At 51.8% G+C, this 116,309-nt stretch overlaps 6 protein-coding genes across 9 annotated transcripts; 2 read left to right on the forward strand and 4 right to left on the reverse strand.

Moving 5' to 3' along the window:
- Nucleotides 1-3,103: 3,103 nt before the first annotated feature.
- On the reverse strand, nt 3,104-4,391 carry GJB1 (gap junction protein beta 1). Its single transcript, XM_036271471.1, has 2 exons — nt 4,319-4,391; nt 3,104-3,971 (listed from the first exon to the last, which is right to left on the reverse strand). Exon 2 carries the CDS (start codon nt 3,953-3,955, stop codon nt 3,104-3,106), a length of 852 nt encoding a protein of 283 aa, XP_036127364.1. The 5' UTR covers nt 3,956-3,971; nt 4,319-4,391.
- A 42,776-nt stretch (nt 4,392-47,167) lies between these two features.
- On the reverse strand, nt 47,168-64,990 carry NLGN3 (neuroligin 3). Of its 3 annotated transcripts, XM_036270666.1 has the most exons (7): nt 64,448-64,990; nt 63,763-63,822; nt 60,174-60,233; nt 58,478-58,627; nt 52,732-52,917; nt 49,568-50,357; nt 47,168-48,950 (listed from the first exon to the last, which is right to left on the reverse strand). In XM_036270666.1, the coding sequence occupies exons 1-7, from the start codon at nt 64,902-64,904 to the stop codon at nt 48,107-48,109; spliced, it is 2,547 nt and encodes an 848-aa protein (XP_036126559.1). In that variant the 5' UTR covers nt 64,905-64,990; the 3' UTR covers nt 47,168-48,106. The 3 variants fall into 3 exon arrangements, with proteins under 3 accessions (XP_036126559.1, XP_036126560.1, XP_036126561.1); XM_036270667.1 differs by lacking the exon at nt 63,763-63,822; XM_036270668.1 differs by lacking the exons at nt 60,174-60,233; nt 63,763-63,822.
- A 4,048-nt stretch (nt 64,991-69,038) lies between these two features.
- MED12 (mediator complex subunit 12) lies at nt 69,039-92,091 on the reverse strand. Of its 2 annotated transcripts, XM_036270767.1 has the most exons (46): nt 91,973-92,091; nt 91,419-91,523; nt 91,020-91,211; nt 90,724-90,883; nt 89,268-89,449; nt 88,976-89,086; nt 88,613-88,867; nt 88,116-88,262; nt 87,858-87,957; nt 87,602-87,738; nt 87,255-87,386; nt 86,775-86,901; nt 85,871-86,100; nt 84,520-84,600; nt 84,218-84,388; nt 83,887-84,031; nt 83,672-83,722; nt 83,278-83,396; nt 82,958-83,101; nt 82,359-82,522; nt 82,047-82,178; nt 81,427-81,654; nt 81,109-81,253; nt 80,858-80,978; nt 80,481-80,582; nt 80,267-80,380; nt 79,843-80,018; nt 79,508-79,687; nt 78,528-78,599; nt 77,982-78,115; nt 77,650-77,811; nt 77,333-77,444; nt 77,082-77,171; nt 76,240-76,349; nt 75,901-76,036; nt 75,514-75,675; nt 74,213-74,587; nt 73,652-73,802; nt 73,302-73,507; nt 73,058-73,135; nt 72,915-72,969; nt 72,752-72,839; nt 70,218-70,473; nt 69,749-69,877; nt 69,458-69,539; nt 69,039-69,297 (listed from the first exon to the last, which is right to left on the reverse strand). In XM_036270767.1, the coding sequence occupies exons 1-46, from the start codon at nt 92,069-92,071 to the stop codon at nt 69,254-69,256; spliced, it is 6,492 nt and encodes a 2,163-aa protein (XP_036126660.1). In that variant the 5' UTR covers nt 92,072-92,091; the 3' UTR covers nt 69,039-69,253. The 2 variants fall into 2 exon arrangements, with proteins under 2 accessions (XP_036126660.1, XP_036126659.1); XM_036270766.1 differs by having other exon boundaries at nt 72,752-72,969.
- Nucleotides 92,092-94,627: 2,536 nt separating this feature from the next.
- On the forward strand, nt 94,628-99,731 carry IL2RG (interleukin 2 receptor subunit gamma). Its single transcript, XM_036270968.1, has 8 exons — nt 94,628-94,820; nt 95,016-95,169; nt 95,391-95,575; nt 95,987-96,126; nt 96,529-96,691; nt 97,689-97,794; nt 98,840-98,909; nt 99,247-99,731. Exons 1-8 carry the CDS (start codon nt 94,682-94,684, stop codon nt 99,430-99,432), a joined length of 1,143 nt encoding a protein of 380 aa, XP_036126861.1. The 5' UTR covers nt 94,628-94,681; the 3' UTR covers nt 99,433-99,731.
- Nucleotides 99,732-100,216: 485 nt separating this feature from the next.
- CUNHXorf65 (chromosome unknown CXorf65 homolog) lies at nt 100,217-102,071 on the forward strand. Its single transcript, XM_036271111.1, has 6 exons — nt 100,217-100,283; nt 100,403-100,489; nt 100,693-100,827; nt 101,153-101,221; nt 101,631-101,737; nt 101,958-102,071. The coding sequence occupies exons 1-6, from the start codon at nt 100,217-100,219 to the stop codon at nt 102,069-102,071; spliced, it is 579 nt and encodes a 192-aa protein (XP_036127004.1).
- Nucleotides 102,072-102,522: 451 nt separating this feature from the next.
- FOXO4 (forkhead box O4) lies at nt 102,523-109,831 on the reverse strand. Its single transcript, XM_036271157.1, has 3 exons — nt 108,703-109,831; nt 104,212-105,274; nt 102,523-103,898 (listed from the first exon to the last, which is right to left on the reverse strand). The coding sequence occupies exons 1-3, from the start codon at nt 109,153-109,155 to the stop codon at nt 103,891-103,893; spliced, it is 1,524 nt and encodes a 507-aa protein (XP_036127050.1). The 5' UTR covers nt 109,156-109,831; the 3' UTR covers nt 102,523-103,890.
- Between the last annotated feature and the right edge of the window lie 6,478 nt (nt 109,832-116,309).

Here is a 116,309-nt window from a genome sequence, read left to right on the forward strand (position 1 = left end):
GAGTGTGTTAGAAAGTCCTGTTATTAGGCTCTTTCTGCCCCCTTAGGTGGATCACACTCAGGAGAAGTTTGCAACATCTCTTGGACCTTGCTGGTTGGCCTGCTGGCTGTTCCCTGGGGGAGCTAACACTGTTACTGCCAAGTTCTTTCCAGCAGCTCCGGCCTAGCTCAACCTGCCTCACTCCTTTCTGGTTCGTCGCAAGTTTTAGCCTTAAGGCTGTGGTCTTAGTGCTTCTGATGTATCTTCCCCTCCTTTACAGTTCGTAGCTGGGCCTTGCATGAATGTCACAAAGCTCTGTGACAGAGGCAGAAAGGTTATTATCAACCTTACATTGCAGATGAGGAAACAGACTCGGAGAGGGTAAGTATAAGGTGTCCAAGGGGACGGAGCTAATGAATGGACACCCAGGTCTCCCGATTCCACTGTCCCCTTCGCCACCCTGATTACTCAATACAGTGTCTACTGTGTGGCAAGAATGAAGCTCCATCTGCTTCCTGTTTCTCCCTTACACCCCTGTGAGCAGAGCCTCAAATAAAAAGAGGCAGTCCCGGGGTTCCCTCTACTCTTCCTCCTCCCTCCCTGCGACAGTGTGTACACTGGCTCGGCTCACGCTTCCTGTGGCCTGCTCCCGCCTGCTTCGCGGGACGCGAGAGCCAGTGGCCTCCTGGTGACGGGAACACCCATCTGAGTGTAGCTTCATTGTCCCACCACTGCCCCCTGGAGAAGAAAGCCTCGATCTGGACTTGGAGCTCTTTCCAAAGGGGATTTGTAGAATCTTTTGAAAAGAAAGACAATTTTGGAGGTGGCGATGGATTTAGCATTTCTCGGTGTGCGGAGGGCAATTTCAAAAAGAAAATCAAAGAACTTCTATGAACCCATATGCATATATGCACGAGCAGTGGACACAGACGATGGTTTGGGGAAAGCAGGAGGGGGGTGAGAGTGGGGAGGAGGGGGTCAATAGGGGGGAAAAGGGGACATCTGTAATACTTTCAACAATAAAGATAAAAAACAAAATTAAAAAAAAATACAAAAACAAAATCTCTCTCTTGATGGCCTTTTGGACCGAGAGGTGATGCTCCCGTGTGTAGTGTTGTGGGCAAGGGGTGGATGGGTTTCTGAAAGAAAGGGAATCTCTCCTGCCGCGAGGGGGTGTGGACCCCCTCTGACAGGGCTGATGTTGGTTTCCAAGGAGGAAGGACATTTCTCCCAGGAAAGGAATGTGTCTCTTTTAAGAGAGGAGGAAGCTCTCAGATTGCTGACTGTGGGGGAAAGGTCTATGCTCTGTCTCTCTTATTCTAAAGGACAAACAGCCTGCCCGGAGAACACCTCCCATGCTTTCTGGAGGAAGGAGAGACTGTTATTAGGGGAAAGCAATTCCGATAAGATTCTGCCTGCTTTTCTCTTCCTTTCTCGACTCGCCATGTGGAGCCAGCACTCTGAGAGGGAGTGGCGGATCGCTTTTTCTGTTAGGAGGTAGGAAAGCTGAGGAGAGAGATCTCCTCGCAGGAGGGGGTTACTTTTCCTCTGAGGGGCCATTGGCCAGGGCAGCAACCCTGAGAGGGGAAACCCCCGGCGAGGCAGGGGAAGGCTTTTCAGAATTCCAGAGGCATGGAGTGTTACGGGGAGCTCAGAGATGTGTGGGGCCAGCCCTATTTGCTCACAGGGAAACTGAGGCTTGGAGAAAGGCATGCCTTGCTAATGAGTGACAGAAGCAGGACCGGAACCCAGCTCTGTCAGGTCCCAGCCTGGGGCTTTTCCCTCCACAGCAGACGGCTTTGCAGAGGGATGCTGGAGAGGACACTGTTGCTATGCAGTGTCGGACGTGGGTGGGGGGAGATATCTCTGGGGTGGGTGGCATTGATCCCTGAGGCTCAAAGGGGAGGAGGGGAGATTAGGGGCTAGATGCAGAGGAAATGGGTCAAAGTCATTGCACAATTGGATGGGCGGCTGCAGGCGTTCCTTTGCTTAGAATGCTGACTTTCGATGCAGGAAAGGGACTACACGCTTCTCCCAAGGTACCCAGGGAATGTGCGCTCCGCTCAAAGACCCGCACAATTTCTCTATCATTTCCCGCTTCCCTGGAGGCAGTCCTCATTTTAGTCTTTTCAACATCAGAGGAAGGGGCCCAAGGAAACTTTTCGAGGTAATGTCACTGGTTTATAATATATCGTGCTCATGTTTACAAAACTTCACACAGTTACCCAAACTCAGTAAACTGCGTGCCTAACATGGATAATAAATAAATAAAAGCAGGGGAAGGGAGTAAGTGAATTAGATCCCAATGAAGATGTTATTACAAAATGAAGAGGAAAAAAAAAAAATACAAAACCCCAAGACCGAGCAACGGAGCCCAGGGCAGAAGAGCCCGGGCCGGCTTTGGGGCCAGGAGGGCTGCGGTCCCTCGTTCCAGCTTCCGGCCTCGGGTGGCCCTGCTCCGCGTCCATTCCTTCCTTGGCCAGCAGCAGCCGAGGCAGCTCAGCCAGGGGCAGGCCAGAGGCTGCGGGAGAAAGCACTTGACAAACACACAAGCCACCCCTTCATTTACTGCAAAATTCTGTTTAATGTGTAACATTTCAGGCACAGGGAGGCCTTGGGGACTAGAGGCAAAGCAGCCCTGAGCAACTCCCACTCGGATTTATTTGCCTGCTTCTGTCTCCCTCCCTCGCCCTCCACTCCAGACTTGTCCTCCTTTTCCTTGAGGCAGCTGTTCCCCCTCCACCCACGCGTCCGCAGCACCCCCTCCCTCTACTCGCTGACTTCCCTCCCCACCGATGCGACTCCAGAAATAGGGTACCTGACAGCACAGGGTTAAGATTAGTTTCATAATCGGAGATACTGCAGAGCATCCTAGCTCTGGTCCCCAGTGGCCCCAGAGAGGAGAGGGAAGAGGAAGGGGTCCAGGCAACAAGAGTGCCCCCAATAACCTTGAACACTGGCACTGGCCGCAGACAGAGGCCCTGGGAGGAAGGGGAGTGGGGCCGGAAGGCAGGTTCTGATGGGCTCTCTCCCTGGCAGGCAGAGGCCTGTGCACCGTCGAGGAGAAGGAGGCCCAGGACGGGACGGGGTGGGGGCAGGGCGGGAGGGCGCCTGGCGCTTGGCATCAGCAGGCAGAGCAGCGGTCGCTCTTCTCGGCCAGCCCGGCCCCCGTGCCGGGGCTGCGTCGCAGTATGTCTTTCAGGGAGCCGTCCTGCTCGCTCAGCAGCTTGTTGATCTCGTTCTGCTTGTGCTCAGGTGACAGGCGGTGGCCGAAGCCCGAGCCCTTGCGGGAGGGCGGATTGGAGCGGCGCCGGGCCCGGCGGGCACAGGCCCTGATGATGAGGTATACCACTTCCGCCACGTTGAGGACGATGCAGATGCCGGAGGCCACCAGCATGAAGACGGTGAAGACCGTCTTCTCCGTGGGGCGGGACACGAAGCAGTCCACCGTGTTGGGGCAGGGGTAGGCCTCGCACTTGACCAGCCGCACCATGGCGTAGCCGGGGTAGAGCAGATAGAACACGTACATGAAGGCGGCCTCGAACAGCAGCCGGCAGACCACACTGATGACATAGGTCCACCACAATGTCCCTGAGATGTGGACCTTGTGCCTCTTCACCTCCTCCAGGTGCAGGGGGTCACCGTGGCCCTCGAGCCGCAGCATTTTCTTCTCTATGTGCTGCTGGTGGGCCACGTGCATGGCCACGAGCAGCGCCGGCGTGGAAACCAAGATGAGCTGCAGGGACCACAGCCGCACGTGGGAGATGGGGAAGAAGTGGTCGTAGCAGACGCTGTTGCAGCCGGGCTGGAGGGTGTTGCAGATGAAGGAAGACTTCTCGTCACCCCACACACTCTCTGCGGCCACCACCAGCACCATGATCCTGAAGATGAAGATGACCGACAGCCACACTCGGCCGATGGCTGTGGAATGCCGGTTCACGCCGCTGAGCACGGTGTACAAGCCTGCCCAGTTCATCCTGCCTCATTCACCCCTGTAAGACAGGAGCCACAAAGCAAGCTGTCAGGGCGGGGGCGGAAGGTGGCCACCATGACACCGGCTGACACGCTCAGCCCTTCCGAGAGAGCCGGTGTCAGGAAAGAAAGGGTAGTCAGAGCTGTCCGCATCACCCCATCGCCCCTGCCGGCCTCGCCTCCTCTCTCACTCATTCGCCTCGACTTCCCTGAGCCCCAGCTCCCTTTTGCGCTTGCATCCAACATTCCTTCCTCTCTAGCCCCTTTCTCTGCCAGGCCCATCTTCTGCCCTCAGCCATCCTCTTTAGCTCCCCATCCTCCAGCTCCTTAACTTTGAACCTGGGGCGAACCCCCAAAGCCCCGTTACCTTGGGGAGCGCCTGTCCCTGAGGCCACCCAGACAGGTCCCCTATGGTCTCATGTCTGTGCCGGGGGAGTGGTCCCCGGGTCCGCGCCTGCGTCCCAATTCATCGGCGCCCGGTGCTGGGGAGTCATATGCTGCTTTATACCCAGTGTCTGCACAATGGGACCTTTGTGGGGCTCTGAACAACGCCCTTTAGAATTCAGATCAAACGCCCTGACTTCCGCCCACCCTCCACACAGAGCACTTGTGTCCCAGGCCGGACACCCAGCCTGCACCCACCTGTTCTGTGCCCGTCCGGTCCGTCGCCGCACCCGCCCCATAGCCCCACCAGAAGAATGGTCGCAGTGGAGGGGGAGGAGATGTAACAAATACAGGTACATGTACGAGGGGACCCGAGGGAACCAGGACACTCTTGGCCCAGGCCCTTCCCCATGAACTAGAAGCTTCGGCTGTGCGGGATTTTTCCTAGGCCAGAGCCCCTCCAGGGTATGGGTGAGCTAGAGGAGAGGAGAGGGAGCTCGTGTCTACGCAGCCAGGAACTGCGTTAGGCATTTTCCCATACGTTCTTTCTTTTGACCTACTTAGCCAGCCTCTAAGGATGTTACCCTAGTCTTTCTAGATGAGGAAGCTACAGCTCGGATAAGTTAAGTCACTCACTCAAGGTGACACAGCTTGGAAGAGTGAGAGTAGCATGAAACACAGAAGGGTCTGAAGCAGAGGTCTCGGCTCTCTCCACAGTGTACTTGTGCTTTTGCAGATGGTGTCAGCAAAAGTCAAGGCTAGCCGATAGTAACAACAAAAGCCAAGGCTAACGCTGCACGTAAAAGTACAGTCAATGCGGATGCTGTTGACCTGCGAGCAAATTCCAAATCCAGGCTCATGGAGCACACCCCGAATATCTCTCCTTGAGCTTCTGGAAAGGGGACCCCTACAGAGAGGGGACCCCTACAGAGAGTGGACAGGTGAGCACATGGTGAGAATAAGCCAGAAGGAGAAAGAAAGAGTTGAGCAATCAGTAGAAAGTTAGAAGATGGAATAGGTAACAGTCACCCAGTTTGGGGTTTGAATCCTGGTTCTGCACCTCATGTGACCCTGGGCGAGTGACTGAACTTCTCTGAGCCTGCTCATCTGTACACGGCCTTAGTACCCAGGGCTATACAGGGAGGTAATGAAGCAACCTGCAAAAGTTCTTAGCTCCACTTGCACAGTTGCTGATCAAGGGAAGTATGAACCTTACCAGGAAGAAAAAACAATATCGCTTTGGGGGACTAAGTGGGCCGCCAAACCCAATACCCCTCTTTTTCCTTCCCAATGCTACTGTTGACCTACAGTGTCCATCTCAGATGGAACAGACGGTTCCGTTGCTGCCCTGGCCCCAAAGTCAAGGGTGCAGTGTAACCTCCTGGTTTCCCAAGCTTGCCAGATGCTCTAGGGAAGAAATTCACCTCTATCCCTTAGGTAGGCAAGAAGGCCTCCCCCCACCTCCCACCACTTCTGCCCTTAAGTCGTAAGGAGGTCACGCTGGAAGCAGGGAACTGGGTGCGAGGAGAACACACAGGCTTGAACTTGCGGGAAATGCAGGGCATTTCCTGCCCCCGGTGCAGGGGCAGTTGGTTGTGGCAGAATCTCCGCATCCACTTCCGGGCGGTCCTCTCTGTCCCGAGGGGAAGGGGTAAGGTATTAGCAACTGGAAAAGTTGGGGATTGGGGTGAAAGAAACTAAGGGACGAAGAGACGGTCCACAGGACATAGACGGTTTCTTTCGACCAAGTTTCTTCATTTAACTTACAAAAAAAAATCACTAGTGAGTTCATGCTGTGGCCCAAGGCAGTGTAGGGAAACAAGGGCGCCGGTGCCCTTTCTCCCAAGCCTGGGGTCCTGAAGGCAGATCCGCTCCTGGAGGCGCCACGGTGAGCTGTAAGGAAATGTTCTGTCCGGTGAAACATCAGATTCAGAAACATGTGGTCAAGGCGCATTAAGAATAATCGTTTACTGAGCACCTATTATGTGCCAGGCCCTCCCACACGCACTATCTCATGTAAAACCCCGAACAACCCCACGAGGTCGGTGTGACTTTCAGTCCTCACGTCCCAGACGAGGAAACTGAGGTAAAGAAAGGTGAAGGGATTTGTCCAAGGGGTCACAAGGGCTGTGCACCTAGCACATGACCGAGCTGGGATTTGAGCCAGGCCAAGTTGACCCCAGAGCCCACGCTCTGTCCCATCAGCTCTAGCACCTTGGCTGGAACGAATCATTCCCTTTCTGTGTTTTCAGAAACGGGGAGATTCAACACTGGCCTGGCTTTATTTTTCTGTAGCCGCTTCTCCCCTTTCCTGTTGACTGACAGCTCTTCCTTTCAGCTGCGTCCTGGTCTGTCCTGTTCTCCCTCCCTTAGCTTTCGTGCACTGCCTACTCAAGCTCCAGAGCACGGTTGAGCTGTTCTCTCTGGCCCTCAGGGTGCCCCGCAGACGGCCTGGCCCCCTCTGAGTGTCTAGTTCTTGGAGCTCTCAGCCTCTCATCTTCCTGAGCCTCCTGGGGCATGGCCAGCAGCTCCCTAAGGACCCTTGTGTGGGCACTTGGATCTCAAGTTTTGCTCTCCTGTTTGGAAGAAGAGCTGATCCTTATGTCAACATTAGTATCTCAAGGGTTTCATTTTAAAAAACATCGAGGGGCGGGACCTGATTTTGAAATCCAAACCGTGTTTTTGACTTTGGGTTAAAGTCCAGATATTCATGTGCTCTGTGTCGTTCCCGGTGTGTTTTGCCTTCGTGTTTAGTTAGACAAGGCAATGGAGGCTCGGAGAGGTGGGGCAGCTCATCACACCGCTGGGAAGCAAGTCCTGGAGCTCCGGTCGGGTTCACGTTGGTCTCTCACCAAAGCTGGGTCCCTACCCCCTGCTCTGCGGCACCCGTGTCTCCCCTCTCTCCATTCAAACCCCTCTTTCCCGGCTCTGTTATCCTCCCTCCTCTCATTTCCCAAGTCCACGCGTCCTGCCATGCCATTCCTAACAGCTGGAACAACTTTCCAACAGCTGGAAGGCAATCCCTTTAGACCTCCAAATGGCCAGTTCCTCCAAGCTCTGCCTACGTCTGCCCGCCTCCCTCAAGAAGATGGAAATGCGCGTCCCCAAGCCTCAGCCCTGCTGGCCGCCCTCTGCACCTACGGAGTGCGCCGCGCTCATGTGCCCGCAGCCCCCGTGTCGCTCACGTGCCCGCTTTCCCTTCCAATCGGGGGAGGAAAACAGCAGCGCCCAGTGGTCCCGCCGAACCCTAACCCATGTGGCAGGAAATGTTCTCAAGAGATGAACTTGGCCACCCTGTGCCAGGAGGAACCTCAGTTCACCCTGGGAATTTGGCCCTATGTGTATGAGGGGAACCCTTGGCTAAGGAAAAGGACTGAGAGGGCAAACAACTTGGAGCCTGGACGGGGGATGAGAGTTGGGGGCTACAAAGAGAGGCTAAGCAAGCCTGCCACCTGGCAGGAGGGGCCTCACCCCAACTCACAGGGAGGCACAGAACTGATCCAAGTGGCTGAATGCCAAGGCCAAGGGAAGGCAAGAGCAGGGCTTCTCCCCAGCCCCCACTGGTGTCCCCTGTGCCACACCAGCACCCCCTGGTCCACCGCTCTCAGCACCCGCACTTCCTCACCTGGCTGCAGCTGCTGCTGTTTCACGGGAACGTCTGCAGACGTGTCTGCGCCGTGCCACTAGGTACTGTCAGCCCAGCCCAGGGGAGGGGCGAAGAACCCAGGGCCGGAGCCAAATATGGCCCAAAGCCCAAGAGGAACCAGACAAACATTAACCAGCCCCACCTCCTCACACACACACAATTATTAAATAAGATTGATCCCCCTGAGCTCCCAATGGGTTTGGCTAGACAGATTCCATAGCCCGGAGTTACTGTCCTGTCCCGGGGAGACAGGCATCATTGTCATCAGTGTACCCACATTTAGTCCGTCTCATCTGGGAGACCGAACTGCATGGACGTGAGCTCATCAACAGCTCTCAGCCATCCCCCATCCCCTGGCCACAGGGGAACTCAGTGTGTGGGGCAGCTGCAGAGAAGTTTCCTTCCATCCCTTCCAGCTCCCAGCCTCTAAAAGGACACGACTCTGGGGAGGAAAACAGGCATGGGCAGTGCCGATTGACACCTTGAGGTCAAAGCAGAGGATGGCACCACTTCCCCCACCGGGCAGTGCCCGGGTGTTCTTTGGCTCTCAGCTTATGGTCCACGTCGTGAATGCGTAGGGATGGACCAGAGTATTTCCAATCCCATCCCAGACCCTACAACCACTTCAAAACTGGTCTTCTACCCTCAGGGCCAAGGCAATCGGACTGCAGTGTGTATCATGTGCAGCAATAGGTCTTGGCAATCATTAAGGTAAACAAAGAATGTTAACCATTAACTGTGGGATCAGTCCAGTCTGAAGGAAGACGTACCCGAGCACCCTGTGTTAATTCGGTGGCCTGCGTGGCAGCAGAGAAATAACTGAAGTCAGCAGAAACCGGTCCCCTGCCTTCTGCACGCCACCTCCGCGTCCCTTGGCCAAATCTGGGCATATGAATACGTCAATTGATAAGTCTTCACTGGACATCTACTGCATACTAAGTACTGGATACACTGGAGACAGGTGGCAGAAGAGTGGACAATATCCTAAGTGTTCTTAAGGCAACAGAGTACTTTGTACCTGGCTGGTGTGGGTCAGCTGGTTTGAGCATCACCCGGTACAACACCAAAATGTGGCAAGTTTGCTCTCTGGTCAGAGAGCATATGAAAGGCAACTGGTTGATCTCTCTCTCTCTCTCTCTCTCTCTCTCTCTCAAATCAGTAAAAACATATCCTTGGGTGAAGACTTAAAAAGAGGAATAAAACCACAGTACTTTGCAAGTATTACTTTGTTTAATCCTCAACATACTCAACATAACCCTATGCATGTTACAGAGGAATTAAAGCACACAGAGCTTAAGTTACGTAACTGAGGCCACCCAGCTAGCAAGTACCGAAGCTAGATCTGAACCTAAGCTGCCTGGCTCCAGAGCTTGTTCCCGTCCATCACAGCTGATGGGCTCCACAGGGCCTGTCGACGAGTGAAAACCAGTCCCTGACTCAAAGGTTCTAAGCTAGCAGGAGAAATGAGACATGTAACTTCATAGCAACAAACACCCGAAAGCAGCGGACATTTATTCCTCAATTTCCGTGCCAGAGTGTAAAGATGCATTTGGCGGAAGCTGATGGGCAGTGAGCACCAGCCGTGGCCTCCAGGCTGGCCTGGTTTACAACTAGATTAGGAGAGGGAGGGGGAAAAGGTAACTTGCCTCGTTGACATGAACGATGTTTCTGGCAAGCACAGTTGCTTACGAGTTTCAAACTACATTTTACTAGAGTCAAGGGAAGACTTCAAAAAGCCACATACAGTGGATTTTCAAATGGGATGAGCACCCTGCAGTGTTAGAGACATGTACCTTTGTACCTGCAGCAAGGGAGTATGTCCTAAATGCCATCTGCAGACGCAAGGGGCCAGAAAGCATTCAGATGTAGGAGAAGATAGGTTTCTTTTTTTAAAATATGTTTTTATTGATTTTGTTTTTATTTATTTATTATTATTATTTTAAAAATTCTCACCCAAGCCCTGGCCGGTTTTGCTCAGCGGTTAGAGCGTCAGCCTGCGGTCCGGAGAGACCCGGGTTCGGTTCCCGCTAAGGGCACGTACCTCGGTTGCAGTTTGTCCCCGGCCCTGGTTGGGGCGTGCAAGTGGCAGCCACTCGATGTGTCCCTTTCACGTCGATGTTTCTGTCTCTCTCTCGTCCTCTCTCTCCGAACAAAAAAATAGAAGAATGTCCTCAGGTGAGGATTAAATAAATAAATAAATAAATATTCTCACCCAAGGGTATTTTTATATTTATCTTCAGATAGAGTGGGAGGAGAGGGAGAGGGAGAGGGAAGCATTGATGTGAGACAGACGCATCGATTGGTTGCCACCACATGACTTGGGGTCAGGGCTGGGGACAAACCACTACAGAGGTGCATGTCCTTGGTCAGAATTGAGCCCTGGACTCCCTGGTCTGCAGGCCAACGCTCTAACCGCTGAGCCAAACCAGCCAGGGCTGATTTTGCTTTTAGAGAGAGAGGAAGGGAGAAAGAGATAGAAACATCGATGTGAGGAACATTGATCGGCTGCCTCCTGCACGCCCCCTACTGGGGATCGAGCCCACAACCCGGGCATGTGCCCTGATCAGGAATTGAACCGGGACCTCGCAGTCCACGGGAGGACGCTCAATCCACGGAGCCACACAGGCCGGGCGAGAAGAGGGTAGGTGTAATGGGAGAGGCAGAGTTGGGCTGGGGTCATAAAGGCGATGGAAGGCCAAGCATTCCAGGTGGCAGGAAGCTGTGAGATGTCTGTAGGGAATGGCGGGCAGACCTGTTTGACCAGAAGAGAGCTCTCATGGCAGAGCTCCTCGGAAGGGAAGCTGCAGGTCAGTATCAGCGTGTACTCATTGTTCCCTGGCGTTCTGGCAGGGTTTCCCTGTGGGTGCTTCCAGTTCTAGGCTACAGGAAGTCCATTTGAATAGCTTGTAGCAGTACAAAAAAAAAACAAACTTGCTAGAATCAACTTGTCCTCTGCCTGTTTACTGCTACTTGAACACATCTTCTTGATAAGGTATTGATGCTGGAAGAGAGAGGGAAAGGCGAGGAGACAGAAGGGAGGGCATGGGGGGGAAGATGAGAAGAAAATGGAGCAGAGAGGAGGAAAAAGTACTACACTGAGCAATGTAAATCCACTTGCTACTGGTAAACAGTTTAAATCAGCCTCTGCCTTGAATCCTAAGCAGACTTTCTTCTTACAATGGATGTTTTGGGGGAATATTTGAAGATTTTACATTAGCCTGCTTATTTCCTTGGATTCACGTAGTGAGACCTTCATTAGATCTTTTTTTTTTTTAAATTCTTTATTTTATTGATTGATGTTTTTTTTAGGGGGAGAGAGAGAGAAACATCGATTTGTTGCTCCACCCATTCATTCATTCATTGGTTGATTCCTATATGTGCCCCTACCGGGAATCAAACCCAAAACCTTGGCATATTGGGATGATACTCCAACCAACTGAGCTACCTGGCCAGGGCCTTTTCAATTAGATCTTGAAACATACAAGGTAAGAGTCCCTAAACATAAGCCTACTGTCTCTGGCATGGCTCAGACATCAGCCTCAACAAGGGCTTTCCCCATTCCTGTTCTACGCAAGACCCAGACAGTTGATGGAGGAAACTGATCACATTATTTAAGAGCACATCTCACCAGTGACATCATCATAGTTCAGCAGTTTAGACCCCATCAACAGAATCAATGAGCAGGCTGGTGGGAGCTCTGCTTATTACATCACAGCCTCGCATGTGGAGTCCATCATCCAGCCCGTCCCTGGGCCTCATTACTGAACAAAATGTGGCATTGTGTATGGCTTTGATCAATGACACAGCATTGCTATATGGCTCGGAAATCAAAGGGGACAGCTCCCAATATAAATGGTGTTTAAGACACACAGGCAAAAACTTCCCACGTGGGTCCATAAGAAAATGGGAAACCCTGAAAATCTGTAGAACCTTTCCAATGTCCCCAACCCAGCTCAGGGGGTATGCAAACTACATGTAAGGGCTGCCAGGGAAAGAGGGAAGTGGTCCTACATTCATGGTTGATACTGGTTTTCACAAATCCTTTTCAAAAGAACACATAATTATATGAATGAGTCTGTGCCCCAGGAATTCATATTCTTAAAAGAAAATTTTTTAAAATTAATTTTAGAGAGAGAGGAAGGGAGAGAGAGACAGAAACATTGATGAGAGAGAACATCGATTGGCCACCTCCTGCATGCCCCCCACTGGGGATCACACCCACAACCTGGGCATGTGTCCTGATTGGGAATCGAATCAGTGACCTCTTGGTTTATGGGTCGATGCTCAACCACTGAGCCACAAGAGCAGGAATTCATATTCCTAGAAGAGATGAAATAGAGGAAGTTATCAGTATTTTTCCAAGGGGGGTGCTGAAGGACTCTACCCAGATAGTGTACCAATTCACCTGACAGTTAAGCATATACCTTTTGCTCTAAGGACAGTCTGGAGCAGGAAACAAAAGCCAAGTTGTTTCAGCGCCCCTCCCCCCAAACTTGCTATCCTAACACCAGCCCCACAGAGTCAGGATGGTACACTCATCACACCAAGACTGAAGCCTTAAAGGTGAGGTAGCACTTTCTGGAGCCTCTAGATTTCCTGGGAAGAAAAGCTTTCAGCAGCACCGTATCCACTCCCTGCAGTTTGCAATTCGCCCCTGTTTTTGTGTTTCATGAAGACCTTAATTCCTGCGCTTGAGGAATGCTACTGTATTTCACTGATGTCTGATCACTGCACCAACGGAAGATATGCTTGCAAAATATTCCAGAAAATTTGACACCCTTTCGCTACACCAGGTAGCCAAGTGAAAAAAGTGAAATGGAAAATTGGAACTTTTGGGCTCCTGTGTCAATGTTGCTTTGATTCAGCCAATACAGCTTGATGTCCATTTGCTGATCGCTCTTCCTTTGGGGGGTACAGCGCACTATAGGACTTCAGGAGTGGCACCAAAGTAGAAACTTCCCAGGCTGAATCCAATCCTGGATTTTTTCTTTTTTTTAATTTTTATCCTCACCCGAGGACATTTTTCCATTTTTTGCTCAGGTAGAGTGGGAGGGAGAGAGAGGAACAGAGAGAGAGAGAGAGAGAAACATAGATGTGAAAGGGACACATCAAGTGGCTGCCACCCGCGCAACCGACCAGGGCCGGGGACAAACTGCAACCGAGGTACGTGCCCTTAGCGGGAACCGAACCGGGTCTCTCTGGACCGCAGGCCGATGCTCTAACCGCTGAGCCAAACTGGCCAGGGCCCAATCCTGGATTTTTACCCAAGGGGACTAGAGGTAGTGGGGTAGGGGTGAAGAATCAGAAAGGAGTCCAGGTCATAGCCAGAAAAATGGGGCTAACTGTCCAACCTGAAGGGTGAACTAAAAAGGACACAGAAGAAGTTAGCTATTTCTGCTCATGGTTCAAGTGTGGGAAGCCAACCTGAGGAGCCAATGCCCTGCCCGTTAAGCTGTTAATATAGTTTAGTACTTTACTTCCAGTTTTCTTTCTTTATATATACACACATCATTGAAATCACTTTGTACATACAGAAGATATTTGTTCATAGGAACATTTTCCAGGTCTTCCAAATAGAAATTCAATGGTCTATTACCTTACCACCTTCTCAGGCTGAGGATCCAATGAAACATGTATTTTATTGATTTATTTTTAAAATCCTCACCCAAGGACATTTTGGGGGGGGGCATTTATCTTCAGATAGAGTGGAAGGGAGAGAGGGAGGAAGAGAGAGAGAAACATCGACGTGAGAGAGACACATCGAGTGGCTGCCACCCATACTGCCCCAAGTGGGGCTGGGGACAAACTGCAACCGAGGTACGCGCCCTTAGCGGGAACCAAACCCAGGTCTCTCTGGTCCGCAGGCCGACGCTCTAACCGCTGAGCCAAACCAGCCAGGGCCAATGAAACATGTAAACCAGGCTCTCAACAGAAGCCCCTGTGCTTACCCTTTCTGTTTAATCTTTGGGCTCCTCGGCTATTCCCTGTCAGACAAGTTTGCCAACAATAACACCATGAGTCCCCAGGCCTCAGTAATCACAACCACTACCCTGCTCCTTCCCAGAACCACCCAACACTGCCAGGTCATCACGTTGGCGAGTGCCGGGTTGCTGCCAACACCCTGAAGGCCAAGGCTCCTGCTGACACGCACTGCTTATAGGACGAGGGATGGCGGGCTATCTAGGTAGGAAACCCAGGCAGTTATTCTCCTACGCCACCTGCCCAGCCAACCCTGCTGCAAATTAAAAGACTGAGTTCTAGACACATTCAGACCTTTGAAATCACCAACTCCATTGCTTCTGCCTGAATTCCCCTACCTCCCTGTTCACGCACATCCATCCATCCTATCAGAGACGGGGAGCCAGAGTATGTCTTACCGATCCATGTGGATTCTGGCACCTGGTCTGGGGAGAGAACACTGGACCAAAAAGGGATACGCGTAAGAGCTTCAGTCCAACCTTAACTCTCACCATGATGCCTTGGACCTTTCATAGAGCCAACTCACCTCCAGCCCCAGCCAATAGAGCAGTGTGTGTGTGTGTGTATGTGATTGTGTGTGTGTGTGTGTGTGAAGAGGAAGATAGGGTTCAGTCCTCTCTACCTTCTTTAAACTGCCAGATCAGTCCCTGCGACAGGCGGCCCTGAGTGCCACATAGAAAGAGCTCTCATATACGTTCATCCTTCATAGCCTTTACCCTAACTAACCAGCTTTCCTTAATCTGCTCCTTGCACCTGAACAGGACAATCCTGCGCCCACGCCTCCCAGGCAAAGACTTTGTCTCCCTTCTATTTCCATCCTCATGTTGCCTTTTGTTTAAAGATTATGGTTCTCTTCTATGGCTTTGCTGCCCTGCGCCTCCTACAATGCAAACCTTTTCTAGTTGAATGCCCCTAGGATCCTCCTCCCTCTGCTTACCCCACAAGCAGACACATCCAGAATAAGGAATCTGCAGAGCCTCTGCTTTGGGTATAAAGAGCTTCAGGTCCTCTGAAGAGGCCTCCATCTTTGTTATGTTTTCCTCCTACAAAAGACAAGGATGATGGAGTTACTTCATTATCTCCCAGGAAATGGGTTTGTCAGCATGAGGGCGCTTTTCAGAATGTCAAGCAGTTATTGATTTTTGAATCTGAGTTAGTGCTTTAAAATAAACATAAACTGCTCTTTCTCACTGCTGACATTTCAGCTCACACTGTCGGGGCTGGGTTAATCCACAGTAAGCACCGAGGTTGGCATCATTCCTGGAGAACAATATTGTGTGTGGAACTGAGTCGCACACCTTGATAAAGAAGCCCCGACTATTCTCACACGAGCAGAGAACTTCCACGACTATTTCATCCTCATCACAAGGGTTGTTTTTGCGGGGGGTTCTTTTTAAGGATTAACCCACACCCTAAATGATGTAGCCATATATGTAGCATTGGAGTGTTTTGCTCAATATTAATAAGTTTTTTAGAGAGAGAGAGAGAGGAAGTGAGAGGAAGCGAGGGATAGAAACACGGATGAAAGAGAAACATTGATCGACTGTCTCCTGCACGCCCCCTACTGGGGATTGAGCCCACAACCCAAGTATGTGCCCTGACCTGGAATCGAACCAGGACCTCTCAGTCCATGGGACGGCATTCAATCCACTGAGCCACACCGGCCGGGCTCTCTTTTCCTTCTTAACCAAATTACTGAAAGACACTTCTACATTTGCTATCTACACTTATTCATCACCCATTCACTCTTCAGTTCCACTCCTGTCTGACTTCTGCCTCTCCTGGCAAGACACTGACACACTTTTCACCAAGGTCGCTTTGTTGCTCAGTCCAGTAGACAACTCTCAGAAGACTCTGAGGTGTTTGATTCAGTTGACTGTTCCTACCTTCTCTAAACTTTCTCTCCTTTGATTTTTTTCTTTTGATATAATTTTTATGTTTGCTGATTATAAAAGTAATGCATGTTCTTGCCCTGGCTGGTTTGGCTCAGCGGTTAGAGCGTCGGTCTGCGGTCCAGAGAGACCTGGGTTCCGTTCCCGCTAAGGGCACGTATCTTTGTTGCAGTTTGTCCCCGGCCCTGGTTGGGTTGTACGGGTGGCAGCCACTCGATGTGTACCTTTCACGTCGATGTTTCTCTCTCTCTCTCTTCCTCTCTCTCCCTCCCACTCTATGTGAACAAAAAATGAAAAAATGTCCTCGGGTGAGGATAAAAAAAAAGAAAAAAAGTAATGCATGTTCTTTATGGAAAGACAAGAATATAAAAAAAATCATAGGGATGAAAATAGAATCAGTCTGACCCAGAGACATAGAAGTCGGGTACAGACTGACATTCCTCAGAAGGCGGGGAGGGAAGGGATAAACCACAGAACTTACATGCATGTATGTATAACCGATGGACATAGACAACAAAGCTGGGGACAGGGCGGGAGGGGATAGGGAAGAGGGAGTCAATGGGGGGGGGGGAGGAGAAACATCTATAACAAAAATAAATTAATAAAAAAAAGAAAAGAAAAGAAAATCAGTCTGTAACACCACCACCAAGAGATAGTCATTACTAATAGGCGTGAAAGTTTACAGTTGTTTTTCAATGAAAAGATAGAAATATATTTTTAAAATAAAATTGTCATCATATGATACACATTATTATTTTTATTGAGGTATAATTGACATGTAACGTTATTTTACCTTCAGGTGTACATTATGATTCAATATTTGTGTGTAGTTAACATCCATCACCACGCATAGCTACGATGTTTTTTGTGATGAGAACTCTTTTTTTTTTTTTTTTATCCTCACCCGAGGATATTTTTCCATTTTTTGTACAGATAGTGTGGGAGGGAGAGAGAGGAAGGAGAGAGAGAGAGAAACATCGACATGAAGGGACACATCGAGTGGCTGCCACCCGCACGACCAACCAGGGCCAGGGACAAACTGCAACCGAAGTACGTGCCCTTAGCGGGAACCGAACCCGGGTCTCTCTGGACCGCAGGCCGACGCTCTAACCACTGAGCCAAACTGGCCAGGGCTGTGATGAGAACTCTTAACATCTACTCTCTTAGCAACTTTCAGATTTGCAGTACAATATCATTACCTGTGTTTACCATGCTGTATGTTACATCCCCATGACTTCTTTATTTGATAACTAGAACTTTGTACCTTTTGACTCCCTTCACCCATTTTGCCCACCTTCCACCCACCACCTCTGGCAACCACCAATCTGATCTCTGCAATACATATTTGATATCCTCTCTCACTTGTCATTATAGCATGACTATTTATAAACATCAAGAATTATTTCCTAAAACAGGGTTTTAAACGGCTTCATCATCTTCAATTTTTGTTATACTTTTTCCCCTACTGGGTCTCTCATCTTTCTGATGCTCGATGCTTTCCTCTTACTCTGCCCCTTAAATGTTGATGCTCCTCAGAGTTCCACTTCGTCTGTTCCTATCACTTCTCAAAATCTCCCAGGGCAGTCTTATCCGCTCCCGTAGCTTCAACTACTGATAGTTTCAAATCTGTATCTTCAAGCCAGACTCCACGCCTGGTCTCCAAATATATACTCTGTTCTGCTCCCACACCTGCTGTTCCTCAAGTGTCCCCTCACCCCAGTTAATGGTATTGTATCCATCTAGTTGCCCGAGCCAAGAATCCAGGGGGTGGTGTTAGCTTCCTCATCTTGCTCACCCTTCTACCACTTCTTATTCAATAAATAACTAATTCTGTAAGTGTTACCACCTCATGTCTTCTGACTCATCCTCTTTTGTCCTATTCCACTTTCAGTGCCCTGGTACGGACTGATAACTTTCCAATTGAATTAGCAAGCCAGTTTCTCAGCTGTCTACCTACCTCCATTCATGGCCTCTTCCCATGCATTCTCCAAACTTTCTTCAGAGCGGTCTTCCTAAAAAATATATCTGATCATGTCACTTCCCTGCTTAGAATCCTCCCTTGGCTCCTCACTGCCTTTGGGATAAAATCTGCCAATCACACCTTTTCCCCATTTCTTTACCAACTCTTCTTCATTCTGTGAAACTCAGTTCAGATGGTCTGCCTTTCACGTGCAAAGGCTAAGGAGTGGAGAGAGGTAGCCAGTGGCCTTTCATGCTAAATTCAGGAGTTTGGGTTTTATTTCCTCCATTTTCTCTATTCTTCTGTTTCTCCTCTGCACTGTACATCTCTGAGATAGCACTTACCATAGCCCATCAGATTGTCTGTTTATTTGTGTGTCTCTTCTTTTAGGACAATATTTTCGAAGAGCAGGGACCATGCATTTCTGTATGAGCACCTATGTGCCTAACTTATACTAGTCACTTGGGGAAAGTTAGATGAATGGCGATTGAATAAATAAATGGACATGGCCAACAAAGAAATGAACTGGAGGCCTTCAACCTTTCCTTAAGCTGTCAACATGATAATGCAGTTACCTTTTATCTTGGCAATATCCCAGGCATCACTTCCAAAATTGGAATGACTGCATAGCAGCCTTAGCTAAAAGCTTATCCAGAATGGTTTAGAATAGACCCTGCTACTGAGAGACCATAGAAGTGTGTTATACATGTCAACCTCCTGGGCTTGCATCACTCATCACGGTCAATACCCTTCCAAGGGAGATGATGCAGGGAGCTCAGTCAAGAATCATTTTTCAGGGAGAGATGAATTCCTGGGTCATGGTAGCCTCCCTTTACAAATGGCTCCAAAGAGTTTTTGCTGCCACCTTCTTGCCTCTTCAGCATCAGTACTGCTCTCTGCAGCAACTTGTAACTTACTGGCTGGAGACAACGGACCTACATTGAGTTGTATCAACTTTCCTACCTTATCACCCTTAAGCAAACTGCTTGAAAATTATCAAGGCTGCTCAGAAGCACTTTGTTGGAGATTTGCCAGCAAGGTTTCCCAGATTTCTCTTCTTTCAATATGTCACTCCATGTTCAGCAACAGGAGGTGGTCTTGCAGAATTACTAATGAGACGGTGTCTTCAGACTTGGCTCCACAGTTTTTGTTTTATTTCGATAAATATTTGTTAAGTACCTCGCACTTGCCAGGAACTCTGTTAGGGGCCTCGGAGGATGTGAAGATGAACCAGGGAAGTCTCACTGGTTGTTTAAATAGCCAGCTCTAATATAAAGTGAGTGAAATAAGTGTTAAACAGAGGTATAAGCAGCATGCTGTGGGAACGCAGGTGAAAAACTCTTGTTTACTAAACACCCATCTATGATGGCAACTCTTGTCGTGTGTATCACCGTTGAGATGAATTCTGACAAGGGGAATCTGAAAAGTCTTCATGAACCAGGACATTTGAGTTGGGCTTGAAAATATGAGGAAGAATTTGGCAGGAGAAAAATCAAAGTAAGGGCACTCAAAGTTGAGAGAACAATATGTAAAAAATCAACAGGGCATGAAAGTGCATGAACTGTTCGAGGAACACAGAGTATTGGGCATGGCGAGGTCATGGGGTATGAAAGGGTAGGGTGGGTACCGAAGCATGGAGAGATGGGTTGGTAGCAGATTTTGGAGAAGTTTGGTTTTTTAACTTCTAAAAAATTGGATTTTTAGAGAGAGGAAGGGAGAGAGAGAGAGAGAGAGACATGATGTAGGAAAGAAACATCGGTCAGTTGCTTCCCTCATGTGCCCCGACTGGGGACCAAATCCACAACCTGGGTGTGAGCCCTGACTGGAAATTAAAACGCCACCTCTTGGTATACGGGATGACACTCCAAAAAACTGAGCCACACCAGCCAGGGCTTGGAGGAGTTTAAAAAAATTTTTTTTGTTCCTTTATTGATCTTTAGAGAGAGAGGAAGGGAGAGAGAGAGAGAGATAGAAACATTGATGAGAGAGAACATCAACTGGCCACCTCCTGCATGTTCCCCACTGGGGATTTGGCCCACAACCTGGGCATGTGCCTTGATTGGGAATCGAACCGGCAACCTCTTGGTGTATGGGTTGATGCTCAACCACTGAGCCATACCAGCCGGGCTGGAGGAGTTTTGATGCCTAACTTAGACATTTGAATTTTACTTAGTAGGCCATGCGGAATCACTAAAAGCTTTTCAATGAGGGGAATGACAAGATACAAATGATGCTTTAGGGAGATTAACTTGAAGAGATGAACCATGGAGAGGGTAGACCACAGGTTGCAAGATAGGTAGCAGGCTTTGTCAATAGTCCAGACATGAAGTTACAAATATTCGATCTCGGTGGGTGTCAGTAGTGACAGATCCATTAAGAATGCCCGATGCAACATGGTAGAGTACAAAGTGCACTGGACTAGGGCTCCAAGAGCCCTTCCTCCCAGCCCTGACTCCTACTCACAGGGTGTGGCAATTCACCTTTGAGGGCTTCATTTTATTTCCTGAAAAAAGGTGAAGCCTGAAGAAATACGTATCTTTAAGGTCTCTTCCAGTTCCAGTGGCCTCTGGTTCAGACTAATTCACTTGCGCAAAATCACGGAGCCAGGGTTTGGTCCCAGGTAGTCTTGTCCACTACACTACAAGGACATTTATACAGGACCCATCGATCACGTTTGATAAGGGATTAGCTGACTAGGAGAATGGAGGTGCCATTAATAAGATCGTGGAGGAAAATGATGCTTCAGACATGGTGAGTGTGAGGTGTCAGGAAAACATCTAGCTGACTGTGGGAAGGGCAGGGTAGCAGTTCCGGAGAGAGGCCTGGGTGGGAGATTTCAACTTGGCAACCGTAAACCTAAAGACAATCCTAGAAGCTATGCAAACAGATGAGTTTATATAAAGAGGAAGTGAGTGTAGGAGCAAAGAGCAAAGAACCATGGGAAGTGAGAAAAGATGCGGGGAGGCAAGGAAGGAATAACCGACTGTAAACCCTGAACAAGCTACTTCCATTTTCTGGCTCTTTAGTTGCATCATTTGTAAAACGAGGGGGTTGGAGCACGTACGCTAGAAGGCTTTCAGCCGAGACATCTTATGCATAATCAGAGAAGATAGAAGAGAACAAAATGCCATGGAAACGGAAAAGCCTTTCTAAAAGAAGGCTTTCTGAGGTTGCTTGCATCCAATACTGTACAGGGTCAGGGACTAAAGACTTAGATGAAGCCATTACATTTAGCAATTTAAAGATCCTCTGCAAGGTAAGAAGCTCTCCGTCCCTCACGGGCCACTAATTTGCCGAACCCCTTCTCCAACCACTTGTAAGCGTGAACAACATTATGCAAAAGTTCGTTCTCTATAAGGTGAATTAGAAATCTCTGGTTTATACCTTCCCTTTACACTTCAGTTTTAAATGTCCAACTGCCTATTGAACATTTCCATCAGTCAGTGAAATTTAGTTTGCAGGAAAAAAGTAATAATATTAAAAGTAATAGCTAACAGCCTGGCTCGTGTGGCTTACTTGGTTAAACATCATCTCCTGCACCAGGAGGTCCCAGGTTTGATTCCTGGTCAGGGCACATACCTGGCTGCAGGCTCAGTCCCCAGTAGGGGGCATCCAAGTGACAGCTGATTGATGTTTCTCTTTCATCCATGTTTTGATCTCTCTCTCCTTCTCCTTGAAATCAATAAAAACATATATTTTTAAAAAATGCCCCAACCACTGCTTAAAAAAAAAAAAGCTAACATTTATTAAGTATTTATTCTGTGTTGTCCTATAAATAAGGTAGGTATTTTATTATCTCTATTTTGCAAATGAGGAAGCTGAGGTTCAGAAATGTTAAATATTGTGTATAAGGTCACACCACTGGGATGTTGCAAAGCCAGAATTCTTCCTGATTCCAGGGCTCAAGAGCTTCATAATTGCACTCTGATCAATTTAAAAGCAAGTCATCATCTTCATTTCCTAAACAAGTTCAACTACTTTTTTTAAAAATCCTCACCCGAGGACATTTTTCCATTTTTTGTTCAGACAGAGTGGGAGGGAGAGAGAGAGAGAGAAACATCGACGTGAAAGGGACACATCAAGTGGCCGCCACCCGCAGGACCAACCAGGGCCGGGGACAAACTGCAACCGAGGTACATGCCCTTAGCGGGAACCGAACCCGGGTCTCTCTGGACCGCAGGCCGATGCTCTAACTGCTGAGCCAAACCGGCCAGGGCAAGTTCAACTACTTTGCTTCTCTATTTCTGTTTCATTCTCCTCCAACATCTCGCCACTGTCTTAGCGCAGGTTCTCATGCCCTCGTGCTCAGTTATGGACGTCTCCCAACTGGTCTCGCCACTTGCAGTTTTGCCTTCCTAATTCCGGACGTGTGACCCTTGGTGGCAGCTGCACAGCTCCAGCCCAGGCACATGTGGGAGAGCCTCCCGGAGCACCCCCACCCACTGCGCCCCGCCACCAGTTGGGCAGTGCCTGAATAAACAGAGAAATCCAAGAAGGCGGCGCTTGGGCATACTGCGGACACTTCAAAATGCATCACAGCAAACCTGAGATGTTGTGGCTGTTATGGGCGGAGACCGCACTGCAGTGAAGATACAAAGGCTCAGAGAAGTGCAGTGATTATTCGCCCAAGACCTCACAGCTACAATGGAGACCAACTGAGCTCTCCTACTCCAGGCTTGAGTAGCACCAGGATCCCCCTCGGGGCTGTGTCAGCTGGAGGGCTTCCTGCCCCAGGCCTTGGACTCCCACACGCCTCATTTAAATCCTCAGCACCCGTTTCCTCGGGTGAGGATAAAAAAAAGTCCAAACTCATTAACATGGCTAGAAGACCCCTTCGCAGTGCAACCCCATACTTCATCTGCCCCGAACCACTAGTGATCACTAGACAGGACGCAGATATTTCTATCTGCAAGACTTTGGTTCCGTGTCTCTACCTGGAATGCCTTCCCCGCCCTTTACCAGGAGAACTTCCACTCATCTTCCTAATGCCATTTCCTCTGCCAAGGCTTCTCAGATCGCCAACCCCTTCTTCTGACAGAAATTATGTTCCCTCTTCTGTGCGTTCAGACCCCTAAGTCTGGCTCCTACTACAGTGTGAGCACTTCGGGGATAGTGACCACAGCTACTTGTTCGTCATACCCCCGACAGCCAAGCCACCCGATACATGTTTGCTGGAATCGAAAGAAAATTTAATACTCATCTTCTGTACATTTGTTATTTAACATATGGTAACTGGTATTGCTACTTTTAAAGGAAATGCTCAGATTCTGGTTTTCACACTCACTATCACCACTTCCTTTCCTCCCATCATCATTCGACTCACTGCAATCTGGCCTCTGCCCCAGCCATCTGCTAAGAGTGTTTTCCTTCTGCTCAGAAGTGACTTCCATACTAGAGAAGCCAACAGACATGCTTCAGAGTGAACTTCTCGGTAGTGTTTGATGCCATGAACAAATCTTGTTTCTAGAAGATGACTCTACCTCTGGCTTCCATGATACCACGCTCATGATGCTCCTCTTCATTGTGTAATGTTCCTCAGAATTCTAGCCTCAGTTGCCTTCTTACTCTCAGACTCTTGCTGAGTGATTCACTTGACTCTCTTGATTTCAAATATCATCTCTATGTTGATGACTCCTGGAATTCTATTTCAGGTTTTGATACTTCCTTCCCACATCCGCCCCTCCAGCCCATTCTGGGGATCCCCAGTGTGAACACCCATTTATCTGAAGCTTGCCCCACTCCTCTCCTGGAGTCTGTGCAAAGTCGGTAGATGAACATGCCAGCGGTGTTTACCTCACATCTGGACAGATTTTTAAGTCCATTTATATGCATGGTGAAGGGCAAGGGTACTGGGCACTCCTGGGAATGAATCAGACAGTGACCATTTGTAATATAGTGGTGTCCATCACATTAAACTGAGATGAATAAATTCACCTAAACATTTATATAGAGAGAAAATATTTAAATAGTTTAGATTCTGCCTCTGCCCCTCCCACTACTATTCCCAATCAATAAGCATGCACCCTGTAGTGAGGTAGCATAGGAAACATAGATCCGATGTTCTCTCCCAATTGATTTCCAGCCCAATAGGAATCTCATGGAACCAAGTGGGGTTCAAATTTACAAATTTTTCAACAACATGGCTCCTAACTGTATGTGCACGACTTCATCAAGGGCTCAAGTCAAGAAATAGCAATCTGTCCCAAGCTGACTATGTTGGACTCCAATGTGACATCTCCTCATGGTGTTTTTTTGGGGGGTGATGGTGGTGAACTTAACTCTTGTTACTGGGGAAAAAGCAAAAATACAAAAGGGAGGAATATTTGAACACATAGGTGGCAATGTACAGATTGTTTTTCTTTAGTACAACTTATTTTAAATTAGGAAAGTTCATATTCCACTTAAAAATATTACGATAAAAAGCCCTAGCCAGTTTGGCTCAGTGGTTAGAGCATTGGCTTGCGATCCGGAGAGACCCAGGTTCGGTTCCCGCTAAGGGCACGTACCTTGGTTGCAGTTTGTCCCCGGCCCTGGTTGGGTCGTGTGGGTGGCAACCACTCCATGTGTCCCTTTCACGTCGATGTTTCTCTCTCTCTCTCTCCCTCCCACTCTATCTGAACAAAATATAAAAAAATGTCCTCGGGTGAGGACTAAAAAAAATATATATATATATATATATATTACGATAAAAATAGTCTAGCATGTATATATTTTTTGCATTTTATTTTATTTTTTATTGAGTTTATTGGGGTGACATTGGTTCACAAAACCATACAGGTTCCAAGTGTACAACTCAACAAAACATCATCTGCACACTGCATCGTGCGCCCATCGCCCAAAGCAAAGTCTCTTCAATTTTTATAGCCTAAAAGGGTTTCAAGCATCTCTAACACTCACCGATATTGAATACATTATTCTCGTGTCACAACTTATTTAGTCTGAAAATTTTAGTCCTGGTAACTTTCTTTTAAACGACCTTTTAAAGCAACTGTTTGCCTAAAATTACCTTATGTATCAAAAAAAAAAAAAAAAAGGAAAAAGTTAACTGAATAATAATACAAGTGGTCACATGGATTCGGTAAAACCTGTGAAGGTGATCCTTGAATGATTCAAGTTGGAGAACTATTGCCAGGTCACTCATGTGAGAATTGGGCTGAACTATGCCCTGGGAGAATCTAGCAACACTCTCTTGCATTGAGTTATAGAAAAGATTAAATTACTGTCCAATGGGTTTGTAGAGGATGGGTTTCTGATCTTGACTTGATGGTCTTTAGGCGAGGGCTGAGGGTGCCTAACACAAGAGAGCATGCGCATGGCCAGGGCCAGCAGGAAGAGCTAGGTCAGGGTAAGGACGGAGGCAAGGGCAGAGCAGCCCAAACCTTGCTAGCTCTAGACCTGTGCTCCCAGTGACCTTCTAAACACCTCCTGGATGGTCCTCAGAAACCTCTGTTGGTGTGTTGGAGTTGGCTTATACTGTTAATTTTTTTTAAGATTTCTTTTTGTAGTGCAGCTTTAGGTTCAAGGCAAAATTGAGAAGTTACAGAGATTTCCCATATACCCCTGCCTCCACACATAATAGCTTCCCCCATTGTCACCATTTCCCACCAGAGTGGTACAGTTTTTATAGTTGATGAACCTACATTGACACATCATCATAACCCCAAGTTCCTACTTTACTTGAGGGTTCACTCTTGGTGCTGCACATTCTATGGGTTTGCACAGATGTATAATGACACGTATCCACTATTATAGTAGCATGTATGCTGGGTACTAAACTCATAAGGCTGATCACTTCGTAAGCTATGTAATAACGGTGTTGTACAATGGAAACTAATGTAATATTTATTGTATGGCAACTGTAGTTGAAAAAATGTTTAATTTTTAAAATTAAAAATGATAAAATAAAAAAATTTAAGAAATAAACAGTACCACTGGGGAATGATACATTCATTCCTAGAAATGGTAAGATTTTATTTTTGTTTGTTTGTTTGTTTTTTATCCTCACCCGAGGACATTTTTCGATATTTTGTTCAGATAGAGTAGGAGGGAGAGAGAAACATTGACGTGAAAGGGACACATCGAGTGGTCGCCACCCGCATGACCCAACCAGGGCCGGGGACAAACTGCAACCGAGGTACATGCCCTTAGCGGGAACCGAACTCAGGTCTCTCCAGACCGCAGGCCGACGCTCTAACTGCTGAGCCAAACCGACCAGGGCAGTAAGAAGACTTTAAAAGTGAAAAATTGGCCATTAAAATGCAACTGAAACCCTAAAAGGTATTTCAGTTAATTAACTACAAGATGGTCTACAATATGTTGTGATTTTTCATTTAAACTCTCAATTAGTAAAAATCTAAGCAAGGGATGGTACAACCTAAGTATTATCCTTCAATAAAAATTTTCTTGGTTAAAAAAAATCTTCTGTACTCTGCTTATTCACCCCTCCCCGAACACCAACCCTTGGCAACCACTGATCTCTTTACTGTCTCCATAGTTTGGCTTTTTCCACAAGGTTATATAGTTGGAATCATACAGTATGTAGCCTTTTCAGATCGACTTCCTTTATTTAGTAATGAGCATTTAAAGTTCCTTTATATCTTTTTTATGGTTTGATAGCTCACTTTATTTTTTAGCAATGAATAATATTCCATTGCTTGAATGTACTGTAGTTCATTTATCCATCACCTACTGGAAGACATCTTGGTTGCTTCTGAGTTTTGGCAATTATGAATAAAGTTGCTATAAACATCCGTGTACAGGTTTTTGAGTGAACATAAGTTTTTAATCCTTTGGGTAAATACCAAGTGGTGACATTTCTGGATCATATGGTCAGAGTATGTTTAGTTTTGTAAGAAACCACCGAACTGTCTTCCAAAGTGTTGTCCAGTTAAAATATATTTTTTATTGATTTTTGGAGAGAGAAAGAAGAGGGAGAGAGACAGAGAAACATCACTGTAAAAGCAACACATGAACGGGTGCCTCCTGCATGCCCCCTACTGGGGATTGAGCTTGCAACTTGGGCATGTGCCCTGACTGGGAATTGAACCAGCAACCTTTTGGTTCACAGGATGATGTCAACCAAATGAGCCACACTGGCCAGGGCAAAGTGTCATCCATTTTGTATGCCTACTAGCATTTGGTGTTGCCAGTGTTCGGATTTTGGTCATTCTAAAAAGTGTGTAGTGTTAGCTCATTGTTGTTTGAATTTGCATTTCTCTGATGGCATCTAACGTGGAACATATTTCCATGTGCTTGTTTGCCATTTGTATATCTTGTTTGAAGGGGTGTCTGTTAAGGTCTTTAGTTCATTTTTGAATCAGGTTGTTCTTATTATTGAGTTTTAAGAGGTCTTTCTATATTTTGGGTAACAGTCCTTTATCAGATGTGTCTTTTGCAAATATTTTCTCCCAGTATGTAGTTTGTGTTCTCATTCTGTGGATATTGTCTTTCACAGAACAAAAGTTTCTCATTTTAATATTAAGCTTATTAGTTATTCTTTCATGAACTGTGCTATCTTTCAGGATATTATATCTTAAAAGTCATTGCCAAGAACAAGTAAAAGACAAAAAAAAATGTTAACAAAATATATAAAAAAAGAAAAAGTCATTGCCATACCCAAGGTCATTTAGGTTTTATCCTATGCTATCTCCTAAGAGTTCTATAGTTTTGCATTTTATATGTTGAATTAATTTTTGTGAAAGATGTAAGGTCTGTTTCTAGATTCACATTTTTTACATGTAGATGTCCAATTGTTACAGCACTATTTGTTGAAATATCTTTGCTCCATTGTGTTGCTTTTGCTTATTTGTCAAAGATCAATTCACCATATTTATGTGGTTCTATTTCTGGGCTTTCAATTCTGTGCCATTGATCTCTTTGTCTTGTCTTTCATCTTGATTACTGTAGCTTTATAGTGAGTTTTGATGTTGGGTAATGTCAGTCCTTCAACTTTGTTTTTCTTCTTCAGTATTGTGTTGACTATTCTGAGTCTTTTGACTCTCCATATGAACTTTAGAATCACTTTGCCAATACCCACAAAATAGCTTGCTGGGATTTTGATTGGGGTTGCTTTGAAACTAGATCAAGTTGGGAAGAACTGACATCTTGACAATATCAAGTCTTCCAGTCCACGAATTTAGTGTCTCTCTGCATTTATTTAGTTCTTCTTTGCTTTTGTCCATCAAAGTTTTGTCATTTTCTTTATATATATCTTATACATATCTCGTTAGGTTTATATCTAAGTATTTTATTTTGGGGGTGCTAATATAAATTGTATTGTGTTTTAATTTCAGATTCCACTTGCTTGCTACTGGGATTTCTTATCATTCTGTTACTGATTTCTGTTAGCAGGCATTGTGTGATATCAATTTTTTAAAATTTGTTAAGGTGTGTTTTAAAGCCCAGAATGTGGTCTATGTGAATGTTCCATATGAGCTTGAGAAGAATGTATATTCTGCTATTGTTGGATGAAGTAGTTTGTAGTTTATAGAGGTCAATTATGTCCAGCTGATTGATGGTGCTGTTGAATTAAACTATGTCCTTACTGATTTTCTTACCTACTGGATCTGTCTATTCCTGATAGAGGGGTGTTGAAGTCTCCAACTCTAACAGTGGATTAATCTATTCTTTTTAAAAAATATTTTTAAATTTTTTCAATTACAATACAATATTATATGTATTTAAGGGGTATGACATGGTGATAAGACATTCATATAATTGATGAAGTGATTACCCAGTAAGTCTGACACCATACATAGTTATTACAATATTATTGACTATATTCCTTATATATATGTTGCAAATGGCAAGATTTCACTTTTTTATGATTGAGTAATATTCCATTGCTTATATGTACCACATCTTCTTTATCCGTTCATCTATTGACGGACACTTCGGTTACTTCCATGTCTTGACCACTGTAAACAATGCTGTAATGAACAAAGGGACGCATATATCTTTTCCAAGTAGCAGTCTGGGTTTCTTTGGATAAACACCCAGAAGTGGAATTGTTGGGTCCTTCTTCGTCTCTCGTTATAGCCTTTGTTTCAAAGTCTATTTGTCTAATATAATTATTGTTACACCATCTTATTTTGTTTCCATTTTCATGAAATATCTTTTTCTATCCCTTCACTTTAGGTCTGTGTGCATCTTTCAATCTGAAATGAGTCTCTTGTAGGCAGCATATTTGTGAATCTTATTTTCTTATCCATTCAGCCACCTTGTCTTTTGATTGGAGCATTTAATCCATTCACATTTATAATTATTGATAGGTATATAGTTGTTTCCATTTTATTATTCATATTTCTCCTTCTCCTCTTCAAGTTTAACATTTCATGTAATACTGGTTTGATGGTGATGAACTGTTTTATTTTTTTCTTGTCTGGGAAGCTCTTTATCTGTCCTTTGATTCTAAATGATAGCTTTGCTGGTTAGAGTAATCTTGGTTGTAGGTCCGTGCTTTTTATCACTTTGAATATTTTGTGCCAATCCCTTCTGGTCTGATCTATTTCTTCTTGAAGTTTTATCAGATTTTGCCTCATATAATAGTAAGAAAGACTGTCAAGATAAGGGAAAGTGATTGGACAAGGACAAGGACAAGGAGGGATTTATAGCCAATGAGCAGAATGAAGGCGTCAGTGGCTGGAAAATTATTAAGAGGAGGTATCAAGAATGGAAGATTCTTGCTAACGTGACCTAAGAGTCTTGCTAAAGGCAGGCCAAGGACTTAGACATCAAAGTTGGGGAATAAAGAATTTGATCATATATCAAGGGTGGGAGGATGGCTTAGCAGGATTCTTTGCTAAGACTTGCTAAGACTAACTTGGACAGGCCAAAGACAGGATGAGGGTGAAGGCTGAGGCTTCGGTTGTAAAAAGGACTCACAGAGCCTAACTAAAGTTGGGCCAAGGAGACAGTCTTTGCCAGTCCTCCCTCTTGTTCAAGGAAAGAAGAGACATTCTTCATTCCTCTACAGTTTAAGTCCATTTCTCATCTGGTTGCATTTTGTTCATTAATAACCAGCTGAACCATATGTTGAGACTTGGTAGTAGAGGGTATTTATTAGCTGGTGTGAGCCATCAGGCATTTAGTGTGGAAATTTATGAAAACAAAAGAAGAACAAAGATTAATGGTTGGAGCAGATCATAAGCCCAGTTTACAAGTCCAGAGGGCTGCTAGTCAAGAAATTTCTGTACACCGGGCTCAAAGCATCTTTAGATGGTGGGATGAGGACAGCACCGGCAATCTGCTGGATCTCTCAGTTTGCAGTTTGCATGGTTATTTCCTAGAGCAGAGCATGGGAGATGCAGGTGTTCCGGTGAACTTCCTGAATGGCCCACAGAGCAGCAGGCACAAAGGCTGCCCACATGTGCTCTGCTGTGGTGATGACTCTTTTGAAGTTTATAACAAGTTGTGCAGTTTTAGTTTTCAGGGCTTATTTAGATCCTGAGGGTGGGGGTGGGGGGGTGGGCAAGGTCCACTACAAGACAGCCTAGGGCTCCAATAAGGATCTGGGCAGTCAGGTTTTAGTTCTCAGCGACACCAAGTCAGGGCGTGGGAATAAAAAAACGAAAAGGCCAGTTTAGAGAGTTGTAGCCAGATATTGATGGAAACTAGAAGAATTAAGAAATTGGTAAGGAATGACAAAATGTGCAAGATGACAGGATCCAGTTCAATTTACAGGTAGATAACAAAGTGGAGAGTAAAATGTAATTTATCCAGAGGTTAAAAAACAGCTAAAAGACAATGAACAGGACTAGATCCTAATAACCCACAATGGTGGCAATTATAAAATAAACAAGTCATGGGAATGTAATGCACAGCATGGTGACTTTAGTTAATAATGCTGTATTGCATATTTGAAAGCAGCTAAGAGAGATCTTAAAAGTTCTTATCACAAGAAAATAAATTTGAAACTAACTATGGTGACAGATGTTAACTGGACTTATTGTCATCATTTTGCCATACATACAAATCATTATGTTGTGCATCTGAAACTAATATAATGTTATATGTCAATTATCTCTCAATAAAATAAAACAAAATCTGTTTTTCCTACTTCACATAGTTGTTGCAAAGATCAAATCAAAAAATGTGAAAATGCTTTGACATTCTAATGCACCACAAATGTGGGATACAGTGTTATCATTACTGCCATAGTTATTACTGAGCATATAAACAGTTGCTAGAAGAGCTATGGACCTATCCATGCTATGAATCATCTTTCCCTATAGGGCCTTACTAAACTGAAAGGCTATATTCCTGGCAAGAATGTAGTGGGTCATTGTTTGCCTATAGAATGTGCTTACCGGGAGTTTACAAGGTTCTTTTTGTCTGTATTGAGGCTTCAATTTGAACCCAACATCACTCCCTACTCTACTATTTAGTTGTGTGTGCAGGACTGGGCTGACTAGGATGCTGCTGAGGAGGCCCAGGAGGAGAGGAACTATAGAGATGTCTGTTGGCTCTGTCCTTAGATTCTGTAATGGGTTGAAATGAGTTCCTTCAAAAGACATTGAAATTCTAATCCTCAGGACCTGTGAATGTGCTTTTATTTGGAAATGGGGTCTTTGTAGATTATCAAGTCAAGACGAGGTCGTTAGGGTGGGCCCTAATCCAACAGGACTGGTGTCCTTATGAAAAAGAAAAACTTACACAGAGACAGACACATATAGAAGGAAGCTAACACGAAGGCACAAGGAGAATGCCACCTACAAGCTACCAGAAGCTAGAATGACACTTTGAGCCCTTGGAAGGAACTAACCCTACCAATATCTTGATTTCTAGCCTCCAGAACTGTGAGAGAATACATTTCTATTGTCTAAGCCAAACACACACACACACACACACACACACACACACACACACGTGATTTATTGAAGTATAAAATTTCTCTCCATGGTCACCCCCACTTATTTCTGTTTATGAAATAAATCTGGTGTCATTAGGTTTGACATGATTATTTACATAAATGCATCAAGTATGATAATTGACCACATAAGCCTTTGAAAGTTAGCTTTGCTGGAAATTTTTATAAGGAAATTCACATTAGATTCCTTAAAGCTTTCTGGAGGCTGAAAAGCCAAGTCAAGAACTTGCCACCAGATTTCAACTGCAATACTTATAGTTTTGGGTGAATTCCTCTCTTTTTGAGGTTCCCCAAATAGCCTAAGATTCCTGGGCCTTCCAGGAAGTCACTTTCCTTACTCCCCTGTCAAGCTGGGAGCCCTGTAAGCCAGGTACTAGGCCAGTTTTCTTCAGAGGGCTTCTTGTGCTTTGGCTCCATAAAGTCAACCTTAGTTCCTTGAAAGTGTCCGGTTATATCTGATTTTGTGTACATCATTCTCAAATATGACATTCCAATCAAAATATTGGTTATATAAGCAATGTTTTGAATTATGTTCTGTTACAATGAGGACAGAGTCTTTTTTTTTAATTATTTTATTTTTGTTGCAGATGTTTCTTTTTTTCCCCATTGACACCCTCCTCCCCATCTTCCCCACCCCGACCCCGGTTTTGTGGTCCGTGCCCATTGGCTATGCGTACATGCATGTAAGTTCTGTGGTTAATCTCTTCCCTCCCCCTACCACCCTCTCTTCTGAGGGTTGTCAGTCTGTACCCTACTTCCACGTCCCTGGGTGTACCCTGTTCCTCAGACTGTTATGTTCATTATATTCCACAAATAAGTGAGATCATGTGGTATTTGTCTTTTTCTGCTTGGCTTGTTTTGCTTAGGATAATACTTTCCAGGTCCCTCCATGTCGTCTCAAAGGATAAGAGATCTTTCTTTTTTTACAGCTGCATAGTACTCCATTGTGTATATGTACCACAGCTTTTTTATCCATTCAATGAGGACAGATTCTTATTGAACTTTTGTAAATAGCTATGTTGCCATGAAACAAGAATAATCAATAAGATTTTCCAAAATTCCAGAGAGATCAGTTAGGGAGAAAAGATGAATGTTTCATTTCTGTTTAGGAAAGTATGATCTACTAGTTGTTATGAGTATAGATAACTTAAGAGAAAGGAGAAAGGGATTCTGTAAACCCATCAGCCATTTTCCAAACAAAAGCCATAATCTTCCTTCATCAGGTCCTTCAGTCCCATGTAGTTAATTCTTGTTCTGCTTGGTCTTGGGTTAGCAGTTTTATAAACCCATTCAGCTTCTCCAACAGAGTCCTGAAAATCCTGACTCAGCTCAGTGGTGTGGTCTCAAAATTATTTAAGCAATGCCATCAGAAGCCTGTGCCCTCAGACTACCTGGCACAGTCCTTCCATGGGTCTCTGAGACTGACTGCTAAATTTTCAGGAATTTTGCAAGAGGGTTGACATCACACTGGTAGCTCCAAATCGGCCACAGTAGGTGTATTCACACCACAGAAATAAGTAAATCAAGGCTCCCCCAACCAGCCAGAGCTGGTAGTTAAACATTTACTAACATGCCACTGGACACCTCCAACTTCACACGTCCCTAACTAAATTCCTTATGCCCTCCTGTAAAACCCGTTCCTCATCCTAGAGTCCCAACCTCTATGCAAATGATGTCACCACAGACTCAGTTGTCAAGCAAGAAATCTTTGGAGTTGTCCACGGCTCGTTTCTCCCTGTCACTCACCAGATCAATCACTGAGTCTTATCAACTCTCCCTCAGAAATCTTTTCCTGAATTAATCCTCTCTGTTGCTATCTTAGTTCAAGCTCTCATCATTTTTTTTTTTGTCTGCACAATTGCAATAACCTCCTCAGTGATCTTCCTGCCTCCAGTGCACCGGGGCACCATCCCCCACACCGCTGGCTCTCCTTTGTCTATGGGAGAATGTCCAAGCTCTTCAGCAGCACCCAAAAGCCTTCGTATTCTAGTCTTCAGATTCATAGTTCCCACCTCTCCCTACCATCTACCCCATGGTCCAGTATGAATTGCTTCTTGTTCATCAAATGTGCCCTACTCGTTCAAAACTTTATTTCTTGGCCCATGTTATTCCCTCTGCCTGAAATCCTCTGCACCACTCAGAGCCTGGGAAATTTCTCCTCTTCTTTCACGACCCAGCTCAGAGTTAATATGCTTTGTGGCCTGGCCAGTGGGGCTCAGTGGTTAAGCATCGTCCCATGGACTGAGAGGTCCCGGCTCGATTCCCGGTCAGGGCACATGCCTGGGTTGTGGGCTCGATCCCCAGTGGGTGGTGTGCAGGAGGGAGCTGATCAACATTTTTGTCCCACACTGATGTTTCTCTCTCTCTTCCTTCCTCTCTCTCTAAAAACATATTTAAAAAATTCTTTGTGAACTCTCCCAAGAAAAGTTACACTGCTCTCCACCTCCATACACAGTCTGTTTGTGCCTCTAATAGAGAACTAACTGCAATATACAGATATTGCAACATAGAAATTCACACCTGAAACCCATATGATCCTATTAACCAATGTCACCCCAATAAATTTGATTAAAAAAAGAGAACTAATCACATAGTACTGTAGCTACCTGTTTTACAGGTCTGGCTCCCCTACTAGACTATGTCTTACCCCAGTGCCTAGCATAGCAATTGCAACACAGTGAGAGTTCAAAGATGTTGTTAAAAGAATAGACAGGAGGATGAATGGAGTTGATTCCTAGCTCTAATAACTGGAGTGTTTCCTGGTTTCTTGTATAAAAGCCTCTATCCTAGGCCCCTATTCTGGTGTCCCCTGCTCCTTAGTCCTACCTGGGTGCCTTGTCTGGCGCCTTGGCCTTCTTGAGAATAGTGCTTCATCTAGCTCTAGCCAGACCTTTTGACATCTGGCATTCTGCTCTGAAGCTCAGGCCCCATGGCAGAGCCTCTGTCACTGGCTGCCAAGATACCCTGTCTGCCAACCACCTGCCTGTCTGGGCTTCCTCCGAATGTCTGTTGCATCCTGGTTACCCAGATGCTTGCTCTACCTGCCTGTCTACATAGCTGGCTGGGGATTCTGCTGTTGCTTCTGGGATCCTGTGCTTTACACTGGTCTGCTCTCAAAAGCCCTGGCCCTCTCTGTTCTAGCTGTCCCTGCCACCAAAGGCCTCCTATTCTATTACTGTCCAACTGGAAGATTAGGTGGAGCACACTGATGAAATTCATGGGCTCCCGACTGTAACTGACTAGATTCAAATCTAACCTCTTGTGCTTACAGCCAGCTGTGTGATTTGGGGGTAAGTCACTTCATCTCTGTGAACCACAGTTTGCTCATCTGCAAAATAGGCCTGATCATGATATCTACATCATAAGGTCAAGGTAAGATTTCAATAAGATAATGTGCTTAAACACAGTACCTGGCACATAGTAAATACTCAGTTACTGTTTGCTATCATCATTATTTTTATGTTCCTGATATCTAGGGCAGAGTTGACACCCAACAAATGTGTGTTGAGAGGGGAGGAGGAGAAGGAATCAGTCACAGGTGATTCAAGCTTTCCCGATCAGTCTATTCCATCTGCTAATTCTGCTCCCACCTCAGGTGCAAATGCCGTGTGGCCATTTGGTTCTGTCACTCAGCCATTTCAGAAATCCCACCTCCTTCATTAATCCTTTGCAATGGAGAGCCAATGGCTTTGCTCTCCCAATCTGCCTACATGTAAAACTCTCACAATTGCCCACCCCCGTTTTTCATCGAAATCACATGTATTTATCCTGACTCCTTTGCCCCAAATTGCACTGAACCCCCAAATAAGTGTCTGGTGCAAACAGCTCTGGACTACACATTTTACCCATGAACCTACACTCCCTGCCATGTGTGTGTGTTTTCTGCATTTTGGGTGTCACTCAGCCCTTGTTGCCTCTGATTGTCAGGCAAGGATTTTGTGTCAACTAATGAGGCTGACAGACAGAGCCTGGGACAGAGAAATGCTTCCCAGTTGTTCTGTGATGAAGATGAAGGAGAGGAGGTGGAAGTAGAAGCTGGGAAGCAGAGGCTTGTGTCTCCACTTACTCTTCACCCCAGCAGGGGCAGAAAGCATGCCGCCTCTTTCCTGTTCACTGGCTACATTCCTCCCAGAGGCCAGAGGGGCATGTCTGGACAATGAAAATGAGCTGTGGACGGGAATTAGCCAACGGGCCTCCAAAGCCGAGCAGCAGGAACAGCGGGGCTGGCTAGGAGAGAATAGCCAGGGAAGCTGCCTACATTTCTTTTGTTTCCCCAAGTTGCAAAGTACTCTTTTCTCGAAGAGCCACAATACAATGTAAAAGTGCTGAAGCTCTTCTGATGACAAGCCCGCATCTCAGAGCACTTGCAGCCTGGGTGGTCTCTGCGTCTCTAGCTTCCTATGACGCTCAGACTCAGGGGATTTGTTGTGCGTCCAGTGTGCTCAAACCCTATCCAGGTAAGGCAGTGTTTCAACCTGGGCAGAACTGGAAGCTTTCCATCGCAGGCTTTAGTTGTGGCATAAGGAGCATAGAAGTGGTGACGGTTGTGTGAGCATGAAAGAGCAACTTGGCCTACAAGCGCCGGAAGGGGACCGATTTAGCCAGCTCCTTGCCAACTTCCTGCTATAGATCTTCTATTGGCTTCACTTGACCTTGTCCAGGAATGCACGCGGTGAGGATGCGCATAGGCACAGCCTGGCAAGGGCCCCTGGCCGGGGTTAAAGTCCATTCATTCACCTATTTAAACGAACTGGGTCTGGGTCAGCTTCTTAGTTGAGTCTCGGCCTCCTACTTGTTCTTGCCCCCCCCCCCCATTAACGACTCAAGTGTTTCCTCTTCAGGACTGCAGTCCCCAGCAAAGTGGTCATTTGTGCCTGATGCAGATGCCCAAGGGACCCACAGAAATGTCTGGAAACTTCCGAGCCTAACTGCGCCTCCCTGGGCTCCTCCCTTGGCGAGGCCGGCGTTGGAGCGGGCAGCTCGACCTTCGCTGGGAACTGAGCTGCCTGGGCTTCAGAGACGAGCTGGAAACGGAGGCGGCAGCCCTGCAGGCCTCCCTCCCTCACCCACCCGTCCTGGGAAAGGGAGCGCTCCCAGCAGCGAGGGTTAAGCGCCTTATAAGGAAATGAACCGCCTCTTTCCTGGGCGGAAATTGTTTGTTTTTTGCGTTTTTTTTTTTGTTTTCTGGTTTGTTGCTGCTGCTGCTGGTTTTGCTTCTATATGTTTAAAGCACACTGTAAAAAGCATACCCGAAAGGATCCCCAAAACCCAGTCCCCCAAAGGTGGGGGCAACGAGGAGCCGAAGGAGAAGTCGGGCGGGGCGCGCAGGAGGAAGGCGGGCGCCGGAGCGGAGAAGCCGGGGATGAGTCATCAAAAAGCAGCTGGGAAAGAGAGCGGAACTCGTCATTCTAGCTGGGAAGGAGGCGAGCATTCATTGGACACAGGTCGTGTCAATCACGTGTGCTCAGCAAATCACCTCACAGCCTGCCGGTCTTCTCGGCCGGAAAAGGGGGTTGGCGGGGGGGCGGGCTAAAGGCTTTGAACTAGGAAAAGGCAGCTCCAGCGGCCGTCAGAGGAGTCTGAGGCCGCTCGGGCACGTTTCTCAGAAAGATGGCGTTTGCCTTCAAGGTCGCATGGCCACTGTAGGGCACTAACTGAAATGCTAGTGAGAAAAATAGCAACAGCCACCATAGGATCCAGATTTTCAGAAGCAGTCCCGAATCCAATTTTTCCCCCCAGTTGGACTCATAAACACACTGGTATTTGTCAGAACACGTGTCCTAAAAACATCATCAAAGCAATGTGTGAAGGGGTAGTTTCACTGGGGCTCTTTGCTCTCGGGGAGCAGGGGAGGGTTGGGGAGCCCAGGGGCTAGGGTGACCACAGAAGGCAGCACATGCCAGCCCAGGGACAACATGTAAACTGATGCCACCCTGATCTGCCAGTCTCACCAGATCTATGCCAGGCTAAAGTCTAGGCAGCCTGGTCTAACCTCTGACCTTCCTTGTTTTGATAGGTTGCTCTGGCCAAAAAGGACTTGGTTGGGTGCCCCATACATTGCATCAGATAAGTTTACCTTATAGTTAGATTTTCACTGATCCAGGATAGGATAAGAAATGTGAGTTAGCCCTGGCTGGTTTGCTCAGTGGTTAGAGCATCGGCCTGCGGACCAGAGGCCCAGGTTCAGTTCCTGCTAAGGGCCACGTACCTCGGTTGTGGTTTGTCCCCAGCCCCAGTTGGGGTCGTGAGGGTGGCAACCACTCGATGTGTCTCTCTCACATCGATGTTTCTCTCTCTCTCTTCCTCCCTCTCTCCCGCTCTATCTGAAGATAAATGCAAAAAAAAGAAAGAAGAAAGAAAGAAAGAAAGAAAGAAAGAAAGAAAGAAAGAAAGAAAGATGTGAGTTAACCCATAAAGCTGTTTGGTTGAATGTTCTTGTCATTCAGTTTACTAGCAAATGTTACTTTTAAAAAACTGCAACCCTATTGTATACAAAGTACAAGATAAAAGGAACATGTTAAATTCTTGACCAGTCCAGTTAGGGGGCCTCCATTCATACCGCCCTGTATAGTAGGGACCAGGCAAGAGCCAGGACACATCAAAGTAGTGATCCAAACCCTGGCTAGTGTGGTTAGAGTATCAGCCTTACACACTGAAGGGTTGTGGGTTCAATTTCTGGCCAAGGGCACATACCTGCGTTGCAGGTTCAATCCCTGTCAGGGCACATGCAGGAGGCAACCAATTGATATCAGTGTTTCTCTCTCTCTCCCCCTCCCTCCCTCTTTCCCTTCCACTCTCTCTAAAAATCACTGGAAAAAAATATCCTCAGATGAGGATTAGCAACAACAAAACAGTAGTGATTCAAGAATTGAATCGAAGTCTTCTAATCTAGCTAATTCTTTCCTTTGGCCTTTCCGCCATTTTTATGCTCCCACCATCCATCCTCTGAACTGAGAGCAGACACTCAGAAGAGCCCGAAAAGGCTGTGCCTGAGAGGGTGGGGCACTTCAAGGGGACCTGAGGAAGGAGGCAGTGGAAGAGGGATTCACTTTTTCACTAGCTCAGTCTTGTCCTTACTCAGCAATGGCCATCCCAGTTCGAGCCATCCCCTCATTCTACCCTCTACTGTTACCCTATTGTGAAGCATCATCAGACCAATCCAGTTTTAGTTTTATTGACAGCTTTGAATCCATTCAGGAAAGGGGTTTGAGGAAAAGGGGCCACCATCTGTTCTGTTCTCTGAGGCTCAGGGTTCTTTCTCCCCTAAGTTTTTGGAAGGGGTGTAGGAAGCTAAGTGTAGCCTCAGGAAGCAAATTTCTTTTTCTTTTCTTTTAAAAAATATGTTTTTATTGATTTTTAGAGAGGAAAGGAGAGGGAGAGGGGAGAGGAAACATGGATCAGCTGCCTCCTGCACGCCCCCTACTGGGGATTGAGCCTGCAACTCGAGCATGTGCCCTGACCGGGAATGGAACCGGTGACCTCTTGGTGCATGGGTCGATGCTCAACCACTGAGCCACACCTGCCGGGCAGGAGCAGATTTCTTGAGGAGTTTGGGCTCAGTCATTCTAGAACAGTATAGCCTACTCAGAAGGAATTACGTTAAACCTGAGCTCATGGGGAAACAGACCCCCTTGGCCACCCAAGAGGCTCCCAATAATTTCTCTTGGTCACGTCTGAAAGGGTGATCTTGTATCATTTGTTGCAGATATTCCAGCCATTGTGAGAGACTGTGTGTGAGTGGGGGTGGAGGGAGGGGACGTGGCAAATCGAATCCTATAGTACTGGGGGGAATGCACATTCCCCGGGGGGTTCTCTGAGGAAAATGGCAACCGAGGACAGGACAGCCTTGAGGACAGGAGCAGCACTTTCCCCTTCTCCCCTTCTTCCCGATTATCCACACCCGAGAGTGCCTCTGAGTGGCTGCTCTGCCCCCAGGCTGGGAGCTGCCCACCCCTAGATGCTGGGTGGCAGTACACTGCCTACATTTAGGCAGGAGGCTGCTGTACCAGTGTGTCATGTTCTGTCTCTGACACCAGGTGGCACCAACTTATAACCATAAGTCCAAAGCAAGCAGCAGAAAATGGACCTTGAGAGCCCTTGGACTGTTTTCCTGTGCGTCCTGCGCCTCGGGTGGAATTGAACAAGAAGCCCTTCAGCTATGGTGGATGACTCTCGGGTGGAAACGCTCGAATCCGGAAGCTAGCGCCACTCGCTGCCGAAGAGGCCTAGGATTCACATGCGGCCCTAGTCTCTTCCCTTCCTGGAGCCTTATTTCTCAGCTGCAGGTAAGGGAAAAGGTGATTTCCTGGACTCTTTCCAGGTGCCTCCAGCCTCCAGAAGAGTGGTTTTCCTTCAAGGAGGTCAGCTGAAGAATAACAGACGCGAGGCCTAGGAAGCTCTGCTCAAATGCAGGTTGCCCTCTGCAGGACTGTCCTTCAGCCTGGTGTGCTGGGATGACCTTGTCGACCCCAGTTGTGATGCAGCCACGCGGCCTCACGGCCTCTTACAGGCAGACGGGCTGCTTCTAGCACCTCAAGCACACTCCACGCTCCACTCCGAGGCTCCTCCGCCGGGAATGCGACCTCTCTGAGCCATTTCTGTCTGTCGGATCTGCTGCCACCCTTGTCCAGGCGCAGTTAGAACTCCATGAAGCCTTTTGTCCTATTTTTCTACTTTATAATGATTTATGAACACATCTCTCCTACAAAAATGTGAGCTACCCGAGGGAAAGGACCATATCTTATTTATCTTTTTTTCCCTCTTATTTATAGCATATTTATCTTCTTTTACCCTATACCGGTGGACACAGGCACTCAATAAGTAGTAATGATGATATCTTACATTTTTATGGTGCTTACAGTTTGCAAAGCACATTCACACCCATTTCCCCATTTAATCCTCACAACAACCCTGTGAGGTAGGTGTTACCATCCCGATTTTACAGACGAGTAAACATCCTCAGAGAAGTTGAACAACTTGCCCAAGGTCACACAGCTAGGAAGAGGCAGAGATGGGCATGAATGCAAGTTTTCTGACCCTAACTTCAGTTCTTGTAACTTTCTGTACCTGAGCTGTTGGCTGCAGATTCCTTTATGGAGACGTAAGCCATGGGACTCATGGTGGGAACTGAGATCAAACTCCTCTCCTTCCCTCCCACTGCCTTGTTTCCAAAGAGGATCCGAATCCAATCTTATTTTGTTTAAGAATGTCCTGGAGCGAGATGTCCTTTGAATAAGAAGGGAAAATGTGGGGTGAAGACAGGACAGTAAGGTGTATTCACAGCTGGTGACTAATGGATCTTGGTCACCCTTTGAAGGGAGGTCCCCGGCCTGTCCAATAATTTAATGAAGAGCTTGGATCAGGACATCGATGGCATGCTGATCAAATTTGTAAATGACATGAAGCTGGTTTCTGGAAGATCCCAAGAGGCCATGGTGAAGCAGGAAAATGAAACATAAAGTTTCATAGTTGAGTTTGTCAAGACCTTGCTTAAGCGCAAGTTAGGAGAGACATGACTTAGCAAAAATGTGTGTGAAAAGGTTTCAGGTGTTCGAGATGCCTGTAAGCTCGTTATTTTCGACAGTAACTGCCCGCAATGCTAACGCATGTGGGGCTAGGATGAAGGAGATCACACTTGTGTTCTCTTCTCTGCTCATTAGACCTCAGTGGAGGACTGTCTTTAGCCTCGAACCTCACACAGGAGTGGGGGCATTAGCCACCTGGAGCGTGCACAGAATAGCGACAACAGAAGTGTGAGAAGACTTTAAAATCCTGGTATATGAACTACTGGGGCTGTTTAACGTAGAGAAGGGATCAACATGGTGATGGTGATGGTGATGGTGATGGTGATGGTGATGGTGATGGTGATGGTGGTGGTTCGGACCCAGTTTTCAAATATTGGAAGGTTCATAATATGGAAGAGGAAGTCACCTTGTTTGGCTGTGTAGGAGGGAGCCATCAGGAGCAAAGGGTAGGTGCTATTATGGGAAAGCATGCTTTGACTCAACCTAAGGAAGACCTTTATAATGGTTCACGATGGCCAAATATTATGCAATAGTTTGCTTTGAAAGGACAAGATTTTCCCATTACTGGAGGTATTTAAGCAGACACAAGATAGCTATTTGGCAAGGAGGTTGCAGAGGGAAACCAAGCATCAGATCACCAGGCAGAGGAATTAGGCAACCCTCAAAGCTGCTTTTGACTGTACTTTTGGGATTCAAGGGGGGCTGGAGGTGAAAATAGTTGTAGCCCTCAGAGTAGGTACCTCTGAACCAGTTATTGTCTCTGCTTTCAATCTCTCCTCCTCCAGCCTACCTGCACCTGGGCTCCAGAAATATTTTCCTAAATACTTTACCATGAGACCTCCAAGTATCATAGCATCTCAGTAACCCTAGATGGTCATCTGGGTTGGTCCTTTGTTAGATGTTTTCATTGCCTTTGCATCATCCACATGGAGTAGTTGTCCAGTCACTGCCTGAATATTTCTGGCGATGGAGAGCTGCTTACCTTTACGGGGAGTCCATTTTCATTTTAGAGAGGACAACTAATCATTAGAAAGTTCTTCCTAAACATAGCAAAATGCTTCTATTAGGATGATGAGATTAAGACTTTTCTTTTTTTAACTTTATTTTTGACACGAGTACAGATGACCCCGTTGTCCTCCCTCTGCCCACCTCCACCCAGCCCTGGAGCCCCCTTCCCTCTGGCCAGCAACACACTGTTGTCTGTGTCTATGGGTCAGGCACATATGTCCTGTGGCTAATCCCTTCACCTTCTTTCATCCAGTCCCCCCACCCCTCCCTCTGACAGCTGTCAGTCTGTTCCATGTGTCCATGCCTCTGCTTCTAGTTTGTCCATTTATTTTGTTCATTAGCTTGGTGCAGCCACTGTGGAAAACAGTATGGAGTTTCCTCAAAAAATTACAAAATGGAGCTGCCTTTCAACCCAGCGATGCTACTTCTGAGAACATATCCGAAGAATCCCAAACACTAATAGGAAAGACTATATGCACTTGTATGTTCAGAGCAGTGTTATTTACAATAGCCAAGATCTGGAGATTATGAATTTTCTTCTTCTCTGTTTTGGAAAATGTTGGTAATAAATTTTAAAAGGACTTCAAGAGGCTGGAATCATGAGCTGAAGTTTTTATTATCATTTTTTTCATTATAAAAAAAAAGAAAGAAAAGAAAGCATCTTCCTTATGTCAAACTAAAATCTGCTTTCTTGCAACATCCACCCATGAGATCTTGGACCTCTTGGAGATATACACAGAACAAATCTACAGTTTCCTCTTCCCCATGAACTCAGTAATAAATTGCTGACAGTGGACAAATTTCTTCTGGGATCTGCCAGTCCCTTCACTATTCTCACCACTCTTTCTCTGGATATACTTTTGTTGACGTCTCCTTTGAGGTGTGATGAACAAAGGGCCTCAGGTGTGGTCTGACCAGTGCAGAATAGCACATGATGATCACCTCCGTTATTCTGGACATTATACTCTTATTAATACAACCGAGGGTCACAAGACTTTCTGTAGGAACCAAAGTACACGTTTGACTCATGGGTCACGATGAGCTTTCATTTATTTTAAAACCCTCTAAGCCACTTCGCTCACATCCTACATTGATGCTACTACATTTTGGAATTCAAATGAGTGACTTTATATTTGTCCCCATTAACTTTTTTTCACAGACCAATCTTTATTGGAATCAACTTCATACTTGTACATGTTTGTTGAATATTTGTCTTATCTGTGAGGTTCAAGACCATGTCCAGCTTGCTCCCTGTTGTCTTTCTAGTTCTGGATACAGAATAGATAGCTAATTCTGGTGAGTTCGTTGTAACCCAGGGGTCCTGAGTCTTCCACCTTCCAGTAGCAATTGCATTGCAGTTGTCGGGTTCTGGTTGACCCACTGCATTGCAGGCTGCTCTTCACAGGTGTTTCTGGGGGTCCCTGAGGAAAGCTTGGGTGTTTCCCACATCTGTTCTAAGGGTCTTCCTCTGGGCTCTTGCTCCTAAGTTCTCTGTGGGACACCTCTCACTGCCTTAGCCCTCAGCTTCTTACTGGATACCTAGGAGCCTAGAAATAAGAGCAGGAAAATGTCTCATAGAGAGGTTATGTCCCTGTTAAGTTTCATTTTGCTATAGTGAGTCCATCATACCAGCCTCTTGACATCTCTACGAATTCTGACTCTTTCACTTTGGCTTTCTCTCCCAGCTATGTGTCATTTTCAAATTTGAGCTCGTGATGTTAAAACAGAACTCTTTTGTATGCAGTCATTCAATTGGTTAAGAACCTGCCCACTTTTATCTTTATCCACTCTGTATTTCTACATATTGTCCCAAGAGTATCACGAGAGAAGGTTTTGCTGAAGTGCAGATACACTGTCGGTCCAGCATTCTCTTCGTCTACCCACCCAGTCACCCTTTCAAAGGAAATGAGCCGAGTGGGGGATGATTTGTTTTTCCCGGATCCACGCAGGGGCTGAGCGAGCTTCACTTCCCTTTGGTAAGTGTTCACCAACCATCCTTTTAATCATCTGTCCCAGGCTCTTGCTCTCAATCAATACTGAGCTTACTGATCTATAATTTATGGAATTCACCCCCTCCCATTCGGGAGGCCGGGAGCTGCGTTGGCCACGTCTGAGCTGCAGTGGAGGCGCGTCTCCTGCACTCTGCGGGGTTTTCCCGGCCGCCACCAGCTGTCCTGCAACCTGGGCTGTTATTGATCCAGACTGTGAGCTGGAATCACTCAGAGCAGTCCAGGCCTCCTTTCGAATAGACTTCCTTCAGGAGCCTCTCTCCAACCATTAGCAGAAGGAAAAGCCAGGGCGTCCCGTCACTCATCCGGTAACACCCCAATTGTTTTGCGGTTATGATGACCTCCACAGCCTTCTGATGGCATTGCTCTGACTGAGCCTTTTCTCCCGATTTGGAACCCCCCCCCCACGCACCCCCACCGCCATATCTTGTCTTGCAGTTTCTCCAGCCCCTTTAACCTTCACCATACAATTGAAGTCACGTGCTAAATTATGCATTTCACTCATTTTATCATAGTTTGGTTTTGTCTTCCTGATAGTAGGTACCCGAAGAGGGTGTCTTGTGTCACAGTGTATAAACTAGCCCAGGGCCAGGCCTACAGTCTCGACAATCATACTTGCTTTCTATGGAGATTTTCACTGTGACCAACCTCTGGCCTTTCACACGCACAAGTTTACACCCCGAGATAGCTGTGTCCACCTCCAAAGGGACTAATACAGAAACCAGATAAATCTAGGCATGCCGGCTGGACCCCTTCTAGACGCTAATGAATTTTGCAATGTGAAATAAAATCCAAGTATCCTCTCAGCCCCTCCCCAGACGAAGAGTTGGCCTTTCGAGCTGGGCTCGGGGCTGGCTGTCAGCGGTGGGGCTGAGAACACTTAAGCTACCCGAGCACAGCACCGACTATCAATTAGACTGAAGCCCTGCCTGTCTTGGAGGCCACCTCTTCCACCCAGACCTTAGAAAGGCGTGAAGGCCACTGTAATCTCTCACTGATGGGTCCCGCAAAGGATTGGAGCTCGGTTTGCTATAGCACCTGGAGTTGTTAGAGGAGAGGCAATGTCTAAACCCTTCCCAAATAGACAGCCTCCGGATTTGGAGGCACACACACACTCACACACACACACACACACACACAAGCACACACACCCCAGAAGAGAGGAGGCCCAATTTGGTAATATCTGAGATGGAGCAATCAAAGGATTATAACAACAAAGACTCTGAATTGAACTGGAAAGGTCATGTGATCCAGCAGTGTTTTCCCTGGTAGCAGTCTTCCATTCAATTTGGCAACTGTTTGGGAGAACTCACTAAGTGGCATGATCACCTCCTATCCATATCAAAGTTTTTCCTTATGTCTAATTTAACCTTTTCCCCCTCTATCATTCTCAGAAGAAATGTCAACTCTGTGCTTCTTTAGGAATGCAATGTTTAAAAGATGATCTAACACACTTGTCACAGAGTAAGTGCTCTACAGTTATTGACTGTTACCTCACCATGTTCCTCATTTCTAAATTTAAAAAACAACGAGGCCTTTGGCACATTGTTCTTGCTCTTCTCCAGACCTGCTCCAGTTTTTCCACTTATGCTGAAAGTGCGTTGACCAAGGACAGATGCATTAATACTGGAAAAGGCATAACCAATGCTAGATGGGGTGGAAACAGTTGAGGACCATGGCAAGGGCCATATATTTCTGGACTGCAGTGCAGGTCTGTTTCTAATGCTAACTGTGACATTGGACTTTTCTGGGCCCATTTCCCCAACTGTAAAATCAGTGTGTTGGACTAGATGACTCTGAGGTCGCTTGTAATTCTAAAACTCAGAGTCTGATTCCCAGCAACTTTATGCTATATGTTTTTCTTTTTTTAATATGCTAGTCGTCATGTTAACTTGGGAAAGAAGAAAGGGAGGGAGGGGGGAGGGAGGGAGGGAGGAAGGGAGGGAGGGAGGAGAAATGAGATCTACACTCTGGGCTCATTCAGCCCTAACCCACCCTGACGCTCTGCCCCCAGTTCTTTTGTTCTGGTTTAACTATACTGTGTCACCAATCATTGCCCATCTCTCTTGTCACCATGCACCATATAAGTCGATTCGTTCCTGCTTTTGGTCCTTGCACTACCTTGAGTTTGTCCTCTCTGAACGTCACCCCGTTGTATTGGTTTATCTCTCTTACTTTGTCAAGGTCACTTAAAAGAATGATATGCCTGGTTTCTGAGGTGTCAGCAACACCACCCAACTGTCACACTTGATGAGCAGACTGCTGGTTCAGCCCTTCAAGTCACCGAGAATAATATGAAATACCATAATGCGAACCCTGTGGGACCCCGTTGAATCTGTCCCCCAGGGTCGATAGGGAGCCACTGATTATTATCCCGGGGAGAAATTGCTCCCAGGGCCCCAGTGACTTCTCCAATTCCAATCCATAGAACAGGACACGAGCATCTCTGGGAGGAGAGGGCCCCTGCTCTGTCAGTCACCCAAGGCCAGGGAGTCCACAGACCTGATGCCTCACTGGAGTCAGAGACGAGCAAGAATTCCAGCCTGTTACAGGTCAACCTCCCAGCCCCAAGTCCAGGATGAGGGCAGGGTGGTGGCCCTGGTGGCAGTGGCAGCCTGATGGCACGCAGAAGAGAAAGAAGTGTTATTTTTGCCATTTCATTAGGAGACCCGAGGCACCAGGAGGCTTCAGCAGCAAGAACTCATAGCCCCAGGGGTGGGGACAGCAACCCGATGAAGATTGGAGAGGCCTTCCTGCGGGTCCAGCAGAACAGCCAGACACGCAGCTGCGCCCGCGCCCAGGAGGCCGAGAGCTGCTGCAATCCCGCCTCGGAGACACCCGGCTGCGAGGTCCGGTGGGGCAAGGCCTGTGCAAGGGAGGCGAGTTGGGAGTGCTAACTGGATTTTTTATTTTATAACAAGACACTGTGTTTAAAATTTTTACAAAGGACAAACTCCATGGGTTTCCGTTAGTGTTTTAAGAACTTTTCTTTAAAAAAAAAAAAGCCAACAACAACAAAAAACACTGCCTTTTGGAAAGAGAAATGACAGACACGAGACTGGAAATAAAATGGGGTGAATTTCTGATGGCATTACCCCGAGGGCGGAGGCATGGCCTCCACAGAACCGCATTCACCACTCTACTCTGCAGTCTGGTCTGCAGCCCTCCGGGGGGACACAGACATGGCTGGAGACTTCTCCCCCATGGCCCTCCAACCCCATCCAGGGATAGCCCCTTCCTCCTTCTACCCCGTGGTCTGACTCAAATCTGCTTCTTTCTTGGGAGTCCTGTTCCTTGGTCGGATCGTGTGAGCACGAGGGGTTCCAGAGCCGGAAAGACCTGGGCCCGGGCCCCTCCCTTCCGGAGCCTCTTTGCACTCACAGGTCGGAGAAGCATTTGTTCCAAAATTGTTTTAAAAAATCAACAAAAACAAGACCCAGAAAAAAAGACCAAGTCTGGGGGAGAAAGAGCCCCTCTGCTCTTTCCGGCTCCCAGGTCTGCAGCTGGTCGGTGGTGCAATTCCAAGAGAGGCGGAGGGCGAGCACCAAGGGGGTCTCCGGCCGGTGCTTCCAGGCCCCCAGGAGTGTCTGTGGTCAGGCTCAAGGAGCTGGCTTCAGCTGCTGTTCCGTAGGTCCTCAGTTTCCCAAGGACACATTTGCGTCCCCATTTGAAGGGTTTGTTCAGGTTTACTTCCTTATTTGTGTTTTTGTACATGCGGGCGCATGTCCACGTCTATGTTTGTGCAGGTGGGTCTGCTGTCGGGCGTGGGTGCGTGCGTATACATATATGTCTGTATGTGTCTCTGTGTGTCTGTGTGTCTGTGTGTGCATGTGTTCGTGGATGTGGGAGGAAGGGAGCTGGAAGGTAGGCTGTGTTCTGGCTGGAGCTATACCCGGGTGGTGGAGTGTGAGTGGGGCAGCCCAGTACTGTTGAACCCTGCGGCAAAGGTGTTATAGGGGTGCAACGTCTGCAGCCCTACCAGGGAGTTGGGAATCATGGTGATGGTGTTGGGGGTCATGAGTGGGATGTCATCAGGGGAGCGCCGCAGGGTCAGAGTGTAGTCGGGCAGCGCAGTGAGGCGCAGTGTGTCGTGGGGGGGGCCAGCCTCACACTCGTGGTGGGTGGGGCCCAGCTGTAATGCTGCGAGCTCCTCCTCGGGAGCAGCCCCCAATTCTGGGGCCCCGGCTCCCCTCTGAGGGCTGGGCTGCCTCAGGGGCTCCTGACGTCGTTTGTCCTTGCGGTAGTAGAGGGCAGCAAAGGCCAGAACGTTAAGGAACAGGAGGGAGGCCCCCACGGCGATGGTGACGCTTAATTCAGTGGAGTAGTCCCGCGGGTTCTCCACCAAGAGTGGCCCTGCATTCTGGTCCCCGTTCCAGGACCCCTGGGCATTCTCATTGCTATAGGCAGGGGAGATGGCTGGCCGTTTGGTGCTCCAGGTCTTCCCGTTGGGCCTTCGGGTGATGTGGGAGCTGTGGGTGGTATCCGGGGGCGGCACTTTGGTGGTTGTGGACGTATAGTGGAACATGTCATGCAGGTTGTATAGGTGGGGCACCAGGTGTTTCCAAAAGGCCACCTTAGTAGCCCGGTAGTGATCGCGGACCCTTGGCTTCAGACCGATGTGAAGGTAGAGCTGGTCTCGGGGATTGTATTTGGACCAGGCCACTTCCTCAAAGCGGTTGGCCTTGGTGTGAATGAACTTGGTGTCCTGGGGGACCGGCTTGTTGGGATCCCTGAAATACCACATGGAAATCTGGGGTCACCACTCTATCTAGATGAGGAAAGCTCCCAGCATTCTTCCTCTCAGACCCACCCCTACAAATCTCCTCCCCAGTCCAAAACTTCTCACCATTTCCATCTTCCTCCGGGCCCCTCCCTTGGTCCATATTCCTCTTCCCCAGCCTTGAACTCCTGTTGCCCACCACATCATGGGACTCTCTCATCCTTCCCTACGCCCCTCCTGTAAGATCATGGTCCTGAGCATCCATCAGTCTTTTCAGTGGCCCAGTTTTTCCAAGAACCCTTTGAAGGCTCTTTCATGTATTTTATTCCCACTTCACATGGCCTCTGACCGTTTAACGTCGCATGCCACAGTGCAGCCAATGACTTTCACCCCTGCTCAGTCCCAACGTTAACCAAGTTATTAGCCTCAGCACAACTTTTAAGGGAAGGAAATGGCATGAAAGACTCAAGAGGAGGGAGTACAGGGTGGTGGGGGTGGGGGTGAAACAGTTACCAAGCAAGATTTGGGGGGTACTTTAGGAAGGGAGATGATGGAAGAGCTTTAGATGGAGGAGCATAGGGGAGGGCATGCTGGGGTCCCAAAGAAGAACCATCACTTTCTGCTTACCCGGTCTTGGCAAAGTTGGTCCAGTAGGTCATGACGACAGCACTGAGCATAACGTCATTCTTGGAGAAATTGCAAGGGAAGAGGTCAGTGGGGCCCACCATAGGGACACCGAAAACGTAGGGGACCTCGTCCCCATGAGCAGCATCTGACCAAGCAGGCTTCATGAGGCTCTGGCAGTGGTGGTAGAAGGCGTAGAAGTAGGTGGGTGAGCCATAGCGGGCGTGCAGATCGGCTGTCACCACTGAGGGCTCCACCCACTGGTGGTCAGTGAAGAGCGCCACCAGTGTTTTCCGGCGGGTCTCGGGGTTGTCACGGTCTGCCCAGTCTGTGTACATAAACTTGATGGTCTCCCGCAGGGTGTCCTTACCCTCAGGATATCCATACAGATTGTCCACAAAGTTGGAGACTGAATAGTCAAAGTCTGTGCCAGAGACACCATCCTCAGGGTCCACCACCCCTTCCACAAACTTGAGCCCCTCGCCCTGGTTGACACCTAGCATGATGTCATAATTGAGGAACTCACCCTGTTCCATGAGAATCTCAGGGTCATCAGGAATGACATCACCATCAATCACAGGGCCGAAGGCCACGTGGTAGCGGGCTGGCTGGATGTCCTGCTCAACCAGCTCCTTGGCACTCTTTTGCCGAAGACAGTCCACCATGTCCACAGTGTCTAGCACGTTACAGCCCACCTTGTCCGCCAGCAGGCTGGTATACTTCACTGGTTGGTAGTTCACAGCCCAGCTGGACAGAGCAGAACCGCTCTGGATGATGGCCCTCTGAAAAAGCCCTAGAGAAGAGAGGCGGCACCGGGTCAGATCAGTCCTGTCTCTGAGGGACATATCGAACACGCCCTCCTTCCTTTGTTCCCGAGGCTGCCCTATGGGTTGAATGGACTGGGAAAGAGGACCAGAGGAGGGGTCCTTGGGTTCCTTCCTTGACTGGTACTCTGCCTGCTTCTCGATTCCTTGTCCTGGGGCAATGGTTGGTAACTTGGGGGTTAAGGACATGCCAGGAAGAATTAACCCCTTGCGTCCCAGACATCAGCTTCCTCCTGCTCCCTCTCTTTATCTCTCCTTGTCTTCCCCTCTTGCTTCCTGCCCAGCTGGGCCCAGTTCTGTGCCAGCGCACCACCAGGGAGCTGGCGCTCCCACCACAAAGGGGTCTTTTTCATGAGAGATGAGAAATGCAGGCAGGAGAGAGCCTCACATTCTGGGAGTTTGGGGAAGGATTTCGAGGGCAAAGGTCTTGGGGTCTGAACGTCTGCAGGGAATGTGCCCTCCCGGTCCACAGTCTCCACAGAGACTTTTCTTTTCTTGAAGCCACTGAGGCCTCAGATCCAGCTTTTCCCCTGGTTGATGGGGAGCCAGTCCCCCAAACTCAAAAAGGGAATGATTCTTCCATAGGAAAAAGGTTATCATTCTCTCCCTGGCCCCAGCATCGCCATAATCTGGTCCTGGGGCACACAACTCCGTTCCTCTAAGAGAAAGGCAGTTTGAATGGGCAGAAAGAGAGGGACAGCAATACAGGTGACAACTTAAGAGACAGCCCCCCTTTTCGAAAGATTATTCTCCACAAGTCAATTACAGCAAGGCAGAGAGAACAAATCTTGAAAGCCTCCAGGCCTCTGGGGACACAGGCCCGCTATGACACAGAGTGTAGCACTGCTCCGAGAAAGGCCTTCTCCTCCCAGGGAAATCGTCCCCAATCAGAGGAGGCAGTGTTCGTCCCTCTTTTCAGACAGAGGCGCCCTCACGGCCAGTCACTTGGCTCATCTTTGGGGAAAAGGGATTCCTGCTCCCATTGTGATCACCGAGAAGCACATTCTAAGGTGGGATGCAGCCCCCAGCTTGGTCTTCCCTCACCAAGGCGGTTCCTGGAGGGATCACCATGGAATTTCTAAGTCAGGGAAGGTGATTTTTGTCTCTTAGGGAGACCAGCCTTGTTCAAAGAGAGACTGAAAGTCTTCTTGGGAGAAGACCACTAACTCATGGGGTTGATTTTAGTGAAGAAGCCATGTCTTCTGTCACAGATTTCCTTACTTCAGAGAAGGGCACCTTTACCTCTGAGACCATGTGCGATGACAACATTTCCTGTGAGCACAAAAGGGACCATTTAGCTTCCTTGGAAGAGTCGCTGGCAGAGGGACTCATGGCAAGGAGAGGCTCTCCTTGGGGCTAAAACTAAGAGTTTCCCTTAGCAGGGTCATACAGCCTGGGAGGAGGTCTGAGTCCCATCATAGGTGGCCATCCCTCAGAAAAAGCCTGCCCCACAGGTTAGCATTCCTCGCCTGGGCCCCATCTCCCCCCTGAAGGACAGTTCCCTTCCTCTTCTTCTTCTTTTTTTTTTTTTTGGTTAATCCTCACCCAAGGATATTTTTCCATTGATTTTTAGAGAGAGTGGAAGGGAGGAAGGGAGAGTGAGAAACATCAATGTGAGAGAGACCTATCGATTGGTTGCCTCCTACAGGGAGATGAACCTGCAACTCAGGTACGTGCCCTTGACCAGGAATCAAACCCCTGACCCTTCAGTGCGTGGGCAGATGCTCTATCCACAGAACCACACTGGCCAGGGCAACAGTTCCCTTCTTGTACAGACTTATTCTTCAGAAGAAAAAACAGAAAACGAGTGTTTCACCTAAAATCTAACTTCCACCCTGAAGCTCTACCTTGCAGTCACATGTCCGTCAGAGAGGCACTGGGCTCCCGCTTCCCCAAGCGAGAACCAGCCTCAGAGGAGATGGTGGAGATGAGATCCTCTCCTCCCTTCTGTCCCATTGGGAGAATTCCTTCTCCCCCCAGAGCAGCGGTTCTCAACCTGTGGGTCGCCTGAGACCATCGGAAAACACATATTTCCCATGGCGATTCATTCAAAATCACAGTTACGAAGTAGCAACGAAAATAACTTTATGGCTGGGGGTCACCACAACATGAGGAACTGTATGAAAGGGTCGCCGCATCAGGAAGGTTGAGAACCACTGCTCTAGTGAAACATTTGCCATCAGCTCCTCCCCAAAGGGATGCTGAGCTGGTAGAAGGTGGCGGGCAGACTCCCCTGGTGCTCCTGCGGCACGGAGCTGGGCGCTCCGGGGCTCGGAAGGCCTGAGGGACAGGGTGAGTAGCCAGGACTTTGCTCATTCACATTTTGCCCCCAGAGCTACTCACCCTCAGAGTGATGCGACAACGTCAGGAGGCTGACACAGGACGCACCGATGCCCGAGCCAAAGACGGTAATCCGGCGGGGATCGCCACCGAAGAAGGCAATGTTCTCGCTCACCCAGCGGAGGGCCTGGATTTGGTCAAGGAGCCCATAGTTGCCCTTGGCAGCCTGATCCCCCGTGCTCAGGAACCCTGGATTCAACGAAAGGCATGAGGACAGTGAAGGCGGAGGGCTGGAGGAGCGGGGCCTGACGGCAGCCGGGTCGGGGCTGGGAGCCAGGATGGACATGCAGCGTGGTCCCAGCCACCTAGCTCGCACAAAGCAGCAGTCCCCTCTGCCAGGTCCAGCAGCACCAGCACGGGAAGGGTCGCCTCCCTGCCTCCCGCCCGTTCTCCGGTTTGGAAGGAGGCGTCTCCAGACCACTTGAAGGGGTGCCTCCAGTCGGGAGACTTAACCTGCAGGGACTGCAAATGGCCAGGACCCAGCCTCCTGTGCCCAGGCGTACGATCCGAGGCGTGACTCTAGCACCTGGTTTGAGTCCGGCCTCTACCACTTACTAGCCACGCGGCTTTCGGCAAATTATTGCAAGTCTCTGGGCTACCGTTTCCTCTTCTGTAACACGGGGATCAAAAACACTCCAACACATTGTTACAAGGATACAAGGAACAGAAATAAGCATCCCTAATATGCTGAGCACATTGCAAATCTGCAGTTACTTCTCTTTCCCCTTCCTTCTCTCTGTGAAGAGAGTGACGACCCCAAGAGGCCACCATCCCTAAGCTCTCCCCGCCCATCTCCGCCTCTTTCCAGGGCCTCGGTTGTTCCCTTGCCCTGGTTCTCAGGACAGGGCTTCTGTCCCTTTGTCCAGAGACGAGGTGCCTCAGGAACAGGATGGGCCCATCCCTCAGTGTTTCACACACTCTCCAGGTGATTCTCATCCTGCTAAACTTGGAAAAGCACTGGCTCAGACCATCTTTTTAATCTGGTGGAGAAATAGGGGAGTCAGTGCAGCGCGTTACCACAGAAACAGGTCTTCCCCGCCCACCCAGTGGGATTTGCTGCCGAGGAGACATGTCACCATGGAGACTACCTTCCCACCCACCTGCTGGGATTTGCTGCTGTGGAGACTTGTTGCCATGGAGACTACCTTCCCACCCACCTGCTGGCTATTCCACAGAGATGTCCTATATCCCCCCCCACCCTGCTGCCATTTCAGATGGATCCTGCTACCTCATTTCATCCCTCTCCCCTGATCCCTAGGCTCCTTGGAAGGCTGTCTTCCCCCACCCTAGGCTTCCAGAAGGGTTCTTTCCAGGGCGGTGTTGTGGCACTCCTACAGGTTGGAAACCCAGACCTGGAGCGGCGCGTCTTTAACCCCACCCTGAAGGCTCCCTCTTAGCACCTGCACCGCGTGTGCGAGGCCACTTGGAGGAGGCAGGCGCCCTGAGCTCAGACCGCTCTCTGGTCCTCCACAGGCGGAAGCTGAGCTCAGAAAGACTTGGGCAGACACAAGACCTCCTCGGCGTGTTTCTCAGGTCCCTGGGTCTCTAGCTTCTGCACGAGAGCTCATTGCCGCCTCTCGCGACCTGGTCACAAGCCCCCTTCGGCCCCAGGTTCCCGATGAGGAAATGAGAATGAATGGAGGAGCCCTTGCTTCTCTAGACAAGGGGACCAGCTTCTCCTTCGCTGGGCCCATTCACCAACTCCAGCTGCTCCTGCGAAGCTTGAGGCAGGCTGACCGAGGTTGAACCCGGCTGGCCAAGCCTTGCGCTCCTCGGGCAGAAATCGGCCCGTGCTTCTGTTAGCCCGCCGGTCTCCCGCCCCTCCTTTCCCCAAACCCTCCTTCCCTCTTCTCTCATTTCGGCAGCAGCAGACTTGGCCTCAGCCTTTGCCAAGGAAGGTATCGTTCAGTGAAATGTGTCAAGTACATCTGTCCTAACCAGCAGGAGGAGCCGGCGTTTGGATGGAGTGGAGTAGACCGCTCCAGCAGGTACCGCTTTCCTGGGTTAGGAGCGAAGGCCGGAAAGGCCTGGGTGGAGGGTTTGACCATCCCTCTCGGCAACCTGCGATCCCAAGGACCTGGGGATAAGAAGCACTGAAGCAGAAGTCCTGCTCGAAGTGCTGCATCCAACAGGCTCAAGACGATGGTACAGCAAACATGACCGATCGCGAGCTCACAAAGCCTGGCGGCCTGGGAGAGCAGGCCCGCTGCTCGCGCCCCCGTAACTCAGCCATCCATGCAACGCACGTGAGAACGGGGGCTGAAATCCCCAACTCCACAAACTGTCGGAATAAATGTGAGCCGGTCTCCCCGGGCCAGCGTGGATGCTGCAGTACACGGTAAGTTGCTTGCCAACAGAAGCCAGGGGACTCTGGCACGTTGTATCAAGCCCGACATCCCTGTCCCTCAAGGCTGGGTGCTGACCAGGTTTTCCATTTGCCTGAAGGGGACCTGGGCAAGGCCGTAGGATTCAGTTCTGGAACCCAGAATACAAACTGGCAAGCCCCCCTCAGCCCCAGGGATAACCACATCCTGTATCCTGCTGGGGTGCCTTTCTTTTGTTGGTCTCAAGCCCAGTGAGGGCTTCTCAAATAAGCTACCACTCTGCCTTGGCCTTGCTCCAAATACATGAATCACCCAAGATGTCTAAAGAAGCACCTTAGAGTGAACTGTCTGTTTGGGCTCCGTGCTCCAGAGAGGCGGATGGGAGGGAGGATGAATGAAAACATAGACACCAGCTCCTCGAATAACGTCGTTGCCTTCCCCATCATTCTGTGATAACATTGATGAGATGCCATAGGAACTTAACTCGGGTTTGTATCAACTCGCCTGTGGTAAGATTGATATCGTTGTGCGGTGTTTCGCTTCAAGTCACACAGCCTATTCTGGGATGCTTTGGGAAATAAAACAAAGCCTGGGCTACACTCAGGAGAATCCCCGAGTGTCAGGGACAAACCCACGTTCTCCATCTGGCTTACTGATTAGAGCTGCGTCCCAGAGCGGTAAAGAACTTCGGAGCAAATCTCCGTTTATGACTCCTTCTGAGGTTTGGGTAATATTAGTTCGATCACTAACTGCTGAAGCCCAAAGAATAATATTTCTGCCCACACATATGCTGTGCTGCTTCCCCAAAGGCGAGGAGGCTGGAAAGCGTGTTTCCAGGGAGAGTCCACAGATTTCGTCAGAACCTCAGAGGGGTCCAGGACTCCCCGAGAGGTTAAGAACTTCTGATGCAGAAGCTCACCGAGTCGAACAGCTGCAGGTTGTGAGTAATCAGCAAATCACAGGGCGGGCCCCCGGCCCCCGGCCCCCGGCCCCCGGCCCCCGGCCCCGAGTCTCTCCTGTCTCCTTTCAGCCCCTTTCTCCACAGCCCCTTTCCCTCTCCCTGTCCTTCTCTTTTCTTCCCGATGCTCCCCTCTCCCCCTCCTCTCCTCTGTTTTTCCTTCTTCCCTAGCCAGTCCAATAAAACGGAACTGAAGCATATTCTTACGATTCTCTGTTTGCCAATACACCTTCTAGAATGAAGCCTTGTGTTTATAATTTGTAGAAGCAGCTGGGTTGAACGCTTTCGATTGCTCTCACTGAGAAATAAAGTAGTAACGCTACCTTGGGCCTTAACCTGCCGGCTATGTCTGCCTGTACACGTGTGCGGGTACGCCTGTATCTTCATCGCCCTTGAGGGACTGTGCGGCCCTAGTACTTGCGTTTCCAGCCCCCTGCCTGGTGCCACTTCCCTCTCAGAGATGCACATCCCCTTCCTCAGCAGGACAGGGCTTCGGAGAGCCACGAGGTCTGGGCCAGCTCAGACAGGGCAGCAGCAGAACCACGGAACCAAAGCACGCCGGACCGTTAGAGGCCAGGGAGATGACCCGCGGGCTTCACACCCAGTGCCCAGATGCCACTGAAGGGGACACGGGCTCCACCTTTTCCAGTCTGAACCCAGAAAAGGTGTCTTGCTAGCCCATAGAGTATTAAGGGCAAGTCAAGAGGACATCGCCTTTCTGCATACACAGTGAAAGGCAGTAGTACCAGGGCCTCTGGGATTCGAACTGGCAAAGCATATACTCAAAAGCAAATTAAAATAAGGTTCTGTCAGCCAACTGGCCATGCAGGAAGCCATGCCTAGCTGCTGGTTCAGCACACAGGCCTCCAGACCTGGCAAGCAGCCTGGACCCCCACTGCAGCTCCGAGGGCACAAGGCCTTCAGGCAAGAAGTTGGCTTCTTCCTGCCACTCCAGGGACGTGGGGCTGCGTGTGCCCTCCGAGGCCTCGGTGAGCGTCCGGAAGGGAGCGAGGACTGTGTGCTCGGTCACCCTCTCTGCGGCACGTGTTTACCTGGGCACTTTTGCCACAGAGAGGCATCAACAGTCACTGAGGAAGCTACGGGGTCGAGTGGCAGCCTGCATCACTGAGACAAGTGCGTGGGTGACTGTGCGTGGGGAAGGGCGTGTCGTGTGCATGTGTGCGAGTGTGTTTGTGTAACGGGTGGGAGTTTATGGAGATGAATGCATAACAGAGTAGAAAAAATGTGTATGTGTGTGTATACGGGGTACGGAAGTATACATGAGCGTGGGGGTGAATGGAGTTGTATGTTCATGAATGGCCAGGTTTGGGTATATGAATGTGTATACATTTGTGCGGTAGGGTGGGGAATATGTACATATGTATATATTAGGTGTATATATACAAGGTATGTATGGGACGTGTGCATGTGGGTATATGTGTAGAGAGGTCTATGTGTGTGTACATGTGAGGGGATGTAGATGTGCAAGCAGGGATATGAGGTGTGTGTGCAGTGTTGTGTATGTGTGGGGTGGGGAGGTGTGGATATGCAGGTATGGGTTTTCATGTGCAGGAAGGAGAATATTGGTTTGTTTATGTAGGGAAGGACACGGGTATGTGGGTGTTGGAAGGGTGTGGAAGCAGGGTGTGCACGGAGATATGAACATCTGTGTGTGGAAGAAACATGTATGCAAATTTAAGATACATATATGTGGGGTTTTTGTGTGGATATACAGGGTGTGGGTGTGTCAAGTATACATGTGGATACAGATATGTGGAGGGAGAGATGTATGGGAGTGTGTGTGTGTGTGTGTATGTGTGTGTAAGGTGAGAGGAATCTATATAGATGTGGGGTAGGATACAGGGTGTCTGGAGATATGTGGGCATGTGGACGTGTGTGGGAAAGCACACGTGTGGCTTGTGTATGGAGTGCGGGGGAATGTGTGTACGTGAGGAGCTGCGCAGATGAGGAGGTGGGGGTCTACGTGTGTGGATATGTGTGTGTGCTTGTGCGGGCAGCAGTGGCAAATCATCGTACGTATGGGGGTGAATGAGGGCAGCGTGCCTGTGTGAACATGTGAGGGTACGGGGGGGCTATGTGACAGGCTAGGAGGAATACCCATGTATGTGCAGGGTGTTCAGGGATGTGCGAGTGGGTGGGCAGCGATGGGGACAGGACACTAGAAACCGAATGGACCCTACACGACCCAGCCAAGCAAAAGTCTGGAAGCAGAGACCTGGCTTAAGGCCTAAGAGAAGGTGTGAAGTGTGAATTGAATTTCCAGTGGCAGCTAAACACCCAGGAAAGGGCCCTGGGACACAGGGCAGCTCCCATTACTTGGGTAGGGAAATGGGATAAGAGCATCGTGCCCCTGGTCACCCAAGGCCACCTGTCCTGGACTCGCCAGCATTCTCTCCTCCTCCTCGAGAACCAGGCTTCCTTCTGGGCACCCAGCAGGGAACCGTACCTAGCACCCCAACCCGGTAGTTGAGGGTGATGACGATGACGTTGCCGTAACTGGCGAGGACGCTGCCATCAATCATGTTGCCTGTCCCCTCCATGTAAGAGCCTCCATGGATGTAGACCATGACGGGCTTAGCGCCACTGTCCCGGATGTCTGTAAGGAGAAGGGGTGAGACACAGGCTGGGTAGGACGCCCTTCCTCCCCCACCCCCGCCGGCCCTGGGGGTGCGGGCAGCAAAGCTATCCCAGGTTCCAGGACCCCGCCGCCAGCTCGGAGGGCAGGACTCGTGCGGCTGCTCGGCTTGGCGCTCAGGCAGCAGCCAGAAGCACTTGGACTTCAGTGACGTTTAAACGCTGTGGTTTCGGGTGCCTCCCAGCAGCCAGGCATGCCTGGCACAGCTAGGCCTGGGGGGCTGGTGAGGCGGGGCTGGGGCAGGAGAAAGGGCTAGTCCCTTGGCTGCACCAAGCGAGTCCTTCCCTGGGCACCCAGGAGTCCTGGGACCTGATATGGCTTTAGAGAGCAGGGGCCGGGGAGCCCTGGAACCCCACGACTAGACCAGTTCCATGGAAATACGGCCATTGCAGCAGCTGGCCCCCAGTGCAGACAGAGACAAGAGGGGTGGGAGTCGGGGTAGCACAGGGAGAGAACGAGGAAGAATGTGGGGAAAGGGGAATGAGTGGCGGAGATGGGGTGGGGGACCTTGCTGACACGGTTTCTCGGCCATGTGCTCATGGACCGCGCCCTCCCCGGGCTCGGGCAGACTTATCTGCAGCCACTGGGGAGTGCAAGAGGAGAGGACAGAACTGGGGATGACACACCTTGTCCCGTCAGCATTAAGAAGCAGATGGAGCCTCCCAGAGGCCACACAGTGAGGGGCCTTAGTGGCTGCTCCCCAGCTTCGGCAGCCCGGGGAGGCTCCCGGCCTGATCACCTCCACCTGCAGCCTGTCAACACAGCCACACCAGCACGACCCTAGCCACCAGCAACGGGCCCCCTGACTGTCTCCTCCAGGGGCGGAGGGGCAGGGCCAGGCATGGAGGGACAAGGCAGAACTGCCGAGCAAACGCGACCCGTTTTCCCAGAGGAAGGAACACTGATTCAGCCGTCTGCTGACTGGGCTGTGGTGTCCCGGCCTCAGCCTGGTGCTTCGGCCCCGCTGGCCCTGTCCTGAGCCCAGGCAGCCCCCGGCCCCAAGGCCGTCTCTCCGTTGCTAGAAGGCGGGAGGTTCCAGCTGGAGGATTCTCCAGGCCCTCTGCTGGCCTCTGCCTCACTCCTCCGCTCCGCAACCTGCCGGGCCCCCTCCCGGGAGCCGGTCTCCCCACAGAACACAGGTGTCTCCTCGATGACACAGGCGTCTCCTCGCCCTCCCTCAGCCCTGCTGTCTCTCCACTCTCCCTGCTGCCCGTGAGCCACGGAAGGTGAGGGGGAGCTGTCCCCGCAGTGCCCGCTTACTACAGTGGGGCCTGAGAACGGGCGGGGGACCAGGGGGAGGAGGATGCTCGTGGTCCCCCGCTCCCGCCAGCCATGTCCATCACCCTGGAACTCCCAGGCCAAAGATGGATGAACAGCCCAACGGCCTTGTACAGAAACAGAAACACACCAACGGACGGACAGACAGACAGACGGGGCTTCTCCCCATCGAGAGGGGGAGGGGCTCTGTGCCATGCACCAGCCGCCGCGCCCTGCAGCCCCCAAATACCTTCATCTTCATCCCCGTCATTATCCGCTAAGTCCTCGCCCTGTTTCTTAGCGCCGGATCCTGGGGACCAGACACGGGGAGACACAACAGCACAGAACAGAGAACAAAACAGAGAGAGAATTCAAAAACAGCATGACTGCAGTGTGGCCCAGCAAGCCAGCTCTGGGCCTGGGCCCAGGACACGCAGGAGGGATGGCAAGAACTGAGGGCATGGGTGGGCTGAGGCCCAGACCTTCATCAGGAGGACAGTGTCGCAGGCCCCTGCTGTGCTGGCCTCCCTGCCCCTCCACCCTGTCCCCAAGAGCCCACATCAACAACCACCTTCCCAGTTAGGAAGGAGGTAGCAGCAGGTGGGCAGGGCACAGAGCCGGAGAGCCACTCGAGGAAGAATGTCTTCCGTCTGGGAGGGGCTGCGCGGGCACACACAGGCAGGCTGAGCTGCAGTGTGACAGGCGGCAGAGAAGATCCCCAGGACCCCAGCCCCGAGCTCCCCGGGCCCAGTGACTAGGCTCAAGCTGGGCCTCAGCTCACCCCGATTCCCATAGGAGAAAATGGGACATGAAGCCGTCTCTCTGGTCTTCCTTGCTGGGGCCCCCTGCTCTGGTTAATGTCAAATGGGGTTCCTGCCCATAGGAACTAGGCCCGAGAGCAGCCAGAGGAGGGAGGGGAAGAAGGAAGCGGGAACAGAGAAACGGGAGGGAGGGGAAAGAGAGAGAGAGAGAGAGAAACAGAAAGAGAGAAGCAGAGAACAAGAGAAACAGAGAGAGGGAGGGAGGGACAGAGAGAGAGCTTGGAATAATAGTAATAGTTCCTATTATGTACTATGTACTGAATGTTTGTCACGTGCCAGACACTCTACTTCTGCCACGTGGTTTCCTCCGTACACTCCAATGAGGTGGGTACTATCTTTATTCCCGTTTTACTGATGGGGAAACTGAGGTTCACAGAGGTAAAGTGACTTGCTCAAGATCACACAGCTCGAAAGCGCTAGAGGTGAGATTCAATCCCAGGTCTGCTTGGCTCCAAAGCCCAAGGTCTTTCCACTGCACCATGCCATCTTTTGGGGACGGGGGAAAAGGAAGGGGAAATAAATGAGAAAAGAGGTTGAGCATGGAGGGGAAGGGAGGAAAGGGAAGGAGAGAAAAGAAGAGACCAGAGGAGAGAAGAGAGACATTTAGGATCTGGGGGTAGCTGGCACCAATTCTTCTTCCTGTTCTAAGGAGCCGAGAAGTGCACCTGGCTGCGTGCTGGGCCTTGTGCGGAGACAGAGGTCATTGTGCTGGTGGCTGGGGCTTGCCCTCTTCTCTAGGACACCAGACACGCTCAGCCTGGAGGCAGCAAATAGCCTTGTTTCTCAGCTGGCCGGGGCTCCAGTGACTGAATTCCCTCACAGCCATTAATCAAAACAGGAACCACCCTCATAATACAAAATGGCTTTTCAACTAGGGCAAGAGCCCAGCCCAAGGGGCAGAAACCGCCTCCAGCTTCCCAAATGTCCGGAGGTGTCTACCGTCTTAGCATCTGCCATCACTGCCCTCAGACACCCTGTGGGACACGGGGTGTCATTATCCAGCCAGTGGGCCCCCCTTCCAGACAGCAAGGAATTGCTCATCCCTGAACATGAACTCCCCCCATGCTGGGGTTGGGGTGGGGATGGGGCAGGTCTTCCAGGAAATCCTTGACTTCCCGTGGGCCTGAGCAGAGCATGCGTCCCTCCTCCACCCCCCGGGAGTGTCCCTGGGTGGCTGCACTGTCCCAGCCTCCCGCACACAGCTGCCTTTGCTCCTTCAGCTCAGAACTTGCTGAGCAAGCCCTTGCCGCCACGCCCATCTCCCACCCTGACAGGGTGCTGCTGCCCCAAGCACACAGCCCTAAACACGTCTGCGGACGAGTCTCCTCTACGCCCATGGGCCCTGAATCTGGAACAACTCTGAACGGTGCAATGACCAAATGACCTCCCAACACTGTCTGCAAACCCACGGCCCAGGTTGGCCTGTGGGGCCTTAAACCGGCTGAGACCAAACCCTGGGCTAGGAGCCTCTGCAGAGTGGCGATTGGGCCTTTAGTTGTTTTTGAAATCTTTCCTCTGCCTCATTTATCTCTCTCCACACCCCAGCACTTGGCCTTGTGCACGGTCAGCTATCACGATCAGTAAACGTATCTGTGTGGAGCTTACAGCCGGCTCTCTAGCCTAACTCTCGGGACTGGACGGGACTGTCTCAGGCCCCCACTGGTGCCCTGCGGAGGTCATTCCTTTTAGGGAATGTTAATTAAAGTCCTCTCCTCTCCCTCGCACCCAAGTCAGGAAGTCATAGGAGCAGGTTTCAGAGAGCCCCTTCCTGAGCTCATCCATAGGCCAAATGGACTAAGGCCAGGCCAGGCCTCCACCACCTTAAGGTGCGGAAGCAGAGGTTGTGCAAGGAGAAGACTTGCCTGAGGCCTGAGTTAGCAGAGCTGGGACTCGATCAGGCTCTGCGGCTCCCAGCCCTGCAGCCTGCAGCGCCGTGCCTCTTCATTCGTGCAGGGAAAAGGTTTACTGAGCGCCTACTGTGTGCAGGGTCCTGGGCTGGGTGGAGGGAGACGGTGGGACACTCCGCCAGGGCAGCAGGCCCGGCTCACTGCTCAGCGCGCATGCCCAACGTGGCCATCCTGGGCTCTGCCCCAGGTTCTCACTGAGAAGGCAGCGCCCTGTCCCCAGAGTCCTGAACACCCCACCTGGGGGAGCCCTGCTCCAGGATTTCAAAGGAAAACAAACTTCAAGCTTGCCCTGGGGTTGTAAGGCTGATTTTCCACTAGTTCTCAGGCGGTTACTGTTTCAAGTGGGGCCCGAGCTGTCCACACGTCACCAGTTTTCAAATCGGGGAGGCGGGAATGACTAGCCGGGGGTTGTCTCGCGTGCTACAGTGGAAAGAACGCTGCCCTGAGGGTCAAGAGACCCGGGTTTGGGTCCCAGCTCTGCCACAGACCAGCAAGTCACCCCCTCGGCCTGTTTCCTCACCCATAAACTTGAGGTCCAGGAAACATCAAGTGCTACTCGAACATGAAGAGTTGTTCTGCAGGGAGAACACATTCCTCCCAGCCAGAGGGCCCATTGCAAACGCCTCCTTTACCGTCTGCAGTTCTGGGAGACCCCAAGGTCTGCCCAAAGCCAGCCCAGGGCAGTCGGCTACACTCTGGCCAGAGGTGGGGGTGGGTGGCAGGAGCCTGTGACGAGTTCCGTGTCACCCTCAGGGCTGGGGAGTTAGGTCTAGACTATCAACCCGGGAGAAAAGGAGGAGGTGAGCCCACGGCTCCCCGACCTCCCCGACCAGAAAGACAGTGTCTCTGGCTCCACCTTGGCTGCCCCGGTTCTCCTTGGCACATGCTGAGGGCGGGAACTGAGGGCTGGGAGGATCGGAAGGAGGGGGTTGCTGCTTCTGCTCTGAACCTGCCAAGGCGGCCAGGGCCCTGGACGAGCTGGTGTCTGCTCACCTCCCGCCCCTGAGCCTGGGCTCCTTGAAGGCAGGCTGGGTCCTCAGGGGCCAGGGCAGGTAGCCAGGCAGCCCGCCCTCACTCTCTCTCTCTCCCGCCCCGCCGGCTCGCTACCTACCTCCTTTCCTACAAATTTTCTTGTTGGGCTTTCGGGCGCATTCCTTGGAAATCCGCTTTACTGTAAAATGAATAAAAAACTAAAAAATAACAGGAGGCCTCTGCAGAGGGGCATGCACCCCCCCGCCCCCCAGGCCCCAAGAGCTGCTCTGGAGGTGGCACGTGGCAGAGAGCCTGTCCCAGTACCTCCTTGTCTCTGTCACTTACCTTAGTGTGACCCCCGCGCGAGGAGGCACCAGCTAGTGAAAGAGGAGACACCTAAGCAGTGCCCACCAGGCCTGCCCCCACCCCACACGCCCAGCTCCCCTGGTACACACAACTACCACCTTTCAAAGCAGGTGGAATGGCAACGGGGGCCTTGCGGAGCCAGCATCCTCCCTGGGCAGCTGCCGGCAGGGACCCATACTCCCCAGGGGACCCCATCCAGCGCTCTGGCCCTAGACTTGTCAAAGCTCCCAGGCCTGGCCGGGCCCTCCTGGTCACAGTGTCACTCACACATGGGCGCTCGGACAATGCCGGGAGAGGGAAGAACAGGGAGGAGGAAGGGGGAGGCCAAGCAGAGTGATGGTTAGAAGCCTTTTCACAGACAGACAGATGCATGCTGCCGGCCACACGACCACATGCAAGCCACGAACGCCACAGGGCAGGTGGGGCAGAGGGGCACAGTGCCCAGCCGCCACACTCACCATCCTCCGTGGGCACATAGACGTTCAGGTACAGGCAGTCTTCATTGGGCTCTTGGATGTAAGTGGCGACAATATCCAAGTTGGCAGTGAACCAGACGGGCAACATGACTTCGGGCACAGCTGTGTGGATGTTCTGGGGGCACACTGGGGGAAAGTGTGTGGCGTTCCGGATGCCCGACCAGGATGGGGGTGGTTCGGGGGGCAGGAACCGTTTCTCGCCGATCGGAGGAGCTGCGTACGGCACCCCCAGGTATTGGTCCACAGGCCCCAGGATCTCACTGGGCAGTGGTACCCGGGCACCCCTTAGTTTCCCAAAGTGAGTATTGACTGTGGGTGCTGGGGCCTGAGTACTGGCCCTCAGCACCAAGCCGAGGAACCACAGGGTGAGGCCCAGGCTCCGGCCAACGGGGGGCTGGGGGCTCGGGGACAGCGAGGGCAGGCCCAGCCGCAGCCACATGTTCCGCACAGGGGGTCTGGCAGGAAAGGCAGACTCCAGGGTCACAGCATCAGCCCAACAGGCAGCCCCTTCATGGCCACACTGACTCGAACCTCAAAGCTGAGCTCTTGAGGGACACCCACAGGTGCCAGCCACGTAGGGAGCAGGTCGTCCAAGCACCACAGCGTCAGAAAGGGGACTCCCTCAGGGCCTGTGGAGAGAGGGAAGTATTCGTCATCCAGGACAATAGGGAGGGCTATGGCTTGGGTCTTTGGGGCCCTGCCCAGATGATCTTCGCTGCCAGTCTGAACCATGCTCTGTGCCCGGCCCGTGGTTGGAAAACCCGAGGGGACTGACAGCCTGACAAGTTCCCAGTCACCAACTCGAACTCCTCAGCCAATCAGCTCGTGGGGGCCAGCTGGAGCTCCCACGTGCAGCTCGGGCTCCAGCTGGCCCCCACGAGCTCCATTGGGCTTTCCAACCATGGCCGGGCACAGAGAGACGCTTTATGTTCAGGCGGGGCAGGGGCAAGGGCAGGGGCAAGATGGCCATTTGCCAAAGTCCCCAGACCCTCCTGTGCCCTCCTGTACGTGTCTCCTCAGCCCTAACTGCTCCCAAACCCTTAAGCCTCTGTCAGATCTGGTCCGATCCGAGGGCCAGCTGAGTCACACGAGTGCCCAGCTCGGGCTGAGACCCTCTGCCTAGCGCCCTAGGCACTGTTGATGCTCAGCCAGTGGAAAATAGCGCGTGGGGAACCCACTCACAGACGCACACCTGAAGCCGCTCAACTTCTCCAAGAGGAAGTGGAGAGACCAAGGCAGATACCAGGCAGGGCGCCGGTCACTCACAGACATGCATTCCAAAGCCACAGAGGTGCCCTCATTCCGAGACAGAGAGGGTCCCAAGCCAGAGACTCGCAGAGACTCAAGTACCATCGCACACACCACTCAGGTAAATGTCCAGAGACTCCGGCAGCACGTAGGTGGAGACAGAAACAGAAATAGCAACACAGTCAAGACACAGAGGCCTTCTGACACACGGTTGCACATCAGCACACATCCACAGGCACACACAGACACGCGTCCATGGACACACACACTTTCCTTCCCCCCGGTTCTCCCGCTTTCCAACATTGCAGGCCTTCTCCTTTAAGGCTTTAAGAACTGCCTGAGGGGGTGGGGGAGGGAGATTGGGAACACCGGCCACCTCGAGGGGGGGAATGAGAATGTGTGAGTGTGAGAGAGAAAGAGAAAGAGAGAGAGAGAGAGAGAGGGAGAGAGAGAGCGAGAGAGCGCAGAAGGAGGAGGTGGAGGAGGGAAGGCAGGCAAAGCAACTAAAGGGGTGGGGGCTCAGAGGAAATGGGGAGCAAAGTATGGGGGGGTTAGATTCCAGGCACTGCCCATAATGCACCCGGGTGTGGGGGAGGAGGGGCAGGGGAAGGAAGGGGTAGGAGTAGGGAGGTGGGGCAGGAGGGAGTGGGTGTGTGTGTGTGTATGGGGGGGGGATAGTCCGCAGCTGAGTTCACACAATCCCCCCATTCACCATCTCCATGGCAACTCTGGGGCACAGACCGCTCATTCACACGGCTTCCCCGCCAGCACCCCCCCCAGATTAACCCTCTCGGTGCTGCCCCTCCCCACAAATTCCATTAACCCTTTTGGGATGCCTACCTCTCCAGTACCCCTTCGGTGCCAAATGCCGGCTCCTTAGAGTCAATTCCCTGCCGCCCCTCCCCCGTGAACACCTAGACAAATCGACCCCCAAACGCCCTCTGTACCCTGAGAGCCACTGTGAGCCCCCAAGGCCAAGATCTCCATCCTGGTCCCACTTGCCATTTGGGAGAAGACAAGGAGAGGCGGCAATGCCAGGAATTGGAATGGCATCGGGGTACTTTGTAGCTAGAGTATTGGGTGAGGGGCATTGTACAGGAATGCACTGGCGTTGCAAGCCGCAGTGTGGGGGCTCGGAGGGCTCCGGGCTCCGATCAGAACTGAGGCATGGAGCTGCATTGGGATGGGGGGGAGGGCAGGATAAAGGCCTGGGGGGGGCTGCAGCGTGGGGGAGGGAGCCTGGCCGTGAGATGCTATGATGGAAGAGGGATGGGGCTGCACTGCGGGGGAGGGGGACTGGCAATGTGCGATACAGGGATGGGGCTGGGGGGCCCTCAGTAAGGGCATTTGATGAGCATGCGGGCCGGGCTGTGGAAATAGAGGGACCGTGGGCAGGAGAATGACAGGGATGCCGGATTCAGGGAGGAGGTGAAGGAGGGGGGGGCAGATTGGGGAGTCAGGGTTGCTGATGGAGAACATGGGGTTGAGAAGGATGGGGAGCACTGGCTGGAGAGTGAAGGAGCCCGAGGTTGGGAGGGGATAAGATTGGGGCAAGGTATGGGCAGCTAAAGGATGAGAGACCCGGGCAGGCGGCCTCACCTGTTCCCTGGGCTGTTGCGAGCGACTGAACCGGGCCACAGACCACCCATATCGCCTCCAGGCCAAGGGCTCCGCACCCGAATCCCCGAGATCTGCTCTCCGGCTGCCTGGCTGCTGTGCCCGCGCACCAAGGGGGCGCGCTGCGCGTGCCCGGACACGGGGGGCGCGGTCCCTGCCATTAACTCCTTTTGTGCCAGAGATGGCTCAAGTCCTGGGGCATGGCCCAATTCCTCCCACACTCAGGCAGGCACACACACACCCTGCAAATCACAAACAGGTGCTCTTCCAGGGCAGCTAGTCCCAACCTGACCCGCTTGAGACCTTGAGACAAAGGGAGAAACTGAGGCACTGCCTGCGAGAGCCCCCATCATACTCCATAAAGGCAGGTCTCCACCTCAGCATCCCTCACCTCTCAGTAGCAGCGCTCCTCAAGTAGCACCAGTGGGGGGCGCTTTGCCCTCATCCTGTCACTTTCGAAAAGGTCAGTGATGGTCCTTCCTGCTGCGGGTGCTGGGCGGCAGCCTCCGGCCGCCAGCATCTCTCCCTCTAGACCTGGCTCTCGTGTTCCTGTGTGTAGTGTGCCTGTCCAGTGGGTCTGGCCGCCCACCCCAAGCCCCTGAGTGTCCCTTGTCCCAGCCAAGCCTGTACTGCTGTAGGTCCTTAGGATGTTCAGTAGGAGACGCTTGTCACGTTTCTCTTTGCCAGGTCAGGGAGTTCCCTTCCTTGAGTACACAATTCTTCACCTTGGTTAAGCCCCGTACTTTGTGGACCTCAAGTAGAATTAATTTTTTTCTATTTGGTAATTTGGGTATGGATTGGCACTCCTGGTTTTACCAGCACACTCGACACTTCCCAGTGACATCGTGCAACTATGTCCTGGATGTTCCCCTGAAGTCAAGCCACCTGTACTGCCCACCCAGCGGGGCACCCCAGAGGACGCCATGGTAGTCAACCAGTTGACTCTCCTGGATAGCCTTGGATCTAGCTAGGGCCCTAAAGCGGAAGGCAACGGGCTAGGGCTGGCCCTGTGCAGGACCAATGGCCTCAGCAGCAAATTTTGAGTTCTCTCTACTTCCAAATGGGAGTGACCAGCAGTTACCCTGGGGAACTGCCAAGGTGAGCGGTGTGAGAGCAGTTCCAGCAACAGGCAGAGAGAAGGTGCTTCCTTTTACTGGTGTCTTTTCCTCCGGGAACCACGCCAGACTTCCACCACCTACTTGATGGCGACACTGCTAATGTGGGGCAACTTTCCATCGGGAGATGAGGATCTCAGGGAAGGTCTGCCTAGGGCACTACCTGGTGCACGCTGGGGACCGCACCAGGTGGCGAAAAGGGCAGGCAGTGTCTATCACCCCCTCCACCCCGCAGCTTGTTCAGAGCCCAGCACGCGGGATGAGTGGAAGGAGAATCAGGTTGCGTGGGGGTTTCCTCCGGCCTCGCGGCCCCTCCCAAGCCCGGTGGTACAGCCAGCATGGAGAAAAGCGAGCCAGAAGCCGCATCCCCTGGCTGAGAAGGTAAGCTGCCCTTCCTGAGAGACTAAGGGCCCAAACCTAATAGGTTGCCAGTCTGGGGAAGTGCAGAGGGTAGCAATCCAATTCCGCCGTGAACGTAGGGGTTGGAAGGTGAGCGGGAGGTCATCTGAACAGAGCGAAGGCTGCTCTTCCACGGGCCCGCCCACCCCAGACATGCAGAAGTCACACGCGCGCGCCCTTTGCAAAGAAGCTCTGTGTATTGGGTGCGACAGCTCTGGGGTCTCAATATAAATAATATACAAAACCCAACAGCTCAATGCCTCACATTAACAAAAATACTAAAAACTCATTAAAAATGGAGCCTGAGGGAAGAGCCCCAACCACTACTGGTGCTAGCCCAGGCAGGGGATGGAGAATTCAGAGAAAAGGGTGGGGCCACATCCGGTCACCAGCGGCTCCTCCAGATGGCTCAGTAGCGTCCGAATATGTTGGTGCTGGGCTGTGGCTGGGTATCTGTGGGAAACCAGAGAGGGTCAGGGCTGGGATGCCAAGCAGGGCTGTGGAGCCGCATAGGTGCCAAGGGAAGGGGTGGAACACAATGCTGCCCCCCCACAATCTGGGCTGGAAGCGGCTGCCTCAGCTCCTGGCCCCCCATTTGTTCCAGGGGGCTTACTGGAGAGCTGCTGTTGGAGCTGCCGGACCAAAGCTGCTGTCTGTTGCTGCTGCTGTGTCTGCTGGAGCCCCTGGCGCTGGAACTGCGGTGGAAACGGGAAGTGGGGGGCTGAAGTCACCCTGTCCTCGGAACCTTCCCCTGACCCGCCCTCGCCATCTCCCCACCCCTTGGCCGTGCCACGCCTGGCCTCCTACGTCTACCACATGGCGAGTTGTCCCCAACCTGGTTCCCTGGCTGCACGCCCAACCTGGGCGGCTGTCCCTGAGCCGGGGGCTGTGCTCCAGCAGCTACCTGGGGCTGGGACTGGGGCTGGGGCTGGGGAGGAGCTGCCGCCTGCGGCTGCGGCTGCGGCTGCTGCTGGTGTGCTTGCTGCTGCTGCTGTTGCTGCTGCTGCTGCTGTTGCTGCTGCTGCTGCTGCTGCTGCGAGAACACAGGGAGCCTTCAGGGAGAGCGAGGCGGCTGCGCCCAGGCACGGAGGGGTGGGGACAGGGCAATGGCAGCGGGAGGAAACTTGGGGTCCAGTGCCCTCCCTCCTCAGAGAGCTGCCGAGAAGGACATCCAATCCAGAGTCCCCAACAGATAGCCCCCAAGTCTCTCCCACTAGGACCCCCAGAAAACCAAAGGGGGGCAAAGGCGCTTTCATGCGCTGCCTCAGCCAGTCTTGATCAGAACCCCAGGGCCTGGGCCTCTCCATCTCCTTGGGCTCCCAAGTCCCCTGTGAGTTTGCTGAGTGAGTTTGCTGAGCTCCCCGGGGCCTTACCCGCAGGATCTGCTGCTGCTGCTGCCGCATGTGGTACTGTTGTTGTTGCTGCTGCTGCTGTTGTTGCTGCTGCTGCTGCTGTTGTTGCTGCTGCTGCTGCTGCTGTTGCTGCTGCTGCTGCTGCTGTTGCTGCTGTTGCTGCTGCTGCTGCTCAGGCAGGATGGCAGCTGACCGGACGGCAGCCGGGACGCCCTGGCCGCCCAGCGGGGTCAGGGCACCTATTATGGGTGTCTGCTGCAGTGTCTGGTGTGAGAACCTGCGGAGAGAGGTGTGGAGGTCAAGGCGCAGGTGCAGGAGAAGCCCAGGTTCTGACCTGAACACTTCGGCAAGTCATTTCATTCATTCCTCCTGTCACTAAGCAGAGGTGCCTTTGGCGTCCTGACTGCTTTCTAAGTAGGGGGATGAGGGGCAAAGACAATACCCCCTCTTCCTGTCTCGTAACCTTCACGGTTAGGAATTTCTCAATTCTGCTTTAGCTGTTTTCCTCCTCTACAAATAAAAGCCCAGTGAGCACAGGACAGGCATTTCGTTAACACCCAGTGAGGTTTCTGTTGGCGGCGGCGATCCCCATCACGTTTCTGGGGCTTACAGACAATGGAGTTCTGCTGCCCCTCACACCTTCCTCCCCGCGACCTGTACACCCCTGTACTGGGCTCCTGGCCGGGCTCCTCTCCAGTCTTCTCGACCTTCCCTACGCATCCTACCCACGCAGTCCCATTCATCTCTCACCATGGCCAACTTGGCATGTCACCTCCCTGATCCGAACAGCCCTTTCTGGAACTGTGTCTCGGTTCTGCACTGGGCAGGCAAGGCCATCAACTTGCCCACTCCTAGCCTATCCCTCCCTACTTCCCGGGCACAAATTTGACCTCCATCCCAACTCTTCTCCTACCTGTCCTCCCCAACACTTGTCATTGGCTCCCTGTGTCTTTGTTCTTGCTACGTCTGAATCATCGCTACCCCTCAATGCCAGTCTACTCTCCGTGACGCTTCTGACGACTCAGGCCACAGTGACAGCGCCACACACCTTGTCTGGACTCCCATTTTACCTCTCAGTGCACGACAGCACACCTGATTGTGTCTTTCCTGGTGTTCTCTAAATGTCTGTATAAGTCACATCTCCTCAACTACAGTAACGATTCTTTGTGACGAGGGACTTTATAGTTTGTTGTTGTTGTTAATTCTCACCTGAGGATATTTTTTCCATTGATTTTTTTGTTTGAGAGAGGAAAAGGAGAGGGAGGGAGGAAGGGAGGGAGGGAGGGAGGGAGGGAGGAAGGGAGGGAGGGAGGGAGGGAGGGAGGGAGAGAGAGAAACGTCAATGTGTTAATGTGCGAGAGACACATTGATTGGTTGCCTCCCGCGTGTGCCCCACACAAGGATCGAACCTACAACCTAGGTACATGCGCTTGACCAGAAATCAAACCTGCGATCTTTTGGTGTGATGGCCAATACTCTAACCACTTAGCTACACCGGCCAGAGTTATTTTTTTTTTAAACATGTTTTTATTGATTTCAGAGAGAGGAAGGGAGAGGGAGAGAGAGATAGAAACATCATTCGGCTGCCTCCTGCATGCCCCCTACCAGGGATTGAGACCGCAACACGGGCACGTGCCCTGACTGGGAATCGAACCAACAACCTATGGTGAATGGATCGACGCTCAACCAACTAAACCACACCAGCCAGGCGGTAGTTAGTATATTTAAAGAACTATATCTTTCCTCAACCCAACTGGTCCTAGCACAGTGCTGGCCACACAGCGAGCAGTTAATACTTCTCAGTAAAGGGCTGGTCCTCTGGCCCACCCTGCAGTGTGCCCCTAGGCCTGAGTAACGTTCAGCACGGCAGGAGGAGACGTTCGTTACTCTGTTGTGGTGTTAGACTGTTCTGACGTGGGCTTGCGTAATAAGGCCCTTATCATGTAGTCCATCAGTGAACCCCAGATTTGCCCTTATCGTCATCGTATAAATGGTTTCCCTTCTCTGGGCCTCAAAGAAAGATAGGGGATATAGGTGTGGGACTACTGGTCACCTGGGTCCCTTCTAGCTCTGGCATTTTGTGGCCATAGGCTACGTGGCCAGATAAATGTTCTTTTAAAAAATCTTTATTGTTGAGAGTATTACAGATATCCTCCCTTTCCCCCCCATTTCCCCCTCCTCCTGGTTTCTGCCCAGCCCCAGGCCCTCACCACCCTCCTGTGTCCATGGGTGATGCATATATGCACATAAGTTCTTTGGTTAACCTCTCCCTGCCCCCTCCCCCTCTCCCCTTTCCTCTGAGATTCCTGTCTGTTTCATGTTTCCATACCTCTAGACATATTTTGTTCCTCAGTTCTTATTAGATTCCACAAATAAGTGAGATCATGTGGTACTTGTCTTTCTCTGACTGGCTTACTTCGCTTAGCGTAATACTCTCCAGGGCCCTCCATGCCGCCTCAAAGGTCTGCCTAGTTCCATCACCTCCAGGCACGGTTTTCCAAGTCAAAGGTGCTCCGTACCCCAGTGCGCTGACCACCCCCGACTCCCTCGGGTACCTTTGCGTGGAGGTCAGCCCGTGTCCGTAGGTCGGGGCCTGCTGGTGCACATAGCCACTGGGCCGCTGCTGCAGGTGGCGAGTGGGATCTACAAGAGTAGGATTGGTAGAAGGGTGGGTGCTCTGATAAGGCTGGCTGGAGTAGCTGGGGGGCACCATGGTACCTGCGGGGCCTGTGTGTTGCTGCAATCCCACGTGAGAAACGTAAGGAGTATAGCCCTGGATGGAAGGAGGAGAGAGTCAGGGCCGAGGGCATGCAAGGCGACGTGCCCCAAGCCCCCCGAGGCTCCCCGTCTCGGGCCCTTACCTGGGAGGTCTGCAAACCGTAGGAAGAGTTGGGAGTCATCTGGTGGACAGAAGACTGGCCCAACATCCCCTGACTCTGCTAGAAGGGAAAATGGAGACAGACTCAAACTCAGGAAATGTTTTCCACCATCTCATCTCCTGTATCTGCCACTCTGCGTGGCCTTGTGACGATCCCACGTGTCTCCTCGGTCCTGTGACCCTCAAATGCCCCTCTCCCGGGGGGCCCTCCCTGCTGCCCGTCTCACTATCTTTGCCTGGAGCTGTTGGCGAAGGCGCTGTCCTTGGGGCACCGCGGGCTGCTGCTGCCGGTACACAGAGGTCTTGTAAGAGGAGGGTTCCAGTCCCATGACACCAGTCATGGCCGTGGGCAGCACTGCAGGGTAAGGTGGTCGGGCGGGCAGCTTCTGCATTGGTAACCGCACAGGGCGGTACGGGTCCACACGAGGGCCACCTGGAAATGAGAGCAGGCTGACCTCTCTGGGCTCCTTGGCCCGCTGTCCCCGGCTAGGGGTCCTGGTTACCAGAGCTGCTCAGAGTGCGGGCCGCATCGCTCGGGCAGGAGCCCAGGGACGTCCCTCCGTGGGCTGGCACCCACCTGCGGGGAGTGGCTGGTTCTGGGTGTAGAGGCCTATGGGGCCCTGCCGGTAGCTGACGTGCGTTATGGAAGCAGGGTTGGTGTGGTGCAGGAGGTCTGGAGGCACTGTCACTCCATAGGGGCCACTCCGTCCGGGGCCCATTCCGTAGTCCTATGTGAACGGCAGAGGACAGTGACGGCTGAGGTGAAGGGCGTTAAGAGGAGGGATGGGGAGCTGGAGCTACATGGTCACATTTTAAAAAATATTTTTATTGATTTTTAGAGGGAGAAGGAGAGAGACCAACATCGATGTGACAGCAAAACATTGATGGGTTGCCTCCTGCACGCCCCCTAGTGGGGATCGAGCACAAACCCAGGCATGGCCCTGACTGGGAATTGAACTGGCAACCTTTTGGTGCTCAGGATGATACTCAACCGAGCCCCTCTGGTCAGGGCTCCATGGTTCATTCTTATCATTCAAAAGCACCCCTGCCCCACGCACCCCTCCCACTCCCCCAAAGCAGAAGCAGGACAGAACCAGGGAGAGAGGCTGCGGAGGAAGCGCCCCGGGGCAGCACGGACCTCTGTCTTGGCAGCTGGCTGGCTGCGCTTCTTGCCCTTGGTGGGCTTCTTCTTGCGTTCTTCAGTGCTGGCTGGAGCAGCCCCAGGTTTGTCAGTTTTGGGGGGCTCTGGAGCCTTTTTCTCAGGCTCCAGCAGGGTGGGAGCAGGGGGCTCCTCGTCTTCTGGCGGGAGCGGCAGCGGCTCCAGGTAATAGGCCCGGGGCCGGGGCCGCAGGTGCGTGTGGTACAGCAGCAGGCGCTGCTGCTCCTCGCCCCGAGCCACTCGCCGGTCCACCCGGACTGTTCCGAACCAGCCCCAGGACAGCGGTGCTGATGGCTTCAAGCCCTCAAACAGATCCCAGGGGGAGATCTTTTGTTTGGTGGACACTTGCAGACCCTGCTCCAGAAAGTGACAACAATAAGCCAGACCTTAAGGCCTTACAGGAAAGGGGAGAGGGGCAGAGGGAGACAGACAGACACGGACACACACGTGCACACGGGAGACAGTACAGAGAGAGGACGATGGGTGCGTGCAGCGAAGACAGAGACACACGCTGACGTTCACAGAGATAAAGAGAGAGAGAGAAATGGAGACAAAAGGCGACGAGAGGCTAAAGACAGGGAGAGATAAAAACAGGAAGAGAGAGCTAGGCAGAGAGAGACAGAGACGGGAGAGAGAGGCCAAGTGCGAGTCAGGCGGAGACACTGAGAAAGGGAGACAGATGGGCCAGGGAGACAAATGAGAATGTCTCCGTGAATGGGTTGGACTTCAGATTTCCAACCCTAGACCCTCTTCTTGCTCTCCCTCTCTACGACACACGTGGACCATGGTTACCCAACAAACACTGCAGGTGACACAGAGAGGGGAAAGAGAAAATTGTGCAGAGATGGCTAAGCAGAGGGAGAGAAATGCAGGGAGCCAGCTGAGGGGCGGGGCGCTGGAGGGGCGGGGCGCTGGAGGGGCGGGGCGCTGGAGGGGCGGGGCGCAGGCGGGGCTGAGGACGCGAGGTGGGTGGGGCAGAGGCAAGAGGACCGTGGAGTGCTGAGAAACGGGTGGAGTGTTGAAAGGTGGGTCGGAGTGGGGCGCGGTGGGCAGTGGTGAATGGAGAACAAGGGAAGAGGGGAGACTCCCAAGATGGGGAGAAGACATGTAAGGAAAGCTAAGTGATGAGCCCCACACCCCAGAGGCAGCTCTCACCCAGAGCCTGTGGACACGAAGCCTTAATGAGCCTCTGCGGGTAACAAGGTTAATGCAGGAAAGGTTCTGGGCCAAAGGGGAGAAGGCGGGGGCAGAGGATGGGGCAGAAAGACAGTGGAACATGCCTCCTTCTTGAAGATAGAATCGAAGCCGGCAATCTTGTTGCCCTTGGTGTCGATGAGAGAGCCCTGAGGTTCACACGTGATGACGTCTCGGGTCGGCTTGGGCAGTGGCAGCAGCTGGTGTACCTTTTCCAGACTGTCCGACTGGCGCTCCCCCAACTCTTTCTGCAGGCACAGGAGGGACGAGGGTTCAGGAATACAAGACCGGAGGGACGGGAAGCCTCAGGGGCCAACACAGAACCGGGCCTGAAAACACTCAGTCAATCCTTGCGGGACGAAGGACAAAGAAGCAAACGTGGCCGGGAAGGGTGGGGGCCCTGGCCAGAGCGCCGTCCGGAGGCTGGACAGCCACTGCAGTCCCCCAGCCCCGCCCGCGCCTCCGCTGCTCACCCGCAGCTTCTTCACCAGGTTCATGTAGGCACGTTTGTTCTCCTCCATGCTGCCTTGCGAGATGCTAGACATGTCTGCAGCCAGGGTGCCATTGATGAGCACGCTCAGCATGTCCAACACAGTAGTGAAGAGCTCGCTGTGACAGGAAGCCAGGGAGAAAATCGGAGAAGGGTGAAGACCAAGGCCTGGGGTTGGACGCAAGCTGAGCGGCGCTTAAGACGTCAGCCCAGGGGCGTCTGAGTCCACAGTGCGGGCCATGCAGACCCCAGTGGGCTGTCCCCCGGTGTGGGGGAACAGGACCCTCTGGAGTACACAGTGCAGGGAGGGTGGGCGCCTTACTTGTTGGACTGCATGTCCACGGTACCGCTGATGATGATCTCCAGCAGGAGCACGGCCCACTCGGTGGTCTGCTGGGTGCTGCGCTGCACCGTATCAAACATGCCACCCACCTGCCAGGGCCACCACACGTCAGTCAGATGGCTCAGGGCGAAAGGTCAGCATTTAAGGCACGTTCAGACCAGAACCTGGGTTGGGTGAACTAGGGACACCTGAGGTTGGTGTTCCAGTGGTACCTATGACATGCGACTTGATCTCGGGGTAATGACTTAATAACTGACATCTCTGGCTCTGGTTTCTAGGACTAAGGGATGTCCGGGGTTCCATCCAACATTCCAAAATGGGTTTCTAGCCCTGGCCGGTGTTGGTCAGTGGTTAGAGCATCCACTTGCACACCAAAGGGTCATGGGTTCAATTCCCGGTCAAGGGCATGTACCTGATTCGCAGGTCTGATTCCTGGCTCCAGTCAGGGCGTGTGCAGGAGACAACCAATCGATGTGTCTCCCTCACATTGATGATTTTCTCTCTCTCTTCCTCCCTCCCTTCCACTCTCTCCAAAAATCAATAGAAAAAAATATCCTCAGATGAGGATTAACAACAACAAAAACACAAAATGAGCTTCTAGGTCTTCTAGGGCCCAGCCAGACTCTAGGATAACGGAGGCAGGGTCCAGTGTCCTTAACCACTTTCGGGTCCTACGTCCTTCAGGAGAGCTGGGTGAATGCTGGAAGACCTAGAAGGGCCTGGGCCCTCCACCCTCCCATCGCCCTCCCTGGGCAGGGGCTTCTTCACTCTGCAGCCCCAGCCCCACCCCCTTCCGTCTGCTTCAGCTCCCCAACTCTCACCAAGTTGAGCCGCAGTTTGAGAGCTTCGTGCATCAGCTGCTTTGGTTTGCAATCGTCTAAGTACTGGTCGTCTCGCCAGTTATTAACAATCTAAGCCAGAAACGAGTGGAACACACAGTTCAGGGGTCTCCCCACTTCCATTCCCAGGCACCCAGTGTTTGAGGAAAGTAATGAAGGTTCCGGGGACACGGTGGCCTCTTGGGTACACCCTCCTCTGCCCTTGTGCAGTTCCATGACCCGGAGACTGGTACCTGGTGCACTTGGCTATAGAGGGAGGTAAGGAGCCCCTCGCGCTGCTCATCCTGCCCTTTCAGACACGTCAGCACCAGGGACAAGAAGGGCTGCTGGCTCAATAGGGACATGCTGGAGTCGAGAAGCAAAGAAAAGAAAAAGAACAGGACCGGAGCTTGGCGATCTGGGAGCTCCCAACTTCATTCCCACTCTTACCCTCTGATTGTCCACTTTTCCATGGGTTTTAGCCTCACCCCTCTGGCCCAACCTTTGTTCTTCACTGGGTTGCTTCCTCTCCTTTCTACCCCTCGATCCTGCCCCCTACCGGCTGCGTTACCTCTTCTGCTTTTGTCGATCGCGTTCTTTGCGGGAAGAGGAACCCAGGTGCTGGCCCTTCTCCAATTCTTCCCCAGCGGCCTTTAGCACATGGCCCTGGACTGAGGTGGGCAGCTTAGCAATGAGGGGGGCCACCAGCCAGACACCAGAGCGCTCTAGAGAGCTGGAGGACAGATGACGTCCACAGGGTTACAGAGGAGCCGGGCAAGGTGGGTAGAATCCATCCTCTTTCCCCAGGGACATGCCTGGCCTTTATCTCCACGTGGCTGAAATCATTTACATTGTCAGCGGGGAAACTCACAAGGGATGGGTCCTAACACACGTCTACCCAACCTGAGCACGGGCTTGGTCTTGTTGCTGCTGGGCATGTTGTTTGCAGTGTTTCCGGAGGATGACCCTGTCTCTGCTGACTGTTGAAACACCTCGATCGTGGCCTTGGCAATGTTCTCTAGGAGGGAATTCATCTCCTGGGAGGGGGAAAGGCACAGGGAAGCTAACTAGGTAGCTGGATGGTAGGAGACGGGAGATGAGGGCAGAGGAAGGCATCTGTGGAAGTTAATGGGAGGGTAGGGACACCACTCTGCTGGGAGTCACGCCCTCCAGTCCCTCCAGATTTTTCCAATTCCCTCATCTTCTCTTTTACAGTTGTGGCCACAGAAACAGCCTCCACAACCACCACAACTGCCAACCTTCCCCACAACTCAGAGTCCCCACACTCCCCACGCAGCTCCCTTATCATCCCCTGGCACATCTGCCACCTTCCCATCCTTGCTTATCTAAAGAGCCCCAGGGCACAAGGAGGCCCTCCTCCGGTGGCCCACCTCCCTGACACATGGTGCCAGAAGCGAGCGCGGGAGAGACGGCCGGGCCAGCACTCACGTTGTTCGGGGTCTGCTTGATCATGAGCTGAAGCTCCAGGGAAGACTGGCGCATGGTCCACTGGTCCAAGTTCTGTGAGAGAGACCCCACCCCCAAGCTAGTCATCATCGTGTCACCCACCGCCACTCATCGCTCCGAGGCCAGGTCCTGATGGCCCACAGCCTCGAGCCACACACCGAAAGGGGCCTCGAGGGCCCCAGTGTTAGGAAAGACGCCACCTAAATAATTCACACTGGTTGAAAAATCTACGCAGTTTTAAAAGCGGTTCGGAAAGCAGGGCACACCTGTCCCCAGGTTCCTGCTCCGGGCCTCCCATTCCTTAGCAGAAGGAAGTTCTGCCTGACACTTGACCGGAGAAGCCTGCTGCTCCTGTCGCAAACCTTCGCAGACCCCAAGGCTACTGTTAGCTAATCTCTTTCACGTTATCTCCTCCGGCTGAAGAGACCGCATTCCTGTAGCTGCTCCTTATGGCTGGATTTTCCCACCCTCCAGCCACCTGGACCTCTGAGGCGCGTGGCTGAGCGCAAAGGGCACAGGCGGGCCTGGTTCCCGGACTGACTCAGCTTACTAGCAGTGTGACCCTGGGCAAGTTACCTAACCTCTTCGAGCTTCAGTTTCCTTGCTGATTGAGATACTGATACCCACTTCCCAGGGTCATAAAGATGCAATGAGAAAACGCACAGGGCTCCGCACGATGCCTGGCACGAAGCAGACACCCTGATAAGCTGCGGCCATGGCATCCAGACAGCTGTGCCCTTACCCACCAGTTTGTTCTCGAGTCTAGACCATTTTGGCTTCTGCTCCAAGGTGCAGAATACCAGCTACTGTCACCCAGGCTGGCGGTGCTTCTCTCGCCACCTCGCACCCGCGTCCTTGTCTTCCTGCAGTGCCCCTCGTCTCTCTTTCTCCCGAGGCTCCCGTGGGCTGACCCCAGGCTGGGGCCCCATTGCCTCCTCCGAGACGCCCAGCCCTTGGCCTACCTGGAGGATGCGCTTAATGCGCTGCCGCTGGGGGTTCTCGCCGTCCTCACTGTCCAGCAGCCGGTGCGGGTAGCAAATGAGCTGCATGAGACGCTGGGCCTGGGCGCTGCTCAGCACGGGGTCCTGGAGGTCATTGCTATCCTCGCACAGCGACTTCAGGCACCGCTCTCCTACCCATTCCTAAGGAAGCTGATCATCAGGGCACGAGGGCACCAGTGAGGGGTCAGGGATCAGGGGCAGGGCTGGCGGTTGGGGAGGGACACAGTGTATGGAGAGGTGGCGTGACGGTGGGTGGAAACAGGACCACATTAGAGAGAGGGGGAGGGGAGACTGACCTGTTGGCAGATGCTGCGCAGCACGTACTTGGCATAGACATCCAGACTGGCTGTCTCCACAGAGATGTTGCGGCCACCCTGCCTCCGACCGCCAGTGCCACCTCCCCCCTCCTCCTCTGGAAGTTCTTCTGTTCCCCCTGTCACAGTGAAGCCTGAGCCCTTCAGTTCCGCATCCCCTGTGGTCCGCAGGCGGGAGATAGGGAGGGCAGTGAGATCCGAATACTGTGTGGAGGCTCGCCCCAGACCCACAGAGGCAGCAACTCCCTGAGTCCTGCCCTCCGGGACAGAAATATACTTCCCTCCCTCCTCTCCTCCCTAAAGGTCAGGGAGACCACCTTCAGGGGAGAGAAAGACTGCCCTTTGTAGTTTAGCTGGCACTCCACCCTCTACACACTTCTGGCACCACCCCTTCCTACCCCCGTACCAAGTACAAACACAGCCTTGAGAACAGCAAACACAGCTCCATCCACGATGCGGTTCTGGGAGGCAGCCAGCAGGTGGCGGTCACAGGAGGAGCGGATTCCTACAGTAGGCTTGTCTGGGGAGGGAGCTGAAGTCAGGGGAAGCAAAAGTAGAAGCGATGGGGGCGGGGTAGCCACACTTTCTACTGCTCTCTGGCTCAGACGGGGATCACTTACTCCCATCAGACTGGCAAGGGTTGAGTTGAGGTGTCTTGAAAAGGTGGAGGAGGATGCGGCAGGTAAGCCGGGCCCCCGGCTCAGAGTCCTGTTCACTGCAAGCTACAGAAAGGAAGACAGAGCAAATGGGACAGGATGAAGGCGACAGCATGGGGGTTTGAGGAGGGGCGCTCAAAGGGGAGACGAGGTGAGGCCAATGGAGGAGAGGATAATGCTGAAGAGGCCAGCAGCCAGCTGTTGGGCTGTCAGGTGAGTTCACCCAAGGGATAGGTCAGGGTTCCGAAGAGGCTCGCCAGGGGCACAGCACGGAACACCCGGAGTGTGGCCACAGCAATGCGAGGTCTGGAAAGTCTCGGGGCTCTGGGCTGCTGGTTGACCTGCATTGAGGAGCGAAGGGATGGCGGCGCAGCGGATCAGGTCCTCCAGGAGCAGACACTGCCTAGCGATGAGGATGGCGACAAAGGTAGCCAGGGAGTCGTGGAAAGACAGGTCACTGACCTGGAGGGAAAAGCAGGCAGACATGGCGGCTCAGTGGGGGACCGGGCGACAACTGGACCTCCACACGGTTGGCCTCGACTGCACACAACGCTCCCTGAGAGCAGCCCAGCAGGACCCGCCCAGGTCTCACATCGACATTGCAGAGGAGGTCGTTGAAGCCACAAGTGCCATTGTTCGAGGAGCAGCACAAGGCCTTGAGCACCCCCAGCCACTCTGCACTCAGTGACTTGCAGTAGCCGGTCAGCTCTGCACACAGGATGGCGATGTCATTCACCCTGGGGAAAAGTACAAAGGCCCTCAGGAAAACCTTGTTCCCCAGAACCTCAGACTCATTAACTTTTCATCTCCACTCCGGCAAGGACCAAGGTCGCAGTACCTCCCGGGCATGTCACCCCTCCCAATACGGGCCGGAGCGCAGTGCCCACTCCTCACTCAGTACGCCCCATACCTATCGGGGTCATGGTGCCCCACACAGACGTGCATAAGGGCATTGCAGACAAAGCTGTAGCGGTTAGCAGGGTTCTCACTAAGACTCTTGCCTAGCCCCGTGTAGGTGAAGGTGTGAGCGGCAGGGTTCTCCAGCGTGTCAATCATGAACTCAGGTGCCCAGCGCATGTTGGATTCTGATGGCTCCACATTGCAGTAGATGGTGTTCTTCACCTTGGAGCAGAAGTCGCTGCAGGGGTGGGGAAAGGAGACAGTGTTGAAGGTCTGGTGAGGTACAGGGGTGGTCAAGAAGGGGGAGCAAAGCAGACGAGGAGAAAGTGAGAGACCAGGGACCTTGGGCTGAGAAAAATGGGGATGGGACAAAGCACACTAGGCAAGAAAAGAACCCCGTGAGAAGGAGGCACAGGGCATCTGGAGGGTAGTGTGGGCCCCAAGGAGATGGGCTGGAGCTAAGGAAGAAGGCCCGCTCTCAGGAACCAAGAACATGCGGAGGACAAAGCCCCCAAATGACCCTGCAGAGGCAGCGGGTCCTCGGCTGTGCTCGGCTCCTGAGATGGGCGGCAAAGGGAAGGAGACAGGAAGAGGTCCCACTGTCTGCCCCTTACTTCCCACCTCTCTTACCTGAAAAGCTCCCCAAATTTGATCTTTAAATGGCTACAGGACGTGTACAAGTCATAGAGATAAGCAAGGATACAGCGTTCCGCAGAGGAACCATCCGACCGGTTCATCCCATGTTTCACTACACCACACAGCCTGGCACAAGAAAGCAAAGGCAGGAGAGTTAGTGACAGTGTGCGGGGCCGGGCCACAGGGGTCCCTGGACAGGTTGGCGTCGCTGGGCGGTGCTGAATGGCATGCACAGTCTTTGCAGGCCACCTCCACCGGCATTCCCGGGCACCCTCCGTGCTCTGGTGATTCTGCAGCCCTGCTTACCCCTCGAACACCTGTGCCATCTGGTCCTGGTTGAGGATGAGGCAGGCATGGTAGTGCCGCAGGACAGCCACGATGCACAGGCAGAGGCTGGTAGTGTAGCTGCCCACCAGGTCGGAGGATTTGAGAAGCAACTCGGCCTCGACTACACTCAGCTCATTCAGTAGCTGGCAGAGCGAGTGGGGTGAGAAACGAGAAGAGGCCCCGCATGTCACATAAAAGCCCACCGCCTTCGGGGAAACTGGCAAAGCCCCAGCCCCTTCCTGTGGAGCTGCCTCATCTCCAGGGGCCCTGTGGCCACCGCCCTTTCTTCTATTACCCACATCATCAGTCACATCAACGATCCAACCAGGCTCCAGGACAGGAGTCTGTGGACTCTAGTTGGAGAACAGGCTATGCCCAGAGCTCTCATCTGTGTCGTGGGCCTCCCCGGGGAGCACTTGAGTCTCGATCCCTGCTGTCCGAGCTCCCGTCCCACCCCTCCGCTAGTCTTTCTGCCCCTCCAAATAGCCTGGGCCTCGGACCTGGGCCTCTACTCCTACCCTCGTGACCCTATACAGCACCAACTCCTTCCTCCACCCTCGTCGCCCTGACTTCCCCACCTGAATGGCAAAGTCGATGAGGCCACTGATGCTGAGGGAATATTCCATGAGGTCGAAGATGAACTGCACGTGCTGTACCAGAGGCAAGTGGTAGGACATGCCCAGGGCAAAGCTTGTGATCTGCTCCAGAACATTCCGGGAGACCTGGTAAGGGCAGTGGCAGTGAGGCGGGAGGGTAGGGGGGGCAGGAAAGGCGGTGGTGGAAGGGGATGAGACCATCTCGCCGCTGTGCCCTGCCTGGGGACTCGGGGTGGAAGAGGAGGACAGGAAACCAGACCAGGAGGCGAGAACGCGGGGAGGGGCTGGACTCTGGCGCACACCTGAGCTGTGACCTGGTGTTGATCATAATGTGAAAGGTGCTGGAACTTAGCGAAGATGTCTTCAGCGGTGGGGAAGGCTTCAGGCCGGTTGCGCCGCCGCTTCTGCCCATCCTCCCCACCTGAGGGACAGGTGAAAGGGACCAGTCAGGGCAGGGAAGACAGACTAGTTGACTAGGGGTGGGGTGGGGAATGGAGAGAAGGCTATGGGTGGGTGGGAGGCTGGGGAAGGAGAAGGAAGGGGAGGGAGGGAAGAGGGAGAGGAGGGTGAAGGGGACAGCGAAGTGACGGTTGAGGACCACAGCCTATGTGGACGTGGAGGTACATACGGGGAGGTGCTAGGTTGAGGGAGGGAGGGGTGGGGAGGGCGGGCAGTTCGGGGCTTACTGTGAGGTACCTAAGAATGTCAGGTCGCCAGGATTCAGAGGCACAATAGGAGCAAGCTGGTCTGCAGAGGGGGGGAATGAGGGGCAAGTTTCAAAAGGACTAGAGCTCTCAGGAGACTCCAAGAGACAGGACATTGGGACATGACTGGGAATGCCCTATGCTGGGGAAGGGAACGCTGACTAGGGTGTCGTGGGGGCACATCTGGTTGAGGAACCTCAAACCCACCAGTTTCCGCTGTCCCCTTGCGGTTCAGAACCTTCAGGATGTCCTTGGTAATTTTCTTGATGGCGTGGCGGGCATCATCTCGCTGCTTCCCCACCCCAAACAGTACGACCAACCGCTGGTTGCACTCATGGCTGCATGACTCCTCCTGCATCCCAGCAGCACCATCAGACTCCGCTCAGATTGCTCTCCCTCCTCTTAAAAGCATGCGCCATGCCCCTCAGCAGCCCAGCGCGCATGCCCTTCCCAGCAAGAACAGCTCCAACCCCTCGCTGGTCCTGGGACAGAAACCTGGCCTCAAAACAGATGGCTGCAAGGTGTTGGGGACGAGTACCTGGGGGATGGGAAAGTGTGTGGCATACTGCACATGCCGTGGTTGGTCGTAAAGGACCCCAAGTGTCCCTTCTGTCTTCTCCTTAAGTGGTGGCTTCACCTCCTTCTCAACGTCTGCTTTCTCGGGCGATGGACTGCCCTTCCCCTCACAGGGCATCGTCGGGGAGAACAGCTGAGAGAAAGGCGAAAGGGCATCATGTTTAAAGGAACAGAAGGGGATGGAAGGGCATAAAGAAACTCTTAAAAGAGGCACCACAGGAGGCCCTCAGCAGCTGGGTTCTTCCACGCCGGGCTGGAACTTACTGAGAAATCAGGCTTCTCCATGTCCTCAAAGAGTACACTGGAGCTGGGGTCGATGTCCATAGACTCCGAGAGCCCTGGGTCCTGAGGGCACAGAACAGAAGCGGAGTTGCTTTAGCTTGGGGAGCTGCTCCCAACCATCTAGAAAAGGTGACTGGGAGTTGGAGACAAGAGACCCTATTGGGAAAAGCAACAGACTTCGATTCAAGCCTTAACTAGTCATTTAACCACCGCGGGCCTCAATTACAAAAAAAAAAAAGAAGCTCTGGCCAGTGTGGCTAGTGTTGTCCTGTGAATGGAAAGGTTGGGGGTTTGATTCTCAGTTAGGGCACACACTCAGGCTGTGGGTTCAATCCCCAGTCAGGGTGCGTACGGAGGGAGGCAACCAATTTATGTTTCTCTCTCACATTGATGTTTCTCTGTCTCTCTCTCCCTCTCCCTTCCTCTCTCTGTAAAATCAATCAATTTTCTTTTTAAGAATAGAAAAGAGACTCTGGCCAGTGTGGCTCAGCAGTTGAGCATCGACCCATGCACCAAGAGGTCACTGGTTCAATTCCCGGTCAGGGCACGTGCCCAGGTTGTGGGCCTGATCCCCAGTGGGGGGCATGCAGGAGGCAGCCAATCGATGTTCTCTCTCATCGATGTTTCTCTCTCTCTCTCCCTCTCCCTTCCTCTCTCTCTGAAATCAAAAAAGAAAAAAAATTAAAAAGAAAAGAAATAAAATGGGGATTAGATTACCTCACAGGGCAGTTGTAAGGGTCAAATGAAAAAGAATGATGTGAGGCCCTGGCTGGGTAGCTCAGCTGGTTAGAGTATTTTCCGATGCACCAACATTGTGGGTTCAATCCCTGGTCAGGGCACATATAAGAATTAACCAATGGCCCTGGATGGTTTGGTTCAGTGGTAGAGCATTGGCCCGTGGACCAAAGAGTCGCGGGTTCAATTCCAGTCAAGGGCATGTACCTCAGTTGCAGTTTGGTCCCTGGCCCTGGTCGGGGTTGTGCAGGAGGCAACCAGTAGATGTGATCTCACATCGATGTTTCTCTCTCTCTCTTTCTCTCCCTCTCACTCTGTCTGAAAATAAATGGAAAAATATCCTCGGGTGAGGATTAAAAAAAAAACCAACAACCAATGAATGCATAAATAAGTAGAACAACAAATTGATGTTTCTCTCCCTCTCTAAAATCAATCAATTAAAAAAGAGAGAATGATGTGAGTACCTGGTAAACCAAGAAGCACTAAGCAGATACCACCGTCATTATTAGGTCTGGTGCTTAGGTAAGGGCCTCTCAGAGGACTCTGGGAGCCAGGAAGATGGGAAGAAATTATCCAGGGTCAGGAAAACCTCACTCACCTCCAGCTTGCTGCTGCTGCTGCCCTCGGCCTCCTTGCGCTCCGGGTCATCAGCAGGGTCATCAAAGGGAGACGGAGGCCGGGGCCCAGGGGCTCCAAAGGCAAGGTCCCCTCGGGAGATGAGGGTGCAAGTATACATGTTGTGGGAGAAAACATCGTGTCGAATCAGCTCACAGAACAGCAGTACCAGGTTAAAGAACTCCACCCGCTCACTCTCACTTCGGGGGTCCGCTGGAGGGGAGCGAATGAGGAAAGGTGGGTTAGGAGAAGCACAAGAGAGATGGACAGAAAGAAAGAGGGACACGCCTCAGGCGCTGGTCCCCTAGAGTGCCTGAAGTAGGGGGAAAGAGGAACTATGACAACCAAACAAACTGCCCTGGCCAGTTCGGCTCAGTGGTAGAGCGGCTGCTGGCACACTGCAGGGTCACAGGTTCGAGTCCCAGTCAAGGGTATGGATCTGAGTTGCAGGTTGGATCCCTGGCCCCGGTCAGGGTGCATGCGGGAGGCAACTAATCAACGTGTCTCTCTCACATGAATGTTTCTCTCTCTCCCCCCCTCCCTCCCTTCCACTCTCTCTAAAAATCAATGGAAAAAATATCATCAGGTGAGGAATAACAAAAAAACCAACCAACCAACCAACCAAAACTGTTTCTGACCCCCACACCATGTCATAAAAGAACACAGCATCACTGCTGCTGAGTATACGTGGCAACGCTTTGATCGTCCGTTCTGATTTTCATTCTTCTCTTCATTTCTCTACTCTGTTAAACTATAAAACGATCAAGAACTAGAATTATGTCCAAAAGTCATTCAGCACAGAGCCCAAGACGGAAAAGCATGCCGCAAGGCACTTAATTATGCTGAGGACAGTAACCGAGGGACCGGAGGGTGGCAGGGGTCCGTACTCAGCATGGGAGCCTGTGTGTCCAGGAACTGCAGGAGGACATCCTGGAAAATGGGGGCACTAGGAGCCGAAAGGGAGCCCGAGGCGATGGAGCCCTTCTCATCCGCGGCTTCTGACTCTCCACAGCGCTGTAAGACGAAGAGCAGACTGCAGGACTGGTTGGCACCCCCTTCTTCACTCCCTCCTCCACGTGCAATCCTGCAACTGCCACCTGTTTTGTCTCCTTCCCCTTTTCAATTCCATTCCCCCTGTGACCTCCATTCTCCTTCCGGCCTCCCCACTGAAGCCCTGATGGCGTCTCTGACATCAATCCTCTCCCCTTTCTCCTTTTGCCTTCTGCCCCTGACGTTCCCGGAGCTTCTCTACTGCGTCTCTACTCGCACGGCTTCAGCTTTGGGCCCTTAACCAGCTCGATCTGTCTCCAACCCCCGCTGCCTCCGGCCCACTGGCCAGTCACTTTCGTTGCTCTCTGCTCTCTAACCTCAGCTTCAATCTCTGCCTGCCTCTTCTCCAGGAGCTTGGCTACCACCATAGCACGGTGCCGACCGGAGCGCTTGCAGCTGACCGCCCATTCACACAGCAGAGATACCACGGCATCGTCATCCGAGGAGATCTGGAGACCAAAGGAAGACCCAGTGAGGAGGTAGCGCTGGGGATGAAGAAGCCAGCTCCGATGTCTTCAACACTGGGCCCCACCTGAAGGCATCCCAGGCCCAGCAAGACCAGCTCTTCGGACATCCCCCAGTTTTCCTGCCTCGCCATGCCTTCCCCGCACACACTGCTGCTCTCGCCATGTCTTTTACTCCTTCGGTCCCCCTTCTTGCTTACCTCGTGCCCATCCTTGCTGGGCCCCAATCCAAAGATTCGGTTACAAAGGGAGTCAAGAGAGTTGCTGAAGTCAGAGCGCTCAAAACTATGGCTATCCAGCACTTCCAAAGTGTGGAGCACCCGTCCAATGGTGAAGCCTAGGGAGGGAAGGGGGGACGGGAATTCACCTTCCTGGCGGTCCCTCTCCGGTCTCTGCCCCTTCCAAGCCCGTCATTTCCTCAGACACCCTTCTCACTGTCCCTCGCTCAGCACCCACCTGCCGTAGCTTCCTGGCATTTATCGAAAGACCAGCGGACCTCAACTGCCTGCCCCCGTTCCTTGATCTGCTGCTCGATCTCCCGCAGCTTTGCGCGGACCTGCAATGCCAACCAGGAGGGCTGTCGGGACGAAGCCTGGACGCGAGGCCCGGGCCGCAGGCTCAGAGAAGAGTGCGGGCCTCCAAGTTACCATTTCTGGAAGGGTAACTGAGCCTCCGCTCTCCAGCTGGGGGTACGAGGCGACCGGTCCGACTTACCTGCTGAGTGAAGGCACTGTTGCCCTCTGGCATGGGCAGGTTGGAGGGGGCAATAGGCAAGTGGTCGAGCGGTGAGCCAGTCTTAATCCGGCTGTCAGTCAGCGAGTAGTGCCAAACCAGGGCACTAGGACAACACAGGAGGATGGTCTGCCGGACAGAAAGCCCCAGTCGGTCGGTTACCATGGCTACCTCTCAGAGTCCCTTTAGAAGGCCCAACCCTTAGAGTTCCCATCCGAAGTATTCTAAGACCCGGGAGTGCCTCCTGATCCGGGAGTCCCCCCTCACCCATTCTCCTCAGAGCCTGGGGCATACTGGTTAGCCTTGGAAGAGAACTAACTGAAAAGGAACCCACAGCCCATGAAAGAGAAGCAATCATCAAGCAAGTACTCAGCGCGCACCCCCACCTCCAACTTAGAATCACTCCCCTTCTCCAGGGCGGGCCCCCAAGTCCTCTCAAGATGCCTCCTAACACTTCCTTGGGGCCACCCAGGACCTACCTGAAGGATACAGCTGAGGCCAAAAACAAGGGGCCGGTGCTGGGGGCACATGAGCAGGTCACTAAAGGCTATAGAGGGTGTGCTGCTAGTTGGGGGCTGCGGGGCAGGGGTGGTGGGCAGTGTGCTTGTGGACTGAGCAGACATCACGTGAGCCGAGTGGCTGCTCATGCCATCCAGTTGCAGGGCCAGTCTTCGGGTACAGAAGTAGGCAAGGCGGCGGGAGAGGTACGCGGACTGAACGAATTCCCCGGAGTACTGTGAAGACGTGACAAGCGCAACCCTGAGTTCTCTCCAAGGGACCCTGTTGCCACATCCTAGTCCTCCTCGAACCCTCCCTTGACCCCCCCAAATCCCAGGCCTTACGCGAAGCAGCAGGGGCAGGAGCAGTTTCAGCAGTTCGTCCTCTCCAGGGCGAATTTTCTCAAAACACTCAAGTACCCAGGTCAGGAACTCATGTCTGTCCAGCATCCCATCCTATGGGGACCAGGGGTGGGACAGGGTCAGCTTAGCCCAGGGAGAATGGGAGAGGAAGCAGAGGAGAGCAATGGCAGGCTGAAGAGAACCACAGCTGAGGCCAGGTGGCAGGCGGATTTTGTTCTCTACGGGCGGAGCGCGAGATGAGGCTCGATCTGATGTCGCACACGACAGGCCCTACCTGGAACATGAACATGGCCAGCTTCTCGTTGTAGTCCCACTGCCGTATTGCCACCTCTACATCATGGGGCAAGGGCCCTATAGTGGAACCACAGCCCCCACCGCCAGCAGGCCCTGGCCGGTAGTATTCAGCCATCTTTTGCAGCTGCTCCCATAGGTACTTGGTGATGATCTGAGTCCACTCTATGGGAAAGATGGGAAAAGACTATTTTATACTGTCCCCCACTCCACCCCCAATCACCATACAGTAGTCCCCATTTAGCCACAGTTTGGCTTTCTGCCTTTTCAGTGACCTGCAGTCAATTACGGTTTGAAAATAATTATTTCACCAACCATCAACGTTACCTGTTCCTGACATCCAACCATCGACACTGTCACTCATGGCCCCATGATCCAGGATCGCCCAAAGCAGGTGACCCTCCCTCTGACGTGTGGTCAATAGTAGCCTAGTGCTACGTCACAATGCCTACATCATCCACCTCTCATCTCCTCACACAGGCATTTTATCATCTCGCATCATCACGAAAAGGCAGTACAAGATGTTTTGAGAGAGAGACCACATTCACAAAGCTTTTATTACACTATATCGTCATAATCGTTCTAGTTTTCATTGTTGTTGTTAATCTCTTACTGGGCCTAATTTAGAAATTAAACTTCATCATAGGTATGTATGTATAGGAAAAAAACATGGTATATATTGGGTTCACTATTATCTGTGGTTTCTTAATTTTTTTCTTGTTAATCCTCACCGAGAATAATTTTCCATTGATTTTTAGATTGAGTGGAAGAGAGGGAAGGAAAGAGAGAGAGAGAGACCAAGAAACACTGATGTGAGAGAGACACATTGATTGGCTGCCTCCCACATGTGCCTCAACTGGAGCTGGGGATTGAACCTGCAACCCAGGTATGTACCCAACCAGGAATCAAACCCATGACCCTTCTGTGCACAGGCTGACGCTCTAACCACTGAGCACAACAGCCAGGGCACAATCTGTGGTTTCAAGCATCCGCTGGGGGTCTTGGAACGTATCCCCCTCAGATAAGTGGGGGCTACTGTCCTTCTAGATCCTATTCATCCCTTTGGCTCTAGTCAAATGCCACCTTCTTAAAGCCTTCCCAGGTGTCCCCCAAAGAAAGTCACCTTTCTGTCCACTGAAGTCTCAGAAGCTTCTGCCCCCTCTTTTGACACTTACTTTCTATATTTAATTATGTGATTTGTCTAGCTGCCTTGGCATACCTACTAGACTACAAGCATCATAAGGGCAGGGATTAGGTGCTGGTCATTCTTACAGCCCAGTACATGCGCATAGCAGACACTCAAGGTACTGGGTATTTACTAATCGAAAGAATGCAACATACAAGCAGAAGCAAGGAATACAGGTAAGGAGAATAATTCCAAGGGTCTATCACTCCTCGAAGCAATCAGTGGTGGGACCCCGGTATTAGGAGTTACTCACCCGTGAAGGGGTCAATAACATGTCTCTTCTTAACCTTGGTCTCAGAGATTGCTGCATAGTAGGCACAGGTCATCTTAATGAGCCAGGCGGCCCGCATCACAGGCACTGTGTATTTGGCTAAGTACCCAAACACTTCTTCCTTCTTTCCGAAAATAGGGACCTGGATGGACATCGCAAAAAGTGAGACCTCTATTGCCACCATCAGCTTGCAGCCATGTAGCTTAATCTGGGAATAAGAGGGTACTTGCTACCCATGCTCCCTTCCTTGGCCTGAAGAACAGGAAACAGTAGCTCACCTTCTTGGCTAGTTGAGTGAGTGGCTTGGTGCCAGCCAGGTCAGTGAACCAGGTGTTAATGGCACTCTGGGATCGTGGAGTCACCAGCCAGAAGTTGTCCTTCTGGTTCACTTGGGGCTTCCTGCGACCAGTGTCCGGGAGGGTGTTACAACGTAACTTCTCTGCAATAATGCTGCTGAAGTTGGAACTGATCTGAGGGAAGAAAACTATACCTCAGGGTGAGAAGAAAGGGCAGAGAGGTGTTCGTGCACTTGACAGGCAAAAGCCAACGTGGTGGCATTAGGTCATGAAGGAAAACTCGGCCACTTAGGTCGTCCCTTTAAGTCTTCCCAACCCTTGGCCTTTGCTCCTTCTCAGATTCTTCCAGCCTTTTCCTTCAGCCTGGCAGGGTTTTCTCACCTTGGCAGGATTGAAGTTTACGTTCTTGGCACTGCCGTGTTCATCCCCAGAGACAGCAGGCTGGTTATTGAAACCTTGTTTCACATTCAAGGCCGTCAGTTCATCCTGAAGCAGGAAAATGACAGTTGAGCGTGATCTCGCCTTGCGGGGGGGCGGCGGGGGGAGAGGAGGGCAGGAGAAGAAGCCGGGACCAGGTAGGAGGATTCTGAGGAGCACCGATCGCTGCTCTGAGGTAGGCCCTGCTATTCATTCGGACCCCACCGTCGTCCCTGCGGTTCCCCATCACCCGGCTCTCGGTCACCATCACTCTTCCCCGCACAAGCTGCCTGACAACTTTCTGAGGGGTGTGTGTGGGGGCACCTCTGGCGCGGCCCCTCCGTCGTTCCCGAGTCACACCCAGGAACCGCCCCCTGCCCTCCAGGTCCCACCCTCCGCACCCACTTTACTCTGCCCCGGCTCGGGACTTGGGCTCCCATCAGCCCAGCCCGCCCCCCGTTTCCCGGCCCCGGGGTGCTGCCCGCCGGCCCCGCGAGCGCCCGGGGTGGCGAACGCACCTCCTTCTGTTTGGGATCCTGAGGGTACACATCGGGAGGCCCCAGCCGCGGCCGCTTCAGGGGCCGGTGCTCGTAGCTCAGGATCCCGAAGGCCGCCATCTTGCCCAGCCCGTAGCGCCCGAGGCGCCAGCCGGGCCGGCTCCGGGGCGGGGGGGCCGCGCGGGGGGCGGCGGCGGCGAGGACGGCGGCCGGGAGACAACAGGGGGCACGTTAGACAGGGCCGAGCATTGCCGGAAACTGCCGAGGGGCGCCGAGGGACGCCGGAAGCCGTCGGCCAGTACCGACCGCGGCGGGGCGGGGCCGGGCCGGCGGGGGCGGGGCTCCGCGCCGGGAGCCTTGGGGCGCAGATCGGTTTCCCCGGCGGCAGCTGCGAGGCGGCCCGAGCGGCGCATCGGGGGGAGCGAAGCCGCGAGGAGCGAGGCCGCCGCGCTGCGGGGCCCCGTCGGCGCCGGCCCGGGCGCCCCGCTCCCCCTCGGCCGAGGGTGGGTGCTCCGCAGGCTTTGCGTGGTGCAGGGACTCGGCCTTTCCCAAACCGGGCTCCGTGTCTCCGTTTCCGCGTCACAAAGAGGGTGTACCGATCGCGCCCCTCAGAGGACCCGTTGCGAAGACGAGAACCTCCGTGGACGCGGAGAAAGCACTGGGCCCCGGGAAGGCCGGGCCTGGTCCCGCACGGTCGTTGTCAAGCACCGAGACGGTTAACCGCTCTCATTTCACAACCCCTTTGAGATGCTGGTGGAAGCGGTGGCCCTTCTCCCAGAAAAATGAACACGGAGACAGTCGGAATGTTAGTTCCGTCCCAGAAAGACTGTTGCAGCCCCTGAAGCTCGGGGAGGCCTCCCCGAAGGGTCCGTGAATTTCTGGTCAATAACCCTCGCTCTGGCGAAAACCGGCGCTTCCTGAGGGTCAGACACGTTGGGTACAGTAGCAGCTCCTCTAATCCGCGCACAGCCCCCGAACTGGAGGCTGCCGGCTTCCTTCGGTGCCTGGGACGCTGCAAGTTCACTCGCCCCGTATTATACAGCTACTAAGTAACAGAGCCGAGCCTAGAATGTTATGCTTGACTTTCTTGAGCCGATATTCTTTGATGGCGATGTTGCCTTTTAGAAAAAGGACACAGTGCTATACTAAAAGTAACAAATTATTAAAACTACAGCTAGCAAATAACAAAATAATAACATGCTATATTGACTGACAGTGCGGAGACGAATTGATTCTGACTGGGGAGAGGAAGCATTCTGCTTGGAGGAGGTAATATTTGAGCTAACCCTAAGGAATTTTAATCCACAGAAAATTAGGGTGGGGTAGAACATAAGCACAGTGCCTGGGACGTATTAAAGGCCAAATAAATGTTTGCTGAATGAACAATTTGTGTAAATACTCGCTCCCATCAACTCTCTGTTTGGGGGGAGAGAAATCTGCCGACGGGATGACTGGGGATCGAACCCACAACCTTGGCATATCAGGACAATTTTCAAACCAACTGAGCTCCCCAGGCTAGGGCAGAGAGCAGGGGAACTCTACAAAAAGAGGCCAGTTAGTGGGTTCCCCTAAGAATCATCACTGGCCTGTTTTGCACAGCGGTTAGAGCCACGGCCTGCAGACCAATCAGCCGCAGGTTCGATTCTGGTCAAGGGCATGCACCTCCGCTGCGGTTGGTCCCTGGCCTTGGTCGGGTCATGTGACACGGAGGCAACCAGTTGATGTTGCTGGATGTTTCTTTCTGTGTGTCTCTCTCCCCCTCCCTCCCACTCTAACTAATGATAAATAGGAAAAATATCCTCGGGTGAGGAATAAAATAATAAAAATAAATAAATTAAAAAAAACTTTAAAAAATAAAGAATTTAAAAAAATCAAAATCATTTGAAAACAAGGTTCATCACTAGAGGGAATGAAAGGCTGATTTAGCACCACGGCTGGGCTCAGTAGAGCGGATTGGATTCTGAGTGAGAGGGGGAGGAGTTTGAGGAAGACTTTGCCTCTGGGTGACTGAGACGGTGATGATCCCATGAACTGAGAGAGGGAACACAGGAAGGGAAGCAGATTAACTGAAGATGAGGCTTTGAAGTTACTATTTGGGGTTCCTCCATTTCCTAAGTCAGACCTCCTCACCAGGCTCAACAAGGACCCAGCTCAGCCAGGAGCTAAGGATGGATATTCTGGTTTGGATTAGGTCACAGGAAAGACAGCTATATATGTGCCCAGAGGAGTCGAGACTGTGTTTTCCATCCAGCCAAAACAGTGGAGCTTTGACAGTGGTTTCAGGGTGACTGACCCAAGGAAGGAGCATGACATAGGATGGGGAAGAGGTTCAGAACCTCCACTGTATAGGATAAAGTAATTTTGATGAGAAGGTGGTTGGGAATGGTGGTGATGGTGGTGTTGATAACATCCTTCTCAGGATCTAGGTGGTCTAAGAATTCTCAAGTTTCTGACAGTATTGTATGCCCAACATACTGAATACCACCTCACAGCCGGGTAATGTTACACCTACGGATTAGGTCAACACGTAATCTCCCAGAAGACTTAGCAAGTGTCATAGCACACTTTTGCCACAGTCTCTGTACAGCCCTGGTTTCTAAGGTTCTTTCCACCGGAAGCTATGACAGAAGGAAATGTATGTATGGGTGGGGAGGGGTAGCGGGTAGGCGCGCGGGTGAGGGGCCCAGTTTCCTGACACAGTACACCCAGGGAACGAAGAGCAAGTGTGCCATGTTGAAGCTACCATTGCCACTCAGATCCCTCTTATTCCTGCAGCTGCCTCTGCTGGGGATGGGGGTGAACCCCCCTGTCCTCAAGCCCAGAGGGAATGAAGACATCAAAGCTGGTGGCAAAGCTGGGACTGGAAGAGGTTGGTGAGAAGGGAGGCTGGGAAGGGGCCATACCGAAATCTGGAACCTGCCACTGGCTATGACAAGGACGCAGACAGAGTTTTTTAAGAGCGTTGGGGGAGGGAAGGGGAAGGGTTCCCTGCCTCACGCTGTTTCTTCTTCTGACCATCATCTCTTCTCTTCCCCTCCCCCCCTTCATTTTCTCCCCAAGCTAGATTTCTTCCTGCGTTCTACTCCCCCTGGGATCCTCAATGTTTCCACCCTGCCCCTCCCTGACGTTCAGTGTTTTGTATTCAACGTCGAGTACATGAACTGCACTTGGAACAGCAGCTCTGAGCCCCAGCCCAGCAACCTGACTCTGCACTATTGGTATGAGAAAGGAAAAGGGGATAGCACGGGGGAGGAAGAGGAGGTGGGCTGGATGTGAGAGATTGCACGGGGACCAAGAAAGAGGGTAGCCAGCATCCTGGGCTCCCCACTGTTTTCTCAGGGGGTAAGTCATAAGTCAGTTCAGAGACAAGGCTGGGCTGTGGCTGTCTGCAGAACCCAAGTTTACCCCGCCGTTCCTCTTCCTTCCAACGTTTCTCTAGGTACCAGAACTCTGAGCATGACCAAGTCCAGGAGTGTGGCCACTACCTATACTCTGCAGAGGTCACTTCTGGCTGTTGGTTGGGAAAAGAGAACATCCAGCTCTACCAGACATTTGTTGTCCAGCTTCGGGACCCCCGGGAACCCAGGAGGCACACTGAAAAGATGCTAAGACTGCAGGATCTGGGTAACTTGGACAGGGGATCAAGAGTCCAGGGATGGCCCTGGCTGGTTTGGCTCAGCGGTTAGAGCGTCGGCCCGCAGACCAATGAGTCATGGGTTAGATTCTGGTCAAGGGCATGTACCTTGGTTGCGGATCCTCCCGGGCCCTGGTCGGGTAGTTTGGGAGGCAGTCAGTCGATGTGTCTCTTTCACGTCCATGTTTCTCTCTCTCTCTCTCTCTCTCTCTCTCCCCCTCCCTCCCTCCCTCCCTCCCACTCTATCTGAAAAAAAAAAAAAACGGGGGGGGGTATACTGTGGGCAGAAAGGGAGAGGTGAGGGTTTGGGATGGGGAAGGAGGAGGTATCAGGAGCACTACCTTCAGGACCCTGACTCGTCTAGGCCAGGGGAATGACCGCACTCACACATATGTCTCCAGTGATTCCCTGGGCTCCGGAGAACCTAACACTCCACAACCTGAGCGAATCCCAATTAGAACTGAGATGGAGCAACAGATACTTGGACCACTGTTTGGAACATTTGGTGCAGTACCGGAGTGACCGGGACCACAGCTGGACTGTAAGTGACTGGGGATATGAACGTAGCCGCTAAGACCAAGCAAGTGGGGGTAAGGGATGCAATCAGCCAAACGGGAGGGCTTGATCCCAAGCCTTATTTTCTGCCCACCCTGCGTCCCCTTCCAACTCCTTTCCCTATCATCACCAGTGAGTTCTCATTAGCATTTCTCTGCCTGTACTCTTCCCAACACCACACAGATATGTTAACCAAAGGAACCCTTTAAGGAAGTCTGGAGAGAGGCATTGGACTCTAGTCAGTGAAGGGGACAGTGTGGCTTGAGTAGTGAAGAGAGGAGGGAGGGACTGGAAAGAACCAGACGATGACAAAGGGGGAGGGGCAGCAGTTTTAATTCTCCTTTCTTTTATAGACACCCATCTTTCCCTCACCCTCTTTCTCCCCCAGGAACAGTCAGTGGACCACAGACGTAGCTTCTCCCTGCCTAGTGTGGATGGGCAGAAACTCTACACATTTCGTGTTCGGAGCCGCTTTAACCCACTCTGTGGAAGTGCTAAGCTTTGGAGTGAATGGAGCCACCCGATCCATTGGGGCAGCCATACTTCAAAGGGTAAAATGGGCCTAATGCCTCCCCCTGACTCAGAAGCCCAACACCTCAACCTTTCTAGCACCACTGTCTTTTGCTCTGTCTCCCTATCCCTGAGGTCCCAAATCGGTGGCCCATCTCCCCTCACTGTTCAACCCCAACCCCCAGGAAGCAGGGTTTTTCCGTGTAGGGTTGGGTCGAGGTGTTGTCCGAGTAGGGGATGGGTTGAGGAGGAGGCCAAGGGGTGCTCAAAGGGGAGATAGAATGTATGAGCTGGTCCTACAGCATCCCCAGGTGCATGATAAAGATGGCTTTGGAACCAGCCAGGTCTCGGGTTTAAACCTGCCTCTCCAGCCCGGCCGGTGTGGCTCAGTAGTTGAGCCTTGACCCATGCACCAAGGGGTTGCTGGTTTGATTCCTGGTCAGGGCACATGCCCAGGTTGTGGGTCCGATCCCAGTGGGGGGCATGCAGGAGGCGGCCAGTTGATGTTCTTTCTCATCGATGTTTCTATCTCTCTCTCCCTCTTTCTTCCTCTCTCTCTAAAATCAATAAAGAAAAAAAAGTTAGCCCTGGCCAGTTTGGCTCAGCAGTTAGAGTGTCGGCCTGTGGTCCAGAGAGACCCGGGTTTGGTTCCCGCCAAGGGCACGTACCTCAGCTGCAGTTTGTCCCCGGCCCTGGTTGGGTCGTGCGGTTGGTGACCACTCCATGTGTCCCTTTCACGTCGATTTTTCTCTCTCTCTCTCCCTCCCACTCTATTCGAACAAAATATCAAAAAAATGTCCTCAGGTGAGGATAAAAAAAAATTACATAAAAAATAAATAAATCTGCCTCTGCCACTTACTGCCTCTTTGATCTCGGGCACATCACTAATCTCTTTGACTGTCTTTCCTTGTCTATAAAATGGAGACACTAACTGGCCCCCACTCTTGGGAGTTGTGAGAACTAATTCTATGGAAAGGGTCTAGCACAGTGCCCGCTGTGACAAGTGTCACGGCTCTTTCTCTCTCCTCTTCTCCGTAGGGTCCATACAGCCCCTGCCGCTGTTCGCGCTGGAAGCGGTACTCATCCCCCTGGGCTCCATGGGGGTGATCATCAGCCTCATCTGTGTGTACTGCTGGTTGGAACGGTGAGACTTAGGGAATCACAGAGAAAAGAGGGGGTGGCTGGAAATAGTAGAGATAGTTTATTACAGGGTCTACAGAAGAAGAGGGGGGGCCCGGCCAGTGTGGCTCGGTGGTTGAGTGTGGACCCATGCACCAAGGGGTCGCTGGTTTGATTCCAGGTCAGCACATAGGCCCAGGCTGTGGGCCAAATCCCCCGTGGGGGACATGCAGAAGGTGGCCAATCGATGTTCCCTCTTATCAGTGTTTCCATCTCTCCCTTTCTCCCTTCTTCTCTCTAAAATCAGTTTTAAAAATATCTTTAAAAATATGGCTTATTGCCCGGCTGGTGTGGCTCACTGGTTGAGCGTCAACCAATGCACCAAGAGGTAGCCAGTTTGATTTCTGGTCAGGGCAAATGCCCAGGTTGTGGGCCCGATCCCCAGTGGGGAGCATGCAGGAGGTGGCCAATCGATGTTCTCTCTCATCGATGTTTCTATCTCTCTCCCTCTCCCTTCCTCTCTCTCTAAAACCAATAAAGAAAATATATATATATACACATATATATGTGTGTGTATATATATACACACATACATATGTGTGTGTATATATATATACATATATGTGTGTGTATATATATATATACATATATATGTATGTATGTGTATATATATATATGTAAAAGATAACTTATCAGCCCGGTTGATGTGGTTGAGCTTTGACCCATGCACCAAGGGGTCGGTCATCAGTTCAATTCCCGGTCAGGGCACATGTCCAGGTTGTGGGCCCGACCCCACTGGGGAGCATGCAGGAGGCGGCCATTCAGTGTTCTCTCTCATCGGTGTTTCCGTTTCTCTCTATCTCCCTTCCTCTCTCTCAAATCAATAAAAAAGGAAGAAGAGGGTGGGACAGTAAGGAATGAGGTGTCGCCCAGGTGGCATGGTGACTGAAGGAAGCTGCAGGCACAGAGAACACGGAATCTCTTGATTCCATACGGGAGAACTGGGAAAAATGGGTAACAAAAGAGCATCACCAATGTGCGCCTGCTCCCTCTTTCTCCCCCTACCCTAGGACCATGCCCCGAATTCCTACCCTCAAGAGCCTAGAGGATCTGGTTACCGAATACCACGGGAACTTTTCGGTGAGAACATGGTCATAGGCAGACTGCAGTCTGTCAACTGCCCACTTCCTGCAGCTAGACAGAGTGTGGAGGGCAGAAGGGGAGGGGAGGGCCCGCACTAAGTGTCAGAATGCAGCCGACCAGTTGGGGGAGGGGGTAGACGGAGAGAGACACACAGAAGAACTGATTGTAGATTGGTTGAGGCAGATGGAAACGGTGGTGTTGGGAGCCCAGGAGTCTGTGTGTCCCTTCTGCAGTCCTAGTGGTGCGGACGTTGTGAGAGCTTGTCTAGCACAGAGCCTGGGTCTTTTGCTTCCTGCCCCTAATTGACCCCTGACCTGGAGATATCTGTCTCTAGGCCTGGAGTGGCGTGTCTAAGGGGCTGGCGGAGAGCCTGCAGCCAGACTACAACGAAAGGCTCTGCCACGTCAGTGAGATGCCTCCAAAAGGAGGTGCTCCAGGGGAAGGGCCTGGGGGCTCCCCCTGCAGCCAGCATAGCCCCTACTGGGCTCCCCCAGGCTACACCCTGAAACCTGAGCCCTGATACCCTGGCAGAACCTCAGGGTCCCTGTAGCCCTAAATTGTACCAACTTCGCCTCATCCAACCAGCCTGGGCCCAAGGCTCCCCTCACCCCACTGAGGCTGATTTGGAATGTGTGCCCCCTCTAACTGTCATTCAGAATCTCATTCAGAATCTCCTCCATGAGAATTGCCCCTTAGCCCTGTACATGTTTGTTATCGCTCTCAATCCGGCCCTTCCTCTTCGCAGAACTCTTTCTCCCTCCCTCTTTCCGCCTACCCCTCAGTTGTTCCCGAATCAATGAGAAATAAAGTTTCTGTTGATCATCGTCAAGAATGTCTGTTGCTGGGGCAGGGAGCAGGGGAAACGTGAGGTACAGTAAGGGCGGGGGCATGATTCTGGGCACAGGGAAAGGAGCGGTGGACTCCTTCTGTGGAAGCAGTAGTACCACAAATTAACTAGAAAAAATTCTCTTCTAGAAACTGAACTTTTCTCTCAGGTGTCCTTCTGGGGCCCGGTTCAGAGTTTGATTTACCATGTTGCCCCCATTCCCAACGGATCTCCAGACCTCACCCAGGTTCTTCTCCCCCTTATGCTTACTCTACCTTCTGCCACACGTACCACCTCTGACCTCACAATCCCTCAGGTGCTGCCTCAGGCCCCACCCCTAGCGATGCTGGTTATCTAGCACTGCCAAGAGCTCTCTCCTGTCTGCCCGGTCTGGGTTCCTCGGGCAATGTAGTCCATCTGCCTCTCCAGTTCCCTGACCCCATGGATCCCCAAGACCTCCAGAACACCCTCCGTCCTCATGAGTCAACAGTCTCTCTCTCAAGAGAAAGTTCTTGAGAGCACATACATCTACATCAACCATGGAGGTGAGGGGCGCCACGGAGCTGGAGTCTGTGTGTAAGGCTGGGAAGGTATGAGGGCAGTGGGGATCACAGGGACGGTATAACTAGAGGAGGGTCACATGCCCCATCCCATCTCTTCTTAGATAATGAGATTTTTATTGTCAATATGAATTGTGCGGTCCACCGGTTGCTGCATTACATCCGCAGTAAAGTGGGGTTGGCTAAAACAGGTGAGGAGTTTGGGGAGGGGTCTGATGCCCAAGGGTCAGAAGTAGTAGAGTCATCTCTGGCCTCCAAGTCCTTCTGCTGACAAGAAGAGAGCTCCTTGAATCCCTACACCTTCCTCCAGCTCACTGTGGACAGGCTCACGGGTCCCTTTTGCCCCCAGTCTCCTTCCTGAGCTGCCCCAATGACCCCTGTGGCCTCCCTCCAGACACCATTGATTTGTGTGATGAAACGGGAACAATGAAGTTGTTTTTCCTGATGAAGATACCTGGAGACTATGCCAGCAAATTCCTTACAGCTCGAAACACCTACTTCGTTTGCAGGGTGGCACGTGGGACAGCAGGTAGAGGTTTGGGAGCATTCCCTGGAGATAGAGCAAGGCCCTCAGGATGGATTGTGGACCTTGTCCTTAAAAGAGAGCACCCTCCCCCAGATCCAATGCACCATCCCTAGTCAGCCTAAGAAGGGGCACTGCCTGTGACAATAGGTTAGGTTCACGCATACCATGCGCCCCCCCCCCCCCTTTATCCTAGGGATGGATCTGAGGGGAGGAAATAAGGTAAACCAGCTCAAGGTAGCGTTGAGTGTTAGGGTCCTGAAATCTTGGGCTTTGGAAGGGTGGAGACTTGGTGACAGGGGCTGAGGATAGCACACTGCTGTATTCACAGGAACCCAACTTGCGAATGCCTACCTAGCTTTTGTGCCCCTCTTGAAGAATCCAGAGCACACGCTGCTTGGTAAGAAGCACAGTGGAGAAAGGAGGACCGTCAGAGTACTGCACATAGCTGGTGATGGCGAATATAGGCTGGGGCTGGTGGTGTGCAGCAAGCAGGACCACAGGATCCTAGGGAAAGGGTCTAGGTTCACTTTAGGAGCGATGCTTAGCTCAAACCAGGAGGAATTATGTGTCATTCACCCTTCCCCCTACTTCTTGGCCATCTTCTCAGTATCTCTTCCTATCATCACCCCATCATTTCCATCTTGCCCTCCATCCCTTTCTCTTGGAGCTTAGGCACCTCTGGGTCACTCCTCAGACTAACTTGAGGCTGGGTTGTTCCAAATGATCATTTGAATGATGGGGGCGGGGGACAGGATGGGTAAGGTCTCTGGTCCTCAGAGGTAGGGGTGCCTTTTCCTTCTTTGTAGAGTCCTTGCGTACACAATGTGATGTGTTGGAGAAGAGCCGACTGAAAATGCTTAGACTCCAAGAAGCCAAGAAGGCCGTTAAAATTGATTCCTCGGTGAATCTTTCAGTAAGATTACCCGAATCTGATCCGTCCCAGCATCCTTCTGTGTCTCTCCTGAGCCAACCAGGCTCCTCCACCATGGCCCTCTGGGTTAAATTTCCTTTCCAAAGCCATCCATGCCCCAGACCCGCCTTCCACCCCCGTTTTCCTGCCTTTGACCCTAGTTCGGAGTATGTTTCCTTGCACGAACTTCTTTATCTGACCCGCCAACCCTTTCTTTTTCCAGTCCAAAGCAGGTGACGACAAGTCCTCTCGCAAGTCCCCTCGCAAGGGTCAGTCACAAAAGGCCAGGCCAGGCATTCTCAGTAAGAAGGGAAAACAGGCTAAAAAAATAAAGTGACCGAGCGAGAGCAGCAATACTAGGTGTGAAATTACTGGAATTTAATGTGAGGTTCCTTTTTCAAGACACTCCTTCTCCCGGTATCTGCCAGGAGGCTCGGGCGCCCCAGGCAGCCTGGAGGCTGAGGGTGGGTGGGAGCCGCAGGAGAGGGCCGGGGTGTGCACATGGGCGGGGTGAAGAAAGACTTTGAAGTCTAGTACAATGAGCCTTTGAGGGACAGTGGGACAGAGCAGGGGGTGGGGTCTCTCCCAGCTAGACTACCAGAGGACGCCTATCACAGGCTGCTTAGGTTAGGTGGCTGACGGGCCACTTCCCTTCTCCCACCCCCACCCTCTGCCCCTGCTGAAATTCCCCCACCCCCACCTCTCAGCCTCTGGGCAGTCCCACCAACCATCGCCTTTCCCCTCCCTCCCCCTTGTCCGAGGGGGGCAGCAAGGCAGCAGAAACCAGAGCTGGTTATAGTCATTTATTGAATTTATTCATTTATTGATTTGACACACTTCCCCACTCCAATCTAGCACATGATACAATCGGGGTAGGCCAGGCGCTGACACAGGAAATGATGGGAACCCACAGCAGGGGTGGGGGAGGGGACAATGCAAAGGGGCTGGGGGAGGGGCTGCTTTGGGGGCTGGGGTGGAAGAGCCCCAGATGGCCTCCCTGGCAGGTGCTAGTAAACCTGATCCACATTCCCCTCCATCCCCGCTCATTTCCCAGACCCTCAGCCAAGCTCCCCAGCTCCCCCTTCCCTGTTCTGCCCCTCCCCCTGCCTGCTACCACACACACTTCCACATAACCCCTGTAGTCAGGCAAGGGGAAGAAGGGCAGGGACAGCTGTCAGGGGCCTTGAACAGGGAGGTCTCTGTGCCTAACTTTACCACCCTAAATCCTTCCCTCCTTCTCATCCCCCTCCCACCCCCTTCCCAGGCCACAAACTAATTCCAGGCCTTCAGTGTGCTCTCCCCCACCGGAGCGCTAGCCCACAGCGGGTCACGGGAGAGTGTGGCTACATCCCAACACCGCACGCTCCTAGGCACAAGGTGGCAGAATGTAGGGCCTGGCTGTGTGGACGTGCCCCCCCCAACTCAGAACAGCTGCTCTCCTGCCTGAGCCCCCCCCACGTTTCCCCCAAGTCGTGTCTGTAGTGTTTGCAACATGTCATTATGACAAAGCCTTCAGAAAGAAAAAAAAAGCCTTCTCTCCATCACTAGCACCTTGCCACTGTTAAAAATCTCTATATTTGTGTTTATAGATCATGAAAAGTTTATATAAAGCCTTTCTGTTGTCTGCAGTCTTCCAAGGGTCATATGGCCTGGCAAGCCACCCCAGTGCTCAGACGTTGGCCCTTTCAGGTCCCCACCACCCTCCCCCCCCCATGGCCGAAGAGGCCACTGCATAAAAACCCCAGGCTCGATCTAGCCTGGACCAGCTCAGATAAGACGCTAAAAAAAGTCCTGCTCCCAAAGGCAGGGGTAAGGCCACTGGTGACTTCACATTTTCGACAGCATTGCCCACCCCTGCTACAAAACATAGGGGGTGGGAACAGGGGGAGCCGAGGATGGCTCCCAAGAGGGCGCCTTACTCCCTAAATGGCACAGTGAGAATAAACCCCTTCCCTTTCCCCCACCCCTTCCCTCCCCTCATATTTCCCATATGGGGCAGCTTTATCTGGATAATTTCCTCAACACCTGCGTGAGTAGACCCCACCCTAGCTCTAAAGCGGGGTCCTAAATTCCCCAGGTGGGGCCAAGGGTACAAAGTGGATATGGGCGCCCCGGGCTCCCCCTCTGACGCAGGGGACAAAGCTTCCAGCCTCGGCTCAGGGATCTGTAGGAAGAAGAAACGGATGACAACGTAAGAGGTTCATCTGGGGCGTGACCAAATTCCACCATCACAGTCCACGCCAAGGAAAACAGACCGTGCCACCTCTCCTGTGCTACCTGCTAGGGGTGGGCACTGCTGAGGGGCCTGCAAGGCCCATCTGGAAACTGCCACCGTAATAAGACGGCCGCCTCCCATTCCCCCGGGAGCTCCACCTACCCCTGTTCTAAGTGACCCCCTTGCTCAGACTGTGGAAGTGGCTGGGCACCTGGGAGTGGGCATAGCCTGTGAGATGCCACGGGGACTAGGGGTGCAGTACCTGGCTCAAAGTTGAAGTCCAGTCCCTCGTCCCCATCCATGAGGTCACTGATGATGTTATCCATGTCGCACTCCAGGTTCTCCAGATACATGTCAAGGTCGAGATCTTGAGGCATTCTGGGTTGGCTTGTAGCTTCAGTAGAGGGTGTGACCACAGGACTCCCCAGGGCTTTGGGGACGGGAGCACCAGCCATGACTGGAGGCGGCGCTATCATCGGAAGCGGGGGAACCAGACCGCTGGGGCCTGGGGCCTCTGAGGGCTTGGGACACAGGCCAACTCCTGTGGCTACCTTGCTGGAGGAAGGTATGCCCCCCAACAACAGGAGTGTGGGAGCCTGGGACAGGATGGGATCTACCGGGGTCATGAGGACATCAGCAGGGGGTGGTGGTGTATCGGAGGTGAGCAGGGCCTCCAGAGACTGGGAGCTTGAGAAGCACCCGTCTCCTGCTGACAGGGGCCCCTCTGCTGGGCTGAACAGGGAGGTGCCATAGGCATGTAAAGGACCTGCGACCCCGGCATGCTGCAGAGAGAAGCCAGAGAGACTGCTCCGAGGGAGCAGAGAATGGGGCGATGTTATATTGAGCCCATCTAACAGCTCTAGATCTTCCTTCAGGGTGGGAGGGACACCCCCTGCATAGCTGCTGACCGCGCCTGGCATTTCCTCGGCTGCCAGCACCTCGGGCTCGGGCCTCAGCGGGGACAGCCGGGTGCTGACGGTGCTGGCGTTGGAACTGCTTCGTGGACGGAAGGTGGTCCACACATCGGCTTCCTCGCGGTTGCGAGAGCAAGGAGGGCTGCCCGACCACTTGGCAAAGTGGCCAACAGGGCTCGTGGAAGTGGCACCCTCGGGCGGAGCTGGCAGCACCGCTGGCTTCTTCTTGGGCGCCTTGCTGCGGCCCCGGAGCAGCTTGCTGCTGCTATCCATGGAGGCTGCCCGGCGGCGGGGCGCCTTCCCGCTCTTGCCCCCGTCGGGGTTCAGCATCCACCAAGAGCTCTTGCCAGTCGCCTCGTTGTGAACCTTGATGAACTTGCTGTGCAGGGACAGGTTGTGGCGGATGGAGTTCTGGAGAGGACAGAGGCAGCAGGAAAGGGGCATGAGTGGTGGACAGGGGAGGCCCGCGGCCCACAGTCCGGTCTGAAAGGGTTCTGGGCCATGCACGCGGCAGGCATTCCTGGAGACTCAAAGCCAGTCAAATACAGGGAGAAACAGGCAAAGGTAGGGGAGGGGGTTGGGGAGCAGACCACACACACAGTTCCCAGCCGGAAGACAAGCTGCTCAGCCCCAGCTCCAGACTTCTCCGCACAGGGGCGCGGAGACGAGCTGAGCGACAGCCTACTGCGGAGGGCAGGGCACCCACCCTGGGAAAGCTCATGGCATTCAGCTCCTCCCAAGTCTCTGGGGGCTGCCTGGGGCCTGGGGTGGGGGGCGTCAGGGAGACTCACTCCTGGTTCTGCAAGAACCAGGCTCCGAGGGGAAAGAGCACTCCACAGCGCCACCCCTTTCCTGGAGTGCAGGCTTGGGTGGAGTTTACAGGACAGTGGCGCAACGCCAGCCCAGGACAGACCCACCCAGCCCTGAGCCAGTTCTCTGAACAGGCTGAGGGGCTGGGACCTCAGTACAGCTGGTGCTCCCCTCCCCGCGGGGCACTTGGGCCCCAGCTCTCCAGAGGACTCGAAGATTCCTTCTTTCTGATTTCTCCCCGTTTGCGGACACACACCCTCCACTACATTGGGGCCAGGCTTCTCACTGTGCCTCAAAAACACAAGCACATTCCTCCCTCCCACCCTCCTCGTCCTGGGAAGGAACTCCCTCTCCAAGTTCTCCTGGTTCGTCCGGACCAAGCTGAAGTCTCCTCTCTTTTACAAACTTCTGGGAGTGTGTTTTAAATCTCTTCCACACATTGTTAACCAGCCTCGCCTGTGTTCTTGACCGTTTCACGGAATTGGTCTCATAGAGTGTAAGTGCCCAGGACACAGAGGGTGGCATCGAGTGGCATCAGGCAGCACCCCCAGGAGTGGCCCTCCCCCTTGGAGTGCCAAGCTCCCAGTCCGCACTCAGGCTCCTGGTCCAGAGTCCATTATTTCTGCCTGGTCTAAGAGTGATGGCGAAGTTCCCCTGAGGCTCTGTTGGCTCTCAGTACCTTGGGTACTAGAAGCCATGTGTCCTCTCTTCCTCTCTTGCTGCTGATGTTCTCTGCTGGAGATAAGTTTCCCCCCCAGGGGCCCAGGGAATGGAGATCGGCAGATCCTTGAGCCCCCAGAGCAGCTTATTTCTACCGGTTGCCCCAGGCCGCTGAAGCCATCCTTTTGGGCCTCCCAACCTCCCTTCTCCTTCCTACCTCCTTTCCCCCACTCCTCCTCAGGAATTTGCACAGAAGATCTACAACCTCAGGGGCATCTGACCTCCCACACGGAGCTCTTTAGTGTTTAGAAAACTCAGAAGCCCAGAAGGACGAAGAGCAACTAGGAGGCTGAAGCTATGGACGGTGAGAAATCACCATGTGTTTCTGACTCCTCTAGATAAGGAGACCCTTTGCCTGGAGAAAGATGCTGAAGTAGTTTCTCATTCCAGGGCTCTCTAGCTCAAGACCTCCTTGTCTCCCTGGGGCCCTGCAGTGATGCCACTTCAACAACTCTGCCTACGTTAACACTCTTAGTTCCTTCAAAGAACCACCACACTTGTCCATCCGGCCTGGGCTCTTAGTAACGGGACCACAGTGACTTCGGGCACCATGGTTCCCCCCTTTCATCAGAGTCTATTGCATCCCCTTCCCTACGACTCAATACCCATGTGGCCCAATTCTTCATCGACCCTTCTTTAGGTCTGGGAACTAGTACCTGGAGAGGTCAGCTCCCTAACGGCCTAGAATTCTTACCTGTTGGAAGGGGAATGACTCTTAATTGCTCCCCAAGCCATCTAAACGAAGCTTTCTTGTTCTAAGTGGGTGTCGCCCCCTGGTGGAGTGGTAGTAACCCTGGCAAGTCACCAGTTAAGCCAGTTCAGACATAAGGTCCTCTTGGAGGAAGGGTGGGGGTGGGGCCTGGGGGAGGGGTGAGACCCTGGAGACCCCGCTCAGTGTGATTTGGCTTTGCCATCATTGCAATGAAGAGAATTCGGCAGTATGGACTAGCAGCAAGAACATACGATTTCTAGTTAGACCCGAGTAGGAGTCCTCATTCTACTGATAGTAGGTGGCTTTCCTAACCTTTCTCAACCTTCGTTTCCTAACATGTGAGATGTGGAATCTCCAGATTACTGTGGAGATCCATAAAATAAAAAACGTAAAAACAACTCTGTCAACTCAAAGCCCCGCATTAGTGTAAATTTCAAGGAGGGACTACACTCCCACAGCATAACTAACAACTCATGGTTGTTTCTTCTGCCCTGGAAAACGAACCTAAGAGAAAAGAAAAACAGCTGTGTAGGCTGGGTCCAAGGAGGGGAGCTCTTTATGAGCCGAGGCTCTGGTGTGGCAGTCTACCCAGAAATAGTGCCCAGGGTCTCAGTCAGCTGTCCTGTTTTCTGGTCTACCCAACCCCTAGGGCTACCTCAGATCCGATTCCCCGAGAGCACAGACCTAGGGTGCAGACCCTCTCCTTTTTCAACGTTCTGTACTTCCTTGTACGCTGACCTCACCACCTATGGGCATACGAGACATTAATAGGGGTTGAAGCGCCCGATCTCGTGATTGGAGCCCCATCTTTCTCAAGTCAAGTTTGCAGAGTATCTACTGAGATCTTTCCCCACAGTTTCTTCATGGAAAGCCAAAGCAATGCCCGATCTTGGGCGCTGAAGTCACAGCCCGCTCTCTCTTTTTTGTCTTCATGACTACTATTCCTCGACCCCCCCCCCCAAACTTGGAGAGCCCCCTCCTAGGGAGAGTTTCTTGGCATGGTCAGGTAAACTGAGACAGGTAGCAGTTCACAGTCACTTTTTCTTAGTGGGTACAATCAGCCGCCTTACCCCACGAGTATCACTCTTTACCTTTCGCCAATTCCACTCCTTCTTCTTGGGTACAGGAGTTCTAGAACAGAACCTCTACCCTGAGGTATTGGGAGGCAAGCAGGGAATCCAAGTAATCCCACAGGAATGGGAGAAAAGGTGTCGGGGTGGGAGGTGGGGGCGGAGGGAAGGCTGGGTTTATGTGGAGAACCCACACAGCTGCTGCAGTACATAGGATAAAGACTTCTCTGTGGGAATAAGTGTTTGGGGCAGCCCAAGCCAACACTTGTGCTGGGAGTGTTGAGCAGTGAGCAGAGAATTCAATTTTCTCCAGAGCAAGGACAGTGTCTTATTCATCTGTGACCCTCCAGCATCAAGCACTGAGCATGGGATATACTATATCCTAAGTGAATGTTTGTCTAATTGACTATAGAAGGTGGGTCTCTGGGGTGGGGATGGGTGTAAAAGGGGTGCCCCGAGCAGCAGTAAGGAGGTAGGGGGCCCAGGAGCAGATGGTACTGGGACAGAGGTAAGGGGGTCGGAGTTACCTTCCATCCTGCTGAGCTGTTGCTGTCACCCTTGTCCTTGAAGTAGGGCACCGTGCGGACCATCCACTCATAGATCTGGGCGAGCGTCAGTCGCTTCTCCGGGGCGCTTTCAATGGCCTGGCTGATGAGCTCTGCATATGACTGATTTCCCCAGGCATTCCGGCGGGAGCCTCCCTTCCGAGGACCTGTTACAGCCCCCAGGATCCCGGACTGGGGGCCCCCTGCCGGCTCTGGGAGCCGGGAGGGCAACAGGATTGGCTCTGAGCGCCCCTCCGTCTGTACCTTCTCTCCCAGACCTGGCTCCACCTCGGGCGGCTCGGGCGGCTGGGTAGCAAGCTCTGGTCGGGGAAGGGGCCAGGTGCAGGAGCGGGGACGGCTCTGGGGTTCGAAGTCGGGGTCGAGGTCTATGATCACGGCAGCCCCTGTGGCTGAATTCTCATTCCCTGGATCCATACGTGGAACTGGACCGCTGTGGCTCAGCGTTCAGAGCAGCCTGCCACAGTCCCTCACGATGCCTCCCCCCAGGGGGGAAGCACCCAGGGCCAGGTGGCACATTCCTGCCAGTCCTCAAAAAGTCTCGAACTTCCCCCTCGCCCCCGGACCCTAGCCCCCCAAGCTGTCCCTTCCACACAACTCTCTGCTTCTCTTCGCGACTACAGCCTGCAGCCCCAGAGCTCGTCCCGAGACACCACCTGTAATCTCCGCCTAGCGAAGACTTTTTCTCCAACCTCTCACTCCGCTTCCTGCTCTTTTAAACCCGAGGCACCGTAGCCCCTCATACATCGCGATCCCATCAGCGAACGTCTCCTTAGCTGCAGTTCCCACCCCCTTTTAAGTTGCTGCCCCCCGGACACTCCTCCCAAATTTTCTCCACCCTGATCACTGCCCTCCCCCACGCCCCGCTCCCCCGCGTCACTTGCCCCTCCCCTGACTCCCCCTCCTCCGCCTCTCCCCTTCCCTCCACTCTTAAGAGGGTCTACGTCCCCTTGGCCCCAGCCTCTCTGATTCCAGAACCGATTCCCCTACCAACCCCCCCTCCCCCCGCCCCCCGGGTTTCCCTTTTGTTTTGCTCCGAGCTGCAGCCCCCGCCTGACGTCTCTGTTTACCACTCGCCGGGGCAGCCATCTGCGCACGCGCCCAGAGAGCCGCTTGGGAAACCGAGTCCTCCAGTCGTGCCACCCGCTCAGGCTCGAGGACTACATTTCCCGTCCCGCCCCGCGGCCGGGAGCTGATAAGGCGGCAGGAGAGCGGCGTGGCAGGAGAGCTGGGAGTGCAACCTCATCCGAGGGGGTTGCGGGCTCTTTTTTTCTTTTCTAAAAAAAAAAAAAAAAATCCTTTTCCTCCTTTCGCCCTTTTCCACCCCATTGCTTGTGGTTCGGAGTCACCGAGGGGGCCGTGATGAGAGGTGCTGGACTTTTGCTTCTTGCAGTTAAGAGAGGGCAAAAGGGAAAAAAAATGCACGCTCTGCAAGAGGCAGAAAGGCGAGAGGCAAGAGGCTAAGAACTGCCTGGGGAACAGGCTGTTACGCCCGTTGGGGAGGTGGGTGGCGGGCTTGTGTAACGTCAACAAATGGTTAGCTGATGATAGTATCTCCCCACCCCTCCCCTTACTCAGTTCAACGGCAGTGTGCTCGCTGACCCATCAGTGTTGTGCGTTGGCTCTCTGGCCTGCCCGGTAAACACTGATACCCTCCAGGTTCCCACCTTCGGGGGCTTCGCTTCTCATCAACAGGTCCCAAACTGAACTCGTTTGTCTGTTCCTGCGTCCACACCCCATCCTCTGGCTCCCCTTATCTCTAAATTTGGTTAATGGTTATCCCGATCTACCCAGTCTCCCAAGCTCGACTTATCCCTCACCTTTTCATCTCCCTAGCTTCCCACATCCAAATCCCCTTTCAAGGCCTTATTTATCACTGGATTAAATTACAATGTCATCTTAATCGGACCTCTTGCGGTCATCAATCTTTTGCCCGCTACGGTGTATGTTTGGTGCTGCCAAGAAAGTTACCTTTCTCAGAAACCTTCCTGACAATAATAGCTAAAATGTATGGGGCGCTTATTATGTGCCAGGCACTGTGCTGATCACTTTACATACTCGAGCTTATTTACTCCTCAAATCAACCCTCTGAGACAGGTACCACTATTGTACTCACTTTATAGATGAAGACACTAATGCTAGGAGATTTAGTGACTTGCCCGAAGTCACACAGCTAGGATCATATAATTTCCTCGCTTGAAATGTCTTTTGATTTTTCCCACTGCCTATGTGATGAAGTTCAAAGTCCCCAACAAGGCATACAGGTCTCTTCAGAGCCCGGCCACTTCCCACCTTTCTTAATTCATCTTTCACTGGGCTCACTAAATCACAACCAGTCAGAATTTTACACTATTTCCTGGAAACCCCGCTCCCTTTCTACCTTTCCTGGGATGTTCTCCCTCTCATCACCCTCTCCCCAAATTCTCTTAATCTGGAAAACTCCTATTCAGCCTTCCCTGCCTCTGTAAGGTGCAGTTAGTTCTTCCTTTTCTGCAGGCTTATGTTATATAGCACAAACCATAATGCATTGTAGTTATTTGTTTACATGTAAGTCTCTTCCAGTAAACTGTGAACTCCTTGAGGGGAGAGACAAGTTTTTTTTTTATTTTTTATCCTCACCCAAGGACATTTTTTCGGTTTTTGTTCAGATAGTGTGGGAGGGAGAGAGAGGGAGAGGGAGAGGGAGAGAGAGAGAGAGAGAGAGAGAGAGAGAAACATCGACGTGAAAGGGACAAATCGAGTGGTTGCCACCTGCACGACCAAAACCAGGGCCGGGAACAAACAGCAACCGAGGTACGTGTCCTTAGCGGGAACCAAACCCAGGTCCCTCTGGACCACAGGCCGACGCTCTAACCACTGAGCCAAACCGGCCAGGGCCAGAGACAAGTTTTATGTATCAACGTGACCCCAGCTTGGGGTTACATAGTAGACATTGAATAAGTGTTGTTTGAATGAATGGGATCAAGAATTGAATGACATTGCATTTGTACATTTGACAGCTTTATTCTTTAAATTTATTTTTAAATCTTTATTGTTGAGAATATTACAGCTTTCCAAACCTCCTTTTTCCCCCAGTGCCCCCTCCACCTAGTTCCCATCCCCTCCAGGCCTTCACCACACTATTGTCTGTGTGCATGGGCTATGCATATATGTATAGAAGTTCTTTGGTTAATTTCTTCCTGCCCCCTCCCCCCTTCCCTCAGTCCGTTCCATGTTTCCATGCCTCTAGTTCTATTTTATTCATCAGTTTATTTTGTTCACTAGATTCCACATATAACTGAGATCATGTGATATTTGTTTTTCTCTGACTGGCTTATGTCGCTTAGCATAATCATGTCCAGGTCCCTCCATGCCTTGACAGCTTTTTAATAAATGTATCATACATATTTTGTGCCTGTCCAAGCTGCAATTTTCCTGATAGACAGCAAGCTCCTAAGGATAGGGTCTGTAATTTGACTTGTGTGTGCATAGTGCCCTGCGTTGCACCATGTGCAGCGTTGCTTAACGTGTGCTGCTCTGTGGTGACCAGGCTTCCACCCATCGGGAAGGATTTCCATGCAAATGGGATCTTTCCGAGGTGGCAGCACATTGGGCCTTCCAAGTGACACTAATCTGCTCAGGGTGACATAACCATCTTGGTTCTGCATAGTCCTGCTTCTCTCTACTCCGGCATCCATCTGTCCACCCTGTGCCGTGGAGAGGGTCAAGAAAAGACCAGGTATCACTATTTGAGGTCCAGATGGAAGAGATGGGATGTACTTGTCCACAATGCCTGGCAAACATTTCCTGGGTATGGGGGGGGGGGTCCTTGGTAAGTGCTGCCTGAGTGGCCCGGTGAGCACTAGGTCGCGAGGAGGCTCTTGTAACTGAGACAGGTGTGGCGGCAGCTCATGCTGAGCTGCGAGGGCAGGGAAATGGCAGGGCGGGGCAGGCACCTGTCCTGGCTTGAGTTATATCTTGCATTGTCTTCCTTTGTGCGTTTGTTTGAAAAGGTCCACCTTTCCACCAACTCATGTCCATCACCTCCTTCAATTCCCAATGCAAAGTTCAAAACTTGCGTGCTCTTGGAAACTTTCCCCGACTAGTCCAACTTGACAGATCACGTACCTACTTGGCATCGCCCGAACCTCTATGAACTGTTTGTATTCTTTAATTTTGTGCTTGTGGTCACATGGCTTTTTGTTTCATGAGGGTATATTGTCTCCCCAGCTGGATTATAAACTCTGCAATCAGTGAAAAAGTGGTTAGTGAACGTTGACTGTTAAGATGAGAGGATACCTTGAAACTCGAGACAGATAAAAACGACCATAGGCCCAGGCTGGTTTGCTCAGTGGTTAGAGCGGTGGCCCATGGACCAAAGAGTTGCAGGTTTGATTCTGGTCAAGGGCATGTACCTCGACTGTGGTTTGTCCCCGGCCCTGATTGGGGTCACAAGGGAGGCAACCAGTTGATGTGTCCCTCTCACGTCGATGTCTCTCTCTCTCTCCCTGTCTTCCTCTCTCTCCCTATCACTCCAGCTGAACAAAAATGGAAAAATATCCTTGGATGAGGATTATAATAAAGAAAAGAAAAGAAAAATGACATAAGCCATAGGACCAGGTGATTTAGGAGGGTGAGCTAAAGGACTGGCGAATGGTGAAAACACTACCACTTGAAAGCATGCATCTAGAGAGGTCGGGGTTACTCACCTTATTCATGTGGGCGTGTCAGAATCTACATTAATCAAGAGAAAGAGCTAGGAAGGTGGCCTCGGAAAATAGAAGACACTAGTAGTAAGGAGGACTAACAGGAGGCTTCCTTAAGCCACTGTGGTCATAAATTAGATATGGCAGGACACAGTGGTGGGGGGCACAAGCCTTTCTCCCTTGTAATCCCAGAGTTTATGGTCCCAACTGGCTCCCCATTCGCCACTTGTTTTTCCCCCTCTGGAAGGGCATAGGGGTTTGACTTTCTTGCCTCTTTCTCTGCCGCCGCCCACTCGTCTACCTGGGTGCCACCCCCACGCCTGCTGCCAACCCAGCCTTATCCATTTGAAACGAGATAGACATTTCAGTACTTCTTTTTCACCCTACTCAGCTCTGGAAAAACACAGCCCCCCACCTAGAGTTTGTATAGGATTTTTACTCGTGACTACAGACGAAGATGCAAAGGTTAGCAAACATAGCAAAGTCCAAGGTGTCTCGGAAAGCGCCACCTCTACTTGTTCCCAGTCTTCACAGACAGGCCTGAAACATACATATTTTAGTAATCTTCTTCCCTAAGCCCTTTCTTATGTGTCTCCGTGGAAGATTTCTACTTGTTCTCTTGGAAGCCAGGACCAGCCTCCCAACCCTGTTGTTGTTTAAAAACTATCTTTTCAGTTAGTAAATATTTCTTAGGAGCCTACTATTTTCCAGACACCAGACTAGGTGCTTTTATGTCAAGTGCCCTGAAGTGGAACGAAGTCCTCAGATTTAGCCCCAGGTTGACTGGATTTGGCACCACTACTAAATTCAAGGCAACGTTCAGTCCATTCTGGACCCTGGAAGTCAGTCCGATGCCGTGAAAAGAGCACAAGTGATCTGAGTCCTTGTCATAGCTCTGTCATCCACTAGTTGAGTATTGATGACATGACACTGCTATTACTAAGTGACATTTATTGAGTTTTTAGTATGTGTTAGGCACCGTGCTTTACATGAATCATCTGATTGAATCCACATAACAAGCATGTAAGTTAAATGCTGTTACTATTTTCGTTCCACACAGGAAAAGGAGACCTAGAGAGGGAAAGGGACCTACTAAGGTCTCGAGTTCCTAAGTGTTGGAGCAGTTACAAATCCCGGCAGGCCGACTCCAGGGCCTCCACAAGTCAATCACCACTTCCGGCTTTGGTCGCTTCCGTTGTAAAATGAGGATGTTGTATTAGATATCGCTGAAGTCTCTCCTGGCTCGAAAATCCTATCTCCTGTGATCTTCCATCTGGGTACAAAACGCCAGATTGCCCTTTTGGCTGCCCTGAGCTTTCACTTCTCACCCACACAAATTCGGTCCTTAAAGCTTCATCTCTCAGGTTTTGGCCTCCTCTGAACTGACCTTTAAGCTTCCTCGTTAATCCCTCCTGTAGGCCTCTCTGGTTCTCACGTTCAAAAGTCCCACTGGATGCTACTTACCAGAGTTATTAACCCAAAACTTTCCAATACATGAAAACATGTTTATATATATATTTTTTATTTTTTTTATTTATTGATTTTAGAGAGAGAGGATGGGAGAGGAAGAGAGAGAGAGAGAAACATCGATTGGCCGCCTCCTGCACGCCCCTCACTGGGGACCTGGCCTACAACCTGGGCATGTGCCCTGACCTGGAATCGAACTGGCAACCTCCTGGTGCGTGGGTCAACACTCAACCACTGAGCCACACCAGCCAGGCCATGCTTATATTTTTAAATTACATGGAAAGAGCATATGCAGCCCTGGCCGGGTAGCTCAGTTGGTTAGAGCATCGTCCTGAAATGTTAAGGTTGTGGGCTCCATCTCCAGTCAAGGCACGTGCACGAACCACCCAATGAGTGTATGAATAAACAACACAACAAATCGATGTTTCTCTCTCTCTCTCCCTTCCTCTCCCTCTAAAATCAGTAGACAAATTAAAATAGTAAAAAAGAGCATTTGCTCTTAATCTTGTTTAAAATACATTGAGAAAATATAGGAGAAATGCCCCAAAGTGTCGACAGTGGTTTCTTTTCCCTTTTAACTCCCTTACGGTTTTCCAATTTCCTCTGACTGGGTATAACTTTTAAACCGAGGAACTGCTTTCTGTTTTGCCTCTTTCTATAAGGGATTTGAGGCAGTTTACGGAAAAAAGAGTACAAATGTCATGAGATTATAGAAATAGAACATCAGAGGAAGCTGATACATAGCAATTCCTCAAGAAACAGATTTTCCTGCACGATATTCTCCCCCCCCCCCCCATCAAAAACACTGGGCTGAAGCAAACGAACATTTTTGAAGGAACGAAACAGTTCTGATCTCGTTGCCCTCGCACAATCTTTATCTTTGCCTATGAGCTTCCAGTCCCTGTCCACAGACACAAATAATTACACATGGCTGCAATGAGGGTCTCCATGCCATTTTGTGTTGTGGTTTGTTTTTTTTCAATGAACATATGCTAAACACACTTTCATATTTAGTCTTCCAGAATTATAATTTTTAACAGCTCCATACTGATCCATCGCTGGCGCTAAATTCCATAAGAAATTCCTCACCTGGGATTAACGTAAGGGACAATGTCCTCAGTCACAGTCTCATAATGCACACAGAAGAGATTTTCATATTCCTTTCCTGTAACTACCCTGGCTAAAAGCCAAGAGTGTAACATTAAAGCCCTTCCGCAGGGGCTGAGCTAATATGGCTCAGGCATGTAACTTTCTGGTGCTCCAACTTGATCTGAGAACACAACTTAAAATGCCACCTAAAGGAGTGGATGGATAGAATGTCCGTTACAATATATTCCATAAATATCTCTTCTCACATCCAGGCTTTTCATAGGCTGACTACACTTATTCTCTGATGAAGGCCAGAAATGTTGGTATGCT

Source organism: Molossus molossus, unplaced genomic scaffold (assembly GCF_014108415.1).
Source record: "Molossus molossus isolate mMolMol1 unplaced genomic scaffold, mMolMol1.p scaffold_m16_p_2, whole genome shotgun sequence".
NCBI classification, from domain to species: domain Eukaryota; kingdom Metazoa; phylum Chordata; class Mammalia; order Chiroptera; family Molossidae; genus Molossus; species Molossus molossus.

Bases quoted from the DNA above. Each gene is read 5' to 3' on its own strand.
- NLGN3 (XM_036270666.1), bottom strand. From the start codon at position 64,904: ATGTGGCTGCGGCTGGGCCTGCCCTCGCTGTCCCCGAGCCCCCAGCCC. The intron at 52,918-58,477 runs GTACGGTTCCCT...CGTTGAATCCAG, and splicing joins CTACCGGGTTGGGGTGCTAG to GGTTCCTGAGCACGGGGGAT. The intron at 48,951-49,567 runs GTAAGCAGAAAG...GTGGTATTTCAG, and splicing joins ACCAACTTTGCCAAGACCGG to GGATCCCAACAAGCCGGTCC.
- FOXO4 (XM_036271157.1), bottom strand. From the start codon at position 109,155: ATGGATCCAGGGAATGAGAATTCAGCCACAGGGGCTGCCGTGATCATA. The intron at 105,275-108,702 runs GTAACTCCGACC...TGTCCTCTCCAG, and splicing joins ACAGCTCAGCAGGATGGAAG to AACTCCATCCGCCACAACCT.
- IL2RG (XM_036270968.1), top strand. From the start codon at position 94,682: ATGTTGAAGCTACCATTGCCACTCAGATCCCTCTTATTCCTGCAGCTG. The intron at 97,795-98,839 runs GTGAGACTTAGG...CCCCTACCCTAG, and splicing joins GTGTACTGCTGGTTGGAACG to GACCATGCCCCGAATTCCTA. The intron at 98,910-99,246 runs GTGAGAACATGG...ATCTGTCTCTAG, and splicing joins AATACCACGGGAACTTTTCG to GCCTGGAGTGGCGTGTCTAA.
- GJB1 (XM_036271471.1), bottom strand. From the start codon at position 3,955: ATGAACTGGGCAGGCTTGTACACCGTGCTCAGCGGCGTGAACCGGCAT.
- MED12 (XM_036270766.1), bottom strand. From the start codon at position 92,071: ATGGCGGCCTTCGGGATCCTGAGCTACGAGCACCGGCCCCTGAAGCGG. The intron at 89,087-89,267 runs GTAGGGCCTGTC...TGGTCCCCATAG, and splicing joins TGGCCATGTTCATGTTCCAG to GATGGGATGCTGGACAGACA. The intron at 87,958-88,115 runs GTAAGTCGGACC...TTGGCATTGCAG, and splicing joins ACAGTGCCTTCACTCAGCAG to GTCCGCGCAAAGCTGCGGGA.
- CUNHXorf65 (XM_036271111.1), top strand. From the start codon at position 100,217: ATGAGTCAACAGTCTCTCTCTCAAGAGAAAGTTCTTGAGAGCACATAC. The intron at 100,284-100,402 runs GTGAGGGGCGCC...ATCTCTTCTTAG, and splicing joins CATCTACATCAACCATGGAG to ATAATGAGATTTTTATTGTC. The intron at 101,738-101,957 runs GTAAGATTACCC...TTCTTTTTCCAG, and splicing joins ATTCCTCGGTGAATCTTTCA to TCCAAAGCAGGTGACGACAA.